This window comes from Manis javanica, chromosome 3 (genome assembly GCF_040802235.1).
Source record: "Manis javanica isolate MJ-LG chromosome 3, MJ_LKY, whole genome shotgun sequence".
Classification (NCBI taxonomy): Eukaryota; Metazoa; Chordata; class Mammalia; order Pholidota; family Manidae; genus Manis; species Manis javanica.
Genome location: NC_133158.1, coordinates 84,799,687 through 84,939,629, shown reverse-complemented (window position 1 = coordinate 84,939,629; position 139,943 = coordinate 84,799,687). Strand labels below are relative to the sequence as shown.

Sequence of the window (139,943 nt, the reverse complement as noted above, 5' to 3'; positions counted from 1 at the left end):
CTAGAGTTAGCTTTAAAACTCAGGTGTCTTGGTCCCCACTTTTAACCTACACCCTAATGCTTCAGAGAACAGTTTTCTTAATGTTTTTAGACAGTTGAATGAATTATCGTGAAACTAGATATTTTGATTTCTATTACTAAATAACTTTTAAATGTTGGTGTATATTATTAGCCATTGAATTAAACTGATCAGGAGAAAAAGAAAAAGAAAAACGCATAATGAAAAATGTAGTTTTTCTAGACAATGCTATTAAATGGAAATACCATTCTTTAAATTGAATGTAGACATTTATAGTTATATTTAGAAGAGCAAATACAAGTCTTTGCCCATATACGAAAAGTTTTTCTTTGAAGTAAAATTTTCTTTTGATGTTTTTATTAGATATCATCTATCTCCAAGATTTCAGAGATAGCACCTATGTTGTATCAAATGTAGTATAACCAGGTTTTCTCTAACCAGACCCATTTCAACCTGGTCTTAATGAATGAGTAAGTGTTGGCTGGGAAAGGAATGATGACAGAAAGAGAGAGTATTCTCTGCAGAAGAAAGAAACCCAAGCAAAGTACCAAGTTATGGAAGTGATGGATTAGAGTGAGAATGACTCATAGAAGAGTCTTGGAAGGCTCATGCAATGGTCTAAGTGAAAGATGATCAGTAGAGAAGAGTGACAGTTGGGTAGATAAGAGAGACTAAAGAAATTTTAGTTCAAGGCATCTATCTGTAGGATGAACTCAATGTGGGTAGTGAGAGAAAAATGGAGAGTTGTTTGTTGGCTATAACATTGAGTTTCTGGCATGGGAGGGTGGGGAGTGGCTGGTGATTCCTTAAGTACCATAAAAGACTATAAAAGAAGGAGATACGGATTTATTTTGGCTGTGGTTCTTGAGGGAATCCAAGCATGTGTGCTTGGTTGAGCTGAAGAGTTAGGTTGAAGGTATTGATGGCATTGATAGGCAGATTTCTAAGATGGCCCCCAGTGATTCCAATCTTCTGGAATTCGTATCCTTGTATAATTCCTTCCCCTTGAGGATGAGCTAGACCTAGCAATTCCTAACCAATAAAATATAGCAAAGGTGACAGGATGTCACTTCCATAATTAGGTTAGAAAACTTGCAATTTCCACTTAACTAGCAAATTCTCTTTCTTGCAGGCTTTCTGAAACAAGCTGCATTTGGAAAAACCCACATAGCATAAACTGGGGACAGCCTCCACCCAGTGGTGACTGAGGAGCTGAGACCCTCTGTCCAACAATCCTTAAATAAGTGAATCATGGCAGCAACCATGTATTTGAGCTTCAAAGGGGGTTCCTCCCCAGTCAAGCCTTCATGTGAGACTCCAAACCTGGCTGAAATTTTAATTACACACATTCGTAGAGACCATGAAGCAGAAGAACAAGTTAACCTGTGCCTAGATTTCTAACCCTCTAACACTGCAAAAAAATTAAAATGTGTGCTATTTTGAGCCACTAAGTAATGAAGTAATTTGTTTCATAGCAGTAGATAACTAATACAATGGAAGTTAAAATCATAAGGGCAAAAGAGATTTAAAAGAAATGAATAAAAAGAGTCATCCCAAGACAAATATTTGAAATTGCCATTTCTGGGTTCCCATATTCTCAGTTCTTTAATCTGTCACCTGTCTCCTTGTCAAAAAGGAAATCTGGCAAATTTACACCTAATAAAGTGTTATTTCATCAGGATGTGCTAATTTGGGGGAAGGGAACTTTTTTTTGAACAGAGAGACCAAGGAGAAATCAGGCACTACTGTTTATGGGTAAGAACTTTACCCTGTCTGCACAGCAGTGACCCTTAAGTCACTCCGCAGGGGTGACCGCCTGTTTTTCCTGACTTTGAACATGAACTTTTGTCAGCCCATGGAAATTTTTAAATATAATTTTTGGTTGATTCCATGATTAAGATGGTGATTTAAGATTCTCAAGGGGAGCAAAGTTTAAATTCATATTAAAACAAGGCCATGAGTAAAATGCTTGTGTGAAGTATCTTTTACTTTCCAGACTGATTTGGTGGGTCAGTACTGACATTGTCCAAATCTTCATAGTAACATCAGGCAGATTCTACATTCTATCCCAGGGTACAATGGCACAAGTGAATCAGCCAAGCAAATGCTTTTCTTTCTGGCAAGATTTATTTGACTGCCTGAAGTGTTTAATTACAATTTTTGGTTAAAATATCATGTGCTATATTTTTTTACATTATACATTTGAGGGCAGACCTTCCTGGAAATTTCCTATTTTTCTGGAAGTAAATCAAAACATATTTCAAAATTATTACTGTGTTTAGGGGAATATAAGCAACAGGAAAAGGTCTGAATTGAAAATGTGAGTGAAACTGTGGTTTCTCCACAAATGCTAGTCTCTTTAGCAATGAAACACAGCAAGAAATTATGGATGCATGTGATACATATTTGATTATCTACCAAATAACTCTGCAGTAAAAGGAAATGGAAAGGTAACACAAATCATTTAAAGGCATAAAACTTCATAGATTACCTAATTTCTATACCAAGATGTTGATAAGAACTTGCCACATTTTTGTAAATAAAAGTATAATTTTAGGGTGAAAACTGTTTAGAATAGTTTATAAACGCATCATTCACAACACCCATGACTTTACCACTGAAAAGGCCCAGGCACTCTTGAGCATCGCATCGTTTATGCCTCTTTGAATATACCTGTCAATGAAACAAAACCCTAACAGCTTCTCTGCATTATTTCTTGAACTTTCAAAATTCGGATTACTGGTTGCTGGACCACAGAGGGTGTGATGCATATTCTGGGAAGGGGTCTAGGTATGTGTGTTCTAGAATGCTTTTTATGTGATTCTGTGCACATTCAGGGTTAAAGGACCACAGGTTATTAGGATTATTGCTCACACTTTTTAACTTTAGCAATTGAAATGTAAGTACCAGAGAGAGCAAAGACCACAGGAACTGTAAGAGGAATACACATATGCACATATTCAAACAACTCCCCAATGAACCAATTCCATGACTCTTGAATCTTCTCAACAAATCATGGACTATGCAAGGGGTCAGAGCGTGGAGAAAGTAGTCATGGAAAATATCACTGTGAAAGCTATTGTCACCCACCCTACTGGAAGGGTGTCTTTCTCCTCACCTTTCAAGAGGTGTCATGTCTCAGTGGGAACGGTCTGAAATTTACTTTCTGGAGTTCAGCGACACAAAGTGCAGGTTGCAGGTCATGCCTGGAACAGTTAAACAGAGAGTGTCCTGGGTTTAGCTAGAAGACAGTCTAGGGATGCAGAGAGGATCTAACAACCACCTGCAAAAGAATCAGGAGACTGCGACTGTGTGGCCACCAGGATGCTCAGTCAGAGGTGGTCAGGGCAACAGTGTCATCCTGGTATAACCTTGGGTACTATCCCATAGGGCCCTTATAGGAACAAAAAGGACCCCAGACAAAAAAGACTGAATGTGTCAAACTGGATGCCTGGGACCTGAAAAAGAAGCCTGAGTCTTAATAATAGCCTACATGAGAGATTATTGGTTCATCTGCTGGTGTCAAGGGGTCCAAAGGAACGCACAGAACACCACCCCCACCACCACAAAGCCCACGAAAGAGCACTTTGAAAGAATCATCCTCTAGATCCAGAGCACACATGGTTAGCTATTGATGGTACAATTTCATAAGAAGCAGCACGCCGATGGAGGGAGCGAACAGGCGGCGCGAGCAGGGAGACGGCGGCCCAGGCTCAGCGGAGGATGGGAGGAAACCAGGCGCGGCTGCTCCCTGCTGCAGGCTTCCCTGCCTATGGCTGGCACAACCGGGCAAAGGATTTTGACAGTAAGTCAAGTTCACAGTTTTTATTAATATAGGATCAGACATCCTGTTGACCAATTTGAGACATTGTTTAAGACATAAAGTTAATGTAGGACCTATTATACAAATGAAGAAAAGTCATGATGCCAGCATCTATTTTCACCCCTGAATGGGCAGTAGGAGACAAAAATGAAGCTGCCTCTTAGCTATGTCATGTGATATACCTTTCTGTCAGTTATATTTATTATATCTTTACAGGGAAATAAGAGGATCATGGAATTTCACTTGTGATGTGCTTAAGTATTCTGGATGATTTGTAAATAAATTTGATGTTTAGACTGAAGACGATTTATAGGTCATTTTTGTTTTCCATTCTTTGAGACAAATACAGTTTTTAGTTTGCACCTAAAATTTTCCTATAGCCATCTCATTACCTGTTATCAATGAATCTCTAGTTATTGGACAGAATGTATCCTACAGACCTTACACTATTTAGTTATTGCATATACACTTCCTTATTCTGGAAAGAATTTTAAGATGACTTTCATAAGAGACTTTTATAATAAAATGGTGAAATCGAAACTGAAATATGGGTGCAGTCCAGGGAAATACAAAGAGAACTTTAATGTGATGGAAAAGGAGAGTATATATATATATATATATATATATATATATATGTGGAACTCAGATGGTTAAGAAACAAACTTTGCATTTTACATTCAGCTTCCTGGAGACCAAAGCACCCAAGAAAAACTCAGCTATATATCTTCAGTATCAAAAGTGTCCTACCACACCCTCCTGTACACAAAGTTTCCCCAGGACTGCTTTCTAAAAAATTCTCATTAAGTGGGGATCTATAGTAAGGGATGTTAAATAGAAGCAAAAGTGCCTACAGCCCACCAATTTAAAATCTCTGATATCAAAACTTGCACTGTACCTGCTCTTTGGTAAGAAGAGTGAAAAAAAATATTGGCATATGTATTAGTTTCCTGTGGCTGCTGTAACAAATTATCATAATTTGTTGGTGGCTAAACATAATAGAAATTTGTTCTCTGCCAAGTCTGAAATCCAGAAATCCAAAATCAGCATTGCTGAGCTGAAATCAGGTGCTATCAGGGTTCTGCTCCCACTGGAAGTTCCAGAGGAGAATCTATTCCTTGCCTATTCCCATTTTTAGTAGTTGGCTATATTCCATGCCTGGTGGCCACATCACTGAAGTCTCAGCCTCCATTGTCACACTGCATTATTCTCTAATATCTGTACAAAATTTCCATTAGCCACGCTCTTATAAAGATACACATGAAACATTTAGGGCACTCCATGATAACCTAAGTAATCCTCATCTCAATAACCTTAATTTAATCACATCTACAAAGACCTTTTTCTCCAACATAAGGTAACATTCATAGGTTCCAGTGACTATATTGGCATCATTTTTCAGGCTATCACAACTCATGAACAGAAAATAGGTACAACATACAACAAAGATCCAGAATAAGACTTTTTATCTGTCCTCATGCTTTAGGTAATGAACTGGCCTTTGAACTTCAGAAATCACAATGGATTTCAATACACTATCATTAACGTTATTAATATTCACATCATTGCTACACATAGGATTTTTAGTTCTTGGTAGTAGTAAGTAGATTTCTGGAAATCAAAAGGTGTTGCTACAAGGTCCGTGTAAATGTGGGATCACATTATTGTAAAATTCCATTACTCACAAGTACTTCTACTAAGAACTCTATATAAGGAAAGTAAATTTATCGCTCTCCCCTTAGGATAGTGAAATCTAAAATAGCTCAGTATGGGACCTGAGCTTACCACAGAATTTTAAAGCTAGACAGAATCTCAGCCCATCATCCTTACTTTTTAGGTAAGCAAAGTGAGACTCAGTCAGATGACTGCTCTTATGCCCCATAGCTCATAGGTGCCCAAGTGGGTCAGCATGACTACTTTCTAACTCTGATCCATGTTCATTCCTTTGCTATAGAACTTTCTCTTTGGTTTTGTCATTTACTGAAGTGAGAGATGGTTTTTATCACTGTCCTGTTCAGGTATCTTCAATCCTTAGAATTAAGGTACATTAATTACATTTTAATATTTATAAATCTAATAGCATAAATGACTTCTTGACTCAAGACCAACAAAAATTCGATCTGTATGGGGTGGAGCCAAGATGGTGGCATGAGTAGTTCAGTGGAAGTCTCCTCCCAAAAACATATATATTTATGAATATACAACAAATACAACTATTCCTAAAACAGACACCAGGGGATACAGTACAATAGCCAGGTTACATCTACATCTGCAGGAACTCAGCATCACATGAAGGGGGTAAGATACAAGCCATGGCCTGGCAGGACCCAAACGTGTCCCCACCCCAGAACCCAGCAGGAAGAAAGGAGCCAGAATGGGGAGGGAGTGAAAGCCCAGGACTGCTAAAAAAACTCTAGAAATCCACACCCAGAGTGTAGACACAAGGTGCACAGGGTGCTGGATATTAGAGAAATGGAAAAGCAAAACCTGTGGGCAGGTCCCTGCAACCAGTGTTCCTGAAACAAAAGAAAAGTGAGTGCTTTGTGCAAGTCTTAAAGGGACAGGGACCCCACAGCTGAACGAAGTTGTCACGGCACACTTAGCCAGCAACTAGGAATCCCAGGGAACTTAAGGCGCCCTAACCCCCTGGGTGGCAGTGCAGCTCTGAAGCCCCTCATGGCGATAAGTAGCCTGCCAGTCGTTCCCCCAACTGGCACAGACCCCAACACACCGGCCCAGTAGTGGGAGAGCAGCAGCATGCGCCAGGGGTGGCGGTGCCAAAGGGGACTGGGAGCGGCCCATGCAAGCCTGCTGCAGCGGCAAACAAGTGGCCGGGGAGCGGCCAATGTGTGCCGGCAGCCACGATGCCTAAGGGGCCCGGGAGAGGCCCGTGGGAGCCTGTGGAGGCGGTGACCAAGCGGCCTGGGAGCGGCACACACGTGCCAGCAGCGGCGGCACCAGAGGGGCCTGGGAGCAGTCTGTGGGAGCTGGCAGCAGCAGTGGAAGAGCAGCCCAGGAACAGCTGCATACCCAGCAGCCACCCAGAACCCCAGCCTGACCGCCCGGGCCAGACCCAAAGGCTGCAGCTTGCATACAGTTGCCAGGCAGGGGTGCTGCTTTCACAGGGGAGAGCACCCTGCATGTCTGCCACTCCCTGAAGGGCTCTGTGCTGCTCTGATGGAGACCCCACCCACAGCAGCTTAGGGGATTAACCCGGTGGCTGCTCCAGCAGTGTGGGTAAACAACAGAGGCAGCAGAGAAGGGCAAGGTGTCCAGCAATCAGGAAAGTACTTTCTTCTCCCACTACCTGCCTACAGCCACCGCTATTATCATGAAAAGGCAGAAGAATTTAGTTCAGTCCAAAATAGCACAGAAAACCCCTAATGGAGGACCTGCGGAGATAGATCTAACCAGTCTCCCTGAAAAAGAATTGAAAATAAAAATCATAAACATGTTGATGGATCTGCTGAGAAATATGCAAGAGCTAAAGGAGCAGGTACAGAGGGAGACTACAGAAATAAAACAATCTCTGGAACGATTTAAAAGCAGAATGGATGGGATACACGAGGCCATTAATGGAATAGAAACCAGAGAACAGGAACACAGAGAAGCTGATGCAGAGAGAGATAAAAGAATCTCCAGAAATGAAACAATATTAAGAGAACTGTATGACCAATCCAATCCAAAAGGAACAATATCTGCATTATAGGGGTACCAGAAGAAGAAGAGAAAAAGGGATAGAAAGTGTCTTTGAAGAAATAATTGTTGAAAACTTCCCCAAACTGGGGGAGGAAATAGTTGCTTAGACCATGGAAGCACACAGAACTCCCAACAGAAGGGGCCCAAAGAGGACAACAACAAGACACATAATAATTAAAATGGCAAAGATCAAGGACAAGGACAGGGTATTAAAGGCAGCCAGACAGAGAAAAAAGGTCACCTACAAAGGAAAACCCATCAGGCTAATAACATCAGACTTCTCAACAGAAACCTCACAGGCCAGAAGAGAATGGCATGATATATTTAATGCAATGAAACAGAAGGGCCTTGAACCAAGGATACTGTATCCAGCATGAATATCATTTAAATATGAAGGAGGGCTTAAAACAATTTCCAGACAATCAAAAGTTGAGGGAAATTTGCCTCCCACAAACCACCTCTACAGGGTACTTTAGAGGGACTGCTCTAGATGGGAGCACTCCTAAAAAGAGCACAGAACAAAACACCCAACATATGAAGAATGGAGGAGGAGAAATAAGAAGGGAGAGAAGAAAAGAATCTCCAGACAGTGTATATAACAGCTCAATAAGCGAGCTAAGTTAGGCAGTAAGATACTAAAGAAGCTAACCTTGAACATTTGGTAACCACAAACTTAAAGCCTGCAATAGCAATAAGTACATATCTTTCAATAATCACCCTAAATGTAAATGGACTGAATGCACCAATAAAAAGACACGGAGTGATAGAATGAATAAAAAAGCAAGACCCATCTGTATGTTGCTTCCAAGAGACTCGCCTCAAACGCAAAGACATGCACAGAATAAAAGTCAAGGGATGTAGAACCTCACCCACCCTGTTCTGAGAGAAATCTTCTGCATCCGTGGATGTTTTGTTGCCCTTGTCTAGCTTGGATTAATACTTCGTCTATAGGCACAAGCCTGATCATCTTCATTTGCCCTCTTATATTTGCACTAAATTATGTTTTCTACCTTTAACTTGCATCTACCTACCACTTCAGCATTTTATTAAAAAAAAAATAAGGGAGAAATGTGGGATTCACATATAAATCAAGTATAAAAATCAAATGAATAATCATATCTGACTTGATTGTTTATAGTTCATGATGCGTGATCAAAACTGAAAGTTTCTGTGATATGATTGCCCTTGCACTGTTCACCATGTAAGAACTTATTCACTATGTAAGACCTTATTCACCATGTAAGAACTTGTTCATTATGCTTCAGAAGATTGGAGACTGTTGAGAATTAGGCTTGGGGTTGATTAATGATTGTGCATTGAGTCCCCTATACAGAATTTTATTGTTGTTAACAACCATTTGATCAATAAATATGAGAGATTCCTTCTCAAAAAAAAAAAAAAAGTCAAGGGATGGAAAAAGATATTTCATGCAAACAACAGGGAGAAAAAAAGCAGTTGTTGCAGTACTAGTATCAGACAAAACAGACTTCAAAACAAAGAAAGTAACAAGAGATAAGAAGGACATTATGTAATGATAAAGGGCTCATTCCAACAAGAGGATATAACCATTATAAATATATATGCACCCAATACAGGAGCACCAACATATGTGAAACAAATACTAACAGAATTAAAGGAGGAAATAGAATGCAATGCATTCATTTTGGGAGACTTCAACAGACCACACACTCCAAAGGACAGAACCACCAGACAGAAAATAAGTAAGGACACAGAGGCACTGAACAACACACTAGAACAGATGGACCTTATAGACGTCTACAGGACTCTACATCCAAAAGCAACAGCATACACATTCTTCTCAAAGTGCACATGGAACATTCTCCAAAATAGACCTCATACTAGGCCACAAAAAGAGCCTCAGTAAATTCCAAAAGATTGAAATCCTACCAACCACCTTTTCAGACCACAAAGGTATAAAACTAGAAATGAATTGTACAAAGAAAGCAAAAAGGCTCACAAACACATGGAGGCTTAACAACATGCTCCTAAATAATCAATGGATCAGTGACCAAATTAAAATAGAGACCAAGCAAAGAACAACACAAAGCTCCAACTTCCCTGGGACTCAGCAAAAGCAGTCTTAAGAGGAAAGTATATAGCTGAAGGCTTTTCCTCTGAAATAGGGAACAGGACAGGGGTGCCCACTCTCCCCACTGTTATTCAACACAGTACTGGAGGTCCTAGCCACAGAAATTAGACAAAACAAAGAAATGCAAGGAATCCAGATTGGTAAAGAAGAAGTTAAACTGTCACTATTTGCAGATGACATGATATTGTACATAAAAAACCGTAAAGACTCCCCTCCAAAACTACTAGAACCAATACTGGAATTCAGCAAAGTTGCAGGATACAAAATTAACACTCAGAAATCTGTGGCTTTCCTATACACTAACAATGAACTAGCAGAGAGAGAAATCAGGAAAACAATTACATTCACAATAGCAACACAAAGAATAAAATACCTAGGAATAAACCTAACCAAGGAAGTGAAAGACCTATACCCTGAAAACTACAAGGCACTCTTAAGAGAAATTAAAGCGAACACTAACAAATGGAAACTCATCCCATGCTCCTGGCTAGGAAGAATTAGTATCGTCAAAATGGCCATCCTGTCCAAAGCAATGTACAGATTTGATGCAATCCCTATCAAATTACCAACAGCATTCTTCAATGAACTGGAACAAATAGTTCAAAAATTCATATGGAACCACCAAAGATCCCGAATAGCCAAAGCAATCCTGGGATCTCACTCCCCAACTTCAAGCTCTACTACAAAGCCAAAATAATCAAAACAATTTGGTACTGACACAAGAAAAGAGCCATAGACCATTGGAACAGAATAGAGACTCCAAACATTAACCCAAACATATATGGTCAATTAATATTTGATAAAGGAGCCATGGACATACAATGGGAAAATGACAGTCTCTTCAACAGATTATGCTGGCTAAACTGGACAGTTACATGTAAGAGAATGAAACTGGATCCCCATACACGAAAGGAAATTCAAAATGGATCACATACCTGAATGTAAGTCATGAAACCATAAAACTCTTAGAAAAAAACATAGGCAAAAATCTCTTAGACATAAACATGAGTGACTTCTTCATGAACATATCCCCCTGGGCCAGGGAAACAAAAGCAAAAATGAACAAGTGGGACTATATCAAGCTGAAAATCTTCTGTACAGCAAAGGACATCATCAATAGAACAAAAAGGTATCCTACAGTATGTGAGAATATATTCATAAATGACAATCCGATAAAGGGTTGAGATCCAAAATATATAAAGAGCTCATGCACCTGAACAAACAAAATCAAATGATCCAATTAAAAAATGGGCAGAGGAGCTGAACAGACAATTCTCCAAAGAAGAAATTCAGATGGCCAAGACACATGAAAACATGCTCCACATCGCTTGTCATCAGAGAAATGCAAATTGAAATCACAATGAGATATCACCTCACACAAGTAAGGATCGCCACCATCCAAAAGACAAACAACAACAAATGTTGGTGAGGTTGTTGAGATAGGGCAACCCTCCTACACTGTTGGTGGGAATGTAAATTAGTTCAACCATTGTGGAAAGCAGTATGGAGGGTCCTCAAAATGCTTAAAATAGAAATACCATTTGACCCAGGAATTCTACTTCTAAGAATTTACGCTAAGAATGCAGCAGCCCAGTTTGAAAAAGACAGATGCATCCCTATGTTTATCACAGCACTATTAAAATAGCCAAGAAATGGAAGCAACCTAAATGTCCATCAGTAGATGAATGGATAAAGAAGATGTGGTGCATATACACAATGGAATATTATTCAGCCATAAGAAGAAAACAAATCCTACCATTTGCAACAACATGGATGGAGCTAGAGGGTATTATGCTCAGTGAAATAAGCCAGGCGGAGAAAGATAAGTACCAAATGATTTCATTCATATGTGGAGTATAAGAACAAAGAAAAACTGAAGGAACAAAACAGCAGCAGAATCACAGAACCCACGAATGGACTAACAGTTACCAAAGGGAAAGGGACTGGGGAGGATGGGTGGAAAGGGAGGGATAAAGGCAGGAAAAAGAAAGGGGGCATTACAATTAGCATGAATAATGTGGGTGGGGTACTGTGTGGGCTCTACAACACAGAGAAGACAAGTAGTGATTTTACAGCATCTTACTATAGTGATGGACATTGACTGTGAAGGGGTATGTGGGGGGAACTTGGTGAAGGGGGGAGCGTGGTAAACATAATGTTCTTATGTAATTTTAGATTAATGATACCAAAACAAACAAACAAATAAATAAATAAATAAAATCTGATCTCTAAAAGAGGGAATTCAGGAGCATGGTGCTCAATAGTCAACTGCTATTAGGGTAAATCAAAGGAGTTGCTTCAGTCAAGATTTAATGTAGCAAAAGGAACAAACGCTACAAATGCACTCAGTACAGACATGTCTACCAGGAGCAGTGAGCAGGGCTTAATTTGTAACCAGCTGGAGAGGGTTCCACATACAGATTAATTTAAAAATGCAGAACTTTTCTCTCACACCAAATAAATTGGTTTGTGGTTTTCCAAAACTCACTGGCTGGATGTCTATTATTTCTTATGAAGAGAGACTTGATGGAAGGACACAGTGTCACTGATATCCTCTGTAAGCCATCCACTTTCAAGATTACCAAGCAAGCAGAGAGAGGAGACAGTTGATTACAACATAAGCTGCCCCATGTCTGTCTCTAGTGATGCTGGGACACCATATGACAAATGTAACATAAAAAATTTGAGTGGGTCAGTGATTTTGAAATGATTTCATTCTTGTAGTTGTTCATAACATAAAACACAGAAGATGTTACAATGTGGTCCAAATTTTTTCTCAAAAGTATTATGTACCATGTTAGACAGTTAGAATTCCCTGCTATTATTGATTCATGCCAATATAAATTATTCTCTTCAAATGAACTCAAGTCACATAAACTCTGGCTTCCAGGAACCAGAGCATGCTTTCTTTTGGAGAGATGTGAATTTCACCTCACTCCTTGAAAACTGAAAAGTCAAATAACAAACAACCCTAGTGTTTGCAATCAATACCTAGTTCAGTAACTCCTTGAGACTGTTTGTTTGACTCATTGTGTTGCAGTATTGGGAGTATTAAGGACTTGAAATCTTTTTTTTTTTTTTTGCTATCAATTCCGAAACCAAAATGAGTTACAGTAGGGAGTTGCCTTTATTATAAGGGTCTGAAGGGGATCTCTGGTTTGTTTTATTTATTTTAAAGCCAAAAGCCATTTCAAGGATGATGAATGGTGTCAGTTTGACAGCACCAAAGACTGAAATTCTTCATTTCTTCCAAGGTTTAGCAGGGCAATGACTGCAATCCCTTTCATGGTTTACACAGTGAAGTGCACGAACTCTTAGCTGATTCTAAAAATGTGCAATCAGCATCATGATCTACTCTATTACTTTTCTCCTGATAACCCTTGTATGTGTGAAGACAGATGTATTGAAAGAGATTCTTTATACTTTTCAAGAGCTTTTTTTTTTCCTCAGATGGAATTGAATAACGCCTTCTAATTGAATTTATTTGGGCCAGCACACTGATTAAAGATTATTGCTTGGACCTGGCCCCAACAATAACTGTTCTAAGGGCCCAATCTTAGAAGGGGTGCAGATTTACTGACCTAAATTTTGCCAGATTAAAAGAAAGTGTCAGGAAAGTTAACAGACAGTCTACCTTTCTACTTTAACAGAAAATTCACACTGCTCATTGGCTGGCATCATAATAATGAGAATATAGGGAGATGAATATTTCTTTGTTGCCGAGAGACATCTGTGCAATAAGGAAAGAAAAAGCCATATTCAGCTACTCATTATCAAGTTAATACTGACTTCTGGTTGCTTATATGCAATCTTGTTTTATATAAGATGGTTTTCTCTGATACAATTTGTTTTTCACTTATTCCTTTCCATAAGTAGCTAATTTGTAGCATTTAAGTATTTCCTTTGATGTGATTATAGAAACTCAAAAGGGTGGAAAACATTTTATTATTTCTTATGAATTCTTTTCTTCACCTTTTTTAGTATGTGTACTTTTTAAAATAAGATCGGTGATAGAGATTAAAGCTGACTCTATATGAAAGTAGTGAGAAAATCCAAAGAACCATTACAATAATAAAATGTTTTTGAAGTAATGATGTTAATTAAATTTGTGGAGTAACAACAATATAACAGTCCTTTTTAGAAGCTTTTGGCATAATAGGGAATATACTGTGGTTCAAGGCATTTATAATCACCATGGTAAAACAAAAACAATACAAAAAAATCAGTTGGTGGTTTGAAACAAAACCTGAGTGCTACCATCAAATATTGCATGTTTTTTTAAAAATTTTTCTCCTTTTGAGCCATGGACATACAATTTCCCCAAATGACAGCCTCTTCAACAGCTGGTGTTGGCAAAACTGGACAGCTACATGCAAGAGAATAAACTGGATTATTGTTTAACCCCATACACAAAAGTAAATTCGAAATGGATCAAAGACCTCAATGTAAGTCATGAAACCATAAAACTCTTAGAAGACAACATAGGCAAAATACTCCTGAATATAAGCATGAGCAACTTCTTCCTGAATGCATCTCCTAGAGCAAGGGAAACAAAAGCAAAAATAAACTCATGGGACTACATCAATCTAAAAAGTTTCTGTACGGCAAAGGACACCATCAGCAGAACAAAAAGACATCCTACAGTATGGGAGAATATATTTGTAAATGACATATCTGACAAGAGGTTAACATCCAAAATATATAAAGAACTTACACGCCTCAACACCCAAAAAGCAAATAACCTGATTAACAAATGAGTAGAGGATATGAAGAGACAGTTCTCCAAAGAAGAAATTCAGATGGCCAACAGACACATGAAAAGAAACTCCACATCACTAATCATCAGGGAAATGCAAATTAAAACCACAATAAGATACCACCTCACACCAGTTAGGATGGCCAGCATTGAAAAGACTAAGAACAAATGCTGGCGAGGATGTGGAGAAAGCGGAACCCTCCTACACTGTTGGTATAAATGTAAGCTAATTCAACCATTGTGGAAAACAATATGGAGGTTCCTCAAAAAACTAAAAATAGAAATACCATTTGACCTGGGAATCCCACTCCTTGGAATTTACCCAAAGAATACAACTTCTCAGATTCAAAAAGACATATGCACACCTACGTTTGTCACAGCACTTTTCACAATAGCCAAGATATGGAAGCAACCTAAGTGTCCATCAGTAGATGAATAGATAAAGAATAGGTGGTACATATATACAATGGAATATTATTCAGCCATAAGAAGAAAATAAATCCTACCATTTGCAACAACATGGATGGAGCCAGAAGACATTATGCTCAGTGAAATAAGCCAGGCAGAGAAAGACAAATGCCAAATGATTTCCCTCATTTGTGGTGTACAACAATGAAGCAAAACTGAAGGAACAAAATAGCAGCAAACTCAGAGGCTCCAAGAAGGAACTAGTGGTTACCAAAGGGAGTGGTGTGGGAGGGCGGGTTGGGGAGGGAGGGAGAAGGGGATTGAGGGGTATTATGTTTAGTATACATGTTGTGGGGGATCACAGGGAAACAGTGCAGTACAGAAAAGGGAAATAGTGAATCTGTGGCATTTTACTGCACTGATGGACAGTGCCTGGCTGGGGTATGGGGGGACTTGATAATATGGGTGAATGTAGTAACCACATTGTTTTTTCATGTGAAACCTTCACAAGAGTGTATATCAATAATACCTTAAAAATTTTTTTTAAATTAGTCTCCTTTTAGAGTGAATCATTTCCTATAAATAATTGTTAACTATGCAGCATGGACTCCAAATACTGATGGAATTCAGATAAAGCATAAATTAAATGAAGTTTGGGGTAATTAAATTATGAAGTAGGAGTTGATAAAAGAAAGTCTGTTTAAAAAATAATGTTGGTGGAAGACATTATCAATAAAAACATACTATCAAACACATGGTAGGAGCATGGATTTTTGGAACAGTGAGGTTTACTCATTTCTCTAGTGGGAGAAACATACTTTGAAGTGACCTTAATTAATATTGTTTTCCCTTCATACAAAACTTTGAAGAAGTGGACAACTGAGTGATTGTTAGGATAATTTCAACCCACACCAAAAGAATAAAACAAGTCATAGCAAATTAAGTTGGAGGGGGGAAAAAGAAAACCCAATTTTGTCTCTTTAAGGATGTGTCTCTCAAATTTTGTGTTAAGATTTGCTGCCCACCAGAGATTTTTTTTCAAAACTCTTTCTTGATTTAAAATGATGGAAGTAGAATGAGGAATTATCTTGAATTCATTAGACCTACATAATCCCCTCATAGATTACAAGTATAATCACTAACATTACTGATTTTATCCTAGATTGGAGAAAGAATAGCTGAATCGTGTTATCACTTTCTAGCTGGATGACTTTCACCTTTCCTTTTTCTTTTCCTTTTGACATTCAGTTTTCTGTTGTATGAAAATAATACTTATCACATAGAGTTGATGTAAAGACATTTAAAACACAGTGCTTAGCACAGTGTTGGAACTTCAGCATTAGCCCCGTATGTAGACTAGGCATTTAAAGGGTGACAAAATCTAGAAAAACTCAGGGAACTTGCCTAAGTATTCACATAGTGAAGGGTTAGACATACTAGCAGGCTTCAGATCTACCATTCTGTAATTTTTCTGCTATATTGTGCAAATACAAATAATATTATATATCATACTGGTAGATGTAAAAGTCTCTAGATACATTTTATCTATATTAACATGCTAGTCACTCATATATTTAAGTGGCGTGTGTATCACAGTTATGTTCTTAAACTATGTACCCATGCTGTATATGTAGCTGTGTTCTGTTGTTGTTAAAATCACAGATTAAACTTGGAGTACCTTAAAGATGGAGGAGGGCAATATTTTATGTTAAAATTAACAACCATATATATAATAAGGTAGACTTCCTATTTCTTAATATAAAACCAAAAAGAAATATCCTTGCAGAAGTTCATTTTAGATCACATCCCAGTCCCTAGCTCATATGATCATATTTTCTGATGTGCTTGACACTTTGGAAGGAGGGCTTGATGAGCAATGAAATACCATATTAAAGATCACAAAGGCATTGTGCTTTTTAGAATTCTACATTTCTGAGAATATAAGATAGAGATTGGTATGGTCTCCAATCCTCTCTCTGTACTGTAATTTTTTATATGTTCTTATATCTTTTATTTCCCATTTCTCCTCCATTTTGAGTGAAAGAGTACTAAGTATAGGATAATAAAAGACAATCTAAGGAGGCAAAGTAGAGGGAAAACAAACCCCACACTTTCTAATATATATAATTGTTCCTGTATTGTAAAGGACATGATTTTACTTGAGGTAAATTTAAATTCTTAATTATATTAAATCGTTTCATATTAGAAACGTGTGCTGGATAGTAAACTTTAAACCCACCTTTCTATACTGGTCTTTGTGATGCTGGGGCTGGAGATCTGTAAAGCACATTTCTGCTTTCCCTAACCGGGTCCCTGTTGGACTGTGCCAATAGAGGGCGCCAGAGTGAGCCTAGAAAACTGCAGGAGGTGAAAAACAGACTTGCGTTTCCAGTTGGCTTCCAGTTCTTGTCCCAGCGGCCTGAGCAAGACACCTCCTCCCTGCCAATGACACTTCTATGCACAGCTGATTCCAATTTGCTGTTTTTCCAGCAGTCCCATTGTTCTTGCTTTAAATTATTAATTCAGACATTTTTCCTTTAAAGTCATTTCCTTTGTGCCTTGGTTATTATCACAAACACTGACAGCTTTTTGCTTATTTTTCTTTTTTTTTTCCAACTTGATCTTTCTCAGAAATCACAAGAGCCATCACTCTATCTCTCATCTTTCCCCCAAGAATTCTAGATGGGTTGGGTAACCTCCTTTTGTGATTACTGGAGAGTGGTCAAATAATTAAAATAAAATTTGTCCCAACACTGCAAGCCATGAGACCATGTGATCTTATTTCAAACCCTGTTTAAATGTGTCCATATAAAATATTATTGAATGGAGTAATTAATTTGGACTTGCAATTAAAAAGAATTCTCTTGAGAGTTTCTTTGGGATTAGAAACATTTTTTTTCCATTTCCTCTACAGATGCAGCATAAAATGCACCAGAAAACTTAAACACTGTTCTTCTCACATCTGTTTTTCCTCCTTTATACATACATCAAAGTCTTCCATTTCTTTCTTTTTTCTTTTTCTTTCTTTTAGCTTTTCTCTGTATAGTGCTGTAAAAAGCTTTATGAAGCAAAAATATTTTCAGTTGTTATCATTTCATATGAAATGAATACGCACAAGATAATTTTTTAAATGTTTTTAAAGCTTTTATTTTGAAGATTTTTAATCTTTTGGAAAAGTAGAACAGGCAATATAATAAATCTCATATATCCATTGTGATGTTTAATTTTTTGTGTCAACTGGGCCATAGTGCCCAGATTATTTGGCCAACCTTATTCTGGATGTTTTCGTGAAGGTGTTTTTAAATGAGATTAACATTTAAATTGGTGGATTTTGAATAAGGCAGATTTCCCTTTATATTGTGGGTGGATCTTGTCCAACCAGTTAAAGGCCTGAGTAGAACAAAAGACTGACCTCCAAATAGGAGGAAATTCTGCCAGCAGACAGTCTTCAGATGAAATGGAAACATTCTTTTTCTCTGGTCTTCAGTCTGCTGACCCATCCTACAGATTTTGGAGTGCCAGCCTCCATAATTATGGAAACCAATTCCTTAAAATATATAAATCTTCAAAAAAACGTACACATGCTCTGTGTCTCTCTCTGTCTCTCTGTCCCTCTGTCACACACACACACACACCCCACATATCCTATTGTTCTATTTCTCTGGAGAAGCCTAAAAACATACCCATCATTACTATTAACAGTTTGTATTTGCTACATTTAATTAATCTATTTTTGTGTGTAATAATTTAGAGTAAATGCAGACATCATGACTTTTTATCCCTAAATAGGTCACTAGTAGTATCCATAATCTCTGAAAGTAATATTTTCCAACATAAGAAAATACTATTATTACACTTAATAAACTTGATAATTCTATTTATCATTTAATACTCACTTCATCTTGAAATTCTACCAATGGTTCAAAAACTGTCCTGTTCAAACAAGAAGCCAATTAAGAACCAAACATTGTGTTGGGGTGTGATGAGACGTGATGAATCTCAGGTAATGCTGTTACCTCACATTGCATCACCGTAAGAAGCACATAATGTCTGCACTACTAGTGATGCTAACATTGAACTCCTGGTTAAGGGGATGACTGATCCCTCCTCTGTACAGTTACATCTTTTTCCCTTTGTGACCTACAAGTAATCTTTGTGATGATATTTTGGCATCCTATGAATATCTATAGCAATCATTCATCTACCGATTTTATTATTCATGAAGAATCCCTACCTGAATTAAATATTTTATTAGAGGTTGCAAAAAAAGTTAGGGGAATATCCAATAATAACTTATGGTAGGATAACAAGAGAGCCAGTTATATCCCCCATCACCTCCTGATTTGTTCAACTCTGGACACATTAGCATGGAATTTGGGGTTTCCATGGTTGCATCAATAAAATCAGGTACAGTAAAAGAAAATTACTCTGGATGGGATAGAGCCCACTTCAAGGTCTGGATTGTATAAGATGAGGGGAGTATTAAAGACTAGAAATAGAAACAGTAATGTTCAGAATTTCTGAGTCCCATATCACTTAAGAAAAAATACTTGGGATATGTTACATGAAATTTTCTAGTACACTAGGGAACTGATAATGGATAAATTAGGCTTGGCAGTACAAACCAAAGAGCTAAATAGCTTGAATTGTCTCCCCAGCATCATTGAAGTGTAACTGACAAATAATTGAATTATTTTTTAAAAGATCCATCAAAAAAAAAAAAAGACCCATCAAATGATATTTAGTGTATGTGACTTACTAATTTAACACAATTGCCATGTACCTATTGCCAATTCTACCTATTGCCATGTATTTTTGAATGGTTTTGACAAGTCTTAACCTTCTCTCTCCCCACTTGTTTCTCATGTTCACTTTGCATCAAAGGTTCTAAAACTCTGAGTTTTACCTCTTTGGCATTAGATTTCCACCTTTTCCCTACCACTGCATATCTTCTGCTTGTATAAATTTACCTGCAACTTCACAAGTCTGTGTCAAAGGAACACACACTGAGAATGAATGGAAAAGATATTAAACTCAAGGGCTATGGGAATTAAGAAATTAACATTCTGATAGGAACAAGGTGGAGGTTTAATTAAGATCCCAATAGACTTTTGAACTCCAAAAACTCATGCAAACTCATTATGAACCCTTTGAGGTTGACTCATTGCTAGTATTTTCCTATTTTAGGGTATGTTTCCCACTGACACTAACCAACACATCCTCACCGTGGATAAGTGGAATACGAAGTTCAAGATCACTGAACTCTGGTAAAATGGCTTGTTTATTGTTTTTACTTAATTCCTCAGACATGCTTTGTGGGTTTTTTATTATTATTATTAGATTTTTAAGTTCTTTTTTCTACCCAGTGGCCCTAATCTTCATAGGAAAATCTTGAACAACAGGGACAGCTGTTAAAAGAATGAGCTCACTAATTAGTTTCATACTGGGAAAATAAATAGTGTAACAAGTAACTTACCTTATTGTTTATTTCTTAAGGGATAGTGTGGAAAATGTCCACTCATGCTTTAATTGCAATAATATAAATAGGATTCAATTTGTATGCTTCGATTGACAAATTTTCTAAGAGGAGAACTGTTCCAAATTAAAATAAGAACCTGTCTTCATAAGCTTGTTATTTATCTATTCATTTATTTATCTTTTCAGTTCTAGAAAAAATCAGTGGTGAATAAATAATTCCCTTAAATCCAGGAGTCATGCAACAGTCTGGTCTTTAAAGTACTCCAGCATTTAGTCTGCATGCCATTCTATCATGGGAAATAATACATGAAACAGCATCTACAGAGAAATGATAGGTTTCTGTAAATTCTAAAGAAGTTCCTTACACACTGACACTATCAAATTGTTTTGTTCCATTAAAGAAGTTTACTCATGTCACCTATTCTAAAAATGACATATTGCTTCCTTTATATGCAGATGTCATTTCTTTCTTCTTCACTCAAGAATTTATGACCTATTATGGACTGAATGTTAGTATCCTTCCAAAATTCATATATGGAAACCCCACTGTCCATGGGGTATTAAGAGGTGGGCCTTTATTTTAGATGTTAATTAGGATTAGATAAAATAATAAGGACAGGGAAATGAAAGAGCTTATTTCTCTCTGCTCTCTACCATGTTAGAATAACCAAGGCATTCATGTATACCAGGAAGTGGGTTCTCACCAGACACCAGATCTGCAGGCACCTTGATCTTGGATTTCCCAGCCTCAATAACTGTGAGAAATAAAAATATGCTATTTAAGCCGCTCAGTCAATGACAATTCATTACAGCAGCGAGAACTGACTAAATTTATTTAAACTATATAATTTCATTGCACATACAAAAATGAGAATAAAAAAAAGAAAGAATAACACTAGTCAACTTCAACATTGCATATAAAACTAGTGTACCTCATTCTGTGTTTTCACTTCTTACTCAAAAGATCCAGTGTTCTGCAGTTCACAAATTCATTTTCTTTCTGGACACACTTAAAATTCAATGCCCATCAGAATTATGTGGTTCAACACAACTTTGCTTCACATTTTTGCCTGGCGCCAGTCGAAGTGAAGACAAACCCACAGCCAGTTCCTGTGGGGGCACAAAATACCAATTTGTGTCTCTCTATGACCACTGCAGGCTAAATGGCATCTAACCTGGTAAGTCCTCAGGAACACCCAACCTTTTAAGAATGTCTTTGATATATTATGTCAACCCAATCAGAAAAAAAGTGAGGAAGAAAGTGAGAGTAAGGAAAGCAATCAGGAAAGGGAGGATTGGGGAATAAAAGAAAGAATAAAATAGGTAGGAAGCATTTACATTAGATTTCTGATTTTCTTTGCCATGTTCTCTAACAAAGTTCTGGAATAAAGGACCATTGTAACATGAGGCACAATCAGTAAACTATGCAAAAATGGGGAGTTTTACATAGATCATTAATTAAAATAATGAATGCTGAAAATCAAATAAAAATAAAATAGTTTTATTGAATTTATTATTCTATTAAACATAATAAATTTTAATAAATACTTGAGATATTAATTTCAAGATGTTAAGTAATTTTAACACACTAACTTGAGAAAATGTGTCTGATGCTTGCCTCAAGCTATAATTTGGGGGCTTTAATTTTCTTTCAAAATATTTTCTAAAGCAGTTAATTATACTCTGTTTTCCTCCTCTCTTTTATAACTAGCCACCTTTTAGGTTAAAAATGAGTTTTAAAAAGTTGTGCTTAAACTCTTGCCTTTCTTTATAAGTAGGTATATTAGATTAAATATAAATGATATCCAATAAATCTGCAAATTGCTGAGCCATGCACAAACTCCTGCTGGCTTTTGCTTTTGTGTTTTTGATGATTCTGAAATAAAAGAAATATATTTATGATTAATTACTTGCTATGCTAGAGACCTGAAAGAGAAGATGTGATTAGTGGTAAACCAAACAGAAGATTCTAATTTATACTCCTCAAACCTTGTTAACCCTATGTAGTGTGGCAGAATGTATTCTCAACAACTGGCCACAGCAATATTTCTTGTTCCAGAGTAATATTTTCAGATCTTTGCCATTCTCCCATATCAAGAGTTTGAGTCTATGTTCCTTCTACCTGAAACTGAGTAGTACTTAATGGATAAAATGTATCACGAGCAAAGCTGTGCGGCTTTACGGCTTCTGCTTGGCTCCTTCTCCATCTCTTGGGACACTCACCTTTGTAGTATAGACACCACATAGAACGTGTAGGTATTCAGCTGACAGCCCCTGATAAAATCCTAGGTAACTGACAGAATGAGTTGCTAGGCATATGAGTAAATGACTCCAGTCCCCAGACTCTGCTCCTGTTGACACTGAGTGGAGCAGAGACAAGCTGAACTGGCTGAGCCTTGCCCAACTGAAAATTTGTGAGCAAAATCAATTTTCTTGATGAAGTGACCTCTTTATCATTGAGTAAACAGCCTTCTTTATCCCTGGAAATAGTCTTTGTTCTGAAGTTTACTTCCCTTGATATTAATATAATCACATCAAGTTCCTTATAATTAATGTTTACTTAGTTCAACTTTTTTCCATTATGTAAGTTTTAACAGCTATGTCTTCGTATTCATACTAAGTTTCTTATAGACAACATATAGATGAGGTTTGCTTTTCCATTCTGACAGCTCTACCTTTAATTAGGGTGTTACACTATTTACATGTAGTGTGGATTAACTGGGTATTGTTCTGAGTGTTGGCTTTGCAAGTAAACATAATAAATATAAAGTTAATTATAAAGTAAATTTATTTTTTAGAAGTCTCAGTCTTATTTGTTGTGCAGTTTGAAATTCTGAGTAAGATTTTTGAAGGCAAAAAAATTCTGCCACCAAAATTATTTTCAAGCCATGGATGGTCTTGCTTTGACTGATTAATAGCTTTTGGTCAAATGGATTACTTTTGATTGATCTGAACTGAGGTGTCTTAGCAGATGCCCAAATGAACGCATTTCTAGAGCTAATTCTGCCACCCTCTGGTAATTCTATCAGGATCATGTGTCTTTGAAATTTTAATTTTGCTAAAGTAAAAAATAAAAAGGAAGGGAACTGTTTTCTCATAAACTTGACTTCTCTCCAGAATTATGTTTTGGCTGTGCCCTATTATCAGTCTAAGCTTCCATTCTAATACTTAGAATATGGAAATAAAATAATCTTTCCCAAAAAAGTTTAAAGAGTGTGGTCACAAAAGAATGATATTTGTGAAAGTTTCCATTAATTTTGTTTCTCTGAAAACAAGCCTTGTCTTTATATTACATCCCTTTACTGAAAAGTACATCTATATTATATATGAGACATATTTCTCACTTTTCTTCATTTGGTAAAATTAATTGAATGCTTATATTATCCAGAGACTAACCCAATTGCTTTTAAAGGAACCACTTCCTGGGTTTTAAGGGGGGTTGATAAAAATACATATGATAAACTGATAAAACAAACACCATTAGCTTTAAACATTTTACCCTACACTTGAAGTTAGTATTAGCTAGAAAACAGGTAGAGAGAAAATACTGCATGTAAAATAATGAAAGTTCACTCTCTACTAACTAAATGAATATGACTCAATTTTTGAGTTCCTGTGTTTGCCCTGGGAAATTCCTCATTTCTGTTATTTGTTTGTAAAAATGTAGAACTTCAATAGAGAATTTCAATATGCCAAATCATAGAGTAACTCCATACAGAAAATAATAAATGTCCATTTTTTATCACACTATGTAAAGGAGAAAAGATTCTCCTTAAATTCTCCTATTAAATTCTTTTATATTTTTCAGAGGCTTCTCTGTGACAATTATGAATCTAGGAAAATCAATGCTATGAAATCTAGTCATGTCTACTAAATAAATTTGTATTTTATGTTGAAATATGTTCTATATAGTAATAAAGAAAAAGAAATACTATTAAAAAAAGTTGAGAAGTGAAACCTTCATCACTTTAGATATCTAATCTCATTTCTTGTACTAAACTTAGATAATCTAACTTTTAAAAATGTAAATGGCCAATCACTCACATACATCTCTGCATTTTTTTTAATCAGCATTAATAAAAAGTTGAACCTAAATTCTTACAAATATACCAAGCTGAAGAGTTTTAATACTTGTAGATCATTTTTAACTAGATCTGGAGCTAGAGTTTCAAATTTGCATAATTAATTGTGTAGTTTTTAACATATCTAAGTCGCTACATATTTACTTGAACTTTAATAAAATAACATTTCAAAATAAAATTTTGAAATTTAAAGAAACCGTAGAGATTAGTCTAAGCATACTACTTTACAAGGGAGCAGATTTAGATCAAGAGAATATGAAATACTTGCTTAAAATTTCCCTGCTAATTCATTTGCCAAGCCAATATTAGAACCTAATCTAATAACTTAAAATACAAAAAATAAGTTAGACTAGTAGGTCGCCTTGTGATTAAATAACTCCTATACAAACATTGTTTTATCTAATGTACTTTCTACCACCCCAAGCAATTTTTTTCCCTCAATTTGGTTCCTCTTATCTATTCTAAGTAATCGTATGCTTGTGCATAGGAATAAGTATTTCACTTTCTTTTTAAATAGCTGCTTTTTACTGGAATGGAACAGCTCATTTTCTTAAGATGCCTTTCTTATATCTTAAGCAAGGTGACTTCTTTCTATGATAATCAGTAATATTCAGATTTATTGACCCTGAAAAATGAGAACAGTGAGTTTTTAATTGACATTTTCTGCCACAGAAGTGTTTCTTGCTTAGCAAATAATGTCCTGTGCTGATTTGGTCTAATCCACTCATTTTCTATAAATTTCCTATATTTGTACAGTCTTTCTTTCCTTAAGCATTGGTCAGTTGAGTATGAAATGATCTTTGAAATGTGTTCGAACATACCATAATGGCAAAAAAAACAAGGTTAAACCACTTTATTCTATTTCATGGTGAATTGTTCACTATTCTGCTTTTTTACACATTTTATTCTAAGCTCTTATTATATAAAATGTTGATGGCTATATTTTGAGAGAAAAGAGGTATTTGGGACTAGATATGAAATTATAAAGAGTGTCTCTAGTGGGATTAGAATATAAGAAAAGGAAAGAAACATGCTGTTTTAAACAACAGATGGAATTTGTTGACAATCAAACCCATCATTTTAACATGTAAAAAATTTCACATTGTTATATAGCACAATATTAAATTGTTTCATGCAACATTTGTTTATATCTATAAGGTGCAACAAATTGTATCAGACTATGTCCTAAAACTGGATCAATCTGCAAATAAATTTGAATTGGTGCTTGTATATATAAAACATGGGTACAAAGACTCCCTCTACTTGATATAAATTTTTGTTTGTCTATATTTATTGACTGTCTCTTCATATTAAAACTGTTATCTTGAAAGTCTCTGTATTTGTAAGACAAGCAGAATGATTCAATTCCTTATTTCAGGTAGGACCTATTTTCCTTCCCTATTGTGGAAATGGGCTAATTCTCATGGATTTCCCAAAATTATATATGGTTTCTTTATCTTTGTTTATTCAGATATTATCCAATTTGTCAACTGTAGGGTAACTGTAAAACACAATCTAGCAAGAAAGTGTTTTTCATTTTGATACCAAGAAGTCATTAGGATTAACAAGTTAATGTTTATCAAATTACTCTGAACCCTCAAGTGTATGGTTCTGCATTAGTACAAAGGATTATCTGGTAAACCAAATTAATGGAAGTGAACAGAATGGCAAAACAAGAATCATCTGCTTTTAGGAATTAAGTAATTATATATAATTAATGGAAAGGAATAATAATTAGTGAATACATAATAGTTATACAATAATCAGTTAACACTTAAAAATAATTAACTTTCCTAATGACCATTTTCAACAAAATTAATGTAGTTTGCATGAGTAGCTGGTGACAAGTAAAATACTAATGGCTCCTCATTACAGCACTGCCAGAGGGGATGAAAAGAATACAGTGAGAGCAAACCTGTTTTTCATTAGTATACTCCTCATAGTTCTTTTGAAGAATAATAATAATTCTCCTTCAGGAAATTTACCTTTGGTAGAATTAAAGGGATAAAAAATATGCATACATTTACATTAATGTATATATGGTACAAATACATACATTTATTTATAATTACTACATTTAAATGAATTCATTTCAGAGGAAGTAATTTTTTAACTAATCTCAGTATCATCTTTGATGCTTCCTCTTTCCTTGTTCTCTATTTAGTCAGTCATCAATTTGTTTATTTCTTTCCCCGAGACCTATTTCAATCATTCCATTCCACATGTTCCTATCATTACATGTCTGATAGCCTCCTGGTATCTTGCTTCAGGTTTTAACTCCTACCATTTCATCTTACACATAGTCAGCAATCATTTTTTTCTCCTAAAACATGGTTTACATCTAGCTGTTAACCCACCCAAAAAGTATTGGCTCCGCATTGCCTAGAAGGTGAAACCCCTACACTACATCTGATACTCTCAGTCTGATCAAAACCAACCCAGTTTCCTTCTCCATAACTGTTACTTCATTCAGTCTTCTAGTCCTCCTTTTTAAATAGTTCTTGAATGAATTAAATGGCTACCCTTATTCAGATATTCAATGGTGTAAGATCATGATCAAAATTCAAAGTACTCTAAGTTGCCAGCTATTCTAATGATCTTTCAAACTATGTTAAGCTTTGTCATTAAGATTAGTATTCATATTGTGTTGTTTTGTTTTTAGATTCCACATATAAGTGAAATCATATGGTATTAGTCTTTCTCTACCTGGCTTGTTTCACTTAGCAAAATATCCTCTAGGTCCATCTATGTTGTTGAAATAGTAGGATCTCTTTTTTATGGCTAAATAACACTCCATTGTGTGTTCACATCTTCTTCATCTATTCATCTATTGAGCAAAACAGCAGTAGACTCATAGACACTGAGAAGTGACTGGTGGTTACACAGGGGAGTGGTTGGGATAGGTGGGTAGGATGGGTGAGGATGATAAAAAGACACAAAAACTCAACCATAATATAAGCTGGTCACAGAGACAGAAGTGCAGCATAGGGAATATAGTCAGTCAGTGGTCCTGTAACATCTTTCTGTGTTGACAGATAGTAACTGAACTAGTTGGGGTGAGGATTTAATAATGTGTATAGATGTCGAATCACTACATTGTATACTTGAAACCAATATAATATTGTATGTCAACCACACTTCAATAAAAAAATACACTTAAAGAAACACAAACCAAAAAAAAAATTCTATTCATAAAAACAACTAATTATTAGTTAAGATGAGAATAAGAAATAAGTCCTGGACAAGGAAACAATGAGCTAAAACTTCCTACTGTGACTCCCCCAGCTTTAAGTGCCTTCTGATTATTGCCACCTCTTTCTAGGGCAATGAGTAAATGCTTCTGTCTTTTTATCATACTTGACTTTTGGACATTTGCCTCAGTCTCTTGCCGGTTGCACAGCCTGTGGTTTGCCCATTTTAGACTCCCACGTAGTGTTTTTGGCAGCACATCTATATTAGGAGTCTGCTTATGTGACATTTAGCTAGACTATAAAGAGAAAAAAAGTATGTGAGAGACTAACTTAGCCCACAACATTGTCTTAAAGGCTATTAGGGAGCACTGCTATAATAAGAAGAGATCATATCAAAAAGATATGGGGCCCCTGAGAAGGTATAAAGGACACAAAGACAAAAGGAATTCAACATCATGTGGTGTTTGATCCAGGGAGATCTTGGAGGTTATTCAGTTCAAATACCTTATCTTATCTTACCTTACAAAAAGGTCCAAAGAGTTCGAATGACTGGTATAGTATCCTACAATGAGTTCAGTGAGTGTGATACAAATTTTTAAATAAGTGTTCTGACTGCCACATGGTCCATAATTTTTCCACTAATCCATGCTCTAAATCAGGGATCTCCAAAGTGGAATACATGCACCCCAGGATGTAAATAAACCAAGCCAAATAATGAGTGCAGAAGAAGTAACATTTGTGATTATATTTATTTTTCATACTTAAAAGAGAAAAAGATATAAGTAACCATGCTTTACAAATTTTAATACACATATTGACATTAGTCCCCACAATAGGGCAATGTGTATGTCTGATGTTCATGTCACCCACAGTATTCAGCTGTCCTGAGGGAAGAAATTTTAAATTCTCTACAATTAAGAGAAATGGGACAGAGGTTCCTTCACTTATGCATTTGCTTTCATCTTATTGTTGCCTATTGTCATCTACACTTGTACCAGAAAGAGGGTTTATATATTATACCAAGTGAATTTATAAATTGTATGATCCAGTTTCAACTAAATAAAACCTACATGAAATGGGCAAGTGGCTAGGATTACATTATTGCCAATGCTAATGTGAGAGCCTCACTGGCCACATAACAAAATAAAATCAATGAAAACCTAGCCAGATCTGACAGGGTATCAATGAAAAATATTAAAATTATCAAGTAAACACTTAAAAGTATGAACTTATGTCCACTGCCAGTAACAAAGAATCTCAACCTAAATGTATACCATGTGTTAAGATACTGGTTAGTGATAATTGTATTTGTATATATAATAAATATATGTATAAATAAATAAATGACTGGTATAACCAAAAGTGTTTGAGGATCTCTGCGCTGGTTAAGAAGTTCAATATCAAATACTAATAGATGGACCCAGAACTGGAGACAATGCAGATGTCCAGCCACAGGAGAATGGATAAGCAAATTGTGGTATATTGATACAATGGAATAGTACTCTGCAAAGAAGAAAAAGGAGGAATTATGCATATAATCAGCAACATGGATAAATCTCCAAAACACCATACTGAGAGCAGGAGCTAGAGTAAAAAATAATAATAATACCAACTGATTTCACTTTTGTGGAGTTCAAGTTGCATTCTATGGTTATAGAAATTAAAACAATTGTTGCTATGGAATGAGAAATGACTGGAATGGGGCAAAAAAGGAGGACTTCTGAGGATGATGAAAATGCCCTCTGTCTGGTTTTTGGTATTGGTTACATAGTTGCATACATTTATCAGAATTCATTAAATAGTACATATGAATTCTATATACTTCACTGTGTATAATGTTTGCCTGAATAAAAAATTCTAAAAACACATTTAAATGAATATCATCAGGTGGAACTTGTTGCACATTTATCTGAGGCTCCCATGTTCTAGGTTTTTTATATGATATTGTAATTGTCACTAATATACCCACCTCTCTGCCTGAGTGGGAGTTCAGTCCTGTGACTTATTTATTCCTGCTTTATTCTGCCACACACAGAATATCTGTGGCACTGACTCACAGCAGGTGTTGTTGAACAAATAAATAAATGAATGACGTACATTTTTTATGGGTACAAGAGGGAAAAATATCTTTATTTACAAGTTGTTTAATGTCCTTTTAATCAGTGAGCAGTCTCCACAATAACTCCCTGAGGAAGCTTCCCATTGCTCCTAGAACAATAGTCAATACATTTTTCCAAGTACCTGAAGGCACCTTGGACTTTAAATCAGTCAGCTTTGGATGCCAGCTCCATATGGGCTTCTTACTACCATTGGGACTTTCAATATATCAGTTAACCTCTCTGGGCTCATTTTATTATCAACATAAATGATGATAATAAGACCTAACACAAAAGTTGTGGAGGATTATAAGTGATACAGAAAAAAGCCCTATCAATAGTAGGAGCCAAAATAAGCATGCCACAAATGCTAGCATTATTCCTACATCCTTTAAACAACAGGAGCTCCTTTCCCCTAGAGTCATCAAGATAACACAGACTCCTGTTTCTGACAGCCTTTACACATGCAGATAGCCAGAGACTTTCTGTAATCAACTCTTACTCCAGCATAATTTAGGGTTACCAAGCTGCCTCTCCCCAATCCCCTGAATCTAATTTGGTGTAACTGCGTTAAGTAGAAGTGTTAAGCTTCACATATTTGGGGCTTGTGTGTCCAAACGCTCTTATAAACCCTGTAGAAACTTCCTCCCAGAGCACACAGAAACGCTTTCAGGATGTGACAACTGAATCCAACAGCTCTTTACAGAATTCAATCTTATAAGAGAGCTGAACTAACTTAGGAGCTTCTCCTCTTCTGCTTACTGTTTTACTGCCCACCTCACCCCTAAACCTAGTGTGTCAGTTGTTTCCTGCTAACTGCCTCATAAGATATCCCATTAAAAAAGCAAAAGCGGTTAGGAGAAAAGTCAACAGTTTGTATTTGTTCTGCTCTCCATAAATATCTTGTTAAAAAAATAAAAATAGGCAGTGTTTTTATTTAGAGCAGTAAAACTGAACTCTAAACTGAGGGAAGGTTTCCCTAGACTCACAACCCATGAGCTATCATTTGAAAATCACAAGTCTAACAAGTCTCAGTTTCCCTATTTCAGGCATTTCACAGTTAAGCCAACAGATCATAGATATAATAAGTCTGAAATTCTTTCATGAAACAATACCTACCAACTCCTTCATATATACCATACACTCAATTTAATGTGTGTGATTTCAAGGAATAAAGGTGTGAAATTGGAAACTAGTCTCTTGATGAGTAAACATTTAGATTTTAGCACTTTGACATAGAACAAGGATTCCTGAATCCTTCCATTCCTAGTACATTTTCTAACTAATTTCAATTTTTTAAAAAACAGCTAATTAAGTTAACTAATTTACATGAGAGAATCTTTAATGGAAAGTGGTATTTTCCCTGGACAGTCTGGAGGGGGATCCAAATAACCTCAGATGACCACCAGACCACAGCAGCCTCCCAAGGAAAATGGCCAGAACTCATTCTTTTCTGGGTCTGATGCTTTTGAACATATATTGAGTGAAGTCATGACCAGTGGCAGCAGTAGTCAGGGCACTTGGCAAAGACAACCACCCTGGAGCAGGTCAAAAGTGAGCTGACCATCTCTGAAGGGCTTTGTCTGCCTGAGAAAACTGACCCATATTGAAAGATGATAAACCAAGTCAATCAAATCCTCATTTTTAGAAATATATAACTGTTAACTGAAAAGATGTAATACTGAGTTACAGTTTCAGTGCTCCAAACTGGATAATATGTGCGAATCCTAAAAAAAACTTCCAACCTAGTATTTCTGTATAAGCTCCCTTTGCCAAAGGTAATTCCTCTGTGGCTCTTTCCTGCAGCATTATAGAATCTGACTAATAAAAACAAGACAAGCGCTTGGAATAATGTATTTTTTTATGTGCATAACAGAGTAACACAACAAAATAAAGCTTTATCATTGACATCAAAGATCATATTTCTTACTTGTAGTTTTCCTTACCACTGGAAACATATTTAAAGGGAAGGCAATTTGAAGAAAAAGGAATTAACTTAGCCAAGCAGTTGACTGTGAATATTATCTAATTGAAAGAAGAATACTAATTACAAATAAATAAATAGTCTCATTCACTGTACTAAATTCCCATTTTCCTCAGGCTGTGCCTTGGTTAAACATAGAGCTTTTATTTTAAAATAAAAGGTTGGCAAATACCAAGTATAAAATGAAAACTTTCCTCATTTCAGACCACAAATCAACACCAGTTATTACTGACTTCCTACCACCAAAAGCAGCTAATCAGAAAAAGGTAAACGCTACCCAGCCAAAAATAAAGAAACACACCAAATTATAGCCATCCTTCTTAAATAAACTTAGACTAGAGTTTGGATCATATCAGTACCTAAAATGGGTAGTAATTAGATATAGAAGGGATTTTATGTTGGCGTGGCTAATCATTATTCCCCCCATAATTTGCTTTCTTAATAAGGTAAGCCCTGATGCAGTTTGCACAAATGTCTTCTATTTTTCCATAAAATGTACTACACTATTTATAATGCAAGTCTAATTATGTTCAGAAATAAAATGATTAATGATATTTTGCTACTTATAATTAGTTTTAGCAACAGCCAGACTCCTTATCACTCAATTTCTGTTAGGGGCATGGGCCTTCATATATTCCTGTTATCAGTGAAATGAAGAATTTTCACATATTTTAGCATTGTCTTTCAGATTTTATTGTAGCAATTTGAATATATGGATGTGTACTGCTATTTCATCCATCATGTTCTGCCTTCTGTATACCTGGCTTTGAAATGTGTTGTGACACCTCGTCCTCCCACTTTTCTTGCATGGTGACTCTAAACCAGATTTTTTAGTTAACACTCACTCATGTCTTTTTTTGGCAACTTCCCTCCCTATCTCCAGTCCCTGCCCTGCTTTGTCATGTTTTTTATATGATCTCATCCCAACCCTAACCTGGGGACTTTATGTACATGTTTGTTAGTTTTGCACCAGAGGGGATGAATTGGCCTTATGGGATGGCCTATTTAAACAGCTACCTGAACTGATTAGTCTTAGGTGGGAGAGAAGAGCCTGAGTTATCAGAAGAGAGCTGGGTAGCACAAGGCACAAGTCAAAATCGTGATTTCCTAAAGGAAAATCGCATTTAAATAGCTTTCAGTTTGATTTGAGGTCAACAACATGAATCAAACTATTTGAACTACTATTTAAACTATACTATTTGCATAGTACTAAACTACAAATTCAAAAGCAAGTTTACAAAAAAAGTAGGCTTGGCTGGTAAGTATGATTATTCTTCATCTATCCACTACTTACTAGAGGGCAATTTAATTCAGTCAGAGACATCAAGCATTTACTGATGTTCTAAAGGTGTTGGTCATCTGTGCTAGATATTGTGAAAGACAAAATAATAATTTCAATATAAAAAGTGTTCCTCCCATACAAAAGGAGACAAAGAAAGGGTTCCAACTTGATTTTAGATATTAAGCATTTAAGTGACTTTGCAAATTAAACTATCCATTCATGAAGAAGCAGACATTGGATTTTAAATCTAGGTAATGAAAGTTTTTCCAGTATGAATCCCAATAGCACCTTGTACTCCTTAGTGGTGATACAAAGAGAAGTCTAACTTCAAAATATTTAGAGGGCAGTGGATGTACTTATTAGACCTTGTTATCCACACAAATCATCTAAGAAAGCCTCTTTTGAATGTCTAAGGCCATGAAACAAGATAAAGCTAAACTTAACGAGTTTGCCCCTGAAATTCAAAGCTCAACATGCATTGGAATTTTACTACTTAAATACAACTTTTCAGGAATATTGGATAAGATTTATTTTTTGGATCAGAAGCTCAGACTATATGAATGGGAAATCTGGAGAGTCATTCCTAGGTCTGTGACTAGATTCATGATTTATGAAACAATCTCTAGATCAATATTCTAAGAATTCATAGACCCTTAGAGCGAAAGGACCACAGAAATTACCTGAAGATAGTAATGAATGTTAAAAAATGAGACAAGCCCAGTTGGAGTCACTTGTGCGAAGTCCCATGTCATCAAACCAAGACTTAATATTGACCTAACTGTAATTTCAGCCTCTTTCAGTAATATAAACTATAACCAGTCAATTTGGAAGTACCTGGTCAGCACTAGTGAAGTCATCCATCTGATACACCCTTCCATCCCCTAGGAAGGTGACCTTGTCTGAAACAACCCATGCTTTGCAAGAAACTTTCCCACTCCCTTTGGCTTATAAAAGCCTTCCATTCTGTACAGGTCTTCGGAGCACCTTCTGTTAGATTGGATGCTGCCTAATTCATGAGTCATTGAATAAAGCCAATAAGATCTTTAAATTTTAACTAGTTGAATTTTGTTTTCTAACATGAGAACTTGAATCCTATGACTAGTTAGAGGAGAGAGAGCACTAAAACCAGTTTTTCTGTCTTGAGGAGTAATGCTTAATCCCACTAAAGCACATATAGAGAAAAAAAGCTTCCATCTTCTTGATAGCTTCAATTTCCTTCTATCTTTTGGTTCCTAGACCCTTTTACACACTAACACTGCTTTCCATAAATCTCTAGACTGTTCTGAGGTACACTTTTTCAACATTTTCTGCTGTAATTGCTATTTATCTAAGTAAAAGAACAATTTTTGTCAACTCTTTTTTGGCCTACATCTTATCAGAAAATGTGAAATTTCAGCCCTAAGCTATTCTTTCAAATAATAAATACTTTATTTTTATTTGAACCAAAATTACATTTCTTAGGCATGTTCCAAATCATTGTTCCAAAACACTTTAGAAACTCAAAATGCTATGTGTAGCCAAAAGGAAATACTTTTCTTTTATAAGAGCCTTTATCTAAAGAGCAAGGGTTTCAACTACTAATTCAACAATGTTTTATACCACTGCTATTCTAAATAGTCTGAAAATATGCCCTTACAATTTTAAGTAGAATACGTAACTCTCCTTAATAAATTAATTGGCTATTTTATGTACTGGCAAGAAAATAATATATATAAAGCAAGATAATATTTCAGTCACCAAGAATAACTCATTAAAATAGAACTGAGCAGAAAAAAGTAGAGAAGCAACACACAAGAAAAACAAAGGAAATAGAACAATGTGAAACCTTAAATGTGTATAACATTGATGTAAACTTGTAAGAGTTTTATTTCCATATAGAAAAAAAGAGTGAATATAGTCTTAGGGGCAGAACATCATCAAAGTAAATTTGACTAAAGCATGAGGAACAGACTAACAAGAAAGAAAGATACCAGAACACAAAGACATTTTTGCCTGAGATTCTTATTTTCTCTCTGTTGCAAACCCTAATTCTCTGCTGTATGTCTGTTTAATTTTGTCATTTCTGTGTAAGAGTAAGAAATCAAAAGAGGTGGGGAAACACTTACCAAAAAAACTCCTCCTTTACCAAATTTTAGGGAAGAAATTTACAGGATCTGGGAATTGAGGGAAGGAATGCATAATTGGAATGGTAGCTGGATTAAAAGAGGCCCAGTCAGCCTTTTTGATCATCTCCAGTAATGACTAATATCAGTCATGGCTGGACCTGCAAAGTTTCCAGCCCTGCTGGGTAACCATCTGAGTATTGAACTAAATGACCCTGCCTGATTCTCAAATACTGTAGTAGATCAATTGCATTTTAACATTTGCACAGCTGGTTATTTGGTTAAATGTGGGCAATTCCCCAAGTCCTCGTTTCATGTTGGAATGTATCTGTTCACTTAAAGGATGCTGCCGTGGCTAGTGTGTTTGTACCCGGGGAATTAGCTCAGCAAATCTGTGCTCCCACAAACAAACATCCCTCCTGAAGAGACAGAAGAGGCATTCTGGCTTCATTGATCACAGCCCTAAATACGCACTATCTGATAATAGTTATTTTTAAACAGAGAAGCTATGAAGATTAGGAAAAGAATCAAAAGCTCAAAAAAAAAGTGGCAAAATTAATTTCCAAATTATTTGTGATCCCCTATATGATCCACCAACGTTGCTGAATTTTAGCAGTTAAAAAAATAACCCTTTCAAAGAACTGGGTCACAAAATACCATAACGGTTGCCCACAGATTCTAAAATAATTTAGTAGGCCTGATTATGAGACTTGGAATCAGTAAATGTTAATTTATGGCATTTTTAATTTATCAGAGAGATTCAAGTCTTTTCATTTTTAAAATGTATATTCCTTATTCCTACTATGTGAAGATTTTTTATTTTTACCATCCAGTAAGGAAAACAAAAGCAATCTGTTCTTTCCGTCTCAGAAAGGAAAATAGGTGAGATTACTGAATCAGTTTAATCCTAGCAGCCCTCTATAGCTGCTCCCAACAGCAGTCTTCAAGGCTTTTCTGCTGCTGATGTTTAACAGCTAGTCCCCTGTTCCAGTTTTCATTTTTTTCCCATAAAGTAATGGTTACAGATTCTTCATACTCAGTTACTTTAGGGTCCAGGCTTTTGCTTGGAGAAAAGTACTTAGATATTGCATTTGATGAATTACTTCTCAAGGAAGAACTGTCCAGATGATAGTTATATCTAACCTTTCTAGGTCTCAGTATCTCCCTCCATAAATGGAAATGATTTAGAAATCTATCTCAAAAGGTTTTGTGAGAAATAAGGGAGGAAATGCATGTAAAGTGTATGGTACAAACCTGGTAGTGAGAACATGTTCTATGGATGTTGCCTCTTGCTACCAAGCACCCTGCTAAAAGACAAAAAGGCACTTTAAAAAATCTTAAAAGGAATTCATAGCTTAATATTTAAAGCAGAAAGAGAAAAGAACAATTTTTAAAAAGAGATAGAAAAATACCCAAAGGCAAAAGCCACTTTGACTCATGGAGCCATATCTGCTTCCAGCTATACCTAGATGCTCAAAGGATGAAAGTTGAGTTTATTTTCCGTTCCATTCCTCTTTTTTCCTTTGCAAAACATTCTGTCTATCTCAAACAGAGGCTACAGAAATATTCCACTTCTGAACATAATGGAAAAAATTCAACACTATGATATTTTTATTTGTTTATGTCTTGGGCATTTAAAATAAATAACACCTACAAAGAATGAGTGGGAGGTGGTAATAAAGAGTGGGCTTTGAGCAATGAAAAACCCTACAGATTTAACAAAACTACCTAAAATATCTCCAAAATATAATCTAAAATGGATAGAAATCTGTGTATGTATAAGTCTTTTGTATTTTTAGATGCTTCAGATTATCTATTTAAAAAATGAGTGAAAATTAGCATGTGTATGGTTGCATGACCACAAAGCTAAGAAAAATGGAAGTCAAAGAAGCCCTCCCTTGAATCATTCAGATATCAGCATTGTCATTTACCCCTTTATGAACAGATTATTAATTATTTTTGATTTTCCATTTTCCTAGAAAGTGCTCAATATTAAAGTTTTGTTCCTTTTTTAAAGAAGTGAGGAAGGATCAGACAGCTAAGAAGCAGGAACCAACCCCAAGGGGTTAATGAGGGTGGAAGACATAGAAGAGAGACAGGGCTAGGTAGCTGGGACAGCTGGGGATTGTTAATAGCAATCAAAAGCCACTGTAAACAAATCAGCAGGAAATAGAGAGGCGCTACATTTTCCTGGCTTGGTAGCAGGAGCCATCTGGACAGAAGGAATTTAGCTTGAAACTCACATAAGGGAACTTGACTTTTTTTTTTAACCACTCCTGCATAGTACGTCACCGAAGTAAACAAATAAAACCTTCTTACGCTCTGATTAAATTACTATTACAAAATATAAAATCCACAATGGATTATGAATAACAACACAACAATATGGGAAGAATTTTACAGCTAGGGAAAAGTGGGGAGAGTTTAAGAGTAGCTGGGGAAACTTAAAGAAAAGAGGGAAAAGAAGAAAAAGTTATTGGTTTATAATATATACATTATATTCTCCAGAGTTTAAAAAAGAAATCATGGGTTGTTTAATAGCATTCGAGTCAGCAGAACTGGTGACCATGATCGAATCTGTTGGAAAACATCTTGCAGGCAATCCTGGGTCAGGCAGCTGCTGATAAGGATGGAAGTAAAGAACAATCTGGAAAAACAGAGCCTGAAAGCTTTTCCCTCCAACAAAAGGAATGGCTAGTCACAATAGAAAGAATACAACCAAATGCTGACTTTTTCCAAGACTTTGCCTTCTATCTGTGCATACAATATTCCATCATCTCTGCCCTTGCTGTACTTCCAAATGTTTACTGCTACACTCAGACCAGATTCCAGACCTTGTTTTTGGTTTTTCGGGGAGTTTTTTTTGGCTTGGCATGTGCTTTACTGCTCTATGGTTCCCTTTGTTTCTATCTGTAAAATGCAACATCTCACAGTCAAAGGAAAAGATACGCTAATATCCTGGGGGCAGGGGATTCTCCTTCTGTGAATCGGCAAGGTTAATTAGCTCTCTTTCTGTCTCTCTTGACTTCCTTTCTCTTTTTCAATTGGCAACTCTGTAGATGACTCTTTCAAATGTTGAACTAGTCACAACCTTGACTTCAGAATTCAGATAAATTAAAGAATTGATGTAAACTCAGGATCCTGCATTCTCCATGACTTAGCATTTTCCACTTATGATGGCTAAGAAAAACTGGATATTAAAAAGTTGCCATGAAATATGTTCATTATTGCTCTCAGTTGGGTAATTTCATTCTAAAGCATATCCTAAACATGTCTGGCTCCAACGGGGTTGAGTTTAAACAGCCAAAAATGGCTATTAGGCTTGCATCCTAGTTATGGCCTTTATGTGCAGCACTATACTGTATAGTTAAGAGGTTCACTCAAGTCAGAATATCTATCCTACCACTTAACAGCTGTTCAGTAACCAGGCAAGGTACATAACCTTTCTGAGATTCAATATTCTCATCTGCAAAATGGAGAAAACAACCTCACAGTGTTGCTGAAGGACTTACCATTTTAGTATTTTCTAAGTCCTTAGCATGGTGCCAGGCACAGAGAACAAGCTCTTTTAAAATAGGTCAGCTCTTATTATTTTTTCCCACGAACTGCTTTTGAAAATATTATGACCTCCATCTATTTTAGGCACTCGTTTGACTTGTACCAATTGTGAAATTATAACTGTTTTGCTATTAGTACTTCTACTTTGTCATTATTTTTTGTCAAGGGTATTATATGCACACAATTCCCACCAAATAAAGACAGAAACAATTTCTTGGTTCTTGTTTTTCTTTCCTGAGCAGCAATTATAATTTGCTTGGAATATAGTTGTAAGTCATTAAATACTTTCCCCCATAGTGTCATTGCATACCACCTATCTAAATATTTTTCTGCTGATTTATTTATTTATTCTTCAGAATAAAAATAAAGGAAGCCATATGACAAAACATACAATTTACTTATCCAGGGGTCTTACAAAAGGCATGTACATCTTTAGTGAATTGACCCTCTGTTTACAATGATGATTTCAAATACCAGAGAGTTTTTAAACTAATTCTATGCCTTCCAAAAATCCTTACTTTGGAATTACACACAGGAGAGATTTACATTAAGCATAGACTGCAGCTGAAAAAGGAAAAACTTAGTTATATGTCCAGACATCATGGAATCATTCTTTTTTTTAATCCTTAAATTAACAAACATGTATAGAATACTTAGATGTGCCAATAATTTGCTAGGCACTGGGGATATAACAGTGAAACGCCTTGCCCTCGTGAAGATTAAACTGTGGAGGAGGAGACAGAAAAAAAACAATTAAACAACATATGATGTGTGAGACTGCAGTCAGTGCTAAGAAGGAAAAAACTAAAGGAGGGATCAAGTGAAGGGGAGAGGTGGAAGGGTGAAATTATAGATAAACGTTGAGTAGAGTGGCTCACTGTGAAGATGAAAGTACAAAATAGCCAACTCTACCTGAAGGAGCAGCAGCTGCCAGGTCCCTGAGCTACAGGGATGCTTGGCTTTTGGAAGAAGAGCAAGAAGGAGCATGGCTGGCATGAAAAGAATGAAAAGCAGAAAAAAATGTCAGAAATAGTGGGAGCAAGAGCATGTAACATCTTACCTTTGTACATTCCTTGAATCAGTAGTAAATATTATCTATAAAATAATTGTACATTTTATTATCTTATAAAAATGTACTTCACATTAAGATTTTCTAAATAGAATATTTTAAAGAAGGAATTGGTCTTTCGACTCTTCATACCAAAACTCTTTATTTGCATGTATATTGCCTATAGTGAGTCTTCTTTATACCTCACCCTTGGTTTAATCTATAGCTAAAGAAACATATTGGAGAGTATGAATTGAATCTTTTTCTTGCACCTTCTAAGATAAATCACGTGGTTAATCATTTGATAATTTACCTTCAGTTTAAAAATATGGTACAGATTAAGATAATCTATAAAAAAAGGACTGGCCTCAGGTAATAGATAAGAAGCTCTACCCAGTAAAAAGAACAGTTTATTCCCCAGGGTAAAAGGAGTTTAAATCCATAAGGCTCAGGGAAGAATTTCCTTCAGAAACTCCTTGAATTCACTGTAGGGGAAAATCATTAGCAGCAGAGCATTGACAAGTCTATAAAATGATGTAGTTCCTTCACAATTTTAGGGTAAAAACTGCTCAAACTGAGACATGAGAAATGTTAATGAAGAAAAGGATTAAGTAGTGAACCTGTCAAAGAGTGGGACACTGAGAGGGATCAAATTCAAGGGATACCAGTTAGGCAAAGTGCAGAGACCCACGCTAGACACTCAGAGACGAAAGGACGTGAAGAGGATATACATACCTAAAAAAAAAAACCTAAAACACTCAATTTTGGAACCAAAATGAAACCATAGGTTTTTAAAGATAAATTTATAACTTTAAGCATCAATTTACAGATATAAAATAGAAATCTTTATACATTATATATATTTATTTATATATTGTATATTTATGGATATAAAATAACAATTTTGATCTCTGAAAAGGAAAAATATACAGGAATAGGTTGGGAATTTTCTCTCCCTCTGCTTAGGAAGACAAACCTTTCAAAGGTTGAAGTAGGACACAATTTGGTCTCTATAATTCTAATCCTTCCATTTCATGGAGATAGTAGAGCCACTCACTGTTCAAAAGATACCTTGATAGCATCTAAATTTCCTTTTTCCTGATCAGCAATTTTAAGATTAATACCTACCTGAGAGAACCCAGATCAGTTTAAGGTTTGCTGAAAACGAAGCCCAATGGGAATTTATCCATGTGCTCAATGGTGGCAAACAAAATCTGGAGACAGTCTGATCTGTCCATGCAGTTGCTGCCCTTTGCTTGAAGGTCAAGAGCCCTACTACTCAGCACCAGTACAAAGCAGCCTTTTCATCTACCTCCCAGAGCCACCACCTATGTGCTACCAGTGTTTTGTCTGGTCCCAAGTTCTCAGCATTTCTTACCAGAGTTCAAAATTGAATGGGAGGAAGAGAGGAAGACAATAGAATGGCATCAATGGTATAAGGCAGAACCCCAACTGCTGCCAGTCTTATCTTCACCTAATGGGCAAACCATCCTAATACCTTAAATGAGACTCACCTTTTGCATAGTTATGCTTGTCAAAAATCAGATGTACTTTGACCCCATTTCTATTTGAATGTCACTTTTTGCATCCAGCCTCTTCCTAGTTAGCTCAAGTTTTCAAGGCTTTGTACAACTCACATCTTTCCTTTGCACAGATTTCCTTCTTGCACAACACACACAATACAGAGGTAGTTCGGGACATGTTATACAATTATGCTTTGAGATATAAATGGTACTTATGAAATAATCCTTCCCCTAAGTGCTAACCTCTCTCTACAACAAGAATACTATTATTTTCTGCCTAGTAAAGTTTTTTGTCCAATTTGATTAAGACTCTTCTACATAGCCATCCTAAGAAAGTTAGAAATGGGAATGTTATATTTCACTTACACTTTCCTCCAAACTTCTGAAACTAACATACAATATCAATAAAATGGGGAACCTGGGAGTACAGTTGGAGCTACCTATCAGCTTTAAAAAAAATACTCTCAGACTTGTTAACTTTCGACAGTTACATGGCATGGCTATGCTTAATAGCAACTAGCATTTGATACAAAATAAATCATGGTTCAATTAGTATATTGCTCCAGTAAAATGAGAGAGTGATACTTTTTATGATCTATCAAATTTTGCCACAGTTAATAGGTATTATAACTTGTTTTCAGATTTCTTCAACTCACCAACAACAACAACAAAAATATGGATAGAGGCCATGAAATCTTTTGTCTAGGCCCATCTGCACCATGGAGTATGAACTTCCCTATAGTCACCTTAAGCCTAAACTTATTGCATTTCATTTTTTTCTTCTCTGAAGTTCAAGAAATAAGAGTTATAAAAAGTCACTTGCACATAAATTAACCTTAAAGTAAAACCTGATAAATTATCTTTATTATCTATCTATATACATACATTTATATACATGAATTCTATTATTCTAATTATAATCTATTATAACTAATCTATATATATATATAAATTATACTATAATCTATTATAGATAAGTTGTGTTGTCGCTACACACACTCCACCCCAGTAACATATATACAAAGCTCCTCTTGCCATCAGAGCCACAGGTAGCTCTCCCTCTTTTTTGTAGCATGACTCATTTCAGGCTCTTAAAATGGGTTCCCGTTACATCCCTGATTAAAATTAGATCCGTTTCTCTCATAGGTCTCATCTGATTCCACACTGATCCCTCTCCAGGTTTCAGAGCCTACCTCTCCTTTTCCCCTCTCCTTCCCTAGGTTTTCCTCAGCAGCCTGCAATACCAATCTCCCCATTAGTCCTCCCACCTCCTTGAAACTTACCGTAGGTAATAGAAAGAAGCAGGCACATTCCTCTTCTCCCCTACTGCAACATAAAGCCCCTTGGTTTCCCTTCTACCTTTTTCCCCGATACTAACACTAGCCTTTTGCATGTATCATCAATTTCAAGTGCTTTTCTAATTCATTTATTTTTAAATATAGCTGAGGCTTAAATATTTTATGTGTCAACTTGTAATCTTAACAACCACTCTGTGAAGTAAGTATACTTACTGTGAAGTTGTATACTTATTCAAACCATTTCTGAAAGAGTATATTAATATTCTAGTCCCACAAATGGATTATTTGCTTTGTCAGAGGTATTTGTGGGTTGATTTTTTTTTTTGGAAACTTTCACACTCCTCAAATGTTAAAATTATGTTGCTGTTTCAGTGTGCTATTATATATGTATCATTTCATTTAACAATATCGGCAATGACTCCTTCCTTTTTTCTGGCGTGAATAAAAGTGACATAAATGTGACAGTGAAATTCTTAGGAAATATTTTTAACAAGTAAAAGCAGTTCCTCATGATATATGTATATTTTCCCTTTCCTAAGAACTAAAAATCTAAGCCTAAGATTTATGCTACCATTGCAGAAACAGAATTGTTTTGTGTCAGTTTCTATAAATAGTAATCAAGACAAAGAAATGAGAAAGGTTTGAGAGCTGGTGTCTGTTCCTACACAGTGGTAAGTCATGTACAATTCTATATTAACCAAGCTCTATGTTCTTTTGGAAAGATATGTATGGCCAACATACCACAAATTAAAAATGCAAACACTCTCTCTCACATACACACATAAATACAAAAGAATCATTTTAGTAACACATTAGTATATATTTTTATAAAGTTGTAGCTAGTAGAAAATAAATAGGTGATTTCTTATCTGGTATTATTTACCCCTATTTCAGGGAAAATGTCTTAGGTTTAACAAAATGAAGCTAAATTAATTGTGAGAACGAATTTACTTTGTATATGTTGTATACCCTTGGATTCCTATCATTTGGAGAGATATTTTATAGCTTTTATATTATTTTTGTATTTCATAGTTTTAAAGGTACTGTTCCACTGAGTTTACAACAAAAACAATAATAAATATTTTTCCTGGTCAGCAAGTAACAGTAGATGAAGTTAAGAGCTTCATTAAGGAAAAATGACTAGTGCTATTCTTCATTGGTCAGCCAACAATTTTACAATTAACAGGAAATAGGTCATGTGTTTTCCAGTATAGACTCTTGCATAGGAATTCTTGTGATATGATTGCCAAGAATAGATTTCTACATCTTAATGGTCACTGAAGAAATGATTACATTCTCAAAGTAAACCAATTTCTTCAGAAGCTCTCTTACTTTAATATAATAAAATAAAACAAAATATATAACCATGGGTTCTAAAGTGCTTAAAGAATACTTCAAAGTGTAAGTTTCACACTCACAACATAAATAAACACCAAGTTTATCTCTAACCCAAGAAAAAGAGTTATTTTCTCTCTGAGCTTGAGACTAAATCACTAGATAGGATATATATGAATCTACATGCTGTGAGTTTTCTTTTCCGAGGAAGAGAATTACTCAGCACATTTTTACCACCCAGAAGCACAGATAGCTAGCAATTATTCTAAAGACAAACCCATATTGTGGAATCTAACAAACGCTGCTGTATTAAAATGCTCAAGTAACACAAAGATCATGTTAACTCACAAAATCAATCAGATTGATGTTTGAAGTTCACAAAGAAGTCACTGTAGTTGTTCTTCAACTATTCCTTTAATGTTTTTTTCTTTTTGGCTTCCTCCCCCCAAATCAGACCCTGATACTGGCAAGTTGAATTAAAAACCTGTCATAGAGACATCTGTAAATGATTCTGCAACCAATGGCCATGGCCAGACCCCAAATTTAATTACGTATGAAATGATAAATAAAACAGAAAAATTTCCAAACTTAATTAAAATGGTGAACATTAAATAGATTCAATGGCTATTATATTTAGAAAGTCCCAACATTTAACAGGCATATAATGCAAATTCAGTATTTTTCTTTGCATTATATACTGTCCTAGTCATGAATGAGAGCATGCAGCAATTGATTTACAACTTTTCTGAAACTGTGGGTGTGATTTTCTCCACAAAAACACATCAGTGATGACACTACACAGCTCCATTAATGAAGCAAGACCAATGCCAGGCTAATAACATGAAAAAGAGAAAACAATTCCTTGTCACCAACCAGAACCTGCTCACTTTTTGTTCCTCTTGCCTTAACACAAAAAACTTTTCATGTCATTCAGAACTTTTTTCTAATTTCAGATATATTCCAGGAACCTATTTTCATTCAAATGCTTGAGGGGTGGTGACTTATGTTCTGGCTCTTAGTTTGATATGTCTTTTATTCCCTGTAAGGTCACCAAGAGAAAATTGGTAAAGATGGGAAATGTCAGCATTCCTCAAGTGGTGAGCCAGCTGCAGCAAAATTGTGTTTTCAACGACATCAATTAATATTTGCAAGGTAGTATTGGGTAATAATAAAAAGTAAAAAGCTCTGAAATCCCAGTGCCTGAATTCAAGTTCCTGTCCTACTTCTTTCTGTGCAGTTTGCCAAGACTTAGCCTTTCTGCATTTCAAATGCTTTAATTTGCAAAAGAAGGAAAATCATAAGGTTGTTAGGAAGATTAAATGAGTTAATATGTATATCTAAAAGTCTAAAAAAGTATATGCTAATTGTGTTATCATATTTCATAATTTACAGTGTTATATTTCATAATTTACAGTGACTATATGACACTGTTACTGTTCTCTCTATTCCCAAAAGAAAACATAGCTTCTTTATCTATGCCTCTGTTTTTCAAACTTAGCTGCACATTGGCATCACCAGGGCAATTTTTAGAACTGCTCATAACGGTGTAGGCTACAGCTCAGGCAATAGCATTTTTTAACGCTTCTTAGGTTATTCTAATGTTCAGCCAAGTTTAAGAACCAATGATATATGTTCCTTCTTACCTAGATGGGTGTAACACTGGAGAGTTTTAGCTCCAGGCAAGTTCACTGTGGATTCAGTGAGACTGAACAACAACGGAATGTTGGGGGTAAAAGGTCTTATACTAAGCTTTATTCTCATAGTGGCAGGTTGAGCACTAGAATCACATCCACAGCTGGCAAGTCTGCAATCCACAATCTGCTTCCGCCTCTGCCTTCATTGAGAATACTGGGTGAAGGTCTTTATATAGCAACACAGGCAATAATGGCTCATTGCCAACCTGTGTGTAAGCACGCACCTACACAGTAGGCCAATTACATCATTGCACGTGCACAGTGGGCAAGTAGATTAGGGTCATGTGAGAATCCTGGCCATGAGAACTTCAATTTTCCCTACATTTCACCCCTCCAAGATTTTCACCTCACAATCTATGCACCCTCAGTCTTCCACAATGGTCCCTATATAAGAAGCTGTAACCTAGAACCAGATTCAACAACAGCAACAGAGGCTTAAAAAACATACTGATATCAACAAAAATTATGATAATAATAGCCATCCTCAAGCCTGAGGAGATCAATTGCCACCAAGTGGTCACTGCAGCTGTATTCAAACCAGTTCTACTCAAATGAGTTCATGACTTGTACTTTCCACAGGAGACCAGTAGCAGAACTGGCAGGGAGACCCATGCACACCAAACAAGAAGTGCTGGCAGTTTTTGCTAGGGTGTGTGCCCAACCCATGAAGACATTAGAGGAGATTAGCCTTAAGAAGATAAGACACATGTTTTAATGACACAAACATAGGCAAATCCTGTCCATAAGGTTGGAAGCACACAAGAGAGTGGGCCTGTAATACGACAGTGGCAGGAAGGGGGTTCTGTACAGGTCTAGTATACCATACCTTTACCCCACTCCCTGTGGGAGTTACTAAGGGGTCTATGTATAGTGCTACTGGAGGGGTATGCTCTGGCCTTATGATAAAATAAAACTCCCCAGTAAGATGCACCCACCTTTTGGCCATTTAGGGTACACTACCATAATCTGTGGAGGCCACTCTGCTGTTACTCCAGGAATACACAGGAGGCCAGCCTCCAGACCTTGCCCCCAAGGTGCCCTCGAGGGCTAGCCATAGCTGGTCCATGTGCTGCAATGTCCAAGGCCACATCCACAGAATGGAGTCTCCAGGGCTTATTGTGGTCAGTGCTGGTAGCAAGATATTATTCTGGTGGCCAAACCCCTACTTCAACAAATCCTCCTTGGTTTGTATTTGCAGTTGTATAGGAGAGACAGCAATATGTGTTAACATATCCATAGGGCTCAATGCCCCCTTCCAGAGATTCTCATTCAAACATAATAGCAGTGTCCGTAAGTGGACTGACCATCCCTGAACACTATTGGTGTCTGACTTTAGGCCAAATCTTAACAAAGTGTTGTACTTCTCTATCATGCCTTTCCCAGTAAGGTTATGGTACATGAAGCTTTCATTTTACCCCTTAGTGCTGCACCCATTCTTGTAGTGCATGTGCAGTAAAGTGGGTACCTTGCTGACTTTCAATTACCTGTGGTTGACCATAGGCCACAAAGAGACTCTCTAGGCCTCTTTTGGTCATTTGCTGGTATGGGCAATATGTGGGAAAAGAAAACAGAAGTCCAGTAGCTGTGTCCATACAAGTCATGACATATCAATACCCTTCCGATACAGGCAGAGGCCCAATATAGTCTATCTGCCACCTGATGAGGGGTATCAGCCCCTTAGCTATCATCCCAGGTTGCTGTGGGACTCAGTGTAAGTCCTTTTTAGAGCACACAATGTACTCCTTGCAGGCTCTGCTAATTTCTTCAGTGGTTAAAGGCAGGCCCTACTGATGGGCTCCAGCCCACATTGTCTTCTGCCCCATATGCAACAAACATTGGTGTAACCATTGGGCCACATCAGAGGCAGACTCTCCTAACCAATGTACCTGGGCCAGTTCATATGCTTCATCATTTCCTGGGGATGTCAGCAGCAAATGGCCTGTCACATTATATACAGTAACCTGTAACTGTTTTAGTCTGACCAAAGACCCATAATCTTGCCACAGCTCTTGCCTGCAAAGGGAATGTTGACTAAGCAACCAGTCGGCATGGTACCATGTCAGTAGCCACAGAGTCAAACCGCAAAGACAGCTGAGCTGTCTGGTACAGACAGTTACTGGGGAGGGCTCCTCAGTAATCATGAGCCACACTACCCACAACTCTGCCCATTGAGTGCTCTTCCCCTCACCATCTTCTACCCACATCATCTCACTCTTAAGATGGAAAGCTAAAGCCCTCCATTTCAGGGGCTGCCCATGGCTGGAGCTATCTGTGTACCATGGATCTTTGTGTATAGGGGTTTTTCCTTCCGTAAGGGCTCTCTGCTACTAATGGCTACAAAGCAGGTTCCTCTTATCTTTCACTGATATATGTCACTGGCCCAGTAAGCGTTGGAGTTCTTCATTCAAGGGACTAGTAGACAGGGTACTACACTGTATGCACCCCAGGCCAGTGTAGACATCTGTGCCATGACACACCATGGCTTTTGGGTCCAGTCTTGAACCCCACAATCAGAGAGGTTGTTATTATCTTTATCGGGGCCATTCCAGGGATGGGCACCATAATCAGCAATGTGTGGTACAAGGCAGCCGTTTGCTTCTGTGTTAAGGTGTACCATACCTCTTCTCCTTTCAAGAGTTGGGACCAGAACCCAACAGGTTGCTGAGTTTGTTCAAGCTACTGCCAGAGACCACAGCCATAACCATTTTTGGTCACATGAGCATACATCTCACATAGCCTTGATGGGCCTGCATGGTGTTGACTGCCCATTTTGCAGTGGTAAAAGCAGATGTACATGTCTCATCCCAATCCCACTTGATGCCTTATCATAACGAACAGTATAAGGGCTTCAAAAGTTGTGCCAAGTGCATGATAAATACTCTCCAGTAGCCTAAAAGACCACAAAACTCTTGTAATAGTGCAGTTGTACAGGTACGAAAGGCCTGGACTTTATCTATGACTGCCTCTGGGATAACTTTAGTTTTACCTGACCAGACAACCCCCAAGAATATGACTAATAAACCAGGTCCCTGAACATGAGTGCTGTTCACAGCCAATTCCTTCTCCTTTGGATGTTGCAGCAGTCTAGGAACTGCCCCTTCTAAATCTGCAAGAGAATCACACATGAGCACAATGTCATCAATATAATGGTACAGCCACACTGTTGGAGGTTTCTCTCATGCTGCTATGTCCTGGGCTACAAGTCTATCCATGACAGATGGTGGAGCTTTGGAGGCATCCCTGCAGAAAAGCAGTGAATGTCGATTGCCATCTTTCCCACATAAAGGCAAGTTTTTCCTGAACTTCTTGTGCTATGTCAGAAGAAAAGAAGGCATTAGCAATATCTATAACAGTGATATATCCCTGGTTTATGACTGAGGATGTCCATAAGGGCTGCTATAGAGGGGATGGCAGCATACAGAAAGGATATGACATTATTCAGTTCTCTGTAATCCACAGTCATGCAACAGGAGATGTCCAGCTTTTTTTACTGGCCACAACAGTAAGAAGAATTAAATTATGAAATTGAAAGGGTTATGAGTGGGCTTTATAATACCAATCCTTTCCAGTTTCTGGAAGCTTTCTCCAATATCTTTATGTCCTCCAGGCAATTTGTATTTCTTGGTATTAGTTACCCACCAAGGCACAAGCAAAGCTATGGGCTGCTGCTTAGCATGTCCCCTCAGAACTGCCTTCACTGTATGGGTCCTCAGTCTGAACTCACCTGCAGTGGTCTGTAACCATAAGCCTTACAGGATATCTATCCTCAAAATATATTCTGTGATGGGAGAGATATATTCTATATACTCCTTTGGGGGTAGACACCCTATTCCCAATAGGAGTTGGGCTTCTTTCCCTCTGAAAGCCTTACCCCAGTATTTATCTATGACAGCAGGAGTCCCAGGAAACTGCTCAGGCTTGCCATAAATCAGTGAAGATTTAGCTCCTGTATCTACCAGAACCTGGATACATTGTACATTCATGAGGACCAATGTATTGATATTTCAGTGTGCAGCCTCTGGTCCCCACCTGGTCTCCCAAGGCGGGTTCCTCAACCCTCCCCCCAGTCAAACCATATCACCCAATAGTCTTCTTGTGTGGTTTCAGGTGAGGCCATCTCATTCTCCAGCAGTAAGTCTTGCAGACACACAGCCTAGACTTTTGGCTTTGTCTCCAGCCTCTGCTTCTTGGTCCTCAGCAGCCAAAACCACTGTGTTCTGGATTCAGTTGTTGCCACAACTCCAGTAATACTCTGTAATTTCTTCTATCTGTTCCTGCTCATATTAAATCAACCCATATCTGAGTCCCTGTGACCTTCACAGGTTCTTTAAGACCTCTTCTGAGTAGAGAGCCATACTCCCATCCATGCCCGCATTGCTTCAGCCTCCACCAGATCCGTCACAGTACAGGTGACCTCATTTATGGGTTGCCCTATGTGATGGGCATGAATAGCCACCCAAAGCCCAAAGACGGACAAGGGAGCTGTTTGCAGCACCATATCCCTCATCCCCACAGTAAACAGCTCCTCATCCAGGCCATAACATAGTTTACTAGGTTATAAATGGCACTTTTCATGCTTAACTCCCATTAACACTTGTTGGAGCTTGGCATATGCCTGCCATCTAGTGAGAGAAGATGGTAAATCAGCCTGATTGGGCCATGTGGTGTGAAGGGTGGCCATCAGCTATTCAATAAGGGAATGGGTCTCAGCGGTCTGGTGTGCATTCTGCAGTCACTGCTGCAAGGCAAGATAAGCTGTCAGGGAAGCCAGTTTTCCCATCTTTGATCCATACAGAATGATACTACCCACCCCCACATTCCAAAGGCACAGGAGCCAAGCTGATATGGACTCTGAGGGTTTTGTTGAAACTGGAAGCCCAAATCCACCAGTTCTGCCTGCATACAGAGGCAGAGAATTGAGTGCTCAATGACCTGGGAAGGGGGCTGCACCTGTCCTGGAGGAACCCACAGTTATTGTGTCTTTATTTTCTTAACTACTACCAGGCAGTATTTTAATACAGGAGGGACTGGTGCCTCCAGCACCGCCTATATCCCCATGCCCTTCTTTGACATAGTCCCCACCACTTTCCACAGCTGATGGCAACTCTCTCACTCCACAGAGTATCTCCTCTCCTACATCCTTTACCTTCTCCACAGAACCTTGCAGTGACACTCTCTCTCAATCTTGAACAAATTTCTTACCTCCTCCACAGTACCTTGCAGCTTGTGTTCTCATGCTGCCTCTTCTTGTGCTTCTTGCAGGAGAAAGTTCTCCTCCTTCATGGCCTTTACCTCTTCCGCAGCACCTGGCAGCAATGCCATCTCAGTCTTCAACAAATCTCTTACCTCCTCCATGGCACCTTGAAGCTTGTATTCTCGTGCTTCTCTCAGGGGTACAGTCTCCTCCTTCATGGCCTTTACCTTCTCACAGTGCCTCACAACTCACATTCTCAAGCTGTCTCTTCTCACAGGAACACATCTTTGTCTGCTCCTACCTTCTCCACAGCACCTCACAGCTCGTGTTCTCACACTGTCTCCTATTGTGCTTCATATCCTTCTCAACTATAGCCTTTTTTAACACTGGGAGAAATAGCCAGCCCATTACTCCTGCTGCCATGTGTGTGTTTTGTTTATCCAAAGATCTCTTAAGCTCATGGAGGACCTCTACCACTGCTTCAGGTGTCACCTCCACCTCCCTCTAGTCCCAGAGAGGGCCCCACTCTTCTAGGAAGAAGGCCACCTCAGTCCATATGCCCACTGGGGAATACCTAGATATCTCCTCCTCCACAGGGGGTTCCTGCAGTATTTCCCAACCCATAAGGGCAGCCCGCTTAAATACCCTTCCCAGGAGGACAGCTTATTCCATTTTTGGTCACAATAAATCCTGCCAACTATGCCAAATGTCTTACCAGAGGATTTCAACCCCAGGCAAGTTCACTCTAGATTCAGTGAGACCAAATAACAACAATGGAATGTTAGGATAAAAGGGTTTATACCAAATTTTATTCTCACAGTTGCAAGTCAAGTTCGAGAAGTACCTCTGCATCTGGCAAGTTTGCAATCTGTCTCCATCTCTGCCTCTAGTCCAGGCTCTGTCTCCTCTCTAGGCTCTGTACTGAGCACTGGGCAGAGCTCTTTATATAGCAACACAGGCAATAATTGTTTATTGCCAACACATATGCAAGCACATGCCTGTGCAATAGGCCAGGTATTACATCACTGGGCATGCACAGTGGGCAAATAGATTAGGATCAGGTGATGATCCTGACTGTGGAACTTCCATTTTCCCTACAATGAGCCACTTAAATTGATATACAAAATTAACTACACATTTTCTCACCTGCACATAATTTCTGAATCCAGTATGAAAAAGAAATCATCTTTCTTCTCCAAATCTCTTTTATTTTTATTGCAAATTACCATAGAAAGAGTTCAGATTAATAAGAGGGTGGTAAAAACAATAAGAAAAGTTGAGTGATCCAAAATAATTGAGTTTGGTCATAATCGGTGACAAAGTTGTCCTTTAGTGACCCAATAGGAAGAGCTTTCTAAATAGAATTTTGAGATGCTTGTGAAAAATTAACATAGGATTCAATCTAGATACAATTATTAAGCTGACACTTCTTCCCAGAAACTCCTCTGCTTTGGTGGCAAGCCACCTGCCCTGTTTTAAGCCCTCTAGGTTGTCCTATTCTTTCCATCAAACACATTTCTCCTGTGTTCCAATCCCAAAGATTCCTCATCTCAACTGTAAATATAATAACAAATCAAATTGGAGTACTAATACACCATGAGGCAAAGATAATTTGCTGACATGGGCTGATTTTTGTGTGGCTTAATCAACCAAGCTCTCACCAACATTATTATTCCAAGGAGCTGCAAATGAACAGAACTAAGCACATGAAGGTACTCATTTTTCACACTGGGGTCTATTGCAAGATTAACATTAGTGGAGAGCTTTTTCAAAACCTGTGCTTTATCACTATGTACACAGGACGTATTAATGTGCCCAGTGATGGGACTGGTCCAGATAACTCAAATAAAATCCCTTCCCCTTCTGTCAGTGGTTCTCGATTATAATTGTGTATTAAATTACCTGTGAAATTTTATTCTATACAGATGCCAGGGCTCCTCCCTAATTCAATTAAGATAGGACATCTATGATGGCTGGGGAACTGCTGTGTTTTAACAGCTCCCCAAGTGATTCTAATATGCAGCCAAGGTTGAGAACCACTGTCTTATATTAAGGAGAAACTGTATACCGTAAGGTCACTAAGTTTGTAAAGAAAATAGACTACACTATTTACCATAAAATAAACAAAATGTTTATGTTTATGGTTAAAGGTCTACAATGTATAGTTACAAACTTTATACTTATAGCCTACTGAAGTTAGAAACAGCCTAGTATGAGAATTTTGGGAGAGAACAAATAGAGATCTTCAGCACTTTCTATTTTCTCATTCTCACAGCTTCATATTTTTTATTCATTGAAAAATGATTGTTCATTGAAAAATTCCACTATGAGTATGCAATATACCAGATTCTTAGGCATAACAATTTTTTAAGTAAAACAATGATTAAAAAATAGAGTTCTTTTCTTCCTCAATTGGACTTTTTGTTTCCTAACTTGAAAGACAAATGCCCTGCAACCATAGTGAATTTTTCTTGTAACTTGATTAACGAGAGCAGGAGGCATGTCCTAAATCAACCGAGGCATCTCCCCAGTTCTAGTACAGACAGGAGCTCAATAAGTACTATTGATTGGCTGATGGAGGATGAAATGTTTTAATAGGTTTATTCAAATTTCTAAGGTATTTTAAATATACATTTTCAATATCTTTATTAAAAGACTATGATTTTAGAAAAGCAATGTATACACTTGCAGAAACCATTTGTACTACAAAACTTTTTGTCAGTCTCAAACAGGTGAGTTTGAAAAAGATCAAAGAACTAATGCATACATAGAATAAGAAATATTGGGGAACTGTTGTTCCCAAAATATTTCATATTTTAGATTTAAGAAAACTTTGAGTATCTGGGAAAAAAACAGTATAGCTGTTACAAATCCTTATTTAAAGGAGGCAGTCTACAAACAAACAAAATAATACAAGTTTGAAATTATAAATTGAGCAGGCAGATATCTACATGGTCAGATTATAAAGGTAACTGGTTTAATGCCACACTGTAACAGAGTGAAAAAAAGCTTAGCATCTCTCTCTTCACACTGTATCTGTCTCCTTTACTACCTTATCTTTGGGCCAAAAAGCTTCTGCTCAACTCTACATTCCTGTACATAGGCTTGTTAATCACCAAAAGGAATTTTGGTCATGACATACAATTGATGCAACCAGCCCCTTACACAAAACCTGCTTCCCGCAAGGAGGTAAGTGTGTACAAAAAATGATGACTTTCAAGGACTTATAGGAACATCACTCAGACCCATGTCAGTGAAATGACTGGAGTCAACTAACCAAGGACAAGAAAGTTCACAGCTCTCCTCAGATCCTTTGCTGACGTCCAATGTCAGGTCAGTAGTCATCACCTCCTAACCTCAACCCCCTTCTGTTCTCCCCTTCCCAAATATAAAAGAAACTTGAGATAAACCCTAAGTTAAGGTGGTGCGTTAGGATATTAGTTTGCTATCTTCTTGGTCTGCTGGCTTTCTCAATCAAGTTTTGGCCCAACATCCTGTCTCTTGACTACTGGCCTATCATATGGCAAATGCAGTGAGCTTGGACTCTGTAACAATACTTCCCCTCCAAGCCCTATCAGTTGTGACTGAAATGTCACCAATGTTGTTAATATTACTTTAAATATTGATCACTTGCAGCAAATACTCCTGAGAAAACTAGTAGTTGCAGTGAATTAAATAAACAGGTTATTAACTGAAAACACGGTGTGAAGAATGGGATTAGGAGCTTCCAGACTTCATTAAAGTTTACCTTTGTCAATATTTCAGAAACTGAAATTATGTGACTCACTTACACCATCTCAAGATTAGGCTCTTACCTGAAAAAATGTGAATAATGTTGTAGAGATCTGCAAAGTTGGAATCACTTACAATTAAATAATATTTGAACACAATTTTTACACCTGATAAATTTGAAAATCTAATATAGTTTTCACATAACTTAAAATGTAGAAAGAGAAATAGAAAATGTTTGACAATAACAGTGTCCTCAATAGAATTTGAGAGAAGACATCAGGGTAATTAACCTGTTGACAGGAAAAAGAAAATTTTCAAAGACTTCCAGGATGCCAGTCGCTAGTCTACAGTAAAAATGAGTAGCACATTTACATTATTTCAATACATTTTAAGATGACATGGATCATTAATATCCAATTCCCAAGTAGGTAATGAGGGTGATATGTTAAATGGTGTGTTTTGTTGTATTTATTTGATTTATTTAACTTTTCAGTAATGCTTAATTTTGTTTGCAATTGTGTCATAACTAAAATAATTCCAGCCATATTTGCAAATAGAAAAAGACTGTGTAAGATTGTAAACATATTATAATAATGAATTTTATATAACATTAATATTTATTTATGTATTTATTTTTATAACTATGTTTATTCAATTATTTATACAGTTATACCCAATATTTCAATATTAATATGATTCATAATTAAAATGCAAATATTAAATACTTTAAATCCATAAAATTAAAGTATTTGACCATATAATATGTATATGTTATTTGTACAAATCAATTTGGATGTTAATATTCTAAAATTGCTTCTGCCCTATACTTGCACTAGAACTTTTTCATTTTGTTTTTAAAATGATTAAGAAACATTACATTCAAACATTAAGTTCACATAGATCTCTTTAGAAGCAAAACTAAAGTCTAATAGAAAATGTATTTTAATTAGATCTTATATTTCAGACAAATATACTGAAATGGTAACTGAATTTGAGCACATAATGGATAAATAAAACATAAATTATTATGAGTCAAACAAGGTTTCCAATTTTAAATGTTATTATGTTCACAATTTCAGTAAGTGGAAATACAGATAAGCCTCCTTAGATAAGAATGCATCACTATTGCTTAATCACCATTGATATGCTATTCACTTCGTGCATAGTGCTGGTCTTGTTATCAGCGAGCCTCTAAAATCTCAAACTAAGGTATCTTGGAAAGGGTAAGAAGTGCCACTCATCAGGCAAATCCCCCAAACTGCCGATCTCATTGCAAAATTTGGGAGGCACAGAGTCAGAAGACAAACTGTTAAACTAGTACATAATTCAAAACATTGTTTGAATATTAAAACAAATAAAAATACCATGGAGATAACAATAATTCCCTAGAATTTATAGGATTAAACAGGAGATATCAAACATACTTGATACAGCTACTTCAGGCTACATTTCAGCCACCTGGGACACAAACCATTCTCGGCACCCAGGAGGACTTTTGAGAAAAAGTGTAAGTATGACTGTGGTCCCTTCCTTTTGTTCATTGAACAGTCAGCTACATCTCTTACCCTGCATTATATAAGCATAACTTTCCTTCTTTGATTAAATTCAACAGGTAATGAAAACTAATTATGAACCCAGCCCTTTAATATACATTTGAAGGGATACTCGAGGATAAGACACAGTAATTGAGGAAAGAAAGAAATCATAGTAATTTTTATAGCTTACAGACTCAATAAGCATGTAGGACAGATATATATATGAAATAATGCATTTTAATAAACCCCATAATAGTTCCCACAAGTAACACAATAATTACTAAGCATATGTGGGAAAGGGAGAGAGGCCTGAGCATTAGAATAAAGAAGCAGACACTACTGTTTGACAGGAGACTTAAGTTTATTAATAAAAGAATTGGATCGACAAGTAGGGGCCTGGCTTCCTCATTTGGAAGAACAATCTGAGTAAAGTGATGCCACTGGCAATAATCAGGAGCTGAGAAACATCACAAAGGAATAAATGATGGGTCGTCAAAGATTGGACAAGAATAAAGACAAAAATAAAAGATTATTTCTAAGTGCCAAACCTGAGAAACAGAGAGAACAATGCTGGGTAAATCTGAATGTAAATGTCACAAGAGAAATGCTTGGGATTGGGTTTGACTATGTTGAGTTTTCAGTTATTTTGGGGCACAGACAGAAGAAAATGGAAAGTAGCATTAAGTTCGACTAGCATGAAAAGATGATTGAAGGTCACTGGGAAAACCACAATAGTTGAAATTTTTAATTATTTTAGCTGCAGCCTCTCTTATTTCAATATAAAACACAGAGCAGTGGATATTCTCAGTGGTGTTCCTAAACTGAGTTTTCAGCATCTCTAATGAATGAAGTTCAACTCAAGGACACTGAGTCAAGCCTCCTTTTTCTAACTCTTCTGAGACGCTTCTAATTCATTAACTGGAACTTTACTCCAAGGATACTAGAAAACTACGTGGCTGGTAAAGGGACCTAGAAGATCAGGTGAAGAGTAAGTGGCACAATCACGCTTCCATCCTTGCACGCCCTGGGAAAACGGCATGGGGCCAGCTCCCCACCAGGAGTTAACATGACCATAGAGTTTCCTACATTTGGCAGCCTGATCTCTTCCAGAAATAGAGTGACCCAAGTAACAACCAGGGCCTTGTGATCCAGGCTCAGCTCAGACATGTGGTGAAAGAAACACCATGGAGTGACCACAAAGAATTAAAGACATTCAAATGATTTAAAGATGTCCTTTTGAAAATGACCACAAGATGGAAATAGACTTTAAAAGTCACAGGTCATCTTAAATATCCCTTCTCTCCATATTTATAACTCTTAACATACCCAACGTGGATAGCAGCAACTCTGAAAAATCTTCTGTCAGTCAGTCTCAGCTTCCACCTGAGCACGCTGCTCAGCCCCACCAGCACGTGAGGGGTTTTGCTCTTTCCTCCCACCTTTCTTCCACTGCTATTCCTTTTTATCTTCTTTCCAAAGTAAATAACCCATCCTCCCTTTTTCAGTTTTTCTTTTTAATTTATTGGCCCAAAACAGTATCAATAGAAACTGAAAGAATTTTCCTTGGAGGTCAACAGCAAGGGTAAGAGAAGGGGCAAAAGTGGAAGGGGTAAGCACACACATCTTAAAGATTTTTTGTTCCCATCACATGTGAATGCTTAGTTTTAAAGTAATTTACAGTTACTGGATTTTATTTTGTTCTCAAACTCCAGGCTTTTTAGAAGAAATTTAGAATTTTCAAGAGGTCTCCAGTCAGTCTCTTTTAGTGTACCAGGGTTTTGGGGATCAGGGGAAAACTGAATAGAAATCTCCATATTTTATTAAATATAAACCACAGAGACTGCAAGAGGCCCTTCACCTTGGAGATACAAATCTCTTCAACACTCCTCTGGTACCTGAGGTGAAATGCTGGGACCCAGGCACGTGCCAGGTGCTCACTGGTCTGTGATCTCTGAATTGCTGCCCACTGAGGCCAAGCATGGAATTTCTGTCTGCTCCAAAAACTAAGCTGGCATTTCCATGCTGCCACTTTCTCTCAAAGTGACTTTGTTTTTGTTCTATTTTGCTCTCAATGAGCAAGGAGAAGTTCAATTTCATGATTAATCACATTTCACTTAACTTTTAAAGTGTTAAGAGTACTACTAAGAAAGTAAAGCTCTATAAAGACAGAATACTCTTTTTTTTTCCCTAAAATGTCCAAGGGATTTAAGTAGTTAACAGCTAGCTAAACAGAGATTTTTATATCAGTTACTAATTTAAATGATATAATGTATAATACGGAAAATAACAACGTATAAAATATTATTAAAAGTATCTTTCAGCACATAGTAGGACTTCCATAAATATTCCCAAATGAATCCTTCTTCAGGAGACTAAATTATTGATGGTCTAGTTACAGATAATACTCTCTTTGGTAGAAAACAAAAACACTTTTTGTGGAAAAACAAAAATTTTTTAAGCAAGTTTGCTCCTAAGAGTCCAGTTTCAGGTAGCTTAGCAAATCATATTCCCCAGGATGATAATTGCATACATTTTAATAATTTCTATAAATGTATCAGAGAGTGCAACACTCTTAATCCCCATTTACATAGCAAGAAACCACAGTAGAGTGAGTTTCTAGACATAAGGGTTGTGATTATGATAAAGTATGTACTTCCTATTCAACCATCAACCTGTCTAGCAATACCTCAATTATAGGACATGTAACTATCCTTCATACCTACTCAACTGTTTATGCAGCTGAATAAAGAAATATCAAAATAACTAGCATCAAATAGTTTCAGATTTTACCTAAGTGCTAGATAACTTGAAAGGCGTTGATGGACTATAATTAAATTGTAGATAAGAATTAAATGAAATGAATGAAAATCATCCTGAATGAATGAATTTTATTTAAAGCATATTATGTACCACTTTAGGGAAATGCTGAATCCTTAAACTGGGATGAAAGAAATCTGAAACAAAGTTCCTTAATTTTGAATAACTATTCTGTGAATGCATATGTTTAATAGCCTTATAAAGTATCATTTCTAAAATACCATTATATTTGCAGACAGCATACTCTTAGGTCACAAAGTTATGATTCATATATATCAAGTCACTTAGCACTGCTAGCAAGTGTTGCCAGCCTGAAATATAAAACAGAGAGGATAATAAAGCTTTAACAAGCAGCAATAAAACTAATGAAATATAATCTCAAATATACTACTCTAATTCATCCAGAGAGGAAACACAATCACCCAATCCTGAGGATGAGGAAATGAAGCCAGCTCCATAAAAACACATATTCATCATAGTAACATGGATCATTTTAGAATTAGAACCAAAGAGAATTCAAGCTGGTTACAGTAGTGTAATTATCATGGCCAAATAGATGAGGATAACAGGATGAAGCAATGGTTCACAAATGCTTATTTTGGCTCCATACTTAAAGCTATGAAAATGAAAATATTGATGTTATTTTTAATAAGGATAATCTTTTGTACTCAGGACAGAGAAATTTCTTGACAGACTGAGCAGCATTTAAGAAGTTACTTATGACTTCCAACAGAAGTTTGTAAGTGGGCCACAAGTTTATTTACATATGGTTTGCATGTGCCTAAAAACCTGCAATCCAGTGCAAATAGCTTCAAGTTGATATTTATTACTATGTCCTTTAAGCTTCTAATTTGACAATTATGTGCTCCCCCTCTCTTATTTCTTGTCATTCTCATCTGTTTTTGAGAACCTAAAATTCCACATTTAAGAATAAGGGAGGAGAGGGAGAGCAGAAGAAAGAGGGAGAAAGGGTGCACTTTGTATGATTCTCTGCAGCATTGAGGTTCTGCACACAAAAGTGGTTTCAGGCAGCAAGCTAGCAGAGAACAGACTTGTCCAAAGATGAAATCAGAATAGACGAGCTTTCTTTTTTATTGTAATAGACAGCCTCTGTGATTATGCATATAGTACAGTTTACACATCCAAATAAATTAGTAAGGAAAACAGGTTAATACTTGTCCATTTTCAGACGCTTCCATAAAGTAAGTAGGAGTTCTGTGCTCAGTTTTCCACTACGGGAAGATTTAGGGAAAAATTAGAGGAATTCATATCAGTGATTGCTTTCTATCATGCAAGGAGACTGAGAGAACGCAAAATGTCAAGTAGAGTCAAACAATGAATAAAACAGGATATGGGACTCTGTTCAGGTATGTTTAAGATAAGTAAAAACAATAAATAAAAGCAAGATGGTGTACGGAGATTATATAGAAGTTTGGAACTTATATTAATTGAAGGGCAACCTGAAAGGACTAGTATGAATATTTTCCTAATAGGATGAAATCACAAGCAGTGAGATTACCTTCTGCATGATAATTTGACTGAAACATTTTTAAAAACTAACAAGGTGCTAGAAAAATAACAATGGAAAGATGTCACATGAACAGTGTATGAATAATGACTATTTCTTTTTTTAACTCTACATTTTATAAGTGTAATAAACAGAATATGAGATTAAGCTCAAATATTAACAATCAAATTCAGCTAACTTTTTGTTGTCTTGCTTAACTTTTTAAAACGTGTATACTTCTATGCATTGTTATTTTGTAGTTGAGTACTGATGTTCAGTTTAGGGGTACTAACAGCCTCAAAACTGTCCCCTTCTAAAGCATAACTTTCACTATTTCCCACCTGTCCTGAAATATCTCTAGGTAACATACTTTTCATCTTAAATATGATAATTATTTAGTTTATTATTCATCTCTGAGGGGTGTCTTGAGAATACATAATACAAGCAAAAACAAAAGACACTTCATAGAAATGAGAGATTTGCAAGAGTAATATAAGTTTATAAAAAGTTAATACTTCTCTCCACTTGCTGACCATAAACTCCTGATAGTTCTTTTAATTAAAAATAGAACCAAAACAATACCTTTCACATCAGTAGTAATTCTCAGTCTATGGTGGGAAAGGGGGAACTTCAATATAAAGAGCATAAATTGACAATATTTTTAATATGAAGAATGTTCCATGAAATTGGAGAACCAAATTAAGTCACGTTTATGTTTTAAGTGAATAATTTGGGTTGTTAGTTTATACAGCCTGTAAAGGAGTCTTTTTACTTTGCTTTCACTGTAAGGCATTCTTGTAGCGCCATCGTGTGATGAATTGAGCACACACCAGTCAATTTGAAATTGTGAAAGGTCCCAAAAGAAAAACAATGTGCTGTTTGGGTTCACGCTGATAACCTTCATCTCATCAAAAATGCCTAGAAAGAGTTAGGTTAGTAACCTCATACTATAGATCCAAGCCTAAGCCTTATTTAGCATCAGGCTCAGATAGGGTGTTTTGAAATCAGAACCAAGACAACATAGCTTATAAAACAATGGAGCAGATAACATTACCCATTTCAGAACCACTTAATATTATGGGTATCTTACATAAAAGGTCAATCAACTGTTCAAAATTGTGTTCTTTTGTATAATTATTTCCCAAATCCACAAGTTATAGTTAAAATGATATTTTATAACCATTGTGCCTTTTTAATCTAACTAAAAAAATCTGGGTACAAGAATGGACACATTTAAGTGCATGTAAGGGGTGAATCAGAGCAATTTGAATTGGAAATATTAAACACAGAGCATGGCATAATATTTTTCTCCCTTAGATCATTTGCATCTATTTTCAAAAATACACAATTCTTTAGTTCCAACTCTCTTCTACTTAATGTTCAATATTATCTCTAATATTGAGGAGTGGGTATAATCATTCAAATCACGATCTTAATGATTTTTTTAACAGATTTATATTATACAACTTAAATTTTTTCATCAGGACATGAAAATCAAAACCACAAGCTTGTAAGGGAGTGATTCTGGTATTAAATACAGAAGTTCTTTAAAAGCCTTTTAAGCTTTTTTCAGAAACAAAACATTACTAAAATTTAAATACAGCAAAAACTATAGAGAAGTGAAATTCTGTTAATGATTTCTCTCACTTTAGAAAGTATTAAATAAGCTGATGAAATTTTTGCCTTTAATTGATAATACTGAGAAAATAGTCATTTAAACTCTACTGTCTTTATATATTGTTCTAAGAAATGGCAAGTACTTTCAAACATATTATCTTAGATTATAATATTTAAATACATCAATAAACTTTGTGATACAAAAATCTTAATTTATGTTTCTCTTTTCCTTTCTGTTAAACACTAGCCACAAGTTACTTATTAGACTTACAGGTATAAATTTATTAACAGGTGTAAAATCAGAATATAAGAGAGAAGAAAAAAAGACCACATATAACCTAGTATGTAACTATCCTAATGAAAAAGAAAAATAATGTGTTGAATAGAGATTGAGATTATATAAATCAAAGATTAAATAAGCACTATTATTTTTGTTATGAGTGTCTATTATGGAAACAAAACAAAGTCAGTAAATGGTTATAATAAAACAAGTAGAATGCCTAGTGGAATTCTGACACTCTAAAATGCCTTAATAATTCATGGTAGTGGGACCACAATTAAGACAGTCCACAAGTTATTTAATTGCCTGCCAATTCCAGAAAACTTCCGTTTAGTCACCACAGGTTTGGTTTAACAGGAGTGCCAGGGTAGCTGCCAATGGTAGGACTGTAAACCAAGTCTCCTGAATTTTCAGCCCTCCTCATGAAGGAGAGGAAAGGCACCCAGAAGACCAGAAGACTGGATTATGGGGTAACACAAGGAAGGAGCACTGGTCAGCTTCATAGGTACTCTTGTCTTAAGGAGAAGGAAGAATGGAGGCCACCTTAGTGAACATTCTTTTGACTGCAAGTTCCAGAAACTCGTTTCAGACAGTTTAAGCAAAGAAGGGGCAATTGTTTGGATATAAGCATATAATGCTACTCAAAGAGTGATCCAAAGATCATGATGGGATTAGTTACAGAAACTGAAATAAAGCATTTAGAAAACTGTATAGCATTTGGTAGAGTACTTTTTTGTCATTGATTCTTTAATAATATCTGTATTTGTTTCCTATGGCCACTGTAACAAATTACCACATACTTGATATTTATTCTCTCATAGTCCTGGAGGCCACTCCAGCTGTCCTCATTCAAGGAAGGCCCTGAGTTGGTGAAGCATCTTTGCCAGCGTAAGCAGAGAGCAGGAAGTGCCTGAGAGTTTATGACCACTGCTGCCTCCCAAGATGGCTGCAAGCCAATAACGGGCTGGCGAGAGGGTATGAACACCCCACAGTTTTACCTTGAGTCAGGACAAATAGCGCAATGAAACTTACACTCCAAAATTCTCCAGTTGGTTCAGGCTGTCACCACCTTTGCTTGAAATAGCCCCCTTGCTGCTTACCTTGCTTCCCTCACTTCCTTACCAGTTCATCTGGAGCCCTTTCTTTAAAAATCACGTGCGTTTGAATCCCTGCTAATGTCTCCTTATATTGGAGAAACTGACTTAACACAAAGGATATTTCACTGAGACCTGGCTTAATGGCCCCAGTCTAAGGCAAAAGCTATGTCCTACAAACAAAGGGCAATAGGGCAAGCTGAATACGACATAAGAAAATAGGAGCAATAGGGCAAAAAGTCCCCTGAAGAACAGGAGCCAGATCATCCAGCTCTCTCTCTATTAATGAACTATTTATTCTCTCTGCATGTCTATTTTATTTTATTTTTGTCTCTGAGCACATCCATTTCTGCTTTATTGTATACAACCATAACTTTTCATCTAATTTTGGTCTCAATTTATAATTTCTTTCTACTTAATTTAGTATCTTTCCTCAATCTATTCATGGATTTTACAATAGTTTCATATAAAAGAAGTGTATTTCAATGAACTTTAATAGAAAAGAAGGATCACTCACAGCTGTAAAGCTTACAAAACTCTTTACAGTGATAAGGCAGATTAACTACTTCTCAGTGCCATTTAAGGGTAGAATAAAAGTGTACCTGATTGACCCAGATTATATTAAGAGAAAGTGGTAATGGTATTGGATAGGATCAGCGGTTATATACTACATAAATGACCACCAAGTCCTGCCCCTTTAAGAAAGTTCTCTTTTAAGAGAAGAGATGTATGGCATGGACAGATAGCACTCAGTTTCAGGCTTTAGGTATTGTTTGGAGGAGGACATGGGGATACTTATTCTTGGATACTGAGGAATAAACTGAGGGAAGCATGACTGATAGACATATCCTACACCAACAACATTTAGCTTTTTCTATACTTAAAGACTAAGCTGAATACGACATAAGAAAAAAATATTAATAATTAAAGGTTTTGCCAAAGACTGAAATCTTGATTTGGCCATTAGAAGTTTCATTGGATAGACTAATTTTAGAAAACTTTTTTACTAATTATGGTTAAAACTACTATTATTATTTAAAAGGTAGCTATCAATTACTGAATATCTATTATATACCAGGCATTGTATTTAAATCACTATGTATAACTCATTCACTTGTCACAGTGATATTTTTATATGTATATTACCCCCAATTTAAAGACTCTAAAAATTAAACACAAAAAGTAGTAATTCACTTACAGGCACACAGCTTAGTAACCTGGAAGGGGAACCTAGATCTTTGTTACCGAAGCCCAAGTCATTTCCACACTACCACCCCGTCTTCCCCTGTATCAACAACACTTGCCCCCAGTGTGTCAACCAACAATCCTGTTTCCAAGCCAGTGCTCATTCTACTACATCGGCTGCCTCAGTTTCACTTTCTCTTCTCAAAAGCCCTCCTCAGGGTGTTATGAAAGAGACTCATGAGGAGTGAAGAGCATATCACATGTGCACACGTTCATCCTATCCCTGTCCAGTTTCTTGAATGTGCACACATGTCCTCTGCAGGGGCCTATGGGCCCTCGTTGGGTTCCATGTGAGAACTTCTAAATAAGTTCACACGTTCTTGTCTCTGGAATGAATTAAGTGCAACTAAACAACAGGCAACGGAATACACCAAATAACCTCCCATTCTACAATTTTTTTAATTAACTGGTTATAACTTAAGCGACTGAATAATGTTATGGATGGGGAATAGTTCCTGATTGTCCTGGATAAAATGGGAGATTAAATATGACTGTCCCAGTGAAGCTTTATATCAAGATCACTGCTTAAGGATAGACAATGCAGTGGAAAACCACCACCATGTTGAAAGTCAGAAAAATCACACTCTGAATTTTATACCATTATGATGAATTAAGATACCATAGAAATTCATGAAAAATATAATACAAAAATTAATTATAACCTGCATCATAGCTATTTATTATTTGTACTTCAACTGGTTAATTTGAACCACATTTAAGATCCCTAAACACCATGCTCTGTCATTTATTACACATTCATGATTGTGTTAGATGATCAAAACCTCATTCAGGTCAGTATGCCTGAACTATGGTATGGCTCAGGCACTGTGTTCAATTCTGAAGATACCAGTATGAGAAATCCATGGGTCTTGCTCTCAGGAAGGGCACTTACAATCTTGCTATAATTAAGTTCTCATTCATTCAATAGATATTCACATGTACTTTTATGTGTTATATATTTATATATATATACATATGTATAAAATATATGCATATATATATGTATATATATAGAGAGAGAGACAGAGAGCATTCTTATAGGAACTGGGGATCAAAGATGAAAAAAAAAGAGATACTGCTGTAAGGGTATACACTATTTAGTAGGGCAGATAGGTATTAAGAAATGAATAATCATTACAAATAGGCAACGAAGGAAAGAACCATAGTACCCTGGAGTATGTAATAGGGGAAGCTGATGGAGGGCAGGGAATGTTCCCCTGAACAAGTGATTAAACTGAGACTTGATGGCAGTAAGTAAAAGGAAAGGGGGAGGATGGAGTGTTCTAGAGCAAAGAAAGAGCGTGGGAAAAAGTCCAACAAATAGCTATTTGAGAAACTGAATAAGGTCCAGACGACTTGAGAACAAAGAGTGGGGGAGTGGAAAGTCTGAGTTGAACCTGGTAATACATGCCAGCCCATGCAAAGGAGGGGACACTGAGTAAGAACATTGACGTTCATTTGAGAGCTGTAGAAGCCACTGAAGAGATTTTAAACAGACCATGATGACCAGGTCACTGCAGCTGCAGTGAGGAGAATGGATGGAAAGGGGCAAAGGTGGATAAAGAACAACCAGCTAGGAACACACTGCAGCTGTGCAAGGGGAAGGTGATGGTGGCCAGGAATTATGGGGCTGCAGATGGACAGAAATAAAAGCTTTTGAGAAATATGTAAGAGCTAATAGCAACAAAAAAATACATAAGACTATAAAAATATTTGGCCAAAGGATAGACAAGAATGATATATTCTCCCTAGAGTAAAAAAGTAAAAGTCTTCACAGAAATAGCATTAAATGTGGACTAGAACAATTAATAAAAGTTTTTCTGGAGGCAAGGGAGGAAATGCAGAGAAAGCAGTACAACCAGCGGAGGCTTAACATGAGGCTTCTGAGAACAGAAACTCTCTCTGGTGCATTTTTTTTTTCTGGCCTCAGCACTTACTATACTGCTTGTCATACAGTAGCTGTGCAGCAAATTAAAGTTTTCAGAAAGTAAATGCACCCAGAGTTAGCTGAACTGGGGCATGCATAGAAGAAATGCAGTAGAGAGAATGACACTGGAAATGCAGGCAAGAAGAAGTGGAGTTTGAGCTTCCTCCTCTAGCAGTGGACAAAGACAGTTTTAAGGTACAAAAATAACTTGATGAATCTTTGTTTTCAAAATATAAATAATAACACAAAAAAGAGGATGGATACAAGAAAATCAGAAAGTTGAGACAGAAAGACATTTAAGCACAAAAAGCAACAACTCAGGTGCAAGAACTATGAGCTGCAGGCAGGAGCCCTGCGGTGGTGATTGAGAAGAGGTAACAAACCCCCCAAATATTTTAGCGGTAGAACTGACAAGACTTGGTAACCAAATGAATATATATGAGGGAAGCAAGGGAAGGAAGAAGCATGAGGTCACAGATGAATGAGGTTTTAGAGGAAGTGCCCAAGTTTAAGTCCTTTTGTTTAAGACAAAGAACACATCAGGAAAAACAGACTTAAAGGAATTAATATAAAGCACAATTTCAGGCTCCACTAATTTTGAAATGCCAGGTATATGCTGGGGGATATTTCTAGAGATGCAAAACAAAAGTTCAACAGAAGTCAGGCCAGACATAAATCTTTGGAAGCCATCTCCAAAGAATTGGAATTCTTGCAATGGAATATGCATAAAATGGGTATGCTCAGCTGTACAGAAAGTTTACACCAAGTCACAGGAGATTAAAAGGGCACGCTCTTGGAGCATTTTCTTCTAGGACACGTAATTTCAAGCATTTGCAATGGAAGAAAATTAAAAACTCACAGTAGCTACTTCATGCTGAAAGTGTTCAGTTCTACGAAAAGGTTAAGGAGATGATTCTTAGAATATATAGAAGCAGAAAATCCTTAAAGAAAGAAGAGGTGGAGGCAAATAGAAAAGTCTCACATGGTGGACCAACTGAGGAATGTTATGAACAGGAATGGTTAATGTCAATTCTTGGTTGCTTTTTTTAATGGTATAATGAATTGCCATCTGATACACTGAATATTTAATAAGTCTGCTACACCTTCAACTCCACTGTGTCAGCTATGTTTGGGAAAATTTGGAGAAAGGAGTTCATCTTCTATATCTGGGGTGATACTGTCCTACAGGATGGATGACCTATAATATGAACTACACCAGATGCAGCAGGAACTGAGAGCCAGAGGTGACTAAAGAAAGCTTAACCTCCCTTCTCTGCCACCCACACACACCAAATCTCCAGTTCCCAGAGAGACAAACAGGGGTCCACAGGACATGGCAAGAAGTTTAAACAGAATAATAATAACTCCCCAAGATGGACTACCTCATCTGACATCTTGTTATATCTTTTATAAGTTAAACAATGGCAGGTATAATGTTTGATTAGAATATCAAATCTACCTGAATTAAGATAAAACTCAGAACTTCAAAGTGGTTTTGTGCTGAGGGTGAACAACTTCAGGTTATGCTTCCTAACACCCAAAAGACACAAGTTCACTCTCCTTTGCTGTCAGAGCTGCTTTTTCAGTTTCCAAGCAACCAAAATAGAAGACAGGAGATGTGATGGCCCTGTGAACCCAACCAGGGAAGTGCAGGGAGTGAATACGAAGCCAAAGGTGAAGTATAGAAAAATTCACCTTTAAAGGATTGCCAAAAACGATTTGTGTTTTTCAGAGAAGCTGGAAAAGAAATCCTGAGAGGAAACATGGCACAAACAGCAGACTAAGAGCGATTCAGATCAGAAAGGAGGCCCTGGTCGACAGGGTGAGGATGTGCTGCATGGACTTCAAGAGTCAGGATTAAGACGTTCAGTCTGGCCAGTTGGGGGGTGACTTTACAAGAGCCGTTGTGGTGGACTAGCTGATTTGGAGGGTGGGTTAAGACTTTTTAAAGTGAGCAAAAGACTAGTGTTTACTCTCTTGAGAAGTTTAGCAGTGATTAGGAGAAGGAGGAAAACAGGTAGCAGCTGAAAGATAAGAATTGATGGAAGGCCTTTTTCAGACTGGAGAAATTGTAAGTTTGTAGACGGAAAACAGGCAGAAGAAAGGACTAATTAAGAACACTAAGCATGCAGGGAACTTGGTGGTACAAGGTACCAACAAAGTGGTGGAAATGGGACAGGAGCATGTGGGACAGGACAAACGATGGACAGCAGGAGACCCGCTTTTCCTCTGCCCTGGGGAGGAAGGGGTGCAGGAGGGCAGAAAGCTAGGTAGGCAGTGGGGCCTCTGTCTGCCCAGACAATTTAGACGTTGGTTATCTGGTGAGGACTGTCAGCACAGGGATGAACTCAGACGTGAGGAGACAACAATGTTAAATGGATGGGGAAGGGGGCCAATTAGAGAGAAGTTAAAAGAATTATTGAGTACATTGCAAATGCAGTAAACACCACTGGATGACTTTACAATGGTTAATTATATGTTACATGAATTTTACTTCAAATTTTTAAAAAAGTAGTGAGCAAATGTGAGGGCCCCAAAAGCATGCATTCAGGGTTAGTGTGAGACAACAGGTAGGAGAGGAGCAGCTGTGCAAAGACCGTGACTTGTTCTGCCAAGGGCGCTATAGTGCTGTTTGGACTTTCCTGACCTGAAACGGAATTAAGACTGAAATATGAGTTTATCTTCAAAGGCAGACAGAGAGAAAAAACAGTATTGCAGGCAGATATATAATGTCCAAAAAATGTAGTTGGATATTGGGCTTCTAAGTCAGGAAGAGGAAAAAAAGCAGGTCTGTTAAATGTAAATGACTGGAGGTTTTTTTCCTTTGTGACTGAGTAGAATTTATTTGAGTTATTCCTAAGGATGTCAAAGTAATGATGAAACACTCTTTTTGTAAGAGTATTGAAAAATAATAACATGTCCAGGTTGATATAAAAGTTGAGGATTTCCTTTGAGACAATTCTGGCAAGATTTGTGGATGTGGGCTGGTCTACAGTAATACAAGTCATCTGTTTTGCCTGGGATGTGAAATGCCGAGAATGAGGAGGAAAAGAGGACGCATCTTTACATGTCACTATCTTCCTTTATGGTAATACATCTTTACAGTGCAATGCCTTTTACCCTAAATCATCTTGTTGGACTTGAGTGGGGAGGACTCATTCTTGCTTCCTCATATACGGAACGCCAACTCAGAAGTCTTCAATGCTCCCCTTTATCTCCTGCAATGTTCTGCTGTAAACACTTAGCTATGAAAAAAAGTCAGGTGATCACTCTTCTACCATCCTCTCTTCTGTGATGGTAGAGCATGGTATAGCTCATCCCGCCATGATAAAAAAAAACGTGCTTACTAATACATGCCACATTCTTTTTTACCTTGTTCCCTGTTCTCCCTTTGACCTTCAGCAGGGCCTCATGATATTAATGTCCCTAGACTTTTCAAGTATCCATGAAGTCACTGGTATTTTAGGAGGCAGGGAGGTTGTCTGGAAGTAGCTGTGGGTTCAAAAAGAGTAATGGGGTATTTTCCCTGTACATAAATATTTGCAACCTAGTGGGAAAGGAAGTAAAGCAAGTACATATAAACAATAAAAAGTATTTATTTGCTCAACAAGTATGTATTACTTACCAAAGGCCTGGCACTGAGGTACAGATAATGCCCTTCTTTTCATAAAAATTAGTCGATAGGGAAGGTCATATTAAAAATAAATATGTATATACATGAAAGAATATACAAATGTGGTTCAGTGCTACAGGGAGGCTGGATGGATTGAATAGGAATGAAAAAACACAGTAAGTACGAGTGGAAAGATGAAAACAAATGGATTAAATGGCACCTGTGAAGAGCCACAAAGTAACTGACCTGTGAGTTAAGAGATAATAGCTGGGGACAGCAGGAGAGGAGAGGATTACAAAGGACCTTGGAAACCCTCCAGAGAACTAAATACAAAACAAATTAGTAGACAGGGAAATAGTCTGCTTTTAAAATGAGCTTAAACCACAGGACTTGCCCCTTTTGTCTTTAATGAGGATTTACACTTATTAATCTAGTTTTAGTTCTCCTGAAGAATTTTGCAGGTGAGGGAAAATGTTGGAGTCAGGAAAAACAACTGAAGGCTTTAGCAACTTGTCACTTTGTCCCCAGTTATGTTGGCTTTTACCTATGTACTGAACTGAAAACATCAGTGGAGAGGCGGTTGCAAAGTGCTACTTTAAAATCTAAGTTAGTAAAAATTTAAGTGAAGAGCATCTAATTGTATTACTGAATTTGGACAACTCATAATAACTATTTGAACTTTGTTTTTCAGTCCTAAAATATAGTTTAAATATAGTACATTTTTTAAACAATTAATAGAGCTAAATATATCTTAAACTCGATGTGTTGCTGAGTAGTCTCACGAATGCAGAGTAATACAGAATCCCTAGAATAATTTTGAAATACCATGCTCTTTCCCTGACTTTATCTCAACAGGTTATGAGACCACTTTTCTAGGTCTAATAGCCTGACACGTTCTAGTTTCTTGCTGGGAAGGTAAATAAAAGGCTACGTTCAGAAACACAACTTTATTAATTACAACTGATTTTTTTCTTTTCTAATATTTGAGTTATTTAATATCTCCCGTTCATCACAAAAAGGTCTCATGTTTATTTTTAATAAAAGAGATTTAAAAATTTTTTAAAACAGAACAACAAGCATTAGACAATAATCGCCTATACAATTGACTAGATCATGGAAAATTATTTTAATTTGAATAAATCTATGGTCTACAGCTGGGGGCCAAGTTGAAAATGAAATTCTAGAACTTTTTTTTCTGAACCATATAATCAGTTCTCTGAAAATTATATAGAGGAACCATAATATATCAATGTTTTGAAGTAACTCCTATAGGAAACAACAAAGATATTTTAATGCTGAGGAAATGCATCTAAAAGAATTATGCTAGTTAATTATTTCCTAGATTACTTACCTTCTCTGTCACAAAATTTACAAGGGAGTCTATTTCTTTTGTTAAATGAACATAAACATGAGTGCTTAGTGAATTAACATTTCTGTTCTTGCACTCTGATGAGTCTGAATGTATGTTTGTTCTATCAGTATTGGTTCAAATTATGATACATTTTTCTAGGTTTTCAAATTTTACTAATTTCTTAAATCTGTTACTGTTGAACAAAGGGACAGATGTGAGCTACTTTTGATCAAATGGAGGGTATAGTCTCTCTTCTTCAGCACAAGGCCTAAGACAAAATTGAGATACCATTGAATAAAGTGGCTCTTTAGCAATCACCCCTTTCAAACATAGTTTTGTGACTCCCACATGTCAAGTTTCTAGTCCTTCAAAGTAGAAGTAAGACTTCCTATTTTTTGATACCACTCCTTTAATGAATCCTGGGAATCCAACCAACCTTCCCCTATGTAATAAAAACAATCATAAAAATAATAACAACAAACACATATATAAGTTACTCTGGGCAGACAACTTGAGGGAACTTCCATAACTTGCTATAGCAATCCAGCCCCCAGGAAGTCTTTCATTCCTTGGGTTCAGTAAGTTAACCAAACACCTTTCCAAAAATTCTCCTTTTGCTTAAGCTAGCTCCAACTGAGTTCCTGCTACTTGCAGCAATAGAATCCCATCTCATTTATTCCAGTAATCTACAGGAACACTTAGTGTTAAGTATGCACAGCCTGGTTTTTTATATAAAGGAGAGTTTCTAATAGAGCTGACCGTAGCAGACAGGAGGTGGGCTGCTTAGAACCCCTTCAAGAGAACCTGCCAGTGGAACATACCTGATGGACAGCCGCAGTTGTTGGCTGTCTGGATCTACCTGGGCTGTTTCCCAGATAGTGACGAAGCCCAGTTACAGTATTCATGCATTGTAACTGCTGCCTGAGACACAACTCTTCTGATGGGCAACATTTTCAAGAATTCCTCATTGATGCAGCTGAAACTTTCTCCAAATTGCCCTGAGATATGAGACTCTTCCTAACCTACTTCCTTCTCTCCCTTCACAGGTGGCAGACTTACATGGCTACCTGAAGATTCTCCCTACCCTTTCCTGCTCTCCTCCACTTTTTCCTTCATAGATATTTCTTCCAAGAAGTGTATTGCCTGTTATATTTGTTTGCCAGGACTGTTGTAATGAAATACCACAGATGGGGTGGCCTGAATGAGAAATGTGTTTTCTCACAGTCATGGAGGCTGGAAGCCCAATTGGTTTCTCCTGACCCTCTCTCCCCCTGGCCTGCAGAGGCTGCAGCTTCCCGCCACGTCCTCTTATGGCCTATCTCCTGTGTGTGCGCATCCTGGGTGTCTCTCTATGAGGAGGACGGTCAGTGGTACTGAGTTAGGGTCCCTTACAACCTCACTTAGCCTTAACTACCTCCTTTAAGACCCTATCTCCAATACAGTCACACTGAGGCTTAGGGCTTTAACATAATAATCTTGGGAGTATGCAGTTCAGTCCAGAACACTTGTCTGATACCCTCTTGGTATCTGCGTCTTGAAGCTCCAAGTTAATGCACTGAAGAAAGAGAAAATGGGTTTACTTAGACAAAAAGTGAGCTCTGCATCAGTGGAGGTGTTCACACAGAGCCTGGAAGATCACTTCTCAGGAATAACCTGCTCCTACTGATTAGGTTTCTATCTGAATTCCAGACCTACCTAACTTGTTTTCTGATTGAACATTAACAGTGAAAAGTAACTTGTAATCTGGAATACTAAGGTAAAAGCTGATTTAAATTAAGGCATGATATGGAAAGAGTTGTAGAAGACATTTTTGTTTTCTGGGATGGACCTCTAAAATTCCTTTTTCCTGACCATATTTGTACATAGGTGGAAGAATATTTTTCTGTTTTAGTCATTCATGTAGCCCGGTGCTAGAAACAAAGTCTGGCATATTGTATGTGTTACACAAATAGTTGTTGAATGAATGAATTTATTGTTGCCTTTTCAGTACCTCCACAGATACTGCACCTAGGAGGTGCTCAGATTCTGTATGTTAAAAAGAATTGAATTGGAGGACTATAATGATTATGAGGTAAACTCGAGATTTAAGACCAGTGATTTGACTGATTTTTCTCCCTTCCTCGCAAATCCTAGAAAGTTCAACCTGTGCAGTGGCAAGGCCATGCGAAGTCCCCCACGTAGTTCTTTGATCACAAGGAAGAGTCTACATTATTATGCTAAGAGCTTTCAAGTTATCAGAGCCACAAAGGCTTAGTCTTCTTTACTAGAAAGGGAGGAAGGCAGGAGGAGAAGGAAGACGATCTTGTTTTCAATGAAGGAAGATTTACGATTAGATACCATGCTCCAGGCACAGGGCACAGGTGAAGCTAAATTGAGCCAATGAGTGAAATAACAATTGATACTTAAAAGCTACAGATCCCTAATCTTTTCAGACATTCCCAGAGAGTATGTTAACCAACAGAGCTGAAAGCACCTATACCAGCAAGGGAGAGGTTCAGCTCAAAGTGGCCTGGCATGAGAGAAAAAAATGTTTTTTGAAAAAAGCTACTGTTTTTAGTTTCATACACATTTGTAAAAACCTTTCAAGAGCAGCAAAAGTTCTCAGCTTTGGGAAGATTCTGGAAAAATTTGGTGCTTGCAGGGGAAAAAACTCCAATATTTAAAATTTCCAGATTAATTGTTCTACATATTTCTTGAACTATATTAATGTCAGAGGAATGTTTCACTTTGGGAGAAGCTCCGCTAAGGAGGTCTCTGGCACACCCAGGAGTTGCACATTGGTATTTCTTGACCACTAGTACTCTGCCAGCCACAGGTGGTGAAGTTTGGGATTGCTGTATGGTGGCAGGCTTAAAAGCACTCACAGCTGTAATTCCAGCATCAACCTCATACCACATTCATGGGAACTCCCTCTCCTCACCATTTCCCCAGATGCAATCACTGGCAGCTCCCTTTCATGTAAATTAGCTGAGCCCCAATTCCAAGGCAAGAAAATGCCAGAGATAGTGGCTGCAAGCCCTTCTTCCACCCACTCCTGGCAGAATGTTTTCAGATCAGCAGCCCAGTGGTCTCCTACAGATTATTTCTTGATGACCAATTGCAAGTGCAGCTGGGGACGGACACACACTCTCTGGCAGCTGCCTGGCCAGTTCTAGCTCCAGACCGAGTGGGGCACATCATCTGCACACCGAGTCTGATGCTGCCACCCTCACCCTGGATGCAGGAGCTGGGCCCCAAATATTCCTTCCTCACTCTACATTTTTTCCTTTCTGACTTTTCCTCTGTCTCTGTCTCTTTTCCCATCATTTCTTTCTTTGCTTCCTTTTATTTTTAATTTTCTTCTTGTTCCTGCCTTCTCTTTCCATGTTCCTTTTTATTTCTATGTCTGCTTCTCTTGTTTTGTTTTTCTTCTGGCACTTCTTTCTGTTTATATTTGTTCTTTCAGTCTGTTTCTCCCTTCTCTCCATTTGGCCTTTTTTTTTGTTTCCTGTGCAAGTCTGGTCTTTTCTTCTGTTTCTTTTTCTCTCTCCCTTTCTTCTTTTTCTTACATTTATCTCTACATTACTTATTCCTCTTTTTACTCTTTCTCTGTACAACTCATTTTGTCACTACCTACTCCTGTTTAAGGGTCTACAGGAAAGATTTCTCTTTTTTCTGTATTTTTTTCTCTGTCTCTACCTTGTCCTCTTTCTTCAGTATCTTTTTGTATTTCTTGCTTCTCCTTTTCCTCTCCTTCTTTCTTTATTTTGTATCTTGTCAAATCTTTCACTGAATCTTTATATCCTTCTTTTTTGTCTTTTTCTTTCCTGGTTTTGTTCAGCCACACCTGTTCCTTTCTTTAACTTTTCCTCTATTTTTTCACTCATCTTTTAGCTTTATGTCTGTCCTGTGTGCATGTGCTTGTGTGTGTACATGTGTACTCATATGCACATGGGAGACAAAAGAGATGGGAGAGGAGTGCATGAGGCTCTAGAAATGCTCAGAGGCTGGCTCTGTGGCTTGTTACATGGCTGTGAGCATCTTCTGACTTAGTGGACTGGGAGGGGGCCAGTGAATCAGACAGGCATCTTGGGTTGAGATCCACTGGCTTAATGATGAAAGTTCTGAAAGCCAGGATTAAGCACATGTACTTTGTGCAATAATCCACAGGGAAACAAAGGATGTTCTGAGGATTATAGGGAAATAAAATATCTGAGAGATCATCTGAAACATTACAAGGAACGGGTCTTGGAAGCTGAGAAACTAATGGAAATTCATATCTATCTTACTGGGCTTAATTCAAACAGCATCTTTATAAGCTTCAGTTTGAAATCCATTTCTTCCTCCTCATAAGCCCTTGCAAATATTTCTCTGTACAGCTCTTAACAAATTTGTGCTCATATCCGAATTATCCATTTGTCTGCTATCCCCTGGACTGTGAATATGTTGGCAGTACTACACAGGACTAGGGCATTTTCGCTGTTGTTTTCCTAGGACAGTTTCTAGCCCAGAGTCCTAAATATCTAGGTTTGCAGAGTCATGATCAGCATTTGCTAAATTGAATTAAATAATATTGCACCTTTCTTCAAAACCATTAAGTTGATAATACCATCAACTGAGACTCAGTGACACAGCAGGTTATATGTAAAGCTGGAGATAGAATCGGTTCACTCCAACAATACAACATTTACTAATTGATGGGTCAACTAGTAAAAATATAGAGGCAGCATAGAGTTTTAAATTTGGACATGGCCATTTGAGACAGATGTCCTGGGTTTGAATCCCAGCTTGGCATCTTGCCAGCTACATATAAAAGGCTAAGACTGTGTCTGTTTTCCAGAACAGCCAGCTGCTAGTCCACTTCAGTCACCTTGTACATGGTGACTTGACTTAGGAAGATATTCACCCCTGAAGGCTCCATCCTCAGGCCCAGTGTTCAAGATGACTTTGTTTAATTTAGCTTATATTGCTTTTATATTTATTATCATTGTTTATTATTTTATACTTATATAAAATACTTATTTTATTTTATATTATTATTTGGGAATTTAAGATAATAATGTTAGATTCTTTATACATCAGTTAAATATTGGCCCAAACTCCCTTCTCTTCAAATCACCTTGAAGAAGGGGCAAATGAACCAAATAGTTTTTCCTTCTGGAGACTAGTTACAGAATAAGATTTCAGATTCCATTATTTGAAACTTCAGCAGGAAAAAGGATTTCTCACTACTGGTAAACTGCAAATTTTATTGTACTATTTCTGTCATAGAATTGGGGTTACCTTTTGAGAGGGCTTGTTGTGTTAAGAAGGTTACCAGAAATTAGTCTATAAATTCACTGTGGCTCAGGAAATGCCTCTCAGCCTCAGTCTGCTACTTGTTCCAAACCTCCCCATGCTCAGTTGCCTTCTGTTTATGACCCTTTTAATTTCACTTATTTTGGTTCAATCTGATTTATTAGCATGTACTAAAACACCCTAGGATGCTGATCCATGTAACTGCCCCTCACTTTCACACTCTGCAAACTTGAACCAAAAATAGCCTCAGGCTTGGACTGGACACAAATATATCACCAAGGCCTCTTCCACAGGAGAAGATCCAATTTTCAAATATAAGTTCTCTGTGAAAGCTCAAAACGTGGTATATATATATATATATATATAGTAAGTAACCCATGCACAAGATCACTGTCAAATCAGTCTTTTTGTATGAAACAAACTATTCCAATATAGGAGAAACAATCAAATTTTGTTTTTCAATCTTAGGGCAACCTGAAAGGACCTGCTTTGTAATTCCAAAGAACAGCAGTGTGAGGCTTACCATGGGACAACTTGAATATTGTCACTTCCTGTTCATTTGGGCTTAGTTTTCTAGACATTCTACTACCTTTGACTCCACATGCACAGAGTAGGTGCTCAATTAATATTTGGTGCTGAATCAGAATTTATCACTTTTGTCCCTTGAGGCTTAGCAATGCTGTCTTCTCCCAAACCCATATTGTTAACAGCAGTATCAAGAAATCTCAAAGTGAAATTGTTTCAAATATCCCAGTCCTCTGTACTGACCATAGAGATTAAAGGCCTATGGGATTGCTGAAAGAAATAAGGTAATTATTAAAAAGTATATACAAAAATGTCTTCCCTCCATCTATAATACCAGTTCCAGAATGAAAAGAAAATTAAGACTCGTAAGACTCACATATGGGGGCTGTGACTGAATTACACTTTTGGACAGGAGACATGAGGTAATAACTCTGTTCTCCAAAATTAACCATTATTTTTACTGATCCATGACTTATCTCTACAATCAGAGAACTCCTACCCAAAGAAAGTTCATTTTTCCCTTTCTTTTTTTAAAAAAATTTTTCATATACTTTCAGTTTTTCCACTTCCTCCTTTTCTTATACCAGCATAATATCAATTGTTGATTGATGAAAATGCATCACCCACAGTACGCAGTGGTAACTGGGAAAGAAATCACATCCAGTAAGACGATCTAGCACAATTTCTGGCATGTGTCCAACACTCAATACATGTTCTTCTGCTTTTCTTCCCTTTCTGAGCTCTGGTCGACAACTCAACCACAACTACTGATCAAATGTTTGAGCTTTATTATCTTCCAATTCAAGAAGAGTTCATGTATATTCTGCGATTTTATGTTCTAGTCAAAGAGTTGATAGAATATAGATATTGTAATAGATAAAAATTTTCAAATAACACCAATTTGTTAGGTTTTACACAATATAAAATATCTATAGTGGGAATAAGTTCATTTTCTAAAACTGTCAGTGAAACATCTGATACACACCTAACGTGAATGGTTAAGTTTGGGGGCAATAAAACTGCCACTTGAAATGTATTACCAACAAGACCACGGAAATCATACCTCCTCTCCTCAAACCACAAGATTGCAGACACAGTATTAACCATGCCCCTCTGTGGTTATCCTCTCATTAAAATCTTCAGTAGTTTTCCTGGTGCCTTTTGTCTTTCAACAATTACTTCTGGCAATTTCCAGTGGTGACTAAAGTTGAATTCAAGGAAAACTCTGAACTTCCACAGTATTCATTCTCTGATTCATTCTTTCCATCACTAGGTTCTGCCTTTTAGAATCTAGAGCGTGCATGACCAACACAGCCAAATTTAAGAAATGATGCCATCCCAGGTTCCACACCCATTCCAACACAAGTGAGTATCTCATCCTCATAAAATCCAATTGCTAACCAGCAAGACTCATGTGCTGCCCTCATGAAAATTCGTTCTACTTGTTTTCTAATTCAAACAAGCTAGGTGAAAGCAAGATAAAGCCAAAACTGGTCGCCCTGAGGAAGTAAAGCCTTCCATTCAATTCATTCTTAGTAGACCACTGACGCCTTCATTAGGAAAGAACGAAGAACAAAAACAAATAAAATGGTTATCTGCTATGATCAATAGTATTAGTCATATGAACTTCTGTTTGTTCCTTACCTTCCCAGAAAAATAGATATTTAAACACGAGTTCATGATGGTAAAACTAAATTCTACTTTTACAAATATAAAAATGAAGAAATATCATTTGTGGCCAAAAAAGTCAAACTAAAAAATTCTGTGTTTCATTATGTAATTTCTAGACAGCAACAGAAGTAATGATTTTTTAATATGATTCATATAATAAGAGAATCTTGTTTTCTGAAAAAAGGCATTTTTAAAATTCCAGGAAGGTGAAAGTACCACAAAATAATCAATGTCTGCACATTACAGATAAAATTCTTCAGCTATTGAAACAGAACTATATAATTACACACAGAAAAAAAGGTATTATCAGCAGAGAAAAATTCCTTAATAATCATTTGTGTTTTTCCAGATCGATGGACATGAGTGAGCTCTAATATCATTATGTTTAGAAATGGCTTCATCCAGATCCAACTGTACACTGTTAATGCTCACTTCCATACAGCCATTATAAAAGGCATTCACTGGTGTGGCACTGAATGGAACATCTGTAAAAACAGAGTATCAAAATATTAGCCCAAGACTTTTAGCATCTTTTTTGCTTAGAGTTAAAGGAATTATTCAGACTTCCCATTTCCAACCAAGTTCTGATCCTAAAGGAAAAGCTAACAATGTAATCCTCTTCAATGAATTTGTATTAAGTGACTCATATGTATATAAGATGTTGTGCTTGGCACCAATCACTTCTCTGATTTCATAAACACAATAGTTCCATCCAAACCTAAGGCAGATAAACACACTTTAAAAAAAGTAGAAAAGCACATCTTCTTAGTTGTGATGTTCTACTTTATTATTTTCCTTTAAATATGAGCATCAGCTTAAGCATTGTTGAATCATCCTTTTAACTCCAAATTATAGCTTCTTGGAAATCTGTTTACGATGTCATGATAAATACCTCTCATGATTGCTGGAATGAAAGTGGATTTCTGTATTTTCCAAACACATAGTTTCTTGATGACCATACAATGGCAGCTATGATAGGGGTTTCACTTTTATGTACTATTTGCTGTTCTAAAAATTAATAATTTAATTCTTCAGTGTAGTTTAGAGCCTTTGAGACTTATTACACCTTCATTCTCTTTATCAAAATTAATACTTGGGAATACCCTTGAATTCTTAAGAACGACCTTCATCTTAGAAACATTCATTTCTGTCTATGTTTCCTCTTTTTTTTTTGACATCTCCTCTAGATGAATTTTAATTCCCAATGGATAGTCTTCAGCCCTTATTCTTCTTCAGTACCTTATGCAAAACACATACACCTCAAAATTTCTACCTCTAACTTGCCAATACAGTAAATAAAGCCCATACTTTTCTATGGGCTCATAACTTTTTTTAAGAAACCCTTTCAAGTTTGGCTGGGCATCAGATTATACTACTTTTATAAACATCTTCAGATTCATCAGTTTCCCTTGGTTTTTAATTTATAACATGCAATTGACCATGCCTATTCTGTATATCAATTAATAAATTACCCAACCCAGAATTAACACTCCTAATATCTCAATTTTCAGTTCCCCTTGATTTTTCCTCACTCTTTTCCTAAACACATCTTGCCTGAAGTCAGTCCTCAATGCTGTTGCCAAAGTCCTGAACCACTGAAATTTTGGATGTTGGATGTTTTACTTCTTTTTAACTCTAGACAACAATAGAAGTAATATTTTGAACTCTTTCATTATTTATTTGATTTCCTAAAATTTGCATTCAACTAATTTGTGAATAAAGTAGTAGGTGGATTTCAATATAGAAATTTCACTCATTGAACTTTATTTGTATTTCCTAATAATTAACCATACTAACTACACTAACTGCCTAATAATTAACCATACTAACATAACTATCTGTATCTAACTATCTATTGATAATTTTTATCTATTGGTTACTTATTTCTATTCCCCAAAAACCCAGATAAAATTTCCTTACATAGGAAATTAAGACCCTGAGCAGTTAAATTAACATAATGAAGGTTATTGGAAGTCCAGACATCAGACTCAGAATTCTCCCCATAATAAAACCTGCAAATGGTATTTGAAAATATTTCTAATAACTTTCTGCCTCAATTATTTTTTTGTCATTTGAAGTGAAATGTTGATGCCAATTTAATGAACTAAAGATGAACCTACTTTTCCTCCAGTTTTCCTCATCTTGGTAAGTGGAATCTCCACCCATGCAACTGCTCACAGAAGATACTTCAGATATCTATACTTGCCTATGAATCATGAAATCCTATTAATTTTATATACATCTCCAATCTGTTCACTGAATGACATCTCCACTGCCATCACCTAATTTAGCGGCTTCCTCATCTATAAAATGGGGATAGTGATGGCACCTTCCTCATAGGACTAATCTGAAAATTAAGTGAGCTGATACATTTGAAGCCCTCTGCACAATGCCCAGACTGTTTATTTCACACCATTTGAGGGTGGTATAGTTGCCACTGCTGTTATTATCTCTGCTTCTTCATCTGGACAGTAGCCCCCAACTCATCTCATTCACTCTTGCCTCCCACCTGTCCAGCTCCATCCAACATGCATGGTGGTTTCTTAAATTGTAGTACTGACATGTCACTTCTTTGTCTAAAACTTTAATGATTCCATGGCTCTTATAATAATAAGACACAGATCCCTGAACCAGGTCTAAACCACTCACCCCCAGTTCATAGCCTCATTCTGAACCACCATTCCCCTTGCTCAATATGCCTTCATCATATTGATCTTTTATTTATTTTTCAACTGTATCAGCCTCTTCCTATTTTGCCCACACATGGACCATTTTACTTGCATACTAACTCCACCCCCTACTCCACTGTTTGGTTAAATCATTTAATCCTTCAAATTTATATCTTATTCTTTTCTTCAAAGAGCTTGTTCTGGCCCCCACAATCAAATCAAGTCCCCATTTTCAGGCTCTCAAATCAACCTACACTGTTTCTCCAAGAAGTTATTACAATTTTAATTATTCAGAAATTTTATTAATCAATGGCTCAATGTCTGCCTCTGCCACTGGACTGTAAAAGCCTCAACAGAAGGGATCATATCTTTGTTTATAACTGTGTCCCTAGGGCCTGAGACATAGGTTCTTAATAAATATTGGGTGAATAGCAGATGAACTGAAGAATAAATATTGACTTCACATGACTATTGTAAGGATGAAATGAAATAGTAAATCCTTTCTGGCTAGGATCATTAAAGGAGCAGAAACTGGTTAGTTTTAGTTCAGCATTAAAAAAATTAAACAAAATACATGATTAAAATTCAGTACAAGTCCCCCCAAAAGACTAATGGTTACTAGAATTTTGTCTTCCCTTCTGATACTGTTTACTTAAATTACATATTTAAAATACTACCCATTTGAATAAAAATGTACTTTTTAAAACTGAAGAAAAAGTAAGCAGATACCTGGAAGCCCAGCCAGGTAAGTGGTCACTGTTCCTTTCATTGCTTTGTCCAAGATGGCAAGCTGTCTTTGAAGGTCTTCTGAGTAGACAGTATGTTTTTCAAATGGAGTCAAGAGCTCCAGATTGTTTCTGTTGACTTTGAATTCCAGGTGGAATTGCTGATCTGTACACAGATATATGGCCTCTATCCGAGATATTACCATATTTTCAACAGATACCAGGATATCCTGATGCACAGAACAAAGACTTAATATATGCAAGTACTAGTTAATGGTAATGCACTTAAGAATCACTTTTGAGGTTTTGAAGTTCAAAATAGGTGAAACAGATTAAGGGGGAAAAAGCTAGTGAGAAGCTTGATATCTTGATCTGGGTGCTGGTTACATGAATGTATATAGCACATCAAAATTCACTGTGCTATACACTAAGATTTGTGTATTTTATTGTACATACCTCAATAAAAAAAAGGAAAAACAAAAAAACAAAACCTGAATTTCAATGATAAAAAGAGTATGTGCCTCTAAGCCTCAATGAAAAAACTACTAATTATTATAATAATCATAACTTCAGAATATATGTTAGTTTTACAAACTCCAGGCTTAGCTCAGATGTAATAAAATGTATAGTGGCTTCTGAAATTTCAATAAGCCAATGGAACTGTTTTACCAACAGTTGGAATCTGAAGTGGTGTCTTAAGCAAAATTTTTCTGTTTTTAAGCCTTCTTATATTCAAAGCTTACATATGACAAAGGAAGTAGTTGAATCACTCTTTTTGTGGAAAAGATTTGGAAAATTTAAAGAGCTGTAGTAAGCACAGGCCAGAAAGATGGAAACTTTTTTGTATGTGCCACATGAGTAATCCTATAGACTTGGGACAAAGTGAGGAGAAAAACTCTGAAATAGTAAAACCAGTGATCAGCAGCAATAAGTTACAGAGTATCTACCAGAAGATTCTCAAAAGAGAAAATGTATTCATTTTGCTGAACTTTTAAACTGCTGGTACACAAAATTACTCAACTTGCTGAAGAGCGATCTATGCATATATCTTACATGGGTGACAAGGAAACAAAAAATAAGAGAAAATAAAATCAAAACTAGGAAGATGGGTATTATGAGATGGTAGAAAGATAGTCTGAGGTGTTTACTTAGGAATCCAAGATACCTATGTTAAGTAAAATCTGCACTTTGCAAACATACGTCTTGAGAAGGCAATCTGACATGCAAAAAGATAAGATTTCCGCTTTGTTTAAAAAAAAGGAAAGCAGGCAAACAAAGCTGAAATCCAAATGTATTAAGCTCCTGTGGTAGACTAGAGAAAAACTCCACAGGATCTTTTTAGGTTGTTTATGCTTAACTACTAGAAACTCCCTGCAATCTCTTTTAAGTTGCAAACAGCATCCCTTTTTATTACTACAGGCATTATTCAATTATACGTCTTTTTAAAAAGCTACAGAGAGCATCCAAGCCAACTTTGGCACAAACGCAAACTTCTTGCTGTAACTTGTTGGAATGCTACGGATAACACATGCACAGAACTTTAAGCCTCTAATAGAAGGCTGAATAATACAGATCTTCTGATAATTCTCATGTTTCCTTTTACCCAAGAGTTTTTTTTCTGTTCTGCCTTCTAATTGCAGATCAGAGTTGCCGGCAAGAAGCCAGGTAGACTGGTTTTAGTTTTCTCTAGTCTTTTGTAATTTACACATGGGAGAAAAGATCAAGAGTGCCACAAAGCACAAAATGTTATAATTAGGCACTGAATTTCCGAGAGTGTATTATAATCAGACTCACTTCTATTTTTTCGTACAGACTAATTCTCACCATACGTCAAGGATTCTAAATGAGGGTGGATCTCTATGTACTCAGGGAAGGCGCCAAGCAGCCTGTGTGTGGGTCTGCCTCATTTTAGCGACAGATGTAATAGGGCTTTCCAGTTTCTCTCCTTTATTTCCTGGTTCAGACTTTTGAAATAAACCAGCAAAAAAGTAATAGTAATGGACATTTATACAGTCCTTAATGGTGTGCTGGAGACTGCCAAATACTCCACAGAAGCTACCTCATTTAATCTTCAAAAGAGCAGTGTGAGGTAAGTACTCTAATATAGGCATCTTACAGATTTAAAAAACAGCCAAGGATCAAAAGGTTTACACTAAAGTTACCTGAAGATTTTGGGAGGCAGAGTCCACCAGGGACAAGGCAAAGGGCACCGTGCTACCGGAAACCAAGGCAAACAGAACCCCGGTGCCCGCAGATGGGCGGATATCCATGGACACATTTACTTGCCAACCCTCAGTATTGGATACATTATCTGCTTAAACAATGAAAGAGAAATAGGATCAATGTACTCTGAAAGGACACCAGAAGGAATGACTTCAATCTTATTAATACTCAAAGCCATTTTTGTGCAACGCTAACGATTTTAGTTCTTTTTTTCTCAATGACCTCTATAATCTAGGCAACACAAAAGAGAAAAATTGTTTTAAATACAGATAAGAAAAACATAAATGGATCCCCATGCTTCTGCTCTTCTTCCTAGAATAGAATTCTGGATAGTGGTGATAGTGGTGTTTAGGATTATTATGAATTTTCCCCTTTTGTTCTTTCACAGGTCTTCCTTCTGCCTTGCATATTCGCCACTATTCAACTCTCAGAATGGTCCTATCTGAAAGTTCACCTTTATAAGGGTGTTTGACAAATTTATTGTAATATTTCTCAGGAAAAACTTTGGAACATCTGCCACCACTCCATCAGAAGAAGTCAGGTTAGAGCAGTGGGGATGAAAATATGATTATATTCATATGTGAGTTGGTAGCTGATAGAAGAGAAATATTCTGACATAAATAGTTAACTTTGAAATTCTAAAAGAAACTCTTCTATGATTCTCTTGTCATAATACTTAACATTCTTTGTCTTAATGACTAAATTAATTGCCTACTCCACTGGAGGGCAAGCTCTGCATGTCTCTGCTGTCACTTTGCTTTATAGAATAGTCACTCGACAAATATTTGTTGAGCTAATATGTTTCCTAAAAATATTAATTCACAATCTGAATGAAGACTTCCTGATTTATATGAAGTATTATATAACAACAACCCAATACCACTTGAAGGCTTTGAAAAGGTGAATGTGAATGGAGAAAATAATTCTCCTTTGATGAGATGTTCTTCCATTTAGCTACATCTAATCCTATTACATTATTCATTATAATCCTTTAATTCCCACCAAGAGGAAAAAAATGTGTGTATGTATGTGTGTGTATACATGTAAATATAAATATATATAATTTTCAAACTAAAATGAATATCCAAATGTACATAAATTATAATGTAACATTAAATATTAATTAAAAAGTAGGTCACTTTTAGGTTATTTTAGGTTATCCATGATACAACTAATTACTTATGAAAGTAATTTTCCTCAGAGATATTTTTAGTTTGAACAAATTATTGAGAGCCTAATTTTTTCCTATATTCAATCATTAACCTAATTAAAAACATTTTTTTTAAAAAGCTTTCAGATACACAAGAGAGCTAAAATTAAAGACAGTGTATTAATTTATGTTAGGAAAACACAAAGTACTAGTGTAAGATTCTTCCTTAAAACTGTAGTAGTACTTTTTCAGGTGGCAAATAAACACATTTAAAATACAATTTTTTCTTAAAGCAGACACACAAGATTAACATTAACTTTATAATACAAAGTATTAGTAACTCAAATAATGAACTCCTGGAAATATTATTTGTAAAGGTAAAAACCTGGGGTCAGTAAGTCTAGGCAAGACTTACTGCTGTATTTAGATGGTAGAAAATTGGAAGCAGTATTGTCCTCATCCTTGTAACAACAGCAAAACACCACTTATCTACATAATCACAACTTCTCTCAAAGTATCAAAGAGCTGAAGTTGCAGAGCAACTAACTAGAACACTAAAGAAAGACAGGTGCTTCCAAGGAGAGGCAGGAGGAGAGCACTTTCTTACCCAAGGCTAAAACTTTTTTTTGTGGTGGGAAAAGGGACAGTGAAAAGCCCACAACCATGAGACCCAGGGACACAACACCTGCTGAAGACTGAATCTGTACCAGAACCTTGGAGAATGCTCCTGTGAGCCCCCAGACCCCTCTACCATGCTAGCAAATGGCAAGAAACAAGTAAGCACACTCTTCTGAGGTGAGGCAAGACCAATGAGAGCCAATTTCTTGAGGCATATCATGAAAGAAATACTAAAGCTGATGATGAATAGATCAATTATTAAGAAAAATCCTCTGGCAGACCACCCACTACTCTAGCACGAGATATTATTAAAGGAATTTGAAGGATAATCATAGAAACAAGAAAACTAAGCAGCTCAACTCTTTACTAGATTGATTCAACCCACCAAGGACCTTGCACAAGCAGAGCATCCTCATCTCCAGACACAAATATTATTTATCTCAGTTTCTACTATTCTATGTAAGATGCTCATGTTTAAACCAAAAATTATGCAATTAACAAGGTAGCAAGGCAAAACAACACATGGTCAAGAGACAAAACAATTACCATAACCAGATTTAGATATAACTCAGATGGTGGACCTTTCAGACAGGGAATTTAAAATAATTATGATTAATAAGCTGAAGCTGGAAAAGGGGGACATCATGTATGAACAGATAGGAAATTTCAACAGAGAGGTGGACATTTAAGAAATGATCAAATGGAAACACTGGAAATGAAGATGAATCCCTTTAATAAGTAGACTCAATACAACTGAGAAATTGGTAAACCTTAAAATAATTGAATTTACTTAAAATTTATCAGGTTATGTGTCAGTAATCTTTAAATGATTACATAGGTAGATTCAACTATCTTTTTCCCCCACAGTATACTGCAAATATTTTATAAAAAGTATATAACAGTATGAATCAGCCTACCACTATGCCTGGCACATAGTGAGTAGTCCATTATGTTGGCTGAAGAAATTATTGCTGTTTGTTAATGAATAAACTTATTCATTAACAAGAAGAGAGAGATAAAATGGGAAAGCACTTACAGTAATCTATGCCAAACTGAGCAACTCCGGAACCAGGATAGTAGGAACCCTTTTCCACAGTAACAAGACAATGCTTATTTTGCTTTTCTTGAATGATTTCCTGTACTCCTGAAGCTCCTTGATTCATCAAATTCCAGCCTCGTATACATCCATCTAGACGAGGGTTAATCTAACAAATTAAAATGTAGGTTAAGGAGTGCACTTGAAACTTGAACAAGGCAGACTTGTAGGCACTAAACTGACTGTAGATATAGGTTTTCATTTAGAGGGAAAACCCTTTTTTTATTGATGTTTTAAAATGTTTAAAATATTTTGGATTTTACCTAATTTTTTTCAATGTGTTCTTTAGCTGAACAGTCTATTTCAGTAAGTGACTTTATGCCACAACAGACCTCCACTGGGATCCTAATGGTTTTCAACATCTCAAGCACCACCTGCCTCTCCCAAATAATCCAGAAGTAAATTTACTGCTCTCAAGTTCCATATATGCTTCTAGCTTTGGCCCCTGGGCTCTAAGCTGCTTTCCATTTTTGTTTAATTGCATTTACAACACAGGTTTGTCTTGGCACCAGATGCTAAAATGCTTCAGGAACAAAAGTGTTTGCATATTTTAGTTTCCACCAAAGCATCCAGCCGGACTCAAGACATGCAGTAGCCTTTTCATAAATGATTCTTTTTGAATAATTTATTTTACTTTTAAAATGTCTTGATTTATCAATTTCAAAGGATCGGTATATTCACTCTGACATGGGTTAACTAATTCAGTTTTTATATCATACCACAGAAATCTTTTAGAAGTTAAGGTGAATGAATTGCCGTGAGTGGAAAGATGGATATAAAATAGTAAATATTTAAGTTAAATCAGCAAGTACAATTGGCATGCATATTGCTTCAAATAAAAATTTTAAAACTCTTCAAGACAGTTACTAGTCTCCTTATGAAACCTACTCTGTGGTTATTAAACAAACATCATATTCAGAAAATCATTTATTATATCTAACTTCAATTGATTACAGACTGCAGTTATACTCCCAGCAAAAAAATTTTTTTTAAAGTTCCCCCTTATATGCTATTCTTATCTCCCAAATTTAAATCCCAAAACAGGCTTAAGGAAGTTCTTCGACTGGCTTCTATAAAATAACATACTTTTGGACTCAAATATCTGTATTTATATGCTCAATATCTTAGTACGAACTGTTATGATGCTAACACTGAACTGGCACCTAAGAATTAAAAAAAAAATCAACTTCTCCATAAGTAATGCTGGGGATTTAAATGGGCTCAATAATGCATTCATTTTCTTATTTCCTTAATACAATTTCAAGGGTCACTAATATTTTTCCTTGTTCAATTGAAGTTGTCACAGTTGGTATGTTCAGCAAAATAACTTCTTTTGACTCTCAGCAAAACTTCTTTTCAAATGTATTACAGACAAAAGGCATTCATCCATGATGAACAATATAATCTTGGGTCATTACCGGTCTAATGAGTGCATTCTCCACTTTCGAAGGAAATCCTGCAAAATATACTTTGGTTTCTAGAAATCCATTTGTAGGCTTAAAAAGGCTTCCAGGTTTATTTATGTTCATTATAGCTTCTTTAGCTATTTTTACACTAATACTCTGTTCTAATTCTTCCACAGAGACCTACAATTAAAAACACAAAAATTTGATCAAGTAACCAAACATCACTGCAGTCATTTGACACACTAAGATAGAAAATCCTGTTATTATTCCAGTAAAAGATCTTCCAAAGTAATAATTTTAATGTAATTATCAATTTGTTTCAATCTATTTGAAATGTCAAATTATTATATATTATATACTATAAAGGTATTTATATATTATATATTATATATTAGAAAGGTAATAAAAGTGTGTTTTTAAGTGACAGTACATGATCAAAAATTAAATGAACACCATATTTTAAAGTTAAAAAAAATCAATGTTGCTCTGTTCAATTTAAACATCCAGTTATAATATAATCCTTATATATATTATGTATATTTATATACATCTTAATATATAATCTGTATATATACATTCATACACATCTTAAAAAATATATATAGCAATTTCAGTATGCCGTAAAATTAATAGTTAAAAAAAAAGTTTGTTAAAATCATAATAACTTTAAAGTGTCCTTATTTTGCTATTGTACACATGTGGAGTAAATAATGGAAATAAATTCTTAATATAAATTAAGAGAAATCATTATATCCAGTATTCTCTTCATTACACACAAATTATATTTTACTTCAAAATTCAAAAGTAATTAAGGTCATAAGGAAACATGAGACATAAAATTAAATTGGGTTTTTCCAATTTTATGAGTAGCTTGTATTTTTTTTAAATTTGGAAATGGTGGTAAACAACAATAAAAAAAATCTTCCCGTAAAGGTAATTTGAAGAATGATTGCTGCAATCTTCTCAGGTCCACTGTAGCAATCAAAATGCAAACTCTTCATTTGCAAATCAATAATGGAAGCCAAACAACAGGCATGTTAAAGTACCACTACAGGAAGGAAAAACTATTTTCTAAAGTAAAATTAATTTGGCAACACACAGATTTAAAATCGGTCAATGCTCTGTCCTTAATATAGCCGATAGCAATCATTTTACTTTAATGAGTATTCCTTCCTTGAAAGGTGCTCTTAACTGAGCCTCCAGGACATCAGTCCAGCTTGTTTCTCCTCTACTCTTACTACTCCTTCTCAGTCTCCTTTGCTGGGTCCTCCTCTTCTCAACCACTATAAAGCCAGAGCTCAGATCCCAGACCTTTCCCTCTAGCTATGCAAATATTCTGAAACGTGGGTATGTCGCACTTCAGGGCATTTGGAAAATTTGGGGGTGGGGACACTTAGTTGTTCCAATGAGTAGGAGAAATGGTAGCATTGCAAGTTGCTAAATACCCTGCAACATGCAGGATAGTCATGCAAAATAAATGATAAAATATCTAATATCTAGCAAACCTTCTGAACATCCCTACTGGATTTTCCATGTAGGGTATACTCATGATTATAATGATCTCATTTTGTGTAAAAATATAAAATATTTGTTACAACATTTCAGCATTCACTGAATTTTTCAAGAATGTGATGGTCTTGTAAATCAGTGATATGTTGATGTTTGTTTTGTTTGGATCTTTACCAAGAGTTTCTCAACACTTGGAAAACTACTATTACTGATGGCAATACCATTTATGCACTTGTGGTATTTGAGTTGCCACACAACACCACAGCATAAATCTTCATTTGTAGCTTTCACTTTATTCTATGCATAGGAGCAAAACTTTGACAGTACTATACTTTTACTTGAGCACTTACACACTCAAATATGTATTATTTTCTTTCAGATTACTTTCTTTTATTACCTTAGATAATAATTAGAACATTATATTGGTTTCTTTTAGGAATATATGAAGGTAGCTTACATTATTGATGCATTTCATTATAGGACAGTAAAAGAGCATTACAAATATTTTTGTGCAGTGGATGAGGCAGATTTTAGAACCACAAACTGATGACAACCAGTTTCATGACCTTTAAACTCTTCTTTGTGCTGAATAGTCAAAAATTTCATCACCTTAAATTGAAGGCTGAACCTTAAAAATATATCCAAAATTTGACCAATCTCACCACTCCCACTATCAACAATCCAGTCAAAGCTGCCATCTTCTCTCCACGGGATTATTGCAATCGTCTCATAACCACATATCCTGTTCTATTCTTCCTCTCTCCTATCTAGTTGCCACAAAGACATCAAGTCCCGATCAGAATATCTTTTAACATGCAAATTAGATCATGTCTTTCCTCCATATCATCTAAGGTCTTTCTAAGCATAAAATCTACCTACTCACTACTATCCTAATGGCCCTACAAGATCTTATGCCAGACCACATTTCTGACCTGTCTTACTCTACTGCACCTACACTGACCTTTGTGTTGTTCCTCAGAGACAACAGACATGCCCTCCTGCCTGAGACTCTGCCCTGGCTGCCCATGTGGCACTGATCCATCTTCCCTTGTGTATTTCTCATGACTCGTGCCCTTAAGTCTCCTGTCAGATGTAATCTCACCAGAGATGACTTTCCTGACCCCACCTGCACACTAACCACTATCATGCTCTATTGCCTGGCCTTGCTTTTCTTTTTCCCCATAACATTACTAACTGTCTGACTATTCACACACTTGTGGTTTTCTTCCCACCACTAGAATGCAAGCTCTGTGACAGCACTGACGTTGTTTAATTCACTGTTGTGTCCTTACCACTGGAAGACGCAATAGCACATAAAGTGCTTAATAAATATTTTGCAGAATGAATGAAATTATGAAACAAATTACATATTTCCTACCAATGTTAGGATTATACCCAAATATGAGATATAATAATCACTTATGAAGTAAGTGATTAATTTATTTGTATGGGTTATTGTCATTCTAACTACTTAATAATTATACATTCTATTTTATTTATCTGAATTACAAAAGAATTTTAAGATATACATTTTAATTTTAATTTCTGATTTTAAAGGATTTTATTTAAAATTTTAAAATAACTTAAGATTTGTGAAACAATTTCTATCAAATGAATAGTCCCACTTACAGTTTAACAACTCTATTAAAATGTAAACTTAAAATATTTATTTTAAATCATTTCTGTGCTGCATTAATTTGTTTGAAACAGTATAATTTATTAAGAAACCATCAAGATTATAAGTGAGTAAAAATATCATGCAGGAATACAGTTAAAAGAGATGGAATAAGAAAAGAGATCCTACTTATATGGCAGGGATAACAATTCATAAATTGTTTAAATATTGAATTAAGAATTTAAGAAAAACAGCCATTACCAAATTCATTACCACCTTAAAGTTTTTCTGACTTGCTTATTGTTCTTAAATTTTATTTTTTATATAAAACTGTGTTCAGTTTATAAAGGGAGGTTTTTGTACTTTAATTAAAACATGGACATATTTTAATTAAAGGGTTTTATTTAATAACAGTTTCTCTTCAACAAGGATCATAAATTAAGAGACAAAAGTATAAAACTGAATGAATAGCTGCCTTATATCCATCCCAGAATTCTGCCTTACACAGTATCATTCATGGAATATTCGTTAGCAAACCGTATCTGCAACTCATGATGTTAACCTCCCAGGTAAACATTTACCATCTTTAGAAATATTAGATACTCCCTTAAGATGTACCTAAATTCTCCTTCAAACAGCTGATATTTTCAAATTGTATAAATTCATTGGAAGAAAATTCTGTTGTGCTCTTTTGCTGAAGAAGTTATTTCAGTGATTTTTAGATTGGTGATTTGAGAGACATTGGGCAGTAAAATGTATTCTTTAGCACATTGGAGGAATAGCTCTCTGCATCAAATATTCTAGATATAGATGTAGTAGGAACGATAAAATAGAAGAGCTATACTAATGAGACCATCAGGATAAGTTAGAGAATTTCAGCAATTTCTTTGACAGTTGCATGTGACACTCTGCAAACACTCTTCTTTTAGAGTTAGGAGCCCAAAATCTATGGTTGCCAAAGGACAGAGAGCCCCCTTTTGGTGAGCCTCATCTAATCCAACTGTATTTTATTGCTACTTCTAAAGTAACACATTCCACATTTCATAGTATTAGTTCATAAGGAGCATCAGCTAACACACTGTGAGGTACTAAAAAGCTCAAAGGCAAGGAAAATTTCTTAATATAGTTATAGCGCCTTGACTTAGCACTTTGAAAATGCTCACAAAAAGCATATGGAATATATGACTGCATAAGTGGGTAAATAAAGGGATAAAATAATTCAGTGCTAAGTTCACATAACTTCTCAATGTAGACCTCCTGTCAGCTTCCAAAGGCACAGAAAGGTCTCTCTTGGGTAGCACTTTCTAAGCGGAAGCTGATCATCTTCTCTCATCTAGCCTCTGGTAGCAATGACTTTCTTGCAGAAAATAATTCTCCCCACTAGAAATGAGCAGTAATTCCTTCTCCAAGAAAAGTTCCATTTTAATCCAGCTGATCAATGTGCTGTTCTTGATTATTAAAATAAAGGCTCATTAGTATTAGGGATTAGTATTAGGAAAATGCTACCTCCTCAAGCACTCTGTTGGTTACTGGCTAGTGCATACTGTTATTCAAATAGATTATTTATACATATGCTAATATTTAAAATTGAATTACTTGTTTTGATTTTATTAGTATGTGTATTTCTTTTTCATTTAAAAAATATTGGTGGCTATCTAGTGTGTTGTCCTTGTTCGGTGGTATCTCTGCATAAAGTGTTATGCCTACTAAGACCTGTAGGGGACACACTACTGTTTACTCAAAGACAGCCACGAAAAAAGGTAGAAAGTTAATGACAGAGCAGTTTAAGCAAATAACTAAAAAAAACTTCAGTTATAGGAAACCCTAAATAAATTTAGTGAAGTTATAATTTCTCAGGCCATTTCAAGGGTTTACAGCGCATACAATATGCTCCATATAACATCAGATAAACCCAACCCGTATTTGGTTTGGTGTCACTATAAAACTAAATTATTAATGATTTATACAAACTGTGTCAAAGTGGGAAGATTCTTTATAAAACATACCGTATTCCATAGACCATCATTAATAACTTTTCCTCCAGTTGTGATTTTGGTTGTATATTCATTCTTAAACTGAATTTCAATCTTTCCATTACGAAGTGCAATTAGAAACCAAGCTGAGTGATCAAGAGATTCTGCATACAGGATAACACCTTCTGAATCATATGTCCGGAAATCAAATTCAGCTGAAAATCTAAACAATGGACAAAGATAGAACCTTAATAGTGAGATATATGGAAGGTTCAATGTATTACTCTTTTTTTCTGGGATTGGCAAACAGCAATATGCTGATGAAGTCAACTCTTTCCTTCTTTATCTGGAATTAATAAAAGAGAAGGGCAGGATTAGACTGTTCCTGTATTATATCTGACTCCATGTATGTTTAAAATCAAGTTGTTATATTTTCTTGCTTGTTCTTGGAGTCCTTTTTCCAAGTGAACAGATGCTTTCACAATTTTTCTTCTTTTCCTGGCATTTGTTTTGAAGGCATTCTTTCAAATGCTGGAATTAATACACATGTACAAATATTAGACATATCATAACTCTCCTGGAGCCGTTTAGACACTATATGATCTGACATTTAGATTCCTTTTTTTTTCCTATGCCCGTAAGTGATTAGTAAAAGATGTTACAATTTCATGATTGGTTTATCCATCAAAAGGCATATTTTCCCTATGATTTCATATACGTCAGGAAGAAATCACTCACAGAAATACACAAGATACGCATCTGGATGATTGCAAACAAAATTAAGGCTTCGTGTGTGGTAAGGAAGGTAAAGTCAAAAACTTTAAAATATATCTGTTAGCTTGATTTCAAAACCTCTTCAAAACTCAAGTTGCATAAATCACTATAGTACAATACATAAAAGGAGAGCTTGAAAGATAGAGCTGAGCCATGTGTTTGGGAGTATCCGGGCTCTGGCAATGCCTATTGTTATTAAGACTCTGGACATACAGATAGCTATTATAGTGGAGGAAAAAATCTTAGGGATGCTGGATTAAAAAATAACATGTATTGATTTGGTGCCTATGACAATTTAATGAGAAAGTGTCAGCATTAAACTTCCAAAGGACCAGCAAATCAAAATGATTGAAAATGACAAACAGGGAATAAGAAAAATAGTTGTATAAATATTTGGCATTCAAGTTAAGTGAAAATAAAGGTAATTCAAGCCAAAAAGTCAGGACTTCAGATAATAGTAAAACTAAGTAAAGTAGGAAAGAACCCCACACCCTTATTCCCATATCTAACCATATCTAAGAGTAATAGTACTAGTGGCACCATTTGTAATAGGACACATATCTAACCTCAATGAAATAAATAAAAACTGATAAGATTTTTTTTAATCTTTAGAATTCTAAGGAAATATTCTAAAGAGGTAAATGTGAAGTAAAGTATGTTGGACAGATAATAATGTAATAGGAATTTATTGAACTCATATTATTTTATAACAAAACCATTTGCTCAGAATAAGGACTTCTATTCTCTTTCCTAATCCTCACATTTTGCTGATGTGAAGCACATGTTATCTTTCCAAAACTGAAATCTGTGTATGCTCAGGATCTTCCAGAAGTTGATCCTGTTATGGAGATCATTTCCTTCTCTTTGTAAAATTATGCTAAACCCGTCCATTCAAAGAGTCCTGTTCCGCATACTTTCTGTCTGGAATACATCAGCACATTGATTCATTACATTGGGGAACACTTCGTTCTTTTTCAGAAGTAACGTAGAGTGAAAAAGAAGAGCGAAGTTGTTAACTTTTGGGTAGAGTAAGTGTTTGATCATGGGGAGCAGGGCTGAAGGAATTTGTAGAAAAAAGAAAATCAACAAAGTGTTAGTTGGTGTTTGTGTTGGTTACACAGGTGGCAGTTTATAAAAATTCATCAAGCTACACATTGAAGATAGACGTATGTTTCTGTATAAATATTATACTTCAGTAAAAGTTTAAATAAATAATAAATGAATAAATAATACAGACAAAAACATTTATTTGGCCAACTGTGAATTGTAGTGAGAAATGAATACACCTGAAGGTACCTGAATGTATACAATAAACTTCTTTTTCTCTCTCCTTCTCATAATCCTTATAGCCAGAAAGTGTCTCCAATTTTTACCACTGGAAGATATTATTTGCTCTAAGATGTTAAAGGGGAAAACCAGGTCTTGAGGGAGAAAGGAGCATTGAAGAAGCACAATTATATCAGTGAATCTTAGAATGAATTTCAATGTTCCTTAATGAGAAGATTTCTATGAATTTAGTTGAATTATGTAATAAATAATTAATATACCTAATGAATTAAATTCTAAATATGCATATTATCTGATTAAAATACTTCAAAATTTGTACTCAAAATCAGTCTCAAACATGTTTCCTTTCCATTATTCTGATAAAATTCCTATTTTTTTCTAGTTTCAACAATGTATGGCTCTGAGAATATTTGATAATTAAAGCAGAATCATGGCTCTAAAACATAACCACTCCTTCCCTTAAGTGAACCTAACTAAAGGAAAAAAAAGAGCAGACTTAGGTACTCAGATAGTCAACAAAAACTAACTGTAAGAATAGCAGAAAGACACTTCATCGACTAAAATTACGTGATGTGTTTCTTTAAAACACCACTGAAGCAATCTTAGGAATTTCCCTTAATAATTATGGATATAACTATACTCAAAAAGCAACACTTTGAATATTAAGCATTACTTAGTTTTTATAACATGTATAAAGAAAAATGAAAATTTCAGAAATATATTAAGTTTACTGTCCCAACTTCTTAGTAAATATGTATTCACTAGAAAAGGAAGAATGATGGATTATAGTAAAATGATCATTGGAGAAGGTCAGCCTAGAATGACCCCAGATGGTTCTAGCATGAAAATTACATGTGTGAAGGAGTGAATTAACTTTAGGTTTCCCCCAATCATCTGATTGATTATATACCTAAATTATCAGATTACTAATGCAATTTTGTACATTTCAAATCTTTTCAGTCTTTCTCCTGTCCTTAACAGCTTACCTCTAGAAATTATCATCGACATTGGTACCTCACCTGGTGATTTCCGGCAAACGAAATTTTAAATATAAAACAACCCCTACAAACTGCTCTGCCAAGTAAAGTAATTCAAAATTTTTGTCAAGGTTCAAGGGAAGGCACACTGGAACAGCCTGGAGAAAAGAAAACAAAACAAATAAACAAAACACATAGGTTACAGCTTGCTGTTTGTGCTGGGTAATGCAGCCTTTCCCTGGTTCCTAGAGTCCTTGTCAAATGTATCCTCTTAGATGCACTAAAATAAATTAATAAAACCCATGATATTAATAAAGCAATACCTTTTACTTCCCTATGTAGTCCATTTGTATGATCTCCAAGAATATATTTAGTCTTATCTAATATGTGTGACTTTATATTTTTGTCTTTAAATTTCCTTTGCAAATCTTGGTCCAAAACACAACTTTTTCTTCCACTAACAACATGTATCCCCTTAATTACTGCAAGTAGTATGCCTTCCATGAATTGTATCAGAAAATTAGCTTTATTTGGAGTCAGAAATCATGAAAAACTCACGAATAAGTAATGTAACAATAAATAGCACCTCTTTCACTCGCTCATTTACTAAGTGAAAGTATTCTGAACAAAAATATGCTATCTAGATAGTAAAAGAAATGCTGGAAAAACCTGGATGGGATAAATCTAAATTAAGATAAAATTTTAACCTCCAAAGAATTCATTAAAAAGTGATTTATAGTCATTACATCTATTATCAAGTATTTTTTTTCTAAGAAAACTAAACATTGAAATGGAAAAAAAATTTAGGCATAAGTGCTTGGATATGTGCACAGGGTTATTTTGGTTGGGGAGGTCAGAGGGAGAACTGTGTACATAGCACTTTCCAGAAATAACATCTGATTTCCTCTTAGAATGTCAATAAATCTATTCCAAGTTAGAGGGTGATGTGTAACCACAACAAATACTGAAATAACAAGAGACTAAATTATAGAATAGATATTCACTCAGCCTGGTAGTTCATTTAAGTACTACATATGCTCAGTAGCTTGCCTTAACCTTCCTTTACCAAGTAGGTAGCATAATATCAAATGTTACAATTTTGGGACATACACAGTTTTGGTTTGGTAACAGATATATATGGAGGGATGAGTGTACACACACTTAAATCATTATTTCTGTGTTGTTTTGTTTATTGTCTGCCTCATATTCATATAAAATTTCACCTTCACTTGTAAAAAGTAAAAGAGATGCAAGAATTGGACTAACAACCACTAACATATGATCCTTATGTAGGACAAAAACAACTTCAGATGCTGAGTTACTTATTTCAATGAAGGCAAAACTAGGACCTGACCCTAACATTTAATTTGTGGGTCAATCATTAATTAAATTCAAGTAACTAAAAGCAAGCTGAGAGATTAAGATGAACAAAATCGACCTCTCTGAATTCTGATATACCTAACCCCTGCTAAATCCTATTCTAACAGTTATTTCCACCCAAGATTTTATGAGCACTCTTGTAAGTACTAACATGCTTGAGGCATGATCAAACATGTCAGGGTGGAACAAAGAAAAGTAGACACTGGAAAATGTTTCCACTAAAGTTTCTATGGAGGAGTGTTTTTCTCACAAAGAGAAGCATAAACCTCATCTTTTTTTTAGTTTCATTAATAAATATATACTTTGCATTTTCTGACTGTACAGGCTATATAGGTGAGCATTTTCTGAGCTGTGACCCTGCAGCCTTTTTTTTAACCCAGCCACTGATTATCCTCCCCCCCATGTTTATAACTTACATGACCATATTTAGTGAAAAGACTTTGATTCATTGCCTGCTTTGACTTATAGCAATTATGTGGAATATTATATTTCCCGACTTATGTCAGCTGTGTGGAAATAAGTACCTTGGTCTTTCATTTTAGAAAAGAGATGGGAAGTTGAGCATTGCGAAATGTTACCTCACAACTCTTCTGATCTTGTGCAAGTTTGAATCCTTTCTTCCCATCACAATAACATGAGTAACCTCCAGGGTAATTGACACACAGCTGAGCACATATGTTCTCAGAGCATTCATCCACGTCTAGGGCAAAAGAGAACATAAATCTTAGTATCTTCAAAATGTTCACTCCAACGGGAGTATTCGGACTGTAGTGTGAGATAATCAAAGAAAATAGATCCTTAATGAAAAAGCCTCTGTGACATCAAATCACAGTTCAGCACTGGGCATGGAAATTTAAAAGAGTTGCAGTGGGAATTTCAGGCATGAAATAATACATTTAAAGTATAGTTTTTAGTAATTAATAATTAATAAAAATATAAAAGTTATACTAATTGTCTGATTTTTTTTCTTTAAAGGAAAAAAAGACCAGAAGTCTCAAGTTAACTGTCATTTCTGACTATATGAATTCCACTGAGACTGCCTCCCAATTCTGGGCTTTGAAGAAGTGGAAGGGAAGGGAAGGAAGAGGAAGAAGTGGGAAGGGCAGAAAATGTTAGGCAGGAAAATAGATGTAAGCGGGGTGGAAAGAGAAAAAGGCAGGAAAGTCCTCTAAAAAGACCCAGAGTTAATCAATTCAAACTCAAAAGCCAGGAGTAACTTGGAGTGGAATGTTTGAATGTTCCCCAGATAAAGGAAGGTACCTCAGCATAGCCCATGTCTTTATTGTGTTAATCACGCAGGCCCAGCCATAAACAACATAGTAAAAGACAGGAAGAATTCCATCTTAAAAATAAGATTGCATTTTAATACCCAGGAAGTTAAGAAGTAAGATTCTTAACTTCCTCTTTAGCAAACACACAATAACTCAGCCCACCTTGGGCACTGGGCAGGCAGTCTTGTTTGATATGCTCCCAAACCAAAATACCGGTTACTCCAGGGAGAAATCACAGCCTTAAAGTTCCTTTTGTTAAGTTAATTTAAATATTCAAAGACCACTTAACAAGTCTGCACCCCCAGCCGGTAGTCACATTCCTAAAGAATCCTTAAAAGCAGGTACCCCAATCCTTTCGGGACATTCCTCTCTCTGGGGTCACCCGCACTTAATAGGTGTGGAACCTTTTAATATTAACCTTTTCCCAAACTTTCAGGGGCACCTCTTCTCTAGGGCAGCCCAGACTCCCCTTTCTCCAAGTGTGCTCCTTTTTGGCTTAAATAAACTTCTCACCAAATGCATTGTCTCTCTGTCTTTCCAGTGGTGTTTTATTACTTTGCTTTGTCATTCTAATCCTCTGGATTTCTGCTTAAACCTTCACTCTCTCTGTCCTATCTCAGACAAGTAGGGAGGGACTGCTGAGAGCTCAGACCTGGGCTTGCAAATTACTGTCACCTAGATGACTGGGAACTGCAGCTTACAGTCTTGCTCTTCAGTAACCTGCCCAAAAATCTCCCTTCTTTACCTATAGGTAGTTCACAGAACATAATCTCACTCCATCCAGTGCTCTGAGGCTCTCCCAAAGCCTGGGGTGGTAGGAACTCAGTTCCCACACCATGCAGATCCAAGCGGAGGCTGGATGCTGGGTGACACTGGTTTAAGGAGTTAGCAGGGGTAGTGCCCCATGCTGAGTAGCTGTTCAATGAACTTCCTTCATTATTCTATTCTGTCATTCCCTAACACTCCCACTTTAATGAATTCCTTCCTCACCTTGTCCTCTAACTTCCCTGCGTCTCTCCTAACTGAACTCTCCCTAACAAAAACATCCCTCTTAACTGAAGGTAAATGTAATAGGGTATTAAATAACATCAAGAACATTTGACTTTTCCTTAATGCAGTCATTAACAGTGGGAATAAACTTAAGGATATACCTTTATTTCTTTTTATCATTAAATAAAAAACCCTCACTGAGCTATTACACCCCATATTGTGAAAACTTCTATGTAGTCGCTGTCTTCACTCCATATTTTGAGAAAATCATTCTTGAAAAGTGGTAATAATATGCCTCAGTTAAAGTACACATCAGAGTTACACAAGATCCTTGATATTTTTAATGAATGCACCCTGTGATCTTTGAAACTTCCCAAATTCAAAAATGAATATATTCATTGCATATAAATTCCCCCATAAAATGCCTTAAACTAGAGCCCTAAAATTACTCATCCCTCAAAATTAAAATTGAATGCTATATGATTCAAGTAATATAAATATTATACATTTACACCATACCTAAATCTTTTTTTAAAAATCTGTCATTTACTGAATAAAAAAACCCACAATATAGGTGATGAATTTGGCTAATAATAAATCTACAAATGCTTAGGGCTTACCACAGTAATTTCTCTTTGAAGGTGTGGGAGAGTAGAAATGGAGGGGGGCGGTGAGTGATATTTTTTGGTGAGGACACAAGGAGGTAAGACATCAAAATATCAAGAGGAGCATATATAGTTGAAAAAACCTATTCTAAAATTACTATTGACTTAGGGAAATTCATAGAGATGGAAAGTACATTAGGTGTTAGGAGAAGGAGGGGAAATTTCTTGCCTAATGGTTACAAGAGTTTTGTTTGAGGATATGAAAAAGACTTGGAAAGAGTGAGAATGGCTTAATAACCATGTGCATGTAATTAGTGCCATTGAATAGTACTCTTAAAAATGGTTAAAAGGGCATATTATATAATTTGTGTATTATATATAATAAATATATAGCCTTATATGTGTGTGTGTATATATACATCACCACAGTAGAAAAATTGCCATTGATTTGATTAGTTTCATCATAGGATTAAATTCATTTTGAAATTTATAGAATTTAAAGGAGGTGTGAGATAGTTTGTGTGTATCCATGATTTTTTTTAAATCCCCCTAATACCTTTAAGCTCCCTGAGTCATACATGGCAGCCCCACTGCAGCCAAATGAAGTAATGATAAGTCCAAGGGGTTCTGCCAATCCATAGGATCTCACACTATCAATCAGTACTTCTCAAATTTCTAGTTGGTTATCTTTGGTTATGATAAGATTTTTCTTTTATATGTACTTTATTATAACAGAACTATGTTATTTCCTATTATAGAGTAAATGACATAGTGATATATACACAGAAAATCATTGAAAAGCTTGGTATAAAACCCAAGGCTTGTAAACACCCTCACTGTAAAACCCATATGATTTTTAAACTTGTCTTTCTCTTGTGTATATGAATTTTTCCTTCCAGTTTGAAATTCTTTTTATCTTTGAACATTATTTAAATAATGTGAAAACACGTCTATTTGGTTTTTATCATACTGGGAAGTCTCTAATTCACACGTAGCTTAGAGGACAGTTGGACTTATATATAAATAAACCTGAAGACCATGTATCTTATATACTTTTACTCTGCTAGGAAGCCAATGATTTACCCAACTGACTAATCTCTATCATGGATTTTGCCATCCTATTGTTTGCAATCCAATTGTTGTCAAACGGAACCAGGGCTTTTAATATCAAATCAGGGTTCAAACCCACCCTTTCCACCATTAACAATGATACCACCACAACTCTACCTTCACAAGACTTTGATATGGAATTGTATCTGTAGCCTTCAGCACATACACATTCATAGTTTCCTGGGATGTTCTTGCATACAGCTGTGCCACAAATGCTTGGCTTTGTGAGGCATTCATCCACATCTATAAATGAAACCAATATATTAAAAACATTTTTCCCATACCAGAAGGTGCTAGCAAAGACCCCTTGATTTGTATTTCCTGTATCTAGTTTAATACATGTAATAAGATAATGGAATGGCCCGAGGATAACAAAATATTAAATCTATCATTCATATTTTAGTTTGCTAAATATGATTTCTTTATATAAACATTTAGGGAATTTGATTGATGTTTGCTATGTTCCTTTGTAGCTATGTAAAAGAATGACAGGGCTTTAGTTATTTTCTTGTCTACCAGGTTACAGTGTAAGAATAAATAGGAGAAAAGATTCACCATATTCTTATATGTATTCCTAAATACATGTTTCTGAAATATGGCCTTAAAAGTAGACACATTCTTTATTATCGCAAATATAAAAAATAAAAATGAGATGGCTCATTAGTCACATTTTTCCTTTGAAAGTGTACAAGAGCTAAATCTGCATACTATTACTGTTGCTTAACTTTTCAAAGGTGATTCAAATTTAAAATGGTATTGAGTAAGGTCTCCAAGTTTTTATAAAGTTACAGTTAATCCAGTACAAATTTTAGCACTAAATTAATCTTCCAGGAATTTCAGATGCATTCATTATATTACATAATAGGGTAGGAGACAAAGTATTGATTGCAATGAGTCACTAGATAAGCACCTGTGAGAAAAACAAAGCAAGTGACAGAAATAGTTCCACAGAGATACAATTATTAGTGAATTTATACCATCTGTACTCTCTGGAGAAAGACAAGTTCAGAATGGGAAATATATTCTTACTCTAAAAAGTTGAGAGTTTAATTTCTACCCAGACTAATAGCTAAAATTTCAGACGTTACTCTATTTAAAATACTATGCACCAAGATAACAGAATTGATCCCTCATGGTAAGGGAATTTTTCTGCATCATGACTGTATCAATGTCAATATCCTGGGTGTGATACTGCAAGGCATTACTATAGGGGGAAACTGGGCAAAGAGAACATGGAATCTGTTTTTATTATTTCTTCCACTGCTTGTGAATCTACAATTACTTCAAAACAAAATACTTAGTTTTTTAAAAAGAACTAAAAAATCCATATTTTTAAAAGAAAGCAAAAACATGATTAAAATTATTTGTTTTGAGACATCTTACAGGGAATTATTTAAATCATATGAGTTCAGGTTACAGCACATTGGTTTTATTACTCTACACTGACATCTAATATCTGATGAAAAGTTTTATTCTTGCAGTTTTAGACATTTACTGGCAACTTGATCCCAAGCGCATCCACATCCTTGGCAAAGGTCCTACTGTAATAGTTGCATGCATAATCTCCTAATAGCTCTGTACTCCATCACTTAGTTATCATGGATAAAGGACTATGTAAATGAAGTATACTAGAACATATGTTCTGGTCATCAGGACATTCTTATGTATAAGAGGACTTTCTGTAATAATGTATATACCTGTGTATTAACTCAGTGGATAAGGATTAAATATAACTGTTAATTAAAAATATAAATCACAAATTTTTTAGGACAGATGATTCAAGTATTTAAATGCAGAAGTATGCAGGGTACTATTTGTTTATGGAATGCATATGGTATACTGCATTATGGCAATCTATAACTGGTTTCTAATGATACTGGTATTCTAAATTTCTAACCTCAAACATACTTTCAAGTAGCCAGGCAAAAATGATATACAGACACAAATTGGATAATGGTTTAATAGAAATTGTTAATTAATGCAGTTCACTTTAGTCATTTAACTACACTTCAAATAATATATTAAACTACAGTATACTAAACACTGCAGTGAAGTGAGGAACAGGCCATCATTTGAATATGAATTCAACTTGGGGATTTACCAAAGGAGATACAAATAGAGTTGAACACGGAAAATTTATGTTTTAACTTATTAAATGTTTCTAGTTCATAGCAAAATGAATAGGGAGGAGGAGGAGAAAGGAAGGAGATGGAACGGGAAAGGGGAAGGGGAAGGGAAGGAATGGAACTTGCTCCCAGTTTCTGAAGACAAAACTTAACTCTAGGCTGCAAAATTTCTACACACCTAGCACAAATATTTAAAGATTTAATTATGGCAGTTAAAGCAGTGAAACACAAAGGATATTATATAGAAGAAAAAAAGGTCAAAATTTGGGGGAAATGGAAATATAAAGAAAAAAAAGAAATACACTCATAAAATAACTTCTTATAAAGCTAGGCTGACTGGAATTATTTAAGTCTGAAGAAAAAAAAAGTTATGACTAGTGATGTGATTGCAAACGTTGAGAAATAAAAGCAGATCTTCATCTTTCCCAAAAGCACAGCAGGAAATGAAGTGTGAGATGAAAGATTTATAATGGAAATTAGGAAGTTATTTCTGACAAGGAAACAAAACACACTGGAAGAGGTTCTTAGGATTGCGGTAGGTTTCTCTGTATAGCTGTTTACCTTATTGGGATAGAGGAAATAACAGTGTCTAAAATATATATAAACAATGATTTTGCAAAGACTGCAGTATGCAAGGACTGGCACTGAAACTTCACTTTATTACCATATAATGAGATTCTTTATCCAAACATGTGTTTACACACATAATAAGAAAATACTCTATAAATAACAAAATACTCTACAAACAGTAAACTAAAAGGCAGTCCCTAGTATCACAGGCTTCAAGGTGGATAATAAGATATATTTATTATAGGCCTTTTTTAAAAATCAGGGGTTTTCAAGAATCACTGGGGAAATTCCTCTAAATGAATTTTGCTCTCACACAGTAAATACCTTTTATTCTACCTTTGTGTTCTTACCTTTGCAGTCCTTTTTATTTGAAAGCATAGAATAACCACTTTTGCAAGAACAGTGGTAACTTCCAGGTGTATTATCACAAATCTGGCTGCAACCTCCATTTGCATTTGAGGGGTCTTTGCATTCATTTATATCTAAGAAGGGAAAAATAAATTATTGTTAAAGTAATAAAGTCTTCGAAGAACTTTTCAAGGGACCAGCCTAGATGAGCCAGGTGGGTTTATTATACATACCAAATTCACACTTCTGTCCTTGCCAACCCAGTTTACAAAGGCAAGTGAACTTAGCTTGGCCATCTTTGCAGCTCATATACCCTTCTTCATTGCATGGCAGAGGTTTACACTGGTCTGGAATGGCTGAAGAAAAAAGACATCTATTTAATTTTTACCACATCATGCAGTAAAATAGAACTATATGCCCTTTCATAGAAATACTGTGCATGAAATCTACAATCAATGAAAAAATATTTCAATTCTTTTCTTCAAATAACCCATTTTCAGACAAAAAGTGATTCCTTAGACAAACTTTACAATTATGTGCAAAAGGGAACTTATTTTTATATTTGTAAATACATACAGTATAACTAATTTTATTTTATTTTTTCATTGATATTACCTTATTTGATCCTTGAAATAATAACACGTGTTAGAACAAATCAAACTACTCAGTATCAATAGAAAAAATAATTTGGGACTTCTGATTTGGGTTGAGATGGAGTAACAAGGGGCCAGATTTATCCATCTGCCTTAAATAAACAACTCTGGGCAAAATACAGGATACAGTGATTTTCAGACATTGGACTACAGGTAGCAGAGCACTGTGAATCCCAGGTAAGGACACTTCCTTCATAAAACGTCACAGCAGTTTATCACTATCTTAAAGGATTTGCTCATTTGTTTTGTTACTTATGTGTGGTCTCTCTGCTCACTAAACACTGCAAAGCTCCTGCCCATTTTACAACCATGTTTCTAGCATTCCTAAGTCAACTCTGCAAGTTCCTTCCATCCTTCCAATACATTCCCCTTTGCTAAAATGAGCCACAGAAGTTTCTGTTACTTGCAAAAAAATATTTTTTTAACCTTTCTGAAACCTAATTGTTGAATTTTTCAAAAATTGTCCTCATGAAATCACCTTTTGAAAAGTAAATTTAAAAAGTAGGTAAAAACAGAAAACAGGCAAATCAGGAAATTATGAAGTTATTTTCCTATCCTTTGGTGAATTAAAAAAAAATAATGAATTAAATATGCAGGTTCAGACAAGTCACATTACTTATGTAATAACAACCAAGTTTAAATTAGGAAAAATGTAGATAAATGACTATCAAGATAAAGCCGAAGCTGCATGTAAAGTATTCACTGAACAAACATCCCAATTTACATCCTGCAGTTTCACTTTTCTCTCTGTATCTCAGTTGGGAAACTGGCAAATTAGACATAAATAATGTACCAGAATTACAACTAGCTTCTATGAGAACTTCAGAGGGAGAAGGCTAATTTTACATTATGACATTTTCACACATAAATTATTCATGTCAGAAGTTAAAAGAATAAACATGGCTCCACTTTGACCTATTAATAAACTGTAACATTCTGTCATACTACATGCTTATGCAACAACAGCTAAAATAACACTGTTGGGAATAAAATTCTGAAGTCAATGACTTAAAAATTAGTAAAAAAGGAACATGTTCAAGTTTAACATTGGGTGGAAAATTTATTTTGATTAAAACAGCAGCATTTACATCTGAAAAACATTATTCCAAATGCATTTGAGAATACCTCCTTGCTGGACGTACAACCTTTCAAAGGCTCATTTGCTGATTTTTAAACATTAGTTATATTTACATGGGTGTATTCTGCTGGCAGGTTTTGGTTTCATTTTGTTTGTTTTTTAAGTGGCTGGTAGAGATGTTTACCATTGACACAGCTCCTTAGGTCAGGGTAAGTATTAGTTGACAGACGTGAAGCAGTGAATAATCCAGCTCGGTGAGAGCCCAGACACCCTGTAAATACAAACAAATGTAATCTTCTTAGACACACTTACTTGTTATGAAATCATAGTAGAAATTATCCGAAGAGGCAGAAGAGTTATGCTTCTGTGGATTTACAGGATTCAGCTTTCAAAATGTCAGCCCTAAATACTTTCATCCACCCTTTTGAAATATTAAAAACCTACAAGCAAGATTGCAGTAAGTACAGAATCATGAAAAAGTAGGTTTATGGAAGCTTCTCCCTGAAAGAAGTACATTACAACCTAAAGGGAGGAGATCTTGGATTAGCAGGGAAATTTGTTGTCACATAAATCTGTTCTTAATTCTGTAGCAGAAACCTAAAGTTACCTTCCAGTCTATAGATTGGAGCCTGATTTAGAAAGTGTCTATAATTAAGTCAATAGAATAAATTAGTGCTTTTGGTTGCTGTAGGCAACTTCCAGTTCTTCCAATGTTGCATAGAGATTGATATAATACTATTTGTATAAAGCCTCAATATTACAAAGCAGGTTTATTCATTCATGAAATTAGATACAGCAATATGGCAGCAATAACAGCTGAAATAATAAAGATAAAATACTTACAGACATTAAAATAACTAGGGTCATTTAGTATCAACAACATAATGTTTCATAGTAGCCAATAAAGACACTATATGTATCACTTCATTGTTACAGTCACCAGCTTTCTAAAAAGATGGTGCTTTGGTTATCTTTTGCTGAGTAACAAATAACCCCAAAGTTAATGGCTTAAAATAATCATGCCATTTTTCCCACAATCTGTGGGTCAAATATTTAGAAAGGGTTTGGTAGGGCTGTTTGTCTCTGCTGCAGGTGGGGCAACCAGGGTGGAAGGGACCCGAAGATCCACTCCCAGATGGCTCTTTCCTCACATATCTGAGAGCCCAGGCTCCTGCCTCTGTCTCTTCACAGTGAACATCATGCTTCAGGGCTTCTCCATGTGGCTATATTTCTTCTAGCATGCTTGGCCCACAGTGGCACTTCCTTCATGGCAGCCAGCTTCCAAGAGGAAGCAAGCTGAAGCTGCCAGACCAATTAAGAGCTTTGCATCATCGTCATCACAGTCCGCTGATCAGAGCAGTCCCAGGGTCCACTCAGATTTGTCGTGAGGGGTGGAGAGAGGATGGACTCTACAGAACTGATGAGGCAGTGGCAGGATGGCACTGCAGAAGACTATGTGAGATGGGAGGTATTTCTGAAGCCATCTTTGAAGTCAGTGTGTGTGCTCCTATTGCTGCTATGACAAATTACCACTATCTTAGTGGCTTGACACAGCACAGGTTTATTCTCTTAGAGTATTAGGTGTCAGGAGCCTAAAACAAGGTTTCAGCAGGACTGGGCTCCTCCTGGAGACTTTATGGAAAGATTTACATTATTGCCTTTTGCAGCTTCCAGAGGCCACCCGTATTCCTTGGCTCAAGGGCCCGTCCTTACATCACTCCCAATTCTTGCTTCATTGTCTTATATCCTATTACTGACTCTGTTCTCCTGCCTTCCTCATATAGGATCCTTATGATTATGCTGCTTCCACACCCGTCCCCACCGCACCTCCCAATAATGCACAGCACTGTCCCCATCTCAAGATCCTTGATTGTCAAAGTCCCTTTTGCCATAAAGGTAACAATCACAGGCTCAAAGGATTAGGATACGAACATATTTGGGAGATCATTATTCAGCCTCCCATGGTGGACTGGAATATTTTCCTGCAGAAACTACCTCACATCATGGTGGTCTTTTTGGAGGCCAAATGAAACCTAAGCAGTTTTTGATCTTGAGTATTCTTTCCCTGGATTCATTTATCTTCCCTCCTGAATCACTCACTCCCAGGATTAGCTTATTCTGGTGTGGAAGATCCTTATTTCACTAGGATCTTCATTTGTAAGTCTCATTTTGTAACTCTGGACAAATTTCTGAATTTGTGATTAACAGCCACAATTTGAAAGCCCTTCAGAGGGGAGGTCCAGGTGAAATGTTTCATAGATTAGAACTCTAGGCCACCCTCAAAAGCAGGTTTAACCAATAACACACCTTAAATACAGGTTTATAGTAATGTAAGTGATGATGTTGTTATGGTAACATGCATTTAGAATTACACTTAGAATTAGTTTTATTTAAAAAACGTGCATTTAGAGACCGTTGCATGGCTACTCCAAAGGAGTGCAATACAGCGTCCTCACCTTCCCACTTCTTTCTTAGGGCACAGTGGGAGTGGGACAGTGGAGAGAGGGAGCAGGAAGGTGAAAGATGGACAGAGAACTGTCCTAGCTCTTGTAGTCTGAAGCAGAAGCTCTTGTAAAAAATGGGATTAGAAACAGAAATTAGAACCATCACGGAAAAAAAGCCTAAGAAAAAGGCACTTTCAGGCAAGGTGCCAGTGGTCGGGACAGAACATCCTAGGAAGAAATCTTGGTTCTAGACTGTCATAGTTCCTACAAACACCCTTTATTTACTTTTTTCTCTCACTGATATTATTAGGGACTAAACTATTTGATTCTTTTTACCACCTCTTGTAGGTTTTCTTTCCTAGCTGTCTTGATCGGTTCATTCTGAAAAACAGTTAAAAGAGTCATTGCTATCAGAAAAACATTGTATTGGGATTATAGTGGAACCAGAGTCCATTGAATTTTTCTTTTCAAGAAACTACACCCTTCTGTCTTTAAGTCACAGCAGAGGTCATTACATAAAAGTCTGAGTGTTTACTCTCCCTTTCATGGTACATTATTATAATTATTGGCCTTTGAAAAGCCCATCATTTGTTGCTTTTTAAAATATAAGTATTCCTTTTTATCTCCATTTCCACTTCCACTCACCCCTTAGGCAAGCAACCATTCTAATGGATTAATGTGCATTTTTTCATTTATATGTATTCTTATAAAATGTTATAATTTTGTTTATGAATTTTCATTTTTGTAAATGACTTTCTATTACATATCACATTTTCTAGCATTTTTATTCAGCACTGTATTTTTATGATCCATCCATGCTGCTACATATAACTTATTGCTTTTAATTGCTAAATATGACTGTGTCATGCAACCTCCACTTTTTATAATCCTTTCTACCCATGACAGATACTCAGACTGCCTCCAGTTTCCTACATTACAAGCAGTGCTGCAATGGGTATCTTCATGAATGGCTTGTTAGTATACATGATAAGAACTTTTTTGGACTAGATACCAGGGGTTCTACATGGTCATTAGATAGGCATATACTTAGTGGCTTTTCAGAAGTACATTTCCACCTGCACAGCATAAGAATTTCTATACTTTGGTTTTCTAATTTTTGCCAGAATAGGTAATAAAGTGATAACTCACATTGCTTTTTCTTAATTTCTAGTAAAAATTGAGTGTATCTTCATATTATTTAAAAAACTGGGGCCTCCTCCTCTGAATATTTTCTTTATTATTTTTTAACTATTTTTCATTTGACAGTTATTTATTATACATATGGGTTTCCAGAAATTTAAACATTTAGAATGATCATCTCTCATTCTGTTATCATCTCTTATCCTTATCTTTTATGTGTCTTTTAAGAGGAGTTTTAATTTTGTTGTAATCAAATTTACCAATTGTTTTGCCTTATAGTTTGTGCATTTGAGTTTTTTTCCATGCCACTGATCAAAAAAAAAAAATGTTCTCCCATACTTTGTGTTTAATTTCATAGTTTTAACATTTTTGTCTTTATTCTACCTGGAATCCACCTTTATACTTGGTGGTAGTTAGGAACTCAGATAAATTTTTCTGATTATAGTTAGCCAGTCTTCCCAGCACCATCTCCTAAACAATTCAGTGACTTGTGGTTGCTGCCGTATAAACATGGGTCTGTCTCTGTCTCTGAACTCTGTTAAGTTCGTTAGCCTACATGTTCTTCTGACAATATCATATGGTTTTCTTTCTACAGTTTTGCAGTTAGTATTTGATGAAGTGTTTCATCCTTTTGCATTTTTTTAAAGTTTATTTAGGTATGTGTGGATTTTCATTCACTAATTTAAATACTAAAGTAAACTTGCTGAATTCCAAAAAAAAGAAAAAAACACCACCTAGAACTTTAAACAGATTTGCTCTGAATATGTAAATATGGAGAGAATTGATCTCTATATAGCATCACTCAGTTTAAGATCATGAAATATCTTTCCATTATTTCAATTCATCCTCTGTATCCTTCATTTGAGTTTTAAAATTTTCTCTGTAGAGGTCTTAGACATTCTTAAGATATTTCTATATATTTTATGAGGTTGCTGTTACAGTGAATTACATCATCTTTTCATTTTCTATTGGACTACTGTTGGGTAAAGAACTACTATTGATTTTTATTGGTAGTCTTAGAACTATCTGAAATCTCTTATGTGTTTTAACATTTTGTATATGGATTGTATTTATTTGTAGATATATTATCATATCGATTACAATTAATGATAATTATATACTTTTATATATTTTTCTTCCCTTATTGCACTGGCTGTAACTTTCAGTGCTTCTCTACTTGTTCTCAATCATAAAGAGACTGTACCTAAAGCTTATACATTAAGTATAATGTTTACTGTAGATTTCGTTCTTTCTTTGTCCTTCCTATCTTCCTTCTTCCTTTCTTTCTCTCCTGTTGTGTGTATATAATCTGAGTAACCACACATGCCAGTTTGCCAGAAAAGGCCTATTTTATTATTTTTTACTTGCATCTATCTAGTGTGTCAAAATTTGGAAGATAAATTATACGGTTATTCTTTATACAACCTTTACCAAGCTCATAAAGTTCCCTTGTGATCATAGTTTGCCAAAAGGTTTTATCATAATTACAATACTTAAGTGCTGAAGTTTATCAATTGATTTTACTTACGTGGAGAATTATATTGATAGATTTTCTGATGTTAAATCATCCTTAAATTTCTGGGATAAGCCCTACTTTATTATGATATATTATTTCTATCACACTTTAGATTAGATTTGATGTCATTTTATTTGGGTTAACTCATAAATGAAAAGGAATTATATTTTTATTTTCCTATGTTGTCCTTCTCTGGTTTTGAAATCAAGATTAAACCAGGCTTTTAAAATAAATGTAGAACATAGAATCTTTTTCTATTTTATAAGACAATTTTAGAAGGGAGAATTTAACAATTTCTTCAAAGGTGGAAGAACTCATCTATAAGACATCTGGACCTAGATTTACAGGAAAAACAGAAATAGGGCTTTAATTGGCATTTTAGCTTGTGTAGTACATAGTCAAGTTCTCTATTTCTTAGTGTGAAATTATAGATGTTTTATATTCTTCTATAATTGTAACCATTCTATCAAGTTCCCAAGTATATATTGGTATATTTTGGTATAGCTGTTTGTGATTTTATTATTAGCTTTTGTAACATTTTATGATATTTTGTTTTATGATCGTAAATCCAATAAATGTTGTGGAGGTCTTATGTTTTGGCATTTCCTTTTTCCCTTTTCGCATTTTCTTCAATTATTCTCGCCAGAGGTCAGCCTGACTTACTAACCTTTACAAAGAATGAGATTTTGTTTTTGTTAATCTTCTTTTTTGGTTTCCATTTAACTTATTTCTATTCTTATTTTGTCATTTCTTTATTTCTTGTTACTCAGGGTTTTCACTACTGTTGTACTTCTGAAAAATCTTGACTTGTATGCTTAGGTATTGCTACCTTAACAATCAGCACCCCACTTCCAACACGTGCATAATGGGTCAAGCCAGCCTTCAGTTCTACCTATGAATTGCTCACATTTCTTGATGTTTTTCATTTTATTTTGTTATCATTAGTGCCTAGAATGCTATTGTTTCTCTTGAGATCCTCTTAAGAGAAGGAGTCCACAGTCTGAACCAATTCATCAACTTATCCAAAAAGTATGGTTTTGTAATAGTGGTCTGATTTCTTTCATATCCTCATCTCACTGTCAGGACCTTGTTGCAAGAACTGTGCTAATTAGTAAAATTACTGTAAGGTTTATGAGGGACAGGATTATAAAGTTTTGTTTTTTTTTATAATTAGGGCATTGGCCTATTGAACATACAATGTCAAATGAAAGAAAAGTTTAGCTTAGAGCATTTCTGTTTCCAAAAGTAGAATTCATTACATATAGCTGTATATTAATAAAGACAGAAATATAAAAACATAATCAAAAGTATATTTTTGTTTCATATTATGGGTTGGTTGAATTATACATTTGAAGAAAGTCTGATGAAGTAAAAAAAAAATCTTTCTACGTATACTTGTATTTCCCAAGAGCTATGAAATTAGAGAATGTAATTATGTGTACCTTTAAATAAAGAACATGAAAAGTTAAATAACTTGCTTACCCTGACACAGTAGAAACTTTTAGATCTAGAGGTACAGCCCACACCTTGTGGGTTGTTTTTTTTTTTTTAAGTATTTGTCTTTTCCAACATGCTGCCAAAATAAGAAAAGCAAAGAGAAGATAAAGACAGAGCCAGAAAAGAGGAAGTTGAGAGTGATAAAAGGAGAAAAAAGAAAACTAATTTATCTGAGGAACTTTCTCAGAACATAATATTGTATTAAAATGCTATTTATTTTTATCCAAATGTACTCTGTGATCACAGGTATGTATCTTCTAGAATCTTAACACCTGCAGAAATACAGCCTCATTACATGGACCTGAGAAACAAATATTAACACTGTATTCTTTAATGCAAGCTTAAAATTTTTAATAGCCAAATACAATTTTCATGTAAAATATTAAATTCCTACCTAAAATTGATAAGCTGAAAGTCTTGATATTCTACCTTTTCTCCACTTTAACAATGCAAATGTTTAGTTGCTTTAAAGTGAAGAGTCATATGTAAATTTACAAGAGACCTTTTCATAGATATATATCTATATCCCATTGCTCTTTTAAGATACAGCAACAAAAGATTGAAAACCATGTTGCATTTTCATACCTATAGACATAAATTATATCATTACACAATTAATTTTTCAGTGTCCCCTTTACAAGTCTGAAGGGAATTGTTTAAGTTTGGTATGTAGCTAGAGAACAAAAGGGGAGAAAAGAAAAGAAAGTGGGAATAGAGAAGTCAGTAAAGAAAACTTAAGAGGACTAGCATAGCATTCTACAGTGCTTTGTAAACATTATCTCCTTTCATTTCCTGCTGGAAACATATTAGGTAAATTGTTACTATCCATTTGACAAATGAGAAAACTTTGGCTCACAGAAGTTAAATAACTTTAAGATCTTGCAGAAGATAAATACTGGATTGGAAATTACAAAAAATAAATTGTAGTAAGTCAGCTGGAAAACACCCAGCAGTTCACAGAACAGAAATGAGCCGTGCCCTGCAATTCTGAAGAGAAATACCAGTGAACTGATGTTCTGCAGTTTGATGAGATGGGTGAAATGAGATGTAGTATATTAAAGCCGAGTCTCCTTGGCTCAGGATGTGCTGCACAAATAAGGTTCAGACCATTGTAGTCACTCAAAAAAGGAAGAGTACACTTCAGGAAATATGAAAAAGGGTCTTCTACCCAGTAGTTTGGGGATCTTGTCTTATTAACTGTCCTGAAGGGTAAATATAAGTGCCTACCATCCTTTCATTGCAAGGCTCTCAGGGAAAAAGGAAAAGGTATAAACATTCCCCCAACTAAAGATGTTCTCTGGAATCTCTGTATGGGTATTTAGAAGCAAAACAAAGAGTAAAGCCATAGGCTATAATTAAATCCTCAAATTTTAAGAGAAATGAGAGTTTAATAGAAGTAGTTATTTGCAAAATTATATTAACATATTTTAGCTGCACATTTAATCCTGGTATATCAGAATACATTTCTACTTTTTTTTATCCAAGGAAGATTTACTTTTTATTTCTGCAGTGATTGAATCCTTAAATTGGCTGGGATAAGAGTAGGGTGGAAAGATGCACAGATGTGGAATATTCTGAGCATTAAGGAGAAAGGAGAGCACACCTATGTGGGTTGGACCTACACAGAATCCCACCACAATGAGGTGTGCACATTATACTCTGTTTTTATTGTTTGGAAATGCTGACAACTCCCCCAGGTAATATTAGTATTAGTAATATTAATGTATTTCTATATTTGCTTAAAGCAAACTGAAACTTTGCTATTTTTAATTTATATTTAGTTGAAACTATCTAATCTGTTTGAGTAGAGAAATACCACTTCTCTCCCTGAGAATCCAGGATTGTATCCAAAACAAACATGAATAGAGATACCACTGGAAATGATGAACTGGTGCTGCAAAGATAGACACTGTTAATGACTTTCATAACTATTTAAATGATGATGATTTATAACATAAGCTCTTGAGAGTATAGTGATATTTCCTTTCATTCAAGATAGGCCATAAATTCCAGTTATAAAATAAGTCTTGTGGATATAATGTACAGCATGGTGACTACAGTTAATAATACTGTAATGTGTAATTGAAAGTTACTAAGAGTAGAACGTAAAATTTCTTGTAACAAGAAAAAAAACGTGTAACTATGTGTGATGGATGTTAACTAGACTTATTGTCATGACCATTTTGCAGTATATACATATATCAAAGCATTGTGTTTACACCCAAAATTAACATAATTTTATGTCAATTATACATTAATTTTTTAAAACATGAAAACGCATTTACTTACAGAGAATCTCTTGATGCCTAAATATAATTTAGCATCAGCTCATGGATCTTTATGAGATAGACACAAGAAGGAAAAAGACTAAAATTCAAATGCCACCTGGAAATTAAGGAACCATTCCAAATTTGTCCACATGTCTTTAAATAAAAGGACAGCAAAACCAAACAGAATGTGATCTTATTCTCGAGGCTAATGGAATTATATAGGATGGAATATATAGGTGGAGGGTTGGACTTGATCAAATTTAAATTTCCTTCCATTCCTAAGATTATATGATTGAAGTTCTTTGAACTTACCTAAGTATTTTGGATAAAAATATTCCTGGAAAGAAAGAAAGAAAAGAAAAAAATGTATCTTAGCGAACCTAAATTTCACTATAGAGTTAAAACTTAATTTTTTAATGTGTTTAATAATAAAGATGCAAATAAATTACATATAACTGTCATTTCCTTATTAAATTATAACATTTTTTCTATAGCAAAATATACCCGAGGTAGGTAAATAATAATGTTAAACAATAAAATGTTTAGGCTTAAAGCAATATTGATCAATAAAATCATGTTTCAAAGTTTCTAAATTGAAAACAGGTTCTATTAAAGATGTTAAATGTAACTATATATGCCCTTTTATAAATTCTTTAATATTTCTATAATGATTATATACGCATTTGACACATTTCATGTCATGCTGATTACACATACCAGATTTAACACTGAATAACAGTGACATAATTTGATGTGAATTAAAGTGAACATTTATCTTTTAGCATCTAATGTGCATGCAATACCTTATAAGTTGGTTAGATATCAAAAGTTTGTCTATAAATCAGTAATTTGGATGAAGGATTGCACTTTACGAGAGTGACAAAAATGTTAACAATTATTCCTGATGGTAATGTTCCTAGCCTGGTTCCCAAAAACCTTTTAAATCTAATGTGTAACATTGATACACAGAACACCTCACAAGAAACCAGTGTTTCTACCCAAAAACACACTCAAGTACAGAACATAACATCATCCAGAACAGAGTCAAAACCTTCATCCTTTCTCCTTTCATTTATAATTTTACAGAACACAAATTTATACACTAAAGATAGAAATACGTAAATTCTAACCCAGGGATTATTGATGGTAACAACAGTTATCTACCAGTTTATAAGGATGGGATCTCCATATGGGTGTTGTCTTTGTCTTCTACAGATTTGTTCTTTTGTAGCCAGGAAAATAAGCAACAGTGAATGGGTTAAAAAGGAGATGATGTGACAGTGAAAGGAATATATTAGGGACAGTGAGGAGGTAAGCAATAGGATGGAGATCGGGAATAAGGTATTAGGGACATGAACAGGAAGAGGTTGTAGCAGCACAGAAAATGAGAAGCACTAATACATGTTTTTTCTTTCATTACTCTCATCTCTTCCTTATTCTCTCTCATCTTTCTCTTTTGTGAATGACACTAATGTCCAAATGAGAAGAGGAGTGGAAGCACATACATGAATTTTCCTTCTTCACTATTTTCCATCCTCTCAATTATGGTCTTCTACCTCACTCACCATTTTGCTACTCAGAGGTTAGGCTGTAAGAACATTTCTAAATTGTTAGAAATATATACTCAAGTATTTATGGGTGGCCTAATAATATGATATATCGAGTAAGCAGGCTTGTCTTAAAATATTCCAGTAAAGCAAAACAAAAATTAGATAGAGCAGGTCGCATTGCAAATAGGTAACATGAGAATGGTAGATTGTTGATAACTGTTGAAGCAGTGGCAGTGGGGTGAGGTGTATATTGGGTATATTGGAATTAATTATATTGTTTTCTCTACTTTGGTATGTATTTTAAATTTCAATAATAAAAAGGAATGTGTGTATATATATATGTATTTGTGGTGTGTGTGTGTGTGTATGTATGCACATTTATCCTTCACAACAAGAGTACTCTTCTATATTGTGTGTAATAAAACATTTTTGTCTTAGCAAAGGCAAGACAAGGTTACAGAATTCACCTCAGAGAACGTATCTGCAGTAACCCTGAAAGTTATCAGATTTGAATTCTCAAGGTCATCTTCATCTGAATTCTTAGAGACGCTGTTTATACCCCTACTTCCCATGGGACATATTAGAAAAAACATCCTTCCCTAGGAAAATTGGGAAACTAAAGATAAGGTCTAGGGGTCCCAAATTTCTGTGTTATATTTAGGGGTCTTTGTGATTAAACTAACTTGAAAAAAGTGTACCCTAAAGATATAAATTCTAACCTAGGGATTATTGATACAATGTGGGCTCAGGAAACTTCCCAAGGATTTACAGAATAGATTAAAGTATAGTTGGGGAACACAGTACTGTACTAATACTTCAGTAAATATTCACTGAGTACTTATTATGTAAGTTCTGGATTAGTGGGTCTTACTTTCTAAAGCCTCGTTAGAGATGCTGAAACAGAGATTTGACAGAACACAGTGATCACAATGCAATCTCACACACACAAACATGCACACACACAGTCTATACTTGAGAAACCTTCCCCACCCACCCACCCACCAAATACTACCAAACTCTAGGAGAAAGTATTTACAAACCATAAGGGCAATACTATTTTCTGATAAAAGGCTATGGTTGAATTATCAGAAATGTTCTGGATGATGTTATGTTCTGTTCAGAGCACATTGCTTTTAGCAATGGTATCTTCCTAAAAAGCCCACTTCCCTTTGGAGGGAATCTCCTAAAATGCTTTGGTGGTTACACGTGGAAGGTCATGTACACAACAGTAACTTTAAAAAGGAACACAAGGGAATGTAGACTCAATATTCAGTCTGTAATAGTATGTCGAAGTATGCAAACTTAAAAGTGGTCATGAATTCTTACCGTTTCAGGGTTATTCTCAAAGATCTCCCTGGCTTCTTCTTTATTGCATAGTTCTTCAATGCATTCTCTTTCAAGATTACCCTCTTTGGTTTCTTCAAACATGGAATTTGCACGACGTTTCCTAACCAGGACTTGTGAAGCATGTTGCTTTGCCAAAACTGAAGGAAAAAGTAAGTTTATGTGAATAAATCTTCCATTTTGCCATCTAAAATATATTATTTTATTAAACAATGAGAATTAAAATCTGCCTGCCTGTGAATAGTATGATATTTAAAATCAGCATGGTTGAACGGAAAAAAAGAAATGCAGATACATAAGCACTTCAGTTAACAACTCAAAGAGCAGGTTTGGTGTGCAGCTACAGAACCTGTATAATAATCTACACAAATTATCCAAGTTCATTCTTGAGTCAAACACAGCAGACAATATTTAATGTTTACCTTATTATGACTACATTGGAAAAAACATCATGTTGAAATGACTATACCAAAAGTTATAACCACACCATCTTTAAAGCTAGAGTAATAAACTTTCTCATGATCTCTTGGAGATAGAGAATTTGGGAGTACAGACCAATCAGCTATTTGGAATATACTTGATAGGCTAAAACACTTCATTAATCATACAACCAGGAAAATAAAAATCCACAGAAAAAGGAAGACCTTATGCAAAGCACAAAATACAAAAGAGAAAAAAAAGGTAACATTGATTATATAACTAATTTAAACAGCTGAACAACAATACCATTAAAAAGTTAGACATCAAGCAACAAATTGGAGGACAATACTTGCTTCATGTAGAATAGAAAAAATTACATCCAGTATTTATAAGCAACTCTTGCAAACTAAAAGTAAATAAAACAAGACAACCAATAACAGGAATGTATGCAAGATTAAATACAAAATAAAAATAAAACATTTTAAAGAATAAAATCATATAAAGGTAAAATAAACAAATTATATAAACATTACTACAGAGAAAAATTTTAATGGCCAACAAACATGTGAAAAGATGTTCAATACAAACTTTTAATTCTATTTTTGCCTAATAGATTTGGAAACATTTAAAAGAGTAAAGTAATGTTACTTTATTTCTCTTACGTACCAAAATGGAAGTTTAAATGTGATGACTAACTAACTAAATGAAGAATTTGGGTTATATTCTTACTCCTATTTCTTACCAAATTTATCACTGCTCATTAAGATCAAGATTAAATTGAGGCCATGTGGGATTAGAAGATGCTATTCTGTGAGCAGGCTACTTGCAAGCATATTATTGACTGCTAAATGACAGCCTCGTCAACTGTGAAAGAGTCTGACATGGTCAGTTATATCATTTATTTAAAATAGTTTTAAGCATACTACTTTAAAATAAATATAGCAAAAACTTGGCTCTTCTGAAATTCCAAGCAAATATGTGAGTCTTTCTGGGGAAAACAAGAACATCTTTCTTTGAAAGATGAATACACTGACACAATAACAAAAAAAACTAGGTTCAATGCACTTAGAAAACAAGCCATAATCATCACTCCTTGGTATTTCTTCCTTACAGAATACTATTATATTTTGGAATTCAGAACTAGTATTGATAATTAAAAATATCTCTTTCTTCCATGAAGGCCCCCACTTCAGGACACAGAGCAGGCATAATAATACATCTTATATGTATGTTTGTGAAGAGCTCTCAACTGTAAAGAGAGAACAAAGGTGGTGGTTTAAAGGAATGCTCACATAAGTTTATAAAAGTAGAAGGAAACATAATAACCTCCATTATTCCAGAGATGATGAAACTCAGGTAAGGAGCATGCAGAATACTTGCCCTAAATTGTAATTTACTTTAATATATAATAAACAGCAAAATTAGAGCTTAGTTCACAGGCACCACGAAATTCTGACAGGCAACCATCCATTACTATTTGCAGCTTCTCAGAAATCAAGCAAAGGTTTCATTGCCTCTCACTGATGAAATGAATCTTAAGAGGAAAATTGTCACACCTCTGACCTGAAAGATAATAAAGCTAACAATCAAAAACTAATTTTGCCTAAATTTGAATGTTTATGTTTTATTTCACCTAAATTCAACTCAATAGTGCTCTAAATTAGAGTGGCACTTAATAATTTTCAAAGTATATACTTATTGTTTCATCTGATTCTCATATTTTAAAAAATGAAATAAACTAGGAGATAGAATTATCATCCCCATTTTCACTGAGCTTCCTGAAGAAACTGAAGCTGCGAGAGAATACATGATTTGCCCAAGATCATAGAGCTAAGAAACAGTATTAATGGGACAGGAGTTTAAGCATGCCCATCCTCCTAATCCAATGCTCTTTCTTCTGTGTGTTCTGCCACTCAAATGCCCACAATGCACTTGATTTAAAAAAAGAAATTATATGGTTGTGGAGTGGACAGCAAATTTACTGTCTTTTATAAAATAAACCTATTCATCTAACACAGCACGCTTTAGAAGGAGTCTATGATTTCTTGTCAAAAAGATGTAAACATGACATTACAGATACAAATTAAGAACCACAGGACTGTAGGATGAGACAAGTATGTGCTTTACCAGCTAGCTCAAAGTCTAACTGCCCAAAAATATAACACCCTGCTGGATTACAGGACTATGTAAAAAGATTCATTATTTATCACGATAACCTAAACACTTGCTGCTTCTGCATTATCTCCTTTAATCCTAATTAAAACTGTTAAGTAGATAGTAATTTTCCCATTTTATACACAAACGAGTTAAAACTCATGGAAGTTGAGGTAATTTTACCAAGTTCACAGTGCTGAGAAGAAAGCCAAGTCTGCCTCTCAAATCTGTTGTTTTTTTGCATTACCACACTGTCTTTTATCATTTATTTCCCTTCTTGGGATTAAGAAGTTTTTCAAGAAAGTCTTTGTTATAACCCAACTATGTTGCTTGAAAAGTGCTACATTCAGATTCAAAATTTTATGTTATAATGTTTAGTTTTGAGTCTTTCAAGATTAGAAGTATGACTGAATCTGCTTGAATTTTTAAATCATCTGAGTCTTCCCTTCTTCAAAGTAGTGACCACAGCAGGTTGAACAATTATAACCATTATTTAAATATTCACTGGAATTCTCTTTGGGAACTGTGTTCACAGCCTTGATATGTTCCCTTCACTGTTTTCTTTGGGGGCAAATGTTTTTTTAAGCATTAAATTTGACTGTTTTTATCTCCAAAAAAGTTGTTACCAGTACTTCATAAAAGCACCTATAATAAAGATAGTGAGGTCAGCATTTCCTTGGCTCACAGGAGAACTTCTTCCCAGTGTGCAATTTAGTCAAGAGGAGGTCCTTTCTTCAGGCCCCTTTCTCACTTAGGTGGCTGAGCTTGCTACCCTCTGTTCAGGGGGATGAGGACCACAGATCCGCAGGCTGCCCAGAGCTGATCACTCAGACGCGGGTGAGGCAGATGAAGGAGGTCCAAGCTTTGGGTCAGCTCATCCTCTGAATTTCTTCTGTCTGCTCTCTCATCCTTTGCAAAGGTGGTTCTCACATTCCTCCCTCCAAAAGCTCATCTCTTTTTTTAGTCCTGCTTTGTTTCTCTCCTTCCCTGGGCCCATCTTTTCTGGCATGCCAAGAATGAAAAACTGTCCCTAAAAGAATGTGCTAGAGAAGGGAAACTCTGGCTAGCATATGAGTTTGCAGAGTTTTTGAATCTTTGTTTCTGCTTCCATGTGGGGCAGGGGCAGGAAAAATGGCTCTCAATTTACAAACAGAACAACTAAATAATATTTTGAGATATAATTGTGCCTCATGTGTCTCAGTTGTTGAAGTGGCATGCTTTCCTTATTAGAGCCTGAGAAAAATAGAATTACATGTAATATAGAAAAACCTTTAGTTCATAATGATGGGAAAACATATGCCCAGATATTACAAATTATATTTAAAATAATCATATATTAATCAACTGCAAAATTTTTCATTTTTAATAAAGATTTCTGCACAGGTTTCTAATTGAGGAGGGATATTAAAAAATGTAAAGGCTGCAAGAACTATGAAAAACCAAAAGATAATTTTTAATTAGGCATTTATCAGTCCATATAAGTAATACAAGTAATACTTACTTGTATTAGCTTTTAGAAAGAAATGCTATCTGTATGTGTGTTATACTTCACTTTTTATAATTTTTTTAAGAGCTATTACATTTGCCTTCCTCTAAGTTCACATTTAGTTTTATACTGAGGACTATGCTACTGAGTGAATGATTCTTCTCATATTATGTAAGAGAGTTAGAAAAAATGTTAGAGAAAGTATTCTTTCAAGATGCACTGTGCCTCCCTTCTTCAAGAGGGCTGAGCAATAAATAAACTCCAAGATCCTAAGAGACAGGTGTGATAAGTATTTAAATCTTGGAAAGAAAAAGAGGAAATAATCTGTGAATTATATATTTTATTTATGAAGATGAATCCTAAAACATTTGGATTAAAAGGGATGAGGGCTGGCACTTATTTAGAAGTCGGGAAGCCACAGGCAGTATTAAAAAATGTGACCACTGACCCTCATTCTGGAACAGATCAATGAATGAGTGGAGAAACAATGCCTGAACACTCAGCAACTATTCAGTGGTAAAACAGACCTATCCTTATTCTAGGATTTAATTACAACTTTAATTTACAGTCCCTAGACTAGGACCAAAAAAAAAGAACAAATCAAACACTCTGCCTTTTAATCTTGCTCCTCCAGATTAAAACCTTTGATATAGCTATAGACAAAGTGATACCTTTTATTCTTTCCAAAACAGCAAATACTTCTAGGCAAAAGACAACAGGCAGTTATTACCCAGAAAAATAATTATTTAACTACATTGACCATTTCTTTTATTTGACTTGTTTGCTCTTGGTGAGTGAGAAATTACAGTACCTCTTTTGAAAGGACTCAAAGTTCAGATTTTGGCAAGGGATGAAGAGGGATTTTCTACAGCCTTCTCTTTTCCTCTCCAGACCACTACATTGCAAGCTGGCTATCCTTCCCGAGGCGAGGCTACAGCGGGAGGTCTCTGATGACGTGCAGCAGGATATTCAGGCCTTCAGCTTTCCTTGTTTTTTTAATTTCCTCCACACTAGGACACCAAAACATCATCTGATTTTGACGTCATGTACCAAGAGGTTATAACACAGGAAAAGTTTTGTTTTTGTTCTATTTGACCTGTTTTTTTTTTAGAATGTCATCAATTAATATTATTGGTTCACTGGCCTGTGTCTGTATTTATGTGGAAAAGCAACAGGCATACTGTTCCTGGACATTTTCAAAGGAGGCAATAAAAGAGTTGGCCTAATTCTGCACTATCCCACCTTTTTGCAGTATCTCCCATATCTCCCCAGTAAGTAAGTCTGATGTGTGCTTAGAAGCTTCTGAAGACTCTAGATCTCAATGGCTTTGCTTTGGACTCTTAGGATCTTTTGTTTTAAGTGCTAATGTGGAAATAGGATTATTTGGGCTATCAGTACAGCATTGAGTAGGTGTGTACAATTTAATACAACTTCTACCAGCCTCTCAGAATTCCCTGTTGACTTTCTAAAAAGCCGTAAGACACAGTATAAATGACAATGGAATAAAATGATAAAATACTAAGGAAAGGAGATAAAATGATTGGGATATGGAGTCAGGAAAAAAATAAAAAATAAAACAAATAATAAGGAAAGGTGCATTTAACATGTTGCATTTAACACTGAGTTAACATAACATTAACTCAGGCCCACTTTAAAAAAATATAGCCACCAACAAAGTTAAAAGGACTCTCTTCTTATACCATATACAAAAATAAATTCTAAATGGATTAAAGACTTAATATAAGACCTGAAACCACAAAATAACTAAAACAAAACATAGGCAGGAATCTCTTGGACATCAGCCTTAGCTAAACGTTTTTGGATCTGTCTCCTCAGGAAAGGGAAACAAAAGCAAAAAATAAACAATTGGGACTGCATCAAACTAAAAAGTTTTTGCACAGTGAAGGAAAAGAAACTTTCAACAAAATGAAAAGGCAACCTACTGAACAGAAGAAGATATTTGCAAATGATATATCCAACAAGGGGTTAATATCCAAAATATATAAAGAACTCAAATAACTCAACACCAAAAAAATAAATAAATAAACAAACCTGCAAATAATCCAATTTAAAAGTGGGCAGAGGCCTTGAACTGATATTTTCCCCGAGAAGACATACAGATAGCTAGTAGACACATGAAAAGATGCTCAACAAAAGCACTAATTCAGAAAGATTTATGCACTGCTATGTTTATCACGACATTATTTACATTACAAGATAGGGAAGCAACCTAAGTGTCCATCAAGAGATGAATGGATGAGATGTGGTATATATACAATGGAATATTACTCAGCCATAAAAAGGAATGAAATCTTGCCACTTGTGATCATGTGGATGGACCTGGAAAGTATTACTCTAAGTGAAATAAGTCAGACAGAAAAGACAAATACACATGATTTCACTTATATGAGGAAACCAAAAAAACAAAACCAGTAAATAAGCAAACCAACCAAACCAGAAACAGACTCATAGGTACAGAAAACAAACTGGTGGTTGCCAGAGGGAAGGGAGGTGGTGGGATTAAGATACACGAACTTCTAGTTATAAAATAAATAAGTCATGGGGATAAAAAAGTAAAACAAAGGGAAAACAGTCAATAATATTGTAATAAAACTTTGCATGACAAATACCATCTATACCATGGTGAGCATTCTGTAATATACATAAATTTGAATCACAATGTCATATATCCTAAACTAATAAACTATTGTATGTCAACTATACTTCAATTGAAAGAAAAAAACCACCTCCCCACTTCCTTTGTAAATAAAGTAATAAAATAAGCATCTGTGTTCTACTTGACAAGGCATTATGGACTGAATGTGTTCCCCCCAAATTCATATGCAAATTCATATGTTCAAGTGGTTATCCCCAGTTTCACTGTATTTGGAGATGTGATAAATGGGTATTTTTTGAAGACAAAAAATACTTCAAGAAATTGACAATATGATTGTCAATACAGAAAGGTTGAAAGATAAAGTTAAGAAAACCTCAAATATAGAGTAAACTGAGACAAAAGACGTAAGCGTTAAAGTCACAAAGGATCAATTCTAGAGGAGTTCTAGAAAGAAAACTGATGATAGAGAGGAAGAAAATTATCATATAATAATTTTATTATCATATAAGTACAAATATTATATTATCATATAAGTACAGGTGGGAATTTTCCAGAGCTAATGAGAGACACACTAGTCTTCATACAGAGGGTCTCTACTGAGTGTCAAATCAAATGAGTGAAGAGAAAGCAAATTTAGACATAGTATGATACAATTTTAAAACATCTAGCACCAATGAAGCTTCTGATACTAAGAAAAAGCTTATCAATCATAAAATCATATTAATTATACTACTTCATTTATAATAGCAAAGCATTTGAAGTCTGCCCATCTCCCTCTTCCATTTACAGAAGATAAAAGGCCATGATTTTAGCCTTTAAATAAAACCTGAAAACTGCTCCCTTTAGATAGGTGAGATATTGCTTGGGAAGGACCAATGTGTGGAATGGGCATGGCAAAGAAAATCAGAGCTTCCATTACTCCAAACCTCCTCTCAGTTACACTGTGGGAGATATAGGATAAAGCAACTAGAAATAACTACTTTCAAACTCAAATGCCCTCCTCATCTTGGCAACTGCCCCCACCCAATTTTCGACACAGGGACATGGGAGGCCATGTATGCCAGATGGTAAGAGATGGAAAATGGAAGATTTACACAAACCACATTGGACTTAACATGACTGAAAAACAAACTCTTATTTTTCTAGGCTGCTAAGATTTGGTAATTAATTTGAAAATTTGGGGATTAAAGTTTTATACTTTATAGCATATCTTACCCTAATATCAGATTATAAAAAATTTAATGACTATAACAAAGGTTATTCAGTAATGTGCTAATTTGGTCCATTAATACTAAAAATCAGAGGGCACCAATGAAAGCAAAAAAAGAAAAAACACATAGATAAGACAAGAGTACTTCAGTTTATTACTTGAAAAAATAACCAATAAAGCAAAGGAGTACAACAAAGAAGCTCCAAATGTATATAATGTAATAGAGAACAGTAATCAAGAAAATAAAAATTTTCTCAATTATCCTTTAATAAAAATGGGGAAATAAAGTTCCTAGAAAGCTTTATCACACATCAACCCATGATTCCAACCAGAGGAGGAGCAAAATCATATGAAGTATCCAAACGCTGGGGGAGCCTTTGGACAGATCATCTGGGATGGTGGTGGATAAATGATACAAGAAAGAGTCTTCCAAACAGGAGGACTTGTGCATGAAAGGACCAGAGGGGAGAAAGGGCAAAGAATGACCCTTTTGGGGAAGAGGGGCAGGAAACACCGTTGGATGAAAAACTCCAGAAACCTCTAGATCATGAGCCTTGTGTATCAGGTTCAGATGTTAGAAACAGAAGTTACAGACAGGAATCAGCAGCTGATGCGTCCTATTGACCTTTTAGAAGCAAACTGCCGTATTTGGGTAAGGCCACATAGTGAGAATGGTGAGAGGCCTCAGGGGCTGAAGGGTCTGCACCTACAGCTACCAGAAACTGAATTCTGCCAATAATCAGTGAGCGTGAAGAGGACCCGGAGCTTCAGATGAGATCTCAGCTCTGGTGCACCCCTTGATTTTAGCCTTGTGAAATCCTAAGCAGGTCCCTGGACTTGTGCCTGGATTTCTGACCCATTAAACTATGAAATAATAAGTTGTGCTGTTTTAAGATGCTAAGTTTGTGGTAATCTGTTACAAAACAATAGGAAAAAATACAGAAAGGCATATATAATTTTGAGTCAGGCTGAACATATTAATATTGCTGATTTTATTTCATGTGCTTTAGGACCACTAGCTTCAACTCTTAATAGCTGGCTTGAGTGGCTAATGCCATCCTAGACAAAACTTTGGCATATACTACATAACACTGAAAAGCCAGACATTCTTTAGTACAATATGAAGAAATAATTCCTTTGGCCTTCAGTGGGGTCTGAAAATCTGACCACAGAGCACCTGGTGGCCATGTGATCTGAATATCTCATTGTGAACTGGATGTTGTATGTCCCACCTGGCAATACATTTAGTTGTGACATGTTTAAATGGTATGAATGGTTGGGCCTAAAGAGGTAACTAAGTGGCCAGTGCAGGTTGCTCACCCTCCTGACTTCTTGTCCTCTCTCAAGCTCCCTTTATGGCTTCGTGAGGAAAGGCCTATGACCAACCTACCAAAGACAAAAATCTCTGGTTTACAAATATCTCTGTGTGGTTTACCAACATGATACAGAAGTAAACTTGCAGTTAAGTTGTAGCCAGAAACAAATGAACAAACTACAGCCTCTCTCAATGGTGATCCTGAGGAGCAGTGGAGAAACAAAACCCTCCCAGTGAGAAGGCACAGGAGCAGTGTTTCTCACTGTTCGCTTTGCTTAGAATGAGAAATTATCTGAGGTTGGGATCTAGTCTACCTTTTGAATGGTTATAAATGGCCTGTCCAGTTTTCCTGAGACTTGTAAAGAGCTAGACCTCAGGCCCAAGGACAGGAGAGTCTGGACAAGAATTGGCTTGGAACTGAGAATACCTGTGTTCCAGGTGAATGTGCACAAAACAGGCTTACTCTAGAAAAGTTCCTAATAATAAGAGAGGGCAGAATGACCCATGTAAGGATTGTCAGCGTGTTTCATCTCAAGGCAATCTGGGGCAGGGATCACAAACTCAAAAAGTGTTAGAGAGGTACCCTAAACAAGGGAAAGGAACTGGTGAAAGACAATAGGGGATGCTTGGAATTGTGGCAGACTGGGGGTGGGGGGGGTATATTCTCTCTAAAGAAGGCAGCTCTGAATCACTTCTAATTTAATCTTACCATGTTGGAATGAAGACCCAGTATTGCCAGATCTTCCTTTGTTTTTTAAGGGAAGTAATGAAACCAAATTTTGAAAGAGAATTTTCTGATTTTTAAAGTGCCATGAAAGACAGACATATAAAGTCTGTGGGTACATATGACTCCCAGGCTGAGGGTCTGTATCACTCAGAGTGTTCAATAGTCATTAATGTTTGTTCAATACTCAGAAAAAAAGCAGCCATGGTGGCAAGGGCTACATATTGACTCAGCTATGTAGACTTTCCTTCACTAAGGCCCACCAGCCTCTTGCTACTAAAACAAACAACAAAAACCACATTTGTCAGCAGAATTGCTATTCTTTCACCAGTTAGAAATTGGACATATTGCAAAATCCAATCTGATTCCTGGGGGGTTCTTTTATCATGGAGGAGCAGTGGTTTGTACTCAGGTAGAAACATTTTTTCTGCATTTGGATTTTATTCTTCTATCAGCACCAGTACTGGTACGCTCATTCAGTGCTTTATTCTAAGTCACACAACTTTACCTCTAAGGGAATAATTTCACAATTAAGGAAGTAAGTCAATGGGATGACTATTATGGTTTTCGTTGGTCTTACTGTATAACCTAATACCTGGAAGGAACTAACCTTATGGATTGATGGAATGATCAATTATTGAGGGCTCAGTCACTGCCTTTTGGGACACAATATTCTCTTTCAAAAAATGTGGTAGGTTTTCTCTACCAGCAATCATCAACATATGATGTTTTTTTTCCTAAAGTTTAAATACACAGGTCAGGAATGAAGGTAGGAAGGGAGGTACTTGTCATGATACGATGCTTAATGACTGTTACAGGTTGAGTTGTGACCCCTGCAAAGATGGTGAAATCCTAATCCCTCAGTACTTGTAAATATGACCTTATTCAGAAATAGGGGCTTTATAGATGATCAAGTTAATACAAGGTCATAGGGTGAGCTCTAATCTAATGATTAATATCCATATCAAAAGGGGAAATTTGGAACAAAGACAGACATTTACAGAGGAAAGATGATGTGAAGACATAGGGAGAATGCCACCTATAAGCCAAGAAATGTCTGAGGCTACCAGATGCTAGGAGAGGCTTGGAATGGATTCTCACTCACAGCCCTCAGATGGAACCAACCCTGCTGACACCTTGACATCAGCATTCCAGTCTCCTGACCTATGGCACAATGAATTTTGATTTTTAAGCCACCCAGTTTGTGGTGCACTGTTACGGCAGCACTAGGAAACCAATTCAATGACCTATTCTGAAATTTTTTGCTTTCTTTCCTTACAAGGGGGTTCTGCTCATGTAGAAATTGGGAAACCAAAAAGGATTGCATTCACTGTAGAACACACATACTTTCCATTGAATCTGAAGCTGAGATTGCTATGTAGCCATTTTGGTTCTTTATTCCTATTGAAAAATTTTAAAAAGGATTATGCTGGAATGAAAATAATCGAGGCAAAATAGTGTTGTTGCCACATATAAATCAGGATTAGAAGGAGAGTTCCTCTTTCAGGATGACTATTATACATAGTAGAAACTGTAAAAGAAGAGATGGATACACCCATCCACGGGTAGGAACACAGGGCTCTGATTCTTACTGAATAGGAGTGGTTCATCTCATTGAGCAGACAAAAAGCCAAACAGGAGATTCTGCCTGAGAGTAAGAGGTACATGAGCACGGTAGGAGAAGGAGGTTATAGATCCAGCTGCAGCGTATAACCAGGAGAGACAAACAAGTCCTAAAGCCAGTGCCTGTATTCATTTGTCTTTTTTTAAAATGATTTTTTGGCATATGGAATGTGTTGGTACACTACAATGTATCATTTCATCCATAAAGCATAGCACAGTGACATGGGGTTGTGACAGAGCTAGAGGAGGCACAGACACCACCCAGTGACACTAAATGAGGAAATGGCAGGCTTGCGCCTTCATCTCTGGATGTGGTGACTAGGATCTACTGAGGAGGAGTCCCTTTTGCTATATATTAGTTACTTGCATTGTATTTGAAATGTTTTCAAATGCTGTTTACAAAAAGAAGAGCATGTCAGTGAAATAAACCAAGCGGAGAAAGAGAAATATCAAATGATTTCACTCATCTGTGGAGTAAAAGAACAAAGGAAAAACTGAAGGGACAAAACAGCAGCAGAATCACAGAACCCAAGAATGGACTAACAGGTACCACAGGGAAAGGGACTAGGGAGAATGGGTGGGTACGGAGGGATAAGGCAGGGGAAGAAGAAAGGGGGTATTATGATTAGTATGCATAATGGGGGGGTGGAAGAAAGGGGAGGGCTGTACAACACAGAGAAGACAAGTAGTGATTCTACAACATTTTGCTATGCTGATGGACAGTGACTGTAAAGGGGTTTGTGGGGGGGAACCTGGTATAGGGGAGAGCCTAGTAAACATAATATTCTTCATGTAATTGTAGATTATTGATAAAAAAAAAAGAAAAGGGGGATTACTCCCTGATAGGATAAAACTAACTGTAAATCAACGATTAATGCATGCTTTAAATATCCTTAATTTTGATCATTTAAAGGGTGTCAGATGATCAGCTATGGAAGTACATTTTTCTGATAATATTCCTTTCTCTTAAAAAAAAAAAAGCAGTTCCTGTGTGGTGATCTCCAATAAGTTCTTCACAATGATATAAAGGGCATATCAAAGTGTGGGCAAAGGGTTTGTTTGTGTTTATACAGAGGATCAAAGCCTAATTTGGTTACCCAGAAAACGTATTAAGATACGATATGAAGAAGAACTTCCAACATCAACATTCTCTGGAAGAGTCATTCCAGAAGATGATCATCAAAAAACTTCAACAAAGATCTTGGCGCTGTTGCAGTTGTAGCTGCATTCATCCCACCGGTTCCTGGACTTGCAATTGAAATGAAGAAGGAGATATCTAAGCTAGCCTGTGCATACAGTAAAACAACAAATTTGACTGGATCTATACTGTCGGAACTCAACCAGGAATTAGGATAAGTGCAAGTTGCAGCGCTCCAAAATCTTGCGACTACAGACTATCTACTGTTAAAAGAAAATATGGGATGTGAACAGTTCCCAGGAATGTGTTGTTTTAATTTGTCTGATTTTTCTCAAACTATTCACATTCAGTTAGACAATATCCATCATATCATTGATAAGTTTTCACAAATGCCTAGGGTGCCTAACTGGTTTTCTTCGTTTCTCTGGAGATGGCTGGTAATTGTAGATCTGCTTTGGTTATGTAGCTGTATTCCTATTATGTTAATGTGTGCACACAATTTAATTAGTAGTTTAAAACCTATACATGCTTATGTTACACTACAAGAAGATATGTCAAAGAAATAATCAATCTTCCCATGTTTTCTTCCGCCTGCTACTTCTTTAGCTTTTCTTCTTCCTTCCTAATTACAACCTTTAAGTAGAATTTGTGCCTCATATCGAAATTACCGAGTATCATAATTCTTCCAAGTGGTAAAGATACTTCAAGACAAATGCTGGGCATAGAAGCCACAGGGCATAAATCTGCAAAGAAGTAAAAAGCTAACCTTTTCAAACAATATCGCTTCTCTCTCACTTACCAACTTTACATTTCCTTGTGTGGCCCCAGAAGATGACTGGTTAGCCAGAGACAGGTAAGATTCCTCAAGGGAGGAACAACCTAAGACAGGCACAGTTGCAGGGGAGCTATCAGGTGAGAAATTGGAGATCAACAGAGGTGAGGCTTAGAACCTCACCCCCACCTGTTTTGAGAGAAATCTTCTGCATCCATGGATGTTTTGTTGCCCTTGTCTAGCTTGGATTAATACTTAGTCTACAGGCACACACCTGATCATCTACATTTGCCCTCTTACAGCACTAAACTATGTTTTCTACCTTTATCTTGCATCTACCTACCACTTCAGCATTTTATTTAAAAAATAATAATAATAATAATAATAAGGGAGAAATGTGGGATTCACATATAAATCAAGCATAAAAATCAAATGAATATTCATATTTGACCTGATTGTTTATAGTTCATAATGTGTGATCAAAATCTAAAGTTTCTGTGATGTCTGCCCTTGCACTGTTCATCATGTAAGAACTTACTCACTATGTAAGAATTTGTTTACCATGTAAGAACTTGTTCGTTATGATTCAGAAGATTGGAGACTTTTGAGAATTAGGCTTGGGGTTGATTAATGATTGTGCATTGAGTCCCCTATACAGAATTTTATTGTTGTTAAGAACCATTTGATCAATAAATATGAGAGATGCCCTCTCAAAAAAAGAAAGAAAGAAAGAAAGAAAGAAGAGCATGTATAAGCCAATAATTAGAAAATGTAGGTTTCCCTTGTTTTGGCTTCCTTTTCAGCATGCATTCCTTTGTGGGAGCTGTCCTGGCACTGTATCTAATTCTAGTGAGTCACAAGTTCAGACATTAGCTAAATTAAAATGATCAGGCTCTTCTAGGAATTTCAGTCCTGAGCAGAGACACACAGGAATGCAAAGTAGTTAGAATGGGGTCATCTGATGCCAGTTTCTAACATAGCAAGCACATGAGTTCCCTTCATACACATCCCCTAAATGCCCAAGTCTTCCCTAAGCCTGGTTATTCAGCATGCCATTCAGTAGCCTTCCAGTAAATACACTCAGCTCTTTTTTTGCTTCCTTGTTTTCTTTCTTGCTTTAGTTAGCAAGAGTTCATTACTGTTTTTTTTTAACCAAAGAATATTCATATATATATATGGGCCCCACATATTTTTCTTACAATATTTTGAAAGTTTAAATATGCATATAGATCATTTAGCTATAAAAAGGAAACTAAACTTGGTAAAGAGAAAACGCCCAGTAAGAAATGAATTATTGTGTATATCCTAGCATAGAATTAATGGCAAGAGAATACGGTGGAGAGTTTTGTTGTTGTATGTACCACACGCATGTCTCTACGTCTCCCAGCACCAACCCCAACTCAACCCTCATCTTCAGAAAATCTGTCCATCAGTGCAACATTACAAAGGTAATATAAGAAAAGCAAAGATAGATAAAGTGAAAGGGACAGTTAGAGAAGGAACAAAGAGAGTGAAAATATAAGTCAGTGATGTAAAGAGTAGACTGCATCCACCCAGAGTGGAAGTCTGGATCGGGCCTGCTTAGGACAGCCAAAGAGGACATCTGCTTTCTCCTATTTCTCTTCACCACAGTCCTTAGTGGGAAATGACATAAAACATGTAGGAGGTATATATTTTAAATCTCTCTCACAGAATTGTATACACACACACACACACACACACACATATATATATATATATACATACACATCTACATATATGTATGTTTGTATAAATATATATAAAATCATACACACAGATGTATATAAATATGTGTTTGTATAAATACATATAAAAATGTCTAAAAAATCAGCTAATGTCTCTGAACAATTTCTTTTTTGTTGAAATGAAGAAGTTGTACTGGATGATTTCTAACAACTCTCTCAAAACCAAAACTGTGATTTGTAAACTTTTTTCTTTAAATAACAACTATATTTCTATGGACTAAACTAAAAATTATAAATATAATATCTAGAGTTCCAGTTTCTCTCAAATTTAAAATTTTAGGTACTATTTGTACCTCAGTTTCTTCATTAGTAAACCAGAGATGATTTTTAATCCAATTAAACTACCATGCTTTTTAAAATAAAGGAATAATAAAGTGATCTGTTCTTTGTATAAAGCCACCTGTTCTTTGGGTGATATATTTGCTGAATTAATTTATCTACTCTATCAGAGTCTATATATAACAAGTGTTTCTCTGTATAAATGGTTTGATTACCTGTGTATAATACACACACACACACACACACACACACACACACATCATTTTTAACTGCCTAGATTCAATGAAAATATAAAAATCTCTACAAGAAGCATTTAGCAAATTCCTGTGTGACAAGCAATTAGTGTGGCAAGCCACTTTGCCTCTTCTCTCCAAAATACTGGTTAGCAGGCAAACATTTGATTGTCTTAATAAAATGTACAGGCAATGAATTAATGCATGTGCTGCACATACAGTCTTAATTACTGGGGTTTGCATGTTGAAGTTCTGCTGTTGTACTTCTTTAATACAAGATCAACAAATAATGTTTTAGCCTTTAAATTAGAATTTTAAAATACTTCATTCACCTTGGTCAGTAACTAATAAAAACTAGTGGAATATTTATAAATCTCTATTTAATTCTGATATTACTGTCTTTGAAATTTTCACACTGGAGCTTTATGCAGTCTAAAAATTATTTGAAATTCATAGTTTCTCTCTCCCATGCCATTTCCCAAGAATAAAACATAGCAGGAGTAAGCATTTTTAATTAGTGAATATGTTTAAACTTTAGAAGCAACAGAATTAACCTACAACTAAAAGGTATTAAATATCTTGATATTCCTTATATATTTTTCAGAGAAAACTCAATATCCTGCCTCTAATCCAGGCATGGGAACATAAAGAACTGGAAATACAAACATAAAGTATAAAGAATTCATGCCACAACCTCAAATCAGTGGCACTCAGTGTCAAAAATCCTCAGTAAAAAAATGACCTGAGACATACAATATTTAACAGTCCTTCTGATTTCAAGGTTAGAAAATGACATCTACCTATTGCTATGCAAACCCGCAGTCAATCCTAAAACAATTCGTTTGTCAATGTTGAGATAAGCAAGCCAAGCTCAAAGTCCAGAAATTGCAAAATTTGCAATGGAATATGCTCATTTCTGCCCTCTGACGGGGAACGTAAGCTCTTGGGAGCAAAGGTGTTAAGTGTTCTAATTCCTTCATTGCTGTTTAGTGTCACACAGGTTCTTGAATCTGTGCCGTAGGCAACACTCGATCCCCAGAGCAGGGCATATATTGGCCTTGCCCCACCATTACACTGCTCGCTAGATCGACAGCTGCTTCCATCAGCCGGGTGGTTATCGGGGGCTTACTGGAAACTTTCTGGGAGGCTGCAGCCCTAGAAAACAAAGTCCTACCGAAAGGCCACTGATGGGAAAAACAGAAGACAAGACGCTGTTGATTACTCACAGTTTGCCTCTGAGACGGGAAGCACTAGGGCGAGGCACGCCAGCAGCGCCCCGCAGCGCCCACCCAAGACCCTCATCCCCAAGCGGGCAGAGTTGCGGGCGGGACCGTGGCGCGGTGCGCAGGGAACCTGAGCCCGGGCGCCGCTGCCTGAGGACTACGGCGCAGCGGCCCCGCCAGTAAGCGCGCGCCCGCGGAAGGGCCGGAGCGGGGCGGAGGGGACCGCCCGCTCCCAGCCCCCAGCCCGAGGAGTGATAACGGGGACGTTTCCTGGAAGCTTTCCGGAGCTGGGGGCAGGGCTCCGGGGGCAGGGCTCCGGGAGAAACCGGAGGCCTAGTAAACACTGCAGAGGCATCCTTCCTCGCCTGCTCCCGAGCTCCAGCGTTCCCTGGCTCCGGCAGTTTCCCCAGGGGAAGGGGAAGCCAACAGTGAAAAAGCAGCGAGCTGGGGTGGGAGGCTGAGTGGCCAAGAGAACTTCGAGGACTCAAGAGTCCGGGGGCGCATCTAGGTTGAGAAAGAAAAATGGTGAGATTAAAAGTTGCGAATGAAGACATTAGCCAAAAGTTAAAAGCAACTGAAAACTCTAGGAAGGCTATAAATCACAGAGATAATGGAAGCAAATGAGATTGCTTGACCGCCCACATTTTTATTTTGTTTTGGCATTTATGATGTAAAAATATTATAGCCAAAAAAATATTTTTGAGAAAAACTTTCTCAAATTCTATCACCTTCAAACAGCTCGTTTTGAGGTAGGGCAGAGACATGGGACAAGCATCATGGTTGGTTTTTCCTGCCTATGATGAAAAATGTCAAGGTATAAACAGTATAGGAAGAACAGGAGGGTAAGTAAGATTTCATTTAAAAAACCAGGGTGTTAGGAGGGAAGAGGCCTAAGATGTTATATGGTAACTAGCCAACAACTGACCCTATCTTAAGGCAGGGCAGGCAGTCCTAAGTGATATGTCCCCACTGCTTGAGGACAACCACTATCTTGTAGGAGAACAGGATGAAGATATTCCTTGTGTTAAATTTATCTTACATAATATCTGAAGGACTATGCATGATTACATAATGTCTCTCACTGGAGATAGACAACATGAGACCACATGTGAAGCCTAGATGCCCTGCTCTTTGCCACATTCTTGAAAGCCTTAAACAACAGAATCCTAAAACCTTAAGTGTGCTTCCTTTCTGAGGTTGCCCACGCTCCCGTCCTTTGAGTGTGTACTTTGCCTTAAAGACTTCTCAGGGCTCAACTTAGTGTGTTTTGCCCCCTGTGCTCTTCCAGTGGTAAGTGTCTTTGTTACTTCACCATTTCATCCAACTTTCTGGATTTAAGCACAAGTCTTCACTCTCTGTCCTACTTTAGACAAGTAGGGAAGGGCTACTAAACTCTCTGATTTGGGCTTGTAAATTCCTGTCACATGGGTGATCTGGACCTGACTGCAGCTCTAATATCATGCTCTTTAGCACCTTCCCGAAAATCTTCTTTCTTTGCTTTGGGAAGTCCTCAGAACATAATCTCAATCCATCCCACATCCTGGGGTGAAAGAGTTTACTTCCCATGCCGTGCAGATTCAAGCAGACACTGGACACCAGGTGACACTGGCTTCAGGAGTTGGCAAGGATTTGCCTTATGCTGAGCAGGAGTTCTATTGCCTTCCCTTTCCTCCCTGTGTTTTTCCTTGCTCTTTGCTGCCCACTCCGCTGCTGCCATTTGCTGCTACTCTAGCTTTAATGAATTCCTTCCTTACCTACACTCTCTGACCTGTTTGAGAATTCTTTCTTGATCAGAGTCAAGGTTGAGATTTTACCTAGTGATTAGGGAGAGACCTCCCCAGATGCAGCTGCCTGACAATGGTTTTGTCTTTTGCATATTACATCCACTTCTTGTGTGTAGACATACACCATTGAAATATGTTACTGAATGTTTAAGGCTTCCTCTGGAGCTAAACAGCCTGGATTCAGATCATGAAACTCTGCCACTTATTGGTTGTGTAACTTTAAGCACATTGCTTACCTTCTCTGAGCCTCAGTAATATCATCTGTAAAATGGGGATAATAGTGGGTTTTCATAGTGTTGATATAAGGACTTAAGAATTGTGAAGCAATTAATATGTGTGAAATAGTATTTAAGGTGTATTTACTATGATCACTTCTAAAACTTCTGCCTAAATGAATATATCAATTGATTTACTATGTGTGTGAGTGAAAGTCAATAGGCTTGTCATCTTCAAGGGTCTCTTCCACCTCCACCTTTCTATGGTTCTGTGATCCACTTGGATGGAAGGTGATATTAGAGACACTTTTTCCGATAACATTTGCAGTGGAATTATTGAACATAAAAGACACTTCGCTCTTTTAAAATATCTTCCTTCTTTCTGTGTCTGTCTCTACCATGTCAATCTATTCCCCATTCCCCACCTTATTCCCAGCCCAGAGTGATTTAATTATAAATATGATACTTATCTGTGTAGAATTGATGGTGTGCTAGCAATCAAAACATTAAACACAGTGATCTTTAAGTCATTAATTCATTTAATTGTTCAATATTTAAATGCATTTAGACCATGAGTCTTTGAAGTAAAGGCTCAATTTGGGCATCTCCTCATCTTGTGAGGAGGAAATAGCAGAGCACTGATTTTGAGATGTCAAAATTTTGCAAGAAGGGAAAACTTCCCAAACCGTGAATCAACAACATTTCATAACAAATAATCTCCAAAACAGACATAAATAGAGTTTGAAGAAGGGCATGTTAGAGAAACATAAGGTACCTGAAAGAAAAATGTTACTTTCCTAAAGACTTCAATTGAAAATGAGTATCTTGATACAAAAAATGTGTATCACAGTGCTAACAATACTTGTCAGTGCTGAAAAACTGTGTGTGCTATCTACATACGCTGCAATGTCAACTTTTGAAAAGTCATATACTGAAGTATTTAGTGACAAAGTTTAATAACACATTTTTGGATAAAATTTTAAGGTTTTAATTTATCTCGGAAGTTCACTCTGTGAAGTTGATATCTGACTTTAGCTCATTAGTGATTAACGCTTGGTCAATTCACTTGGCCAAAATTTGTTCTCAGAATAGTTATAAATATGCAATTGAATCCCATCCAAAATTTAACAGCTAATTTAATCCCCTTCCCAGTAGTAATCCTAATCCCTTTTCCTTGTCCTTTTTTACATTTTTAATATATTGTCTCATTTTTGTTTATTATCCACCTCTTTATTCCTCCCTGCCACTAGAATATAAATTCCATGAGGGCAGGAATTTTTTTTTCCACAACTATATTCTAAGTGCTTAGAACAATGACTGGTACATAAACATTCAACTAAATTCAGTTTAACAATACAAGCCTGGGAATATTTATGACAAAATATCAACAGTAATCATTTCCTGTAGTGGGATTATGTATCATTTTCCTTTTATTGAGTTTTCTGATATTGCTTGGTGAAAACTAACAGTCAGGCTTAAATAGTTAAACCACAGGCACTGAAGACTGGTCTTGTTTTGTTTGTTGTTTGTATGTTTGTTTTAGAAAAAGTGATTTTCATGATTGTACTTTAAGAATGTTACCTTGTGAATGATTACAAAATGGAACAGGGCAGACAAAGATTAGAAACCAAGTAACATTGTAAAGACATAACTGATGGTGAGAATGTGGAGAGAAGGGAACCCTTGTACACTTGGTGGGAATGTATATTGGTGCAACTACTGTGGAAAACAGCATAAAGTTTCCTCAAGAAATTAAGACTCAAACTACCATATCATCCAACAGTGCCACTTCTGTGTATAATCCAGAGGCAAAATCTCTACCTCAGACATACCTGTACCCCATGTTCATTACAGCATTATTCACAATAGCCAAGATGTGGGAACAAACTAAGTGTCCTTTTACAGATGAATGGATAAAGATACAACATTAGGGAATTATGCTAAGTGAAATAAACCAGACAAAGACAAATACTGTTCGAGATCAAATATATGTAGAAACTTGAAGTCAGATTCATAGAAACAGAGAGTAGAATGGTGGTTGCTGGGCTCTGGGGGTGGGGAAATAGGGAGAAGCTGCTTAAAGGGTGCAAACTTTCAATTAAAAGATGAGTAAGTTCTGAGGATCTCATGTAGTGCCTGGTGACTATAGTTAATTGTACTGTACTGTATATTCAAAATTTGCTAAGAGAATAGATCTTAAGTG

General features: G+C 36.0%; 1 protein-coding gene across 1 annotated transcript; it reads right to left on the bottom strand.

Annotated features, from left to right (window-relative positions):
- Positions 1-77,961: 77,961 nt before the first annotated feature.
- Positions 77,962-136,002, bottom strand: PROS1 (protein S). The gene is made up of 15 exons (XM_037001654.2): positions 135,745-136,002; positions 118,764-118,921; positions 116,200-116,224; positions 107,205-107,291; positions 105,523-105,645; positions 105,292-105,423; positions 102,363-102,488; positions 98,848-98,969; positions 96,932-97,047; positions 93,885-94,074; positions 88,767-88,934; positions 87,289-87,457; positions 84,424-84,572; positions 82,266-82,491; positions 77,962-79,352 (listed from the first exon to the last, which is right to left on the bottom strand). The coding sequence occupies exons 1-15, from the start codon at positions 135,818-135,820 to the stop codon at positions 79,192-79,194; spliced, it is 2,028 nt and encodes a 675-aa protein (XP_036857549.2). The 5' UTR covers positions 135,821-136,002; the 3' UTR covers positions 77,962-79,191.
- Positions 136,003-139,943: the final 3,941 nt, after the last annotated feature.

Bases quoted from the DNA above. Each gene is read 5' to 3' on its own strand.
- PROS1 (XM_037001654.2), bottom strand. From the start codon at position 135,820: ATGAGGGTCTTGGGTGGGCGCTGCGGGGCGCTGCTGGCGTGCCTCGCC. The intron at 105,646-107,204 runs GTAAACATCTCT...TTTTTTCTTCAG, and splicing joins CCTAAGGAGCTGTGTCAATG to CCATTCCAGACCAGTGTAAA. The intron at 82,492-84,423 runs GTAACTTTAGTG...TCTGTGCATCAG, and splicing joins CTGCCTCCCAAAATCTTCAG to GATATCCTGGTATCTGTTGA.